Here is a 144179-nt window from a genome sequence, read left to right on the forward strand (position 1 = left end):
CATTGCCTTGGCTGTTGCTTCCTTTCTGAGTCGTAGCCACAGCTCCGTGATTCATCGCTAGTAGTGACCTTTGACAGAAAATCTGGATCAGTTTTAAGCTGTTGTTTCAGAGTGCGACATGTTTCAACTCAACGTTCATTTTGATTGATCCCAAGGAACAAACTTAGCAGCAACCCTTTTCATTCCCAAATCATCAGTTAAAATTCGCTGAACAAGAACTCCAAGATAACCCACTTATCTCTAACAGTTAATCATTTGTCTGTAAACGGTCTGTGAGCACAAGCTCACGGATTTTTTCAATATTTTCGTCGATTCGGGCAGTTGATGGACATCCAGAATGAGGTTTGTGATCAATCGACATGCTACTATTTTCAAATCGAGCAAACCATACGTACACTTGAGTTTTACACATAGCGTCATCTTGGTAAGCTGGTTTCCACATGTAACCAGTATCGGCAGCATTTTTGCCGGTTGGAAAGCAAAATTTCACAGCCACACGTTGTTCTCTTAAATTATCCATCACAAAAATCGAAACAAGAACAGGCCCTGCGGTTCTAGGCGCTACAGTCTGGAGCTGAGCGAGCGTTACGGCGGCAGGTTCGAATCCGTGTTCAGGCATGCATGTGTGTGATGTCCTTAAGTTAGTTAGGTTTAATTAGTTCTAAGTTCTAGGCGACTGATGACTTCAGAAGTTAGGTCGCATAGTGCTCACAGCCATTTGAACCATTTTGAAACAAGAACAAAACAGTGGTAGCAAAAACAGTTACTGCAGATCAACAGAACAAGCCAGGTCCGACAACACAATCGGCACTGAACTGGCAAAGAGTTGCGATGTATAGGCCTAGCGGCAGAATTGCTTACTAGGCAAGCCCAGAAAAGAAAAAAAAATGGTTCAAAGGGCTCTGAACACTATGTGACTTAACATCTCAGATCATCAGTCCCCTAGAACTTAGAACTACTTAAACCTAACTAACCTAAGGACGTCACACACATCCATGCCCGAGGCAGGATTCGAACCTGCGACCGTAGCGGTCGCGCGGTTCCAGACTGAAGCGCCTAGAACCGCTCGGCCACCAGCAGCCGGCAGACAAGCCCACGTCCACGGCAATGTTATTCTTTTGTTTTTTTTTTTGTGGGGGGGGGGGGGGGTTGGGAACTGCCTCGTAGAGACACCAGACGGTAAATGAGACGAAGTGACATTAAAATCACGTCTGGACAGTATTCAATAATCATCTCGGAAAAATCCGTTGTTCAGTTCGTTCAGGATTAAGTTATGGGCGATCAGTCGTACATCCAATAGAACCACGTGCGGGTTCACTATCTGAAACAATAGAACGATAACAGACAGACGTAGCTGAGCTTAAAAATTTTCGCAACCCATCAGGCTGGCTGGTACAGCAACCGCATAAAGATTACAGGGTGTTTCAAAAAGGACTTCACAACTTTGAAAACCCTTATAAATTAATACATGGTAGCTACAGAGGTGATTGTAGTGTCAATTTGTAGGGAAATATATCAAGATCTTTTTCATGCAGTTGGCTAGTGCCGAATCGCTCCATAAGGAGTCCGAGCGGCAGCTGCGTTAAAGAAGGCTGCCTTCACTGGACCCGAGTGTGCTATCGTAATTTCCGTACCAAGTACGCTAAATATCCTCCTAGTAGTCTTACAATTTATGTCATAAGTGTTCAGTAGAAATAAGGTGCTCGTTAAGACATGGAAAATCATCAGGTCGTCCAAGCACATCTGACGACGACGTTGAGCGAGTGAGACAACGTTTTGTCAACAGCCCTACAAAATCGACCCGGCGTGCATCTCGCGAACTGCAAATCCCACATACGACTGTATGATGTGTGTTGAGAAACCATTTGCATTTGAAACTGTACAGATTTACGATCGTACAAGCAACAAAAGACACTGATAAAATTGCTCGCAAGAACTTCTGTGTGGATAAGTTAAATCTATTACATGAGGATGAACATTTCTTGGGCAGAATCATTTTTTGTGACGAGTCGACTTTTCACTTAAGTGGCAAGGTTCACACACATAACTTTTGGATTTGGGGCAATGAAAATCCACATCAAATATAGCGACATGTTCGTGATAGCCATAAAGTGAACGTTTTTTGTGTACGGCTCCCTTTTTTCCGTGAGAGAACCAGCAACGGGATAGCGCACCTGGATATGTTACAACAAAGTTTTATACCACAGATCGATGAGGATGACCAAGAACGAAATGTTTACTTCATTCAAGATGGTGCACCACTCCACTACCTGGCGGACGTTCGGGTTTTCTCAGTGACCACTTTCAAGGTAAGTGGATTGGCCCTGATGCTCCAAAAGCATGACCTCCACGTTCCCCAGACCTGACACCACTCAATTTTTTTAATGGAGATTCATACAGGATATCGTGTGTTTGTACCACCTGTGCCGGCTTCTGTACCTGATCTTAGAGCAAGAATTAATGCCGTCGTTGAGCAAATTACACCTGTAATGCTACAGCGCGTTTGGGAAGAAATTGACTGCCGATGGGATGTGTGCATGATAGCTAACGGAAGCCACATACATCATCTTTAGCTAAAGGTAAGAAAACTTGAGGTCTTTTCCTACAGAAAAACATTAAACTTAGCTCTATGCCTTCTTTTAATAAATTTATATCAATCCTTAAACCTGTAAATGCCTTTTTGAAACACCATGTATTTTGAAGAAAAACAGTCTTGGTTGCGACAATTATTGTTTAATGACACGTTCCGCGTGATGATCACCTAAAAAGGCGAAACGCGTCACTAAACAATAATTTTGGCAAAATTTTTTTATTTTCTTCAAAATAAAAAAAAACCTAGTCTGCTGTTTCTCAAAAGCATATGAGGTAAATTTGTGCAAAAAAAAAAAAAAAAAAAAAAAAGACTAAGTTTGCTGGTTTTGAAAAGTGTATGAGGAAAATTTCCGCGAGTAGAAACGGACAGAATGATTTAAACAAAGAGCCTTCGATACCTCCAATACTGACCAGGGGCAAAGTGAGGTGGATTATATAACAACTGTAGACAGACGAGCTGTTCTAAGCGGCGGGACACGGATATCTCCTACGGATTCTGCAAAACATGCAGGCCCCGTCTGGCCGTGAGTTGAGGCACGCTGACCTTCAGACCGTTCGTTATCTTCAGTTCTCTGAACTGGCGATCCCGCCACTGCAGCCGGCTACACACGTGCCGATTTCTTTAACGGGCCACATTCGTAAAGTCCACGACTTGTCCCGTGGTTTCCACGTACAGTGCTTTTTAGTTGCTACTGGTATAATAAAATAATGGACAAATGATCACATCGAAAAGCTTATACAACTGTAATGGGAAATACCTTATTTATGGAAACTGACACAAGAACACATTACATGAAGAAAAAGTTAAAAAGAAACGAAATGTACAAAGAGATGATTAAAACATTTCTACACAGTATTCCAACTGTGGACCAAAGTAGAATAAAGTATAAGCTACAAAATCTGATATTTATGTTTCAGAAAAGAAATTCTTCGTCTGGGTTGACATATTGCCCGTAACCGCTTTACGGTTCTTGAAGGTGTTTTAAATCAATCTTTGTAACTACAAGGAAGTGCTTATTTTTGTCAGCAAACGCTTTTCGTTTTACTGAAATAAAACATCATCAGTAGTCTGAAATGTAAATATTCACAATTTGCCTTGCTATCTAGATTTAAGAACAATTCGTTACAAAAGACGTTGATTTTACTTTTGTATTTTACGTCCGAAGTTTACTCGCATAGGGAAACGCCACCTTCTTGCACTTTTCTGAGACGACCCTCATTTGGCACTGTTGTTTTCCACCTTGTGTGAAACATGCCATGTTTCACATCAGATACTGCACTTTAGAAAGCAGATGGAGTTCCGTGATGTGAGCGAAATCGAATATTAATATACTGTAATAAAAATCAACATCTTTTGTAACGAACTGTTTTGAGATCTTGAAAGTAAGCCAAATTTAATTGCATATCACTACAGGACACTGACTACATTTTATTGGAATAAAACGAAATGCATATTTTCTTGTAGTTGTCAAGACAGATATAAAATACCATAACTGTGTTAGGTCCATCATTTTCAGCTGTTACGAATTAATATTCTCTACATAGAATGAAGAATGCCCTGTTCTTGGCACATCAAACCTTGAAGATTCTCAAGGAATGTTCACTATTCCGAATCAAATCCACATGTCTCGAAAGTTGCCTTTCGGCAATCCTTTTCTTAACCTTTTCCACGCGATGAGTTTATACAGTACGAATCGAGGGCGGATGACAGCGTTTGCTTTCTACTATCGCCCACACTAACTTCCTGTCGACGATATAAACAAGTTTAAAAAGCCAAAAATGTAGCCGGCCGGAGTGGCCGAGCGGTTCTAGGCGCTACAGTCTGGAACCGCGCGACCGCTACGGTCGCAGGTTCGAATCCTGCCTCGGGCATGGATGTGTGTGATGTCCTTAGCTTAGTTAGGTTTAAGTAGTTCTAACTTCTAGGGGACTGATGACCTCAGAAGTTAAGTCCCATAGTTCTCAGAGCCATTTGAACCAAAAATGTAGTACAATAAGTGCCCAGAAACTGCCTCACAGTTACTACGGAACGGAGACATTGTTGGACGGGAATAATCAAAGGCCATTATGGACGACATGAAACACACGACACACCTAACAGAGATGGAGCGGTACATTAATAACGAAAAATGGTACAGATTGTACCAGATGAGAAAGCAGGATAACAGATATAAATATCGTTTGTGTTTGACACAGGTCAGCCTCCCAACATAGAGGTCGACATCGGACGAATAGTAAGGAATATGCCCTCCTCGGCACCTGTTATCTATACTGGATACCAATTGCTGAGGCGTCTATGGGGGACAGTGTCCCGCTCCTCTCTCAAGCCTCAGTTCTTCCACGCTTCGAAGAGAGGCTGTTGGTTGAGAAACTCGTCTGCCAAGAGTATCCAAAGCGTGCTCTCTGGGGTTTAGCTCCGGATGGCACGCAGGTCATTCAATATGCTCAGTATCTTCACTTTACAGTGTGTCCGACACCTCAGTGGTCCTATGTGGGAGGGCATCGTCATACGTAAAGAGAAGCTCGGCCTCTACCACACCTCTAAAGAGACGGACATGATACAGAACAACCTCCCTGCAATACCACTGTGCTTTAACGATGCCCAGTGCAAAGATATGCAGCGATGTCAGCAACTGAGTGTAATTCCTGCCCACACCATGACGCCCACGCCATGTCGATGACTTCATGAACACTCTATTGTCTAACGTACTTCCCCCCCCCCCCCTCCTCTCTCCACACAAACTGGTGCCCAGAACCATTTGCTACAGTGAAGCGGAATTCGTCGGACAACCAACATTCCCCCTACACCAACTAACTCTTTCTTGACGATGGCACTGTCGAAGTTGGATGCATTTAACAGGCTCCCGAGCATCAGCCTGATTTAATCGCCGGGAAAAGGTTCTGGCAGAAACAAGTGTACAGTTCCCGGTTGCAAGGTCTGCAGCGATATGTCTAGGAGTGAGATGTCTGTTCCTTTTCTCAACTAGGGCTACGAATCGATCCTCTTGCGTTGTGGTGCTATGACCACCGGCATCATTTGGCATAGCATTTCCACCTTCAGCGGTCCTTTATTAATCGTGGGATGACACTTTTGGACGCACCCTTTACTATGCCAACAGTAGTGACAATTTGACCTGCTTCAAGGTGTCCAACTGCTCGTCCACGATCATACACACTTGTATGAAGCCTTGCAGACATGTTGCCGTACCAAACAGAATCTTGTACTAACCGATTCCACAAAACCTTCCTCAAACATCGTACTGCATGAACGGTCGAAAGCATACACAGCGTCCGGGCACAGGTTTCGCTGCACTTAACACGAACCGCCGCCTACATTTCCTTTTACTATCATTGGTCGGGTTCTCCGTAGCAGTCGTCGAAAGTTCCGGAACAATTGGTGGTTGTTTCTCAGCAAGTGTCAGTTGTTCCTTAGCATCCGCAACTACTGATATAGATCGCCTGTGGCCTCTAGCCTGTTTAACATACACCCAGTCCTGGATCCGCGGATGAATAACGAGAATACTTCGATCTACGCTACACACGAAAGGATCCGTCCTCCGGGCAGATCTGTGGACCTGCACGTTAGTGAAAAAAACAGGCCTGACATCGGCGGACAGGATCTGTCGAAAACATCCGTGGAACTGACCCGCGGTTCTGGGCTTTATCAGCAATACTCCATTTTGTGGCCAACTACTGTTTGAAAGCAGTCTGCCATGTCGCGGACAGTCTTAAAGTAGAACAGAAAGTACAGAAGCTGGAGATCTTAGGGTCAAGTACGGGTGTAAGTCAATTATTAACCACAATTTAGTTATATTGTTGATTATTTTGGTAGTACTGCCGTTTTAAGTTGATGACGCATGCTTTGTTTATTTGTTGTTATATCTTTGCAATTTTCAAAATGCTAGGTTAGTTTCATTATCACTGCCGTAATGTTAATCATGGCTGCTCCGCTGTCTATTTGCATCAAAGAAGAGCAAAGTTCAGTGATCCCCTCTTTGTGGTCGGAAGGCGTATCAGGGCCGAAATTCATCGAAGACTTTCGGTACAGTACGGGAGCAGTGTTTTGCACAACGGAGTGTCTACGAATGGATTGAAAAATTCCGAAATGGTCGCACAAGTGTTACGGTCGATGAAAAAGCAGGACGACCGTTTACCGCCACAAATTCAGAAACCATTGAGCGTTCACGTGAAATGATTCTCTTAGACAGACGATTAACTATTGACGAAGTGGCACATCGTCTGCAAATTAGTCACGGTTCTGCCTACGAAATCATCCACAACAGGCTCAGGTTTCATAAAGTTTGAGCAAGATAGGCCCCAAAACAAATCACACAGTTGCATAAACAAACGCATTTGGGCATCTGCAAAATCATTTGGATCGCTATGGTAACGATGCGGACAACTTCTTAGACCAGGATCATAACTGGTGCCGAAACATGGATCCATCATTACGAGGTGGAAAGTAAACGGCATGGTATGGAATGGAAACATCCAAATTCGCCATGCAAGGAAAAGTTCAAGAGCCAACCGTCCGCAGGAAAACTGATGCTTACGGTTTTTTGGGGGCACAAGGTCCAGTTCTAGAACATTCTGGGCAAAGGGGCACAGCAACAAATGGTGTGCGTTACAGTGAGATGCTTACTGCCAGGCTAGAGCCTCCAATTCTAAGCAAACGCCAAGGATTGCTGTCAAAAAGTGTTGTGTTGTTGCACGACAATGCCCGTCCGCATACTGCTGTCCACACTGCTGAAACGCTTCAGAAACTGAAATTTGAAGTACTGGATCATCCTCCATATAGTCCCGGTCTTGCCCCTTCTATCACTTGTTTGGTCCAATCAAACAGGCATTAAGAGCCCGTCGATTTGCCTCGGACGAAGCAGTGAAAAAAGCGGTGCATACCTGGCTCGCAGCTCAACCGAGATCCTTCTTTTATGTGGGGGCCAGGAAGCTTGTTCAACGATGGACCAAGTGCGTTGTAACGCAAGGAGACTATGTCCAAAAATGATGCTCTTGTAAGTTTCCTTTTTGATTAGAATAAAATTTTATAACTACTTTGCGGAGCATAATTGACTTACCCTCGCTTGTTGTTGTTGTCGTTTTCAGTCCTGAGACTGGTGTGATGCAGCTCTCCATGCTACTCTATCCTGTGCAAGCTTCTTCATCTCCTAGTACCTACAGCAACCTACATCCTTCTGAATATGCTTGGTGTATTCATCTCTTGGTCTCCCTCTACGATTTTTACCCTCCACGCTGTCCTCCAGTGCTAAATTTGCTAAATTTGTGATCCCCTGATGCCTTAGACCATGTACTACTAACCGGTACGTTATTCTTGTCAAGTTGTGCCACAAACTCCTCTTCTCCCCAATTCTGTTCAATACCTCCTCATTAGTTATGTGATCTACCCACCTAATCTTCAGCATTCTTCCGTAGCCCCACATTTCGAAAGCTTCTATTCTCTTCTTGTCCAAACTATTTATCGTCCATGTTTCACTTCCATACATGGCTACACTCCATACAAGTACTTTCACAAACGACTTCCTGACACTTAAATCTATACTCGATGTTAACAAATATCTCTTCTTCAGAAACGCTTTCCTTGCCATTGCCAGTCTAAATTTTATATCCTCTCTACTTCGACCATCATCAGTTATTTTGCTCCCCAAATGGCAAAACTGCTTTACTACTTCAATCTAATTTCCTCAGCATCACCCGACTTAATTCGACTACATTCCAATATCCTCGTTTTGCTTTTGTTGATGTTCATCTTATATTTTCCTTTCAAGACATTGTCCATTCCGTTCAGCTGTTCTTCCAGGTCCTTTGCTGTCTCTGACAGAATTACAATGTCATCGGCGAACCTCAAAGTTTTTATTTCTTCTCCATGGATTTTAATACCTACATTCGCATAACCAAGCGAAAACATAGCAAAATAGAGGCGAAGCCTTACCTGAATAAAAAATTCCGTCTTTTTACAAGAAATTACTTACACTGGTAAGCCAAAATATTAGACCACTGCCCTCCACGACGTTGAATGCCACAAGGTGGCGTTACGGGCTTACGGGCAGATGACGTGGAAACCAAAGTACTTCAGCGGAGCAGACACTGACGGGGGATAACCCTAGCGAACATATGGGCTGCAAATGGGAAAATCCATTGAGATAAGAGACTTTGACAGAGGATAGTTTATTATTGCGCTGAGTCTGTGAACAAGTATTTCGAAAACGGTGAAGCTGATCGAATGTTCACGTGGTACTGTCTTGAGCATATGTGTAAAGAGATAGAATGACAGGGAAACTACCACTAGGCGCTAAATAGTTGGATGGCCGCGGCTCTGCACAGAATGTGGGGTTCGGAGGCTTGTCTGCTCTGCAGAGTAGGATAGATGATGATCTGTGGTATCTCTACTGAAAAAGCGCAGTGCTGGTGCACGCACAAGTGTTTCGGAGCACATCGTGCATCGTATATTGTTGAACATGGAGCTCCGCAGCAGACCACCACTATGCGTTCACATGCTGACGTAACATCGGCAGTTGCATATGCAGTGGGCACGGGAACATCGGTGCTCGAGCGTCGATCAATTAACGTGTCGGCTCTTCGGGTGAATCACATTTTTGCTACACTAGGTCGTTGGCCGTCTCCGTGAACCCAGTATTCGAGGTGAACGGCGGCTCGAAAAGTGCAGCGCGCCACAGACGCAGGTTGAAGAGAGCAATATAATGCAAAGGGAGACATTCTCCTGCGCTTGCATGCGACCTGTGGTAGTAATCGAAGATACGCTGACAACTGAGCACCACCTGCAACCCTTCATGGGTGATGTCTTCCGCGACGGCTATGTCATGTCAGCAGTACAATTGTTCGTGTCTCGGAGCCAGAACCGTGCTACAGTGGTTTGAGGACCATTATAGTTAACTCACGTTGGTGTCTAGGTGACCAAATTCGCCCGATGTAAATCCCATGTCGGGCGCCATGGCATCGTATGCAAATCGGCGGCCTGTTATTTAAGCGAATTACCGGGTGATCAAAAAGTCAGTATAAATTTGAAAACTTAATAAACCACGGAATAATGTAGATAGAGAGGTAAAAATTGACACACATGCTTGGAATGACATGGGTTTTTATTACAACAAAAAAAAACGAAGTTCACAAAATGTCCGACAAATGGCGCTGGACAGCAAATCGTCAGTGACAGACCATGACAATCGTGTTACAGAATCTCATCATCCCCATCCTGGCTGATAAACACCTGCTGGAACGTACGATGTTTATGCAGGATGGCGCTCCACCCTATATTGCTAGACGCGTGAAAGATCTCTTGCGCGCGTCGTTTGGTGATGATCACGTGCTCAGCCGTCACTTTCGCCGTGCTTGGCCTCCCAGGTCCCCAGACCTCAGTCAGTGCGATTATTGGCTTTCGGGTTACCTGAAGTGGCTAGTGTATCGTGAGCGACCGACATCTCTAGGGATGCTCAAAGATAACATCCGACGCCAATGCCTCACCATAACTCGGGACATGCTTTACAGTGCTTTTCGCAACATTACTCCTCGACTACCGCTATTGTTGAGGTATGATGGTGGACATATTGAGCATTTCCTGTAAAGAACATCACCTTTGCTTTGTGTTACTTTGTTATGCTAATTCAAATGGTTCAAAAGGCTCTGAGCACTATGGGACTTAACTTCTAAGGTCATCAGTCCCGTAGAACTTAGAACTACTAAAACCTAACTAACCTAAGGACATCACACACATCCATGCCCGAGGCAGGATTCGAACCTGCGACCGTAGCGGTCGCGCGGTTCCAGACTGTAGCTTCTAGAACCGCTCGGCCACCCTGGCCGGCTGTTATGCTAATTATTGCTATTCTGATCAGATACAGACTTTTTGATCACACGGTATATCTAATGCCAGATACCTCCACAAAACTACCACCAAACCGTCGGATCCCTGATACGCAGAATCAATTATATATTTCGTTCCAAAGATGGACAGACAAGGTATTAAGCATGTGCTCATAATGTTTTGGCTTATAGTGTATTCCGCAAACGTGTTGCTCTAACAGTCACAGACACATGAACGAAGCAAGAACCAGGTCAGAGAGGTAGGAGAGACGTCAAATAACATCAGTTGATTCGACTTAAACAATCCCCCCCCTGGCCACACCCCGACTATCCTGTTGCGGCTACCTAGCAAACATGTTTACAAACCACTGTAGCACGGGAATGGTACAAAAAATGGTTCAAATGGCTCTGAGCACTATGGGACTCAACTGCTGTGGTCATAAGTCCCCTAGAACTTAGAACTACTTAAACCTAACTAACCTAAGGACAGCACACAACACCCAGCCATCACGAGGCAGAGAAAGGGAATGGTACGTTTCCCGACATGCTTTCCTATTCAAAATATTATGTACTCATTCACGTTTGCCGGCCAGAGTGGCCACGCGGTTATAGGCGCTACAGTCTCGAAGAGCGTGAGCGCTACGGTCGCAGGTTCGAATCCTGCCTCGGGCATGGATGTGTGTGAAGTCCTTATGTTAGTTAGGTTTAAGTAGTTCTAAGTTCTAAGGGACTGATGACCTCAGAAGCTAAGTCCCATAGTGTTCAGAGCCATTGGAATCATTCACGTTTGTAAAGGGTATTTCCGAACGCGTGAAGGAGACATATTACACAATCATTACTACATAAAACGTGTTCTTGAACAAATTTCGAAACTCCCGAGACAAACGTGCCCTGCTCTCCTCTCGTCTTCCCTCGCCGTCAACTTCCCGCGAAGAGGAGGGCCATGGCTGTCACTCTGCTGTACACTGTTGTATGCTTCGGGGTTAGGCGGCTGCAGTGAGGCGGACCGAGCGACAAACTGGTCAGCGCGAAAGTCTAAACTCTGTATTTTCAGATCATAACTGCCTACTATCAGAACTGCGGCCAAAATTTTCGCGAGGGGTCGACTTTTGGTGCCGATATTTTTCGATAGTCCTTTCTTCTCCTTAAAAATTGTTACGACTAAGCAAATCTACGAAGAGCAAAAATAGCTGAGCTTAATTGTTTGAGCAGCTGAGTAATATTCTTTTTACAGTTGTAATTTTCATCGACATGTTCCCATAAACTTTTAAAGCAGTCTGCCTTGTTGTCACACTCATGTCCAAGTGCTGCATCTTTAGACAGTATGATTTTATTTGTTGTAAAAACAGAAGTATAGAGCTTTTGCTCAAAATTAAGAGTCACTACATCTTTAGAGAATCACTAAAGAATTCTTTGAAAACCTTCATTAAAAATGTCTTATGTATTATGTTAATTATTATAACACTAGAATTGAGTGCAAAAAGTTACAATTCTGCTTGTCTTTGCGTCAGGATTCTACTGTAACCTTGTTAAAGTCTGTGAGATAGGAACTGGATGATCGTGTTGGGATTTTAACCCCGCTCCTCTGTGAAGCCAGTCTGTGTCCTGACCACTGGGCTACCACGAGCGATAGCAGGGGGCAGGGAACTGTAATGTCGGTTGTTATATAAGCCGACTCTCCGGGAGTTTTACCGTTGGCAGGTCGCGGGGTCGCTGCCTCCCCCACCAAGTGCGCAGATACGCCAGCTTATCGCACACCTCATCCGCTATAAGAAGCCCTCCAGCCGGCACACAATTCGTACATCCTCTGCGAGCAACATGAGGACTGCGACCGTTGTCGTCCTGTCACTGTTGGCAGCCCTTGCGGCCGCCGCGGTTGTACCGCACAGCGAGGGTAAGTCAGTCGCTCCTCCTACCACTATTTGTTCTCAGTGATTTTAACCATGACAGCCGAATTCTGGAAAGCCAGAAGTCGGTAGAACTCAGTTGATGTCAGCTCGCTAATACTCTTGAGCCCAGATGGTGCCAACATTGGCGAGCTAAAATACAGTAACCATGTGCACTGTAGGCGTTACGAGGCGCCAAACCTGTCAGCACATGCGTAATGTCAGCACTGCGCGATTGTAGCGCGGGTGATTCCCCCGCACTGCCTGTCCACCCTCGGCTTCAAATGTGCTGGAAATCTGTGGGTGGAGCTTGCTTTCTCCGTTCCCCGCTTCGCCCTACGAATTCTTTCGGATCGTTGTGAGCGGACTATACTTTCGCCATACGTCGTCACTCTGCTACTTGTTCACAGCCTCTACGTAAGTGGTGAACCGACACTTGCGTAAGCGGTAGAGAGTTTAGTACTACGCAGATGTACGTACTGGTTGTCTCAATTTGGCGAAAATCAATCCTTCATGGCCGGTTTTGCATTACGTATTATAGAGAGGTTTCCTGGTAATATTCTGAGTTCGAAAAAGAGGCGGGCAAAATATCACTTCGTGCCACACATGAATCGCAAAGGACCACTACGAGAAAAAGAGAGCATAGCCAAGACGGACGGTATTGACGATGGCCCCTGAAGTACCCTGCGCCACATACACACACGCAGTAGGTAGCTTGCAGAGAACGCATGTAGACGAATACTGGACCTCTCAGTGTGAGGAACAGGGCGGTATGGCAAGCTACATCCGCATCTACATGTCTAGTCTCAGTCCACACTGAAGAGCCGCGCAGAGGGTTGTTTTGAACCATTCCACTCTCTAACAGCGCTTGGAAAAAATTAACATCTAAATCTTTCCGTAGGAGATCTGATTTCTCTCATTTTATTACGATGATCATATCTTCCTACACAAGGTAGTCGACAATAATCTATTTTCACCTTCATAGGAAAAAATGAAATGAGCGTATGTCATAGTTAGCCGAAAGGCGCCATCCGGGGAAGTTCGGCCCCCAAATGCAAGTCTTATTGCAGTTGACACCACGTTGGGTGACTGGTCTGCCGACGATCAGAATGAAATGACGATGAGGACAACACGACACCCAGTCGACGAGCGGAGAAAATCCCCATCCTGGACGGGAATAGAACCCGGGCCCATTGCATGGGAGGCAGGTATATTGCCACAAAGATAGGCAAGCGGACTCGTTCAGAGGAGAAAGTGTTGCTAATATTTCGTGAAACGAAAGCGAAAAACACTTCGTGCTTATGAATGCCAGTCCAGCTCTCGTATTATATACGTGACAAATTCGCCCCTGTTTCGGGATACTAAAAAACGAGCTGTCCCTCTTTAGTTTTTTCGTTGAGACACCTGTGAACTTTGCATGCAGCAAACCTCGTATGCTTATTGTTATAAACGGAACTACGCTGTACTGCAAGTGCCTATGTAAGTAAATAGGAATAAATGATGAATAAAAATGGATTAAGGTTCTAATGGCTTTGAGCACTATGGGACTTAACATCTATGGTCATCAGTCCCCTAGAACTTAGAACTACTTACACCTAACTAACCTAAGGACAGCACCCAACACCCAGCCATCACGAGGCAGAGAAAATCCCTGACCCTGCCGGGAATCGAACCCGGGAACCCGGGCGTGGGAAGCGAGAACGCTACCGCAAAATGCATTAAGGAAAGAGAAAATTTCCTGTATGTTGGAGTGACTTTCCTATTGTATCTAATGTTTTGTTAATTGTTATTCCAGCCGGTAAGGAACTTCTGGAGAAACAGAACAAGATTTTGGCGCTCTTCTACCACGTACAGCAGCCATCACTCATCAAAGAAGAACAGGAAATTGCAAAGACCTACAAACCTATTGAACATGTCGACAACTATCAGGTATAAATACGTGACGTTACAAACCAGGATCCGATTTCTTGGACGGCCAGACAACTGTAGCGAACATCCGTTTTTTTATCTTTACAGTTCAAGGAGAAGGTCGAAGTTTTCTGGAAGTACTACGTCGACGTTGGCTTCCTGCCCAAAGGGGAAGTGTTCTCCATCTACTACCAGAAGCACTACTACCAGGCCCGGGCATTGTTTGAGCTGTTCTACTTCGCCAAGGACTTTGAGACGTTCATCAAGGTACGAGCGCTTCGACACAAAATACTACTCAGTTATGATTTTTTCATTTTGCTTGAACCAGCAAGTTATTAGCAAACATTTCTCTTAATTTTTGATCATACCTATGTATTTGCAAATAATAACATACCTTCAATTTTTTTTCGTTGGCAATTTTTTCTTTGGCTTATTTCCGTAACACCGACGTGAAGCAGCTTATCGAATAATATCCGTTCACCACTATGTCCAACTTTAATAAGTGGGCGCACATTTAAGGCATGTTCAGCTCACAATATGTACAATGTCCTCCATCTGGTGCTCCAACATAGGCAGTCCTCATAAAGATGCCAAAACATCTGGGACGTTCACCCAAACCAAATTCCACAGATCTCAAAGTTCTTAATGAATCCAGAGCAAACGAAGTATCTTCTGTTAGCATTGGGAGGAAGTGCATACATAATTTTTTCCAACTAAGACATGAAAATTGTCATTGGCAAATCTGTCCTAAATCCGCCTACTCCCCATCAAACTACACGAAACTCACAAATAATCCGCAGAAATTAGGGCTCCGCGTTCCTGAGCAAGACTCATCTATATTCCAGGCATTGGTTACATCGTTATGAAGGAATGTGCTGTGTAAAGTGAGATTGTACATGAAGATACTGATCGATTGTATCTAAATTTTCACATATGTCTGGACACTAGGAAGTAAGTTGTAGTTAGCACTGCATCTCCCCGAAACATTCCTCTGTATAACGAGTGTCCTTTTGATTCCAGACGGCCATTTGGGCGCGGGAGCACCTGAACGAGGCACTCTTCGTCTACTCACTCACTGTCGCTGTGCTGCATCGCGAGGATACCAAGGAAGTCACACTGCCAGCTCCCTACGAGATCTACCCGCAGCTCTTCGTCAACGCAGAGGTCATCCAGAAGGCGTATGACGCCCAGCTACAAGGTGTGTACAAACAAACTATGTGCACGTGTCATTTCCGGAGCCACCACCAACTGTGCAAAGTAAATCGACAACCAGATCAACTATAAGAAAAATATTTTCTATACTACAATCGTTGTTACCCACCTCATGAGTGGCTGAATGTCAGAAGGATTCTTAATGTGTACTACGTCTAAGAATCGAACGTAAAAACTTATCCACTAGTTTGCTGAGCACATATCCGCCCGTATATGACTCATGTAGTTGTTGTCCTTGTTATCGTGGTGGTGGTCTTCCATCCGATGACAGGTATGATGCAGCTCTCCACCCTACTCTGTCCTCTGCAAACTTCTCCATCTCTGCAGAACAACTGCAACCTACATCCATACGAATCTTGGTCTCACTCAACAATTTTTACTTCTCCCCTTTCCCCTCCCTAACATTCCCCACCACCTATCAACTGCTTCACTTTTTTAATCGAGTTCTGGCCATAAATTTCATTTCGCCCATATTCGATCTGTCAATCTAATAATCGGCATTCTCTTCTGGTGCGAACTCTTTACAGTCCACAGTACACACCATTAAAAAACCACGGCCAAGAGAAATACGTATCAGAAATGCTTCTCTCGTTGTTTTTGTCAGCATTTTCTATGCTCCCTGCTTCGCGCATCATCAACTACTTTTCGGCCCAGGTAGCACAAATCATCTACTTAATTTTTGGGGATCTCCTTTCGTTATGTAGATTCCTCAACATCGACTGCTGTAACTGACCACATACCATTACCGTTGTTTTATTTTTGTTTTTCTTGATCTTATAAGTTCGCTTCAAGACACTATCCATTCCAAGCCAGTTGACGTGTCATACAAAATTTATACGTTAACAGTATACCTCACAATTTTCGTCTCTTCTTCCTGAATTTTAATTCCCTTTCCAAATTTCTCTTTGATGTTATTCACAACATGATCAATACATCCTCTGAACTCCTCTTGCGCCCACGTGAACTACAAGGACCCTTTCGGCCTCACTTCTCTCTCAACCACTGTTATACCACCAAATTGCGCTACAGATCCTTATTGCTTCATGTGCAGCGAAGCCCCTTGTAGCTCAAATAGACTTTTAAATGGATGTGATCGCGTAATCTCGTTGTTGTATAAATCAACGTTTCGCCCCCAGCTGCAAACGACCCTCATCGTGGTGGTGTAAATGTAATGATGTAAATGTAATACTAATGAAGTGGCCAAGACGTTGCTCTGTATAATAACAAAATCGCATGGTCACGTATTCGGAGAATTTATGTTGTTTTATGTGGGGTGACGTAAAATTGCCTAAAATAATTGCTACCGTTTACATGAAACTGTTGAAGTCATGGTTCCTTGATAACAAAAAGTACTTGAGCTAAACGTATACCGGGTGGTTATAATTAAAGTCTGGATCACACAGAGGTCCTCTGTGCCTTTTAACAGGTGCATGGTAGTGAAACTTAGTGCACATTGTGATGCGTTAATGCGGAAACTATTTTTGCAGCATGATTATTAGTTCCAACTTTCGCCACCAGGTGCGAATCTGCCGCTGTGAATGCAAGAAAGACGTTTAGCAATGTTTCTTGTAACGGCTTACGAATGAGACGTTGACATAACATCTACATCTACATCTACATGGATACTCTGTAACGCACATTTAAGTGCTTGGCGAAGAGTTCATCGAACCACCTTCAAAATTATCTAGTATTCCGAACTCGTATAGCGCGCGGATAAGATCGAACACCTATATTTTCCATATGATCTCTGAATTTATTATTTTTTCTTGGTGAGCATTTCTCCCTATGTAGGTCGGTATCAACAGAATATTTTCGCATTCGGAGGAGAAAGTTTGTGATTGGAATTTCGTGAGAAGATTCCGTCGCAACGAATAACGCCTTTTTTTTTAAGCTGTCCAGCCCAAAACCTGTATCATTTCAACGACGCCGTCTCCCCTATATCGCCATAATACAAAACGTGCTGCCCTTCATTGAACTTTTTCGATGTACTCCGTCAGTCCTATCTGGTAAGGATCCTACACCGCGCAGCAGTATTCTGAAAGATGGCGGACGAGCGTAGTGTAGGTAGTCTCCTTACTAGATCTGTTACATTTTCTAAGTGTACTACCAATAAAAGGCAGTCTTTGGTTAGCCTTCCCCGCAACATTTTCTATGTGTTCCTTCCAATTTAAGTTGTTCGTAATTGTAATTCCTAGGTCTCTAGTTGAATTTACGACCTTTATATTAGACTGATTTACCGTGTAACCGAACGAATATCGTTTAGCACTCATGTGAATGACCTTACGCTTTTTGTTATTTAGGGTCAACTGCCAATCTTCGCATCGTTCAGATATCTTTTATAAAGCGTTTTGCAATTTGTTTTGATCTTCTGATGACTTTATTAGTCGATAAATGACAGCGTCATCTGCAAACAACCTACGACGGCTGCTCAGATTGTCTCCCAAAACGTTTATATAGATAAGTAACAACAAAGGAGCTATAACACTACCTTGGGGAACGCCAAACAACTGAGATAGGCATAATGTTGATTGTATTATCAACAGCTGCCTACACAATTAGTTGAACAGGAGCACCGAAGAAGTCGACGAGATATTGAACAACGCTAGACTTGCACTAGGTGGCCGAAATTGTAACTAAGCTTTCTTTCAGCGTTCAGAAATAACGTGTTAGCATATGTACCAAATTTCGCTGCCATATGATAATTACAACCCACAATGGACATCAACAAGTAGCTGCACTTTAATTATAGCAACACGTTACATCACACAATCGCTAATCAAAACTACGTGTTCCGTTCTGCAGGTCAGGTCAGCTCTAAGGAGGCTCCTTACATATTCTACTCCAACCACAGCGGCTACCCCGTGCCGAGCAACCCCGAGCAGCTGGTTTCCTACTTTACCGAAGACGTCGGCCTCAACTCCTTCTACGCTTACCTGAGCTACAAGTACCCCTTCTGGCTGAACCCTGCCAACTACAGCCTTCCCGAGTACAAGTACCGCGGCGAGAGCTTCTTCTTCGTCCTGCAGCAGCTCCTGGCTCGCTACTACCTGGAGAGGCTGTCCAACCACTTGCCTGACGTCAAGGCCATCGACTACAACCACCCTGTGCTGGTACGTCCCATTTCGGCACCAGTTTCACTTTCCTGCAACGACAGTGGAGAATCCACCTTCCGAACGACGACACTAAATTGTGTATTACGTTTGTAGGTCGGCTACTACCCTGAGCTGAGGCTGCAGAATGGACTCGAAGCGCCAGCGCGCCCAGAGGGAGTCTTCCCCCGCAACGTCGACATCCTGTACGTGGAAGAGATCAAGAACTACGAGAGGAGGATCCGCGACGGAATCGACTACGGCTACCTGTCAGGCGTAAGTGTGTCCTCGCAGATTTGTCTCTAATACGATTTCATGCAGAATGCGACCATCATTAATCCCTATGTTTCTAAAACAACAGTACAACTACGAGAAGTACAACCTGAGAGAGAAGGACCTCACCAACATCCTTGGAAACATCGTCGAGGGCAACTACGAGAACATCAACTGGGAGTACTACGGGGCATACTTCAGGAACCTCATATCCCTCTTCGGCCACATTGTCGACCCTGTTCACCGATACGGAGTATGTCCACATGATGTCTACTCTCTCTGATGTTACACTGGTCTTATTTGTATTTGGATGCGAGGGTACATTACTTACTTCCGTTTTAGGTTCCTGCTAGCGTCCTTGAACTACCAGAAACCCAGCTGAGGGACCCACTCTTCTACAGGATCGCGAAGCGCGTTCTTTCCATCTTCTACCACTACAAGAACCTTCTGAAGCCTTACACTCACGAGGAGGTAAGTAATGAAACCTCTGATATAAAAATATACCGTTTCTCGTAGAGTACTACATGAGTCGTGAACTAAACTGAATCTTGTATTTCAGCTGCTCCTGCCAGGCGTAACCGTTGAAGATATCACCTTCGACAAACTCGTCACATACTTCGACAGCTTCGACTTTGACATCAGCAACGCTCTGACCTTCTCCAAGCCTGAAGACGGTGAAAAGTTCAAATTTGTAGCTCGCCAGGGTCGCCTGAACCACAAACCATTCTTCTACCACATCAAGGTTAAGAGCGACAAGGAAGTCGACTCCGTCGTCCGTGTCTTCATTGGTCCCAAGTACGACGTCCTCGGCCGCGAGCTCAGCCTGGAGGAGAGGAAGCAGTACTACGTTCTCCTGGACATCTTCAACCAGAAGCGTAAGTGATGACTGGAATAATTCTTACTGGCAACAGAATCCGTATTCCTTTTAAGCAGATCTACGAAAGATAGAGCCAGATTAGGCGAGATTGTTGTCGATGGCATACCAGTCGTACATGTCAGCTTCGACGCATACGGTAATGATTATGTGGCATGTGACTCCATAATGTGCAAACAGAGGGATAACAGAGCACTGACATTATACAGGGTTTAATGGGTCTAAAGGTAGATATTCTGTTAGTAACTGAGGTCGACACCTGAACAATATTACATCAGTATTTACATCATTTGCTGACACGTAATTATAGCTATTAACTAACTGCATGTTTTTAGGTTGGTTAGTATCTTCAATCACGTGTGTCAAGAGCAAGGTAGTAATGCTTATTTTCCCCTGGGCAGCAGGTCATGTGTTGAAGTGTGGATGCATCGACAAAAAACGGTTAGTCTATATTGACATTGGAATCTACTTAGTGGGGCAGTTACGATCATGCAGAAAACATCAGATCGTAAAGTTTGTGATGTGTTTGTAGGCGGACAGTTCGACACTGAGAGAGAAAAAAAATACACAGATTTGTGTATGTATTAAGCCGCTACACTTCAAATTACCTGCACTTATACGGGTTACACTCTGTATAATACATGAAATGTTGGGTATGACACTTTGTATATTATTTTTTTGGAATGTAGGTTTGTGTTGGTATATTCATCTATAGCATATCCCAAGGTCTAAGTGATGCTGTAACGTGACAGCTTGATTGTGAGTTATCACAGTCAACGAATGTGAAAACAAATTCTTCGAGGAACTTACCTAGTGATCTGTAGCATTGCCAAAGGTCTAGGTTGGCATGAAATGTGACATTTTTGGTTCTTAGATGTCAAAATTAAACCGAATGCTTCAGCTAGTCCCACTTTCCTCCCTAAATACCGAGAAAAAAACACGAAAAGTTTGGTCCTTACATCATTACACTCTGAAGCAATTGGCATCCAGTCCAGTTTCCTGCCCAGTGGGGCCAACACATTAAAATTTACTCTTAGACGATGCATATTCTTGACCGGATCGCTATGCGAAGAGATCTGTGGTCGATTCCTGGCTGGCTAGGAGATTTCTCTGATCAGGGTCCGTTGTCCTTATGTTCATATCCTAGTAACTGACATTCCGTTTTTGAGATGGCTGTTTAGTTTCCTCCCGAAAGCCAATAACATGAAGCTTCCTCAATTAGAATCACTTGATATCTGGTGCTGACCGTACCCTTCGCCTTTTGCAGTGTCCGTTGGTGAGAACGACATCAAGCGCAGCTCCCGAGACTTCTCGCTGTACGGCAAGGAGGCGCCGAGCTACTCTGACCTGCACCAGTCGACCCTCGCCGCCATCAAGGGCGAGAGCAAGTTCTTCCTGGACGAGTTCCGCTCGCACTTCGGCTTCCCCCAGCGCCTGGCGCTGCCCCGCGGGACCCGCAGTGGGCTGCCACTCAGCGTCTTCGCCATCGTCACCCCTGCTGTCTCGCAGGAGAAGCACCCCATCCTGGAGCACGGCGACAACCACCCCCCCGGATTCCCGTTCGACAGGCGCGTCGTCGAGTTCGAGTTCGACGTGCCCAACGCGCACTTCGACGAGACGTTCGTCGTGCACCGCCGCGAGGAGGACATCAACGCCACCGCCTGAACTGGCAGAGTTCCTCGAGCATCTCCATCAGACTGACCTACTTGCTCATCGACTATCACTCGCTCTTTTACATGCCTTTTTTACTTTTTCGCAAAAAATAAAAATTTGAACCTAAAACACTGTGTCTATGCTCTTTTACGTTCTCACTCAATTACCAAGGAGAAGAATGTACTGTGTGATAACTGTAAGTTGGCCAATTGGATGAATGGACGGAGGGCAACAGAGGAAGTACACCCAGAACCAATATTGGGTGAAAAGCCGTGGCTATCGCCTGCAGGATAGGACGTTAACCAGTGGTTTATGCGTCCACGAGAGCAGAAATCATGCACAGAGCTAAAAATCGCTAGACATTTTTCGTAATTAAAACTGACATCGTCTTACATATAATCATGTAAATTAATATACTCATCACAAGAAAATAAAGCCGTATCAAATGGAGTGGAGTACAGAACTGTAATACAACAGACAAAAATGGGTACCTCACAGAAGAGTGTTCTTTGGATACCGGCGGCTGCATCCAAAGGCAAATGACTATCAGCCGATTCAGGTGATGGGTGTTGGTCGCCCAGCAGAGAGTTAAGAATCCATATAGAAGGGAACATCTTTCAATTAATGTAGTCAATAATCAGTCACTAATCACAGAAGAAACCATCCAAAAGCCTCCCCTGTGGCATCCACCTACCTATAGCTGCTTTGTTAACCTCACTAAATAATGGAATACTATGGACAGACACTTGTGTAAGTTTTTCTTCTTGCCTATGGCTCAAATTAGAAGTATATTCGCTGGTGGGACGATATCCAAAAACGTCTCAATTAACACAAAGCAAGAGACTGAGAATTTGTACCCCTTCGAAGAAAAATTACAAAAATGCTAATTACCTACTCTTTCTACAAATTGTCTGAATATCTAGATTCAAGGACTGAAAAGCTCTGCTAGGTCAAGGGCAAGTATCAGTCCTCGTTGTAAAACTGCGTGATGATAATGTGCTGTATATAGGACTCATTATTCACAGATGTAGGTAAATTTTCTCTGTGCAAAATACTTATCTAAGTAAATTTTAAACTAATAATAGCAGATAAAAAGCAGATATCTACTATAACTGAGGACACAGCAGCTTTCTTTGTGACTGGCTTGATAAAAGTCGTCTGCTGTAAGACTAAATAGCACCGGGGAACACAGTGACTCTTTATTATTAGCACATTACAGGTCACCGGGCGAGTTGGCGCAGTTGTTAGCACACTGGACTCACATTCGGCTGAACGACGGTTCAAACCCGAGTCTGGACATCCTGCTCTAGATTTTCCATGATTTCTCTAAGTTGCTTGAGGCAAATGCCAGGATGGTTCCTTTGAAGGGGTATCGACGACTTCCTTGCCCATCCTTCCCTACTCTGATGGGACAAATGACTTCATTGCTTCGTCCGCTCCACCCAAATCAACCAACCAATTATTTGGTGTCACTGGCAGTACCGATGTCGCCCAATATGACAATACACATTACGTATGTCCGATCCCATTTCCTGTCATCAACGCATATTTTTACCAGTATGATGGAAAACCTGTTAGGAATCTCCAGCTACTACCCGTCAAACATTAGTCTACTCTGCGACAGATCATAACACATGTCCATCCCATTTTCACCATTCCTCAGCTAGCTCGGTACACCCCTCCTCGCTAGCATCACCACGTCACGTTGCTTTCCATACCCACCTCTCTATATCTCACAGCAAGGAGTTACCCATCCTCGAAAACTCCAACCTGCTGCCCCATATATATCAACATATCCTACACTAGGCAATCAAGGCTAACCTAACCTACCCACCCCTTCCCAGCTGAAGGCTCCAATCATTCTTCCTGTTGCGTACCTGGAATCCGACTCACTCAGTGACGTCCTTGTCCTGTTTCTTCCTAGCGCCATACACATTCTTCGTATATAATATTCGTTTCTGTTTTTATCTATGGATATCAAAAAATCTCTATTATCCTTCATTACAGAGCACGCATTGTCATCTTAATAATCAGTATCTTATCATCAGCGTCTCATCATATGCACTGAACAGGTATGTGTGAATGACATAAGAGCTGATGTTGGTACGACTGCTGCGATGGCGCCACCAATAAGGGTAAACCAATTCAGTGTGCCTGGGAAGTGGAGAACAGGGCATTTTTGGCACTGTAGGTCATGGTAAAACCAAGTCCTTTATTCAGTGCTTTAATTTTAGTTTTGATAAGCCCACCATTTTCGATGTCGACGACACATTGTCCTCAGAGTGCACCCAGCACCATACGCCATCCAGAACTTCAACTAGCTTAACCACTGTGGCGTCGGTAGAAGCGGTGACGTTAATTCCAGAGTCACTGAGATTTGAAGACAAACGCAGGGCACAATCGACATTGCTGTGAAACAAAGGTCTGAACAAGTGATGTGATCTACAGAACGCCTTCAAGTTCGTTCTCCCTCCGACTATCAGCAACACTGCCTGAAAACCTACTTAAAACACACCAAATGACAAGATACAGACAACAAACAGTTTATGGATTGGATGAACAATATATTGACTGATGTCAGTTAATTGAGCACCTAAAAGGAAGTAAACTTACGACATTAATGAATATTGAAAGACATGGCAAACAACACACTTCAAGTCGACATATTACATAATGTATAATGCAGACTGAAGAGGTGAATGAAAATTTGTACCAAGGCCAGGAATTAAACCTGGGTCTCCTACTCACTATGTAAGTGGGCTGCCTCTGTGTTGGCAGCACTGTGTAGCGCTTTGCATTGGATCTCTGACAGCCCTTTCTTTGTAAGAGACTCTGCAGCTGGTTGGACTCGTTGTTGTAAGTTAATCGCCAGTAGTGTTGGGAAGTTTGAAGTTAGTCGCCAGCAGTAATGGCAGTACTGTTGGGCAGCTTTTATGTGAACAGCCAGCAGTGATGGATGTCAGATGTGAGAATTTACACTGATGAAGGGTCTGAAGTGTTAGCATAGGCTAACGATCTGGAAGTATCTGACAAGGTGATTCTATAATATTCAATGATTATATAGCTTTGTACTGGACGTCAATGAAGATTTATTTTCGTGTTTGAGCTAGATGAGACATTATTAAGGTAAAAAAATACGTTATTTGGTTTGCAACAATATCTTTCCTTTGCTAACCATATACCTATCAGCAGTTAGTGACTTTAGCACTTAGAATATTTGGTCTTTCTTCATTATACGTGTCAGAGGTACACTAAAATGAACACATATTCAATACATACAAAGAAAACTATATAGTATGGACCCAGAATTGGGCAACATTGATAGCATTGGGTCCTGCAGACGTTAAGTCTGTTAGTAGAATGTTTAGGTTTTTATGTTGGTAACGCCACATAGCGCTTTATATGAAAATCACTGACTGTGCTGTGTGAAGTATGTGGGTGGTTTGCATTGTTGGAATATTTGCTACTGTGTTGTTGGGCAGTTGAATGTGAACAGAGCATAGCGTTGGCAGTTGGAGGTGAGCCGCCAGCAGTGGTGGATGTGGGGAGAGAGATGGCAGAATTTTGAGAGCGGACGATCTGGACATGTGTTCATCAGAAAGAGTGAATTTGTAACACTGGATATAATGAACTGATATGTATATGATGACTTTTGAACATCATTAAGGTAAATACATTGTTTGTTCTCTATCAAAATCTTTCATTTGCTAACTATGCCTCACAGTAGTTAGTGCCTTCAGTAGTTAGAACCTTTTATTTAGCTGGCAGTATTGGCGCTCTCTGTATTGCAGTAGTTCGAGTAACAAAGATTTTTGTGAGGTAAGTGAGTCATGGAAGTTATAGGTTATTATTGGTCTGGACCATTCTTTTGTAGGGATTAATTAAAGTCAAATTGAGCTGCGCTAAAAATATTGTGTGTCAGTTTAATGTTGAGCAGAATAAGTAAAGAGCGCAATGTCTGAGTACGTTTAGTTCCGCTCAGCTGTTTGCGGTTTCCCAGCACAGTCATTCAAAATTTTTTTAAAGGGGAGCTTTCATATGGCGACCTTGCCGGGATTTGAACCTGGAATCTTCTGATTTTTTCTTGTAGTTTGTGCAATTAGTGTAGCTATTGTTTATTGCTAGAGTGCAAATGTAGACAGAATTCCCTTTTTAGTTGTAGTTTTTCATTGTTGTACAGTAAAACAGTTGTGGCATGCATGTAGATTTGCACCAAGTATTTCGCAGCTGCACTTGCAATTAACTAGATATTATTTTCAGTGCTATGTTAACGTGTTTTCTTATTTTTGCTCTTCAAATTGTGATTTTCTTTTTATCACGTGAAATACATGATAGTTATGGCGTGTGAAAAACGTAACACTAGGCTCCAAAGTAAACTGAGACATGATGGTGACGAGGAGCATAGCCTATCAGCACCACCGTGTAATGAAGCAACAGGCATTCAAAGTAGTAATTCGGTAATTGTGCATAGGGAAGTGGAGCGGGCGGCAAATAATGGTGTAGACAGTGAAACAATTACTGAACAGGGAAGCATTATCGATGATCGGTTGGCAACAGCTCGCCTCAGGAATCCGAAATGACAGGACACAATCTTGTCACACACACATTTTCTGCTTTTCTAAATGCGAATATTGCCGGTTCAAATGCACTGCCGAATAGCACTGAGGAACATGTTTCACACACCAGTGCATTGTTATTACAGTTAATGCAACAATTGGGACAAAGGCTTCAAAAGTTAGACACAACGGTTGAACAAAATCATAAACAAATGGGACAAAAGCTTCTAAAGTTATACAGAATGGAACAAAATCTTCAAAAGTTAGACACCATGCTTGAACAAACGTGTGAAGGTTTAACTGCTGAGTTACTTAAAACCGAATCGAAACGTCAAAATTTCTGTTATGACGTAAAAACATAAAGTTAGAGAATCACGAAGCAGCCATAAAGGAACTGAAAACTATTGTTCATGATAATCATGATACGTTGCAAGCTGAAATTGACGCAGTTGCATCTATCGGTTACGCAACTTGCAAAAACTCAAGGAAACTTAAAGGACACAGTCGATACGTTTTCAACACAAACGGACACTCTGAAACTTGGTTCAGAAAAACACACTGAGGAAATTAGTTCATTATCGGAGAAAGTAGCCGAACTTTCGGATCAGTTCACTAACTTATCTGCAAAGGTAGATGATGATCTAAATCACACAAGACCCGTAGCCTTCACTGACACAGAAGAGTTCGAACAAATTTAGAAATTTAAACAAAATCAAAATGAAATTAATACTCAACACAAAAGAGAAATCCGGGAAGTAAAAGATGAGTTGGCACAAGTAATACAAGAATTACATAATTCAGAGGACCCTCGCGATCCAACACGGGAAGAGGGACTTAGGAATACGGAAAAGCCACAAAACAATAACACAAGGCATTTCGGAAATTATGAGAGAAATTGGCAAGGTGCACTGAATTTTGAGATGGACCTGCCGACACGACGTAACAGTGACCGATATGCGACTCGCCGACACGATGACTTTGACTATAAGCTGTTCATTACTACACATAAATTCAAAACATTTAAGAATTCGGGCAACTATATTGATCCACAAGCATGGCTTCATCAATTCTCTCATTGTTTTCCTCCCCATTGGTCATTAAGAGCACAGATTAGAATCTATGTGTGGCTACTTAGAGAATGAACCAGCTGTAAGTATGCGATCGGTCATTCGCGACTGTCACAGTGAAGCAGAATTTTATCATGCCTTCCTCTCAGCATATTGGTCTCAAGCTACGCAAGATCGAGTACAACATAGTATCATAATGGTGAAACATTTCGAACAATCTGAATTTTCCAGTATTGTGAAATATTTTGAAGACATGTTGCATAATAATCAGTATCTGCAAACCCATACAGCCCCTCAGAACTCATCCGCATTTCCTTAATCAAATGGTCTGAACTATCCAGTCTAGAACGTAGGGAACATATTATTTTGGCAGGACGTTGCAAAGACGACATCGAAGCTTTTCAGGGACTGTTACAAGAATTGGAAATTGACACTGTCAATCGCGGGACGCGAAAACGGGAACACAATTACAGGTCACATCCGTCAGAATTCCGCGATGAAAGAAATGATAACTGGACAAGACAAGGCTATTCTTACAACGCAAATCGTTACCAAAACAGACACCACCCGTATGACAACCGTTGGCAGAGTAAAAATAATTACAGAGAAAGATCGCATTTCCATAGTAATGAATGTGACGGAGACAACCATAGATACAGACAATATGGGAACCAAAACAATTATTATCAAGGGAGACAGATAACTTCAGACGCAACAGTTCAGCATGCAGTTATGACTCAGGGAGAAGTGCTCTACGACGTGACTGACAAGAAAGAAATTTCAGAAATTACCGACATGATGACTGACGATATAATCATAACGCAACACCTGAATTTCATCAGAACTGGCTAGATTCAAACAGGGAAGGGCCCTCTCGACACGGTGAATTTGTTGAAGTTAGATCTCCTAATCCTGATAACGACACACACCAACAAAGAGACAGACAATCACTCGCACCGCAGGCAGCCACGTGCGCCGGATGGCAAAGAGAAAAATTACATAGACGCCAACCTTGAGAAAAATTTTAGCATTTCTTACCGACGTATACAACATGATAATTGCTTTGAAGTTGAAACTCTGCACACTAGAAAGGGTAAAAGGTTTACACCACATATCACATGTAAAACCGTTTAGTCTTTAATATAAAATTTTTCACTTCACGTTACTAGTACGCTTTGTCACACATAGAAACTGTCAACATGGAACAATGTTTTGAAGTTAACTATCCAGTCTAGAACGTAGGGAACATATTTAGACAGTAATTAAGAATGCAATGTTACAGTGAACAGACGACACAGTGTTGTTGTTTGTACATTCTTGCTTGTTAGTTGCACGATTACGTAACGACTATAAGGCATACATACTTAGAACATATACTGCTAATGATATTTTGATGTAACGTTTTGGTTTACTTGAAAAGACATTCTTTATCTAAAGTACTTTCTGTGAGATTAAAGGTGACTTAGTATTTGGTTTCTTTCACAGCTACACGATATTATCAAGACGCTACTAATGTGTGACACAATTTACATTGTTGCTTTTGCGGTGTATCTGTTTTAAATTTGCACAGTTTTTCAGTATTATTCTGGAAAGTAAAACACGCTCTATTAGTAACTTTGTGGTGTAGCTACAATGAGACAGCCTTTTCTGTAGCACAACAATACGTTACAGTACAGTACTTTCTTCATCACGGCAATAAGCGTAATAACTACGATATCTACACGCAAAGCATTTCACTTTTGATTATGATGAGGTAAGTGCATAGACTTTTGCAGAACTTTGCTTACGGAGGACGATAACTACGACACTCCCACAGAATTATCTTACAGCAAGACGCACAGTTTAGCGCTACAAGACACGCATTTGAGTGATTAATTTTTGTACTTAAAACATTTATTTTTAAAGATTTTTGAATTACAAAGACACAAAGAAAGTTTTCTGTGATACATTTCATTCCATTGCTGCAATCTGCAACATGTGAGCGTATAATTTCATTAATCCTCATGGGGGTAAACGCTTACTTTGTCTACCATGCGTGTGGCAAGCACAAGGAGCCCTAGCTAACATGGTATTTGCTTATACAACTTTACACATCGGTACCATGATCAGCTATCTGCTCATTTAACTGAGAGAGACAAACTTTTTTTTACTACGTCAGTGACACATGTTTACGCAATTACACAGTTGGATAACTCCACACTTATGAAATTGTATTTTGTCTTACTTTGTGAACTCTTCATATTTTTCCAGACTCATTGTGACACTATGAGAGCTTTGAATGATGTATTTGGTATGGGATCATGGTTTTTAAAGTACGTTTGAGGTAGGTGACACTGTTGTGATGAACAGAGAATTTTTTTAGGTTTTGAAATTATTGCAGAAAGCTACTACGCTTTTGAGATTTGGCTGAGGTTTTATGCTATTATTATTATGACGATAATGTGTATTATGCTGTTGAGGTACGTTTATGATCAATAAGCTGATGCTACCGTATATGAGGAATGTGATTACGTGTTAATATGTTTATGAATAATGAATAGAAGTTAGGACTCTGGTTTGTGAAAAAGGATATTGGAAACCAAGAATCATACTTTAAGAGTTACGACTTGTGTGTCCATGAATGAATGTATTACAACACTGCTATTCATGAGATTTCGTTTCTACACATTTCTACTGTAATTTTTCGACCTGTGAAATTTTATTGGTATCAGACTATCACTGCAGTGCAAACTGCTTTCGTAAATGTTTGGGTAAGGAAGGTAAGTGACCACGGCGTAATGCATTGTGGGTGCCCAGCCGGGCCAGTCGCCTGGAGAAAAAGCCCATAGGTGGAGAAAAAAAGAGTCCATTAACCTCACTATTGACATTCCTTTGTAGAAAGCATCGCAAATATGACACGCTATTACCTGGGAACATATGATTATACTGTGGACCTCGTGCTTTGTGCTACTTACTGAATTGCTTATGAATTGATGATCTACACACCTGATTATGACAATTGTCTTTCTACGAGAGTTGAGAGAAGTTCTACTGACTTATGAAATGCCACATGGCTATTGAATGATGTTTTTATGCTTTCCTTTATATATAGTTGCTTATTTCATTTGATATCTGGTTTCCAGCTGTGTTGCAGCATTGGTTTTATAAAATAATATTAAATGCGTTTGCTAATGTGAACACTTTCTGTCAACAGATCTATTAAATAATAATTTTATGATCCATATTCTTCGAAAAAGGAGCACTTGGAAAGGAAAGAACAGTAAGAAGGGACTGATAACAGTAACTGCATACATAATTTTCTTTTCTAGTACTTGGTAGTTTTTTTTGTAGAATCAGTTGTTGTGGTGCACCACTTGAATGACATAAACATTAAGATGTGAATAGACATTTCCCTTATCTCCATTGTTGTCTTTAGTGTACTATTTTTTCTGCTTGTAGGTTTGTCATATTTATATACAAGTTATTGCGTTTGCTGCTGCTGTTTGCCAGGCATAGCGCTACTGAATTTCACTTTGTGTTACTCTGTTAGCCAGTTGTACTACTGATTTATTTTTCTTGTTGCTGCACATTGGCTCATATTAGTTGTAATGTTGCATTTGCTTTGCTAATTTATATTTATTGCTGCTAGCTTTGCCAATTTGCATTTTTTTGTCATTGCTGTTTGTGTTAATTGTTTTGTGCAGCTGCATTTCCTCGTCCCTTAGTTTATGCATCTGAGCACAGTAGATTTAAGTTAGCTTAAGAGGGGATAGGCTGTATAAGAGAATGAGTTGCGATGAATTGGAAGAAATGCATTGAGAAATTATACGAAAAAAGTTTGTAAAAAAAAGGTACTGTACAATGAAGAATAATTATTTTGAAAGAGGATATGAATAGAATACAGAAAGCAGGTATAGATAGGACTTTTGGTAATAATGATGAATGAAGGGAGATCTCCAAGAAGTAAAGAAAGTTTTGTTTGCAAAATACTGCAGTAAAACAAACCCTGTCCTTTGCTTTTGTGTTATTCCGCTATGTGTTTGTGTACCCTTGTGTATCTGTGTTCTTCCTGTCTTTATGTGTTGATGTGATAAGAGTTATTTTGTAGAGTTTTTCTAATAATATGTTATTTTCTTTGTAAAGGTGCTTAGACATTATTTATTCTGTTCTTTTTTAACGCGCATGTGTGAAATTAATGTTTCGTAAGCTATTCTCATTATTTTATTTATTTACTTATGTCATAATTCCTGTAACACGGATGTACATGTTTATTTCAATTCTTTTGTAAACCCTGTATTACTACAAATGTTATCTGTATTATTATGTTTTTAATGATGTTTTCTGTACCTTTGTAATTGTATTCTCATGTTATAAAATTGTAATGGAGACCAGTTCATCAAATTAAGTAACTTGTAAGCATTCATTTCTCTGCACACGTTTCTGTTGGTCATACTATATGCACAATATATGAGAAGTTGGGGCTGTTAGTGTTTGAATGTGTGTTAATAATTCAGCAAGGGACTGGTTAACAGCATTGCTGGTTGTAAGGACAATTCCAAACACTTTGTGAGTGCACAAGTGGTGGTTTATGGACTTGCTATATTGTCAGCAAGACTTTTCGATGACGATTATGCACCGGCACAGTCGCAACAAATGGCTGCTGGCCGTCTCTACAAGGACTACAGTGGGTCTGCTCTGTGAAGACCTACCTACCAATATTCTTCAAAACTTCGACTGACTCTTCTGTGGGTTTGTTCTGTTGTGGCCCATTACCTGTCTGCACGTCAAGAGACACCACTGTCTTTCCGTTGGAAGGACAACACTACTTCTTCAAGACTGCATGGAAATCCACTACTTCTGTGTGCTTTTCTTTTACTGCTCAGACTTTTAGAAAAAAATAACTGTAATTACTATTGTGATGAATAATCAGGACTGTCTTTATGAGAACAATTTTTGCTTTTGACCAACATTGCATCAATAAGTGTGTGCAATTGATATCTTTGTTATTGTAATTATGAAAAATTTTATCAAATCATTATTGGCCACTGCCCAAAATAATTTGTAATATTTTTTTGTGGGGAGCATGGGGGCTTAGGTTTTTATGTTGGTAACGCAACGTAGCACTCTATTTGAAAAACACTGACTGTGTGCTGTGTGCAGTCTGTGGCTGGTTTGAATTGTTGTTGGCTATTGTAGTGTTGGGCAGTTGGCTGTTGACAGCGCGTAGCGTTGCGCAGTTGGAGGTGAGCCGCCTTGTTCCTTGTAGGTCATAGTGAATCTTCGGTAATTTCCAAGAATGATTGCCTATCGAAGTCGCTGGGTCGAAACGATACATATCGAACGTGCGATCGGAAATCGAGCATGCGACGCCGGTGGCGGCGTTGTGATGAGTTATTTGTGATCGTCGTTTTTATCTGTTTTCCGTCGTTCCCTTACTTGCTCTAAATTACATATCTCCGCAACTTATTTGTGAGTTGCTAGGGAAACCCAGACGATTTATGTCGTTAGTGAGTGGGATGTCTGGTGTTCTTGACGTTTCTTCCGTGGATTCTCTCACATGGAAGAATCTAATTCCATGTTTATGCGGCGTAGAAAATTGTTCGACTTTTTTTACAAAATATGGAGCACTACCGGACGACGAAAGAAAGGACTATGTAGACTGTGGTGGTGCGAAGTGTGTGAAACTTCGTAAAAATAGTTTCGATGGTGAAATACCGTCACAATTTCATGGCGAAAAACGAACGAGTATCAGGAAGAATACATGGTTCGACTTTTCCAAATTATCCATTCAGACCACCGTAATGGACTTTCACATGACGACGACGCCGACGACGAGTAAGGTAAGTCGTCTCCTTTTCAGTTACGAGTACTTCTGTAACGCTCTTCTTTTGTCGTTGCTGTAGCGACAAACGTAAACATACCCACGATCCCGGCAGAACCGCGTGATCGCTTTTCGATCGCACGTTCAATATATAGATCCCAGCGACTTCGATAGGCAATCATTCTTGGAAATTACCGAATCTTTTATTTAGCTGGCAGTATTGGTGCTCTCTGTATAGCAGTAGTTCGCGTAATGAAGATTTTTGTGAGGTAAGTGAATAATGAAAAGTATAATTTATTGTTAGGATATCATTTTAGTCAGAGTCATTCTTTTGAATTAATTATTTGAAGTCAGATTATCTTTTTTGAGCAGTCAGATTGCGTTGCGCTAGAATATTGTGGGTCACAGTCATTCAGCAATTTAAGTGCAGATTCATACGTTTAAATAAAGAAGTTTCATCTGTCGGCCCTTATCCGAATACACTGGAATCTCCCGATTTTTCTGGTGCTTTGAATAATTAGTGCGTGGTTAGCAATTATTGTTACTGCTAGCGTGTAGCTGTATAGAGAATTTCGTTTGTAGTTGTAGATCTTCATTGTTGTTCAATATTGCAATGAGCAAAGCAGTTGCAGCATGCATGTGGAGTTGCGCAAGTATTTCCCAATAGCGTTTCCAGATAATTAGAAGTTATTTTAAGTGCTATTTTGAATGTGTCTTTTTTTATTTTTTTTTACTTTTGAAATTGTTTTTCTGTATTATCGTGTGAAATTCTGTGATAATCACGGCGTGTGAAAAGCGCAACACTAGGCTCCAAAGTAAACTGAGAAATTACAGTGAAGACGAGAGGACTGTGTTAGCACCACCTAGGAATAAAATGTCCAAAACAACTTGGTAATTGTGCATAGAGAAATGGACCAGGCAGTAAATATCGGTGTAGATAGTGAAACGGTTAGTGAACAGGGAAGCATTGTCGATCGATTGGTCGGCAATAGTTCGCATCAGGAATGCGAAATGACAGAACAAACACTTGCAAATACCCTAGATTCAAGTTTTGCGTCCTTTCCCGTTTCTCAATTAAGTCAAGACTCTCACTCTGGCTTTCAAAATGTGAATGTTGCCGGTGCAAATGCACTGCCGAAAAGCAGAAAGGAACATGTTCCAGACACTAATATATTGTTACTACAATTATTGCAACAAATGGGCTAAAAGCTTCAAAAGTTGGACACAGTGGAACAAATTCTTCAAAAGTTAAACAAAATTGAGAAAACGCTAGGGCAAACACGTGAAGATTTAACTGCTGAGTTACTTAAAATCGAATCGAAATGTCAAAAAGTTTGCCAGCCGCTGTGGCCGAGAGGTTCTAGGCGCTTCAGTCTGGAACCGCGCGACCGCTATTGTCGCAGGTTCAAATCCTGCCTCGGGCATGGATGTGTGTGATGTCCTTCGGTTATTTCGGTTTGAGTGATTCTAAGGTTCTAGGGGACTGATGACCTCAGATGTTAAGTCCCATAGTGCTCAGAGTCATTTGAGCCTTTTTTTTTTTTTTTGATAAAAAGTTTGTAAAGATGTAAAAACACAAATTTGTGAGCATTTTCAGACTATTTTTTTGCAACATGAGCGACATGAAAACGCCTTAGAGAATTATGACGCAGCCATAAAGGAACTGAAGACTATTGATCACGAAAATCACATCTTGCAGGCTAAAATTGACTCAGTTGCATTTACCGATACGGTCACGCAACTTGTACAAAATCAGGAAAACCTAAAGGACACAGTAGATACGATTTCGACACAAATGGACACTATGAAACTTGGTTCAGAAAAACACATGGAGGTAATCAGTACATTATCGAAAAAAGTAGTTGAACATTCGGACAAGGTAACTAATTTATCTACGAAGGTAGTAGATGATCGGAATGATACAAGACCGGTAGCCTTTACTGACACAGAAGAGTACGACCAAATTTGGAAATTCAAACAAAATTTGAATGAAATCAATACACAGTACAATAGAGAAATCCGGGAAGTAGGCCTACGTCAGTTGGCACAGGTAGTACAAGAATTACATATTTCAGAGGACACCACGCTCCAACACGGGAAGAGGGATTCACGGTGATTTGACTATAAGCTCTTCTTCACAATGCGTAAATTTAAAACATTCAAAAATTCCTGTAATGAAATATATCCACAAGCTTTGCTTCATCAGTTTGCTCATTGTTTTCCAACCAAATGGTCATTGGAGCACAGATTAGAATTTACGTGTGGCTATCTAGAAAATGAACCAGCTGTAAGAATGCAATCGGTCATTCGCCATTGTCACAGTGAAGGAGATTTCTATCGTGCCTTTGTAATGATGAAACATTTTGAACAGCCTGAATTCTCCAGCCCGGTAAAATATTTTGGGGATATGTTGCACAAAAATTAGTATTTGTCAAACATTTAAGACATATTATTTTGGAAGGACTTTGTAAAGAGGACATCGAAGCTTTTCAGGGACTTTTACAAGAATTGGAAATTGACACAGACTGTAGCGGGATGCGAAAACTGGAAAACAACAATTACAGGCCACATCCGTCACAATTCCGCGACGACAGAAATAAGCCGGCCGCAGTGGCCGAGTGGTTCTAGGCACTTCAGAGCGAAGCTGATACGGTCGCAGCTTCGAATTCTGCCTCGGGCATGGATGTGTGTGATGTCTTAAGGTTAGTTCGTTTTGCATAGTTCTAAGTATAGGGGACTGATGACCTCAGATGTTAAGTCCCATAGTAGTTAGAGCCATGTAAACCATTTCACAGAAATAATAACCGGACACGATAAGACCACTTTCATAACGGCAATCGTGACCAAAATAGACACCAACCGTACGATAACCGTTGGCAGAATAACAATAGTTACAGGGAAAGGTCACCTCTTCGTGGTAATGATTATAACAAATGTAATGACACGTTACGACACAGAGAGATACAATACTTTAAAGTCTGCGCCAAAGATTAAAAGTGAGAGGAATGTAGAATATAATCAATGCTATGACCATATTGGATTCTCTTTTTTTTTCGTACTCCAAGAAGGAGTTAAGATACTCTCTCGATTGTTACCTTGTATGTGATGGATGTAATTTTTGGTGTGTGCTGATAGGCAGCCATCTTGTTGGTATTTATGATTTGTGCGACAAGCATAGCAAGTTTTATTGTCTTGTGAATAAGGAAATAGTGAAAAGTATCTAAGTTTTGCGAGAATTTTTTAAAGCGACATAGCATTATATTGCTTTATTTCCACCGTCTTCGTGAAGTAAACCGATGCCGACTTAGGAAGATACGCACGGTCAACAAAGAGAAGAACATCGATGGCGACTAATGAATTAATATTGTGGCAGAAGGACTAATTCTACGTTTAAGATGAGAAGTCTGAATTCAAAAATATTATTAATCGGAATTGTAAATTATGTTACAGGCAAAATTTACACAACACCGAATTTGTCCGCATTCAAACCGGCCAATACAGTCCGTATAAAAGCCTTTCAAAAATTCTGAAGTTCCATATCCATATTTTATTTCATTTCAAAAAATCAATAAACTTAAATTTATTAATTATTTCGCCACACTAGCGACCGCTGATAGGGACAGTGTTGGTGGAACAAGTGTAAGTACTTGATTGTTACACTACAATTGTAGTTGTACTAACTACTGTTTCTCTGTTACATGGCGCACATGGAAAATGACGAATAAGGTGAAACAATATTAATTGTATAAACGGATGGCACAATAACCAGAAGGAACAAGGACAAGGATTTACAAAACTAACGTAATCGTGAGTGATGCAGCTTGGCCGGAATTAAGGTAGGAAAGTGCAAACGCGTTCAGCGGCTGCACCTTGGCTTAGCTCCACTTAAAACAGAACTTTTTCCATTCCATATTAAAATCCTGGTAGTCTCTGTGGCAACGCACAATTACATATTGATTATTACATTTTGATGTTCAACAATCGCAGAATTAGAAGACGTAGTGCGCCATCTTGTAAATTTACACCAAATAACTATCGCCAAATATTTTTATTAATTCATTTGCAAGAGAATTTAAATATTTCGATAAACAATAAAGACCAGACAAAAGTAATATCTTCACAATGGAATCAGAGAATTTTAATTTGACAAATGTTCATGGACACGTCACCGATTCTGACAATAGTGATGTAAATGGTTACACAATTTTTTTTTAGCACAACATAATGTAGAACTAAATACAATTCAATTGCACTCCACAGTGATTATCGAACCATTTGCAAATGAAACCTTGTACACAGTTGATTAAGCATCGATTACCAGATCAGAGACAGCTGGAGTGGCCGAGCAGTTCTAGGCGCTACAGTCTGGAACCTCGAGTCCACTACGGTCGCAGGTTCGAATCCTGGGAATGACCGACCAAGGAGAAACAGCGACGGGCTGCCGCAAGAAAATATTGCACGCAAAGGTCCGGAAACTAATTGGCGACAGAATAACCACTCAGTACACATCGTAGAGGTAACGGACAGTAATCAAGCAACGCCGTTGTCTCCCCCAGTAGACAACAATCGGTCGCAATGGGCCCCCACCGGCCGACCGATTTGATAACAGGGGTCACAGGCATACACACATTACATCTTAAACAATTATTTTTAAGATATGATCAGGATGCTACCGTAGAAGAAGATCTATGTGAAGAAGAGATGAAAGCACCGAACAAAGTAAGTGACGTCGTGCCGGCTGTAATAACAGCAAAGATAGGGAGTATAATTACCAACGAAATTGTAGATACAGACACATCTACGAATATTATTTCTAACAATTTACTTAAAGAGGTTTCGATAACATTAAAGGTTCCAGTGTTGCCAACGGAAATTTAAAATCTTGAGAGCTGTAAGTAACAAGTCAAAAAGTATTCAGTGGCTGACTCAAATAACTCTTACCATTAGCGACGTCATGATAAACTGTACATTCTCAATCGCTGACAAGTTGTAATTGTATTTTAGGTATCGAAGTTTTCCGGCAGTATAAAGTAAACACCGACATAGACCGTGCACGTTGCTATTTCAGAGTGGGCAGTCGTAGTGTGAAGGTCAATTTTGTAAAGTCAACAATAGAGCGTAATAGAAAATTACAGAAACAAGCTGAAGTAAAATTAGTTTACTCACAAGTGTTATTGATAGATATTCCTTTCCTCGAACAAATAGGCACAGAAATAATTAAAGAACAGGCCGCCCACGAGAAGGTAGGAAAATCCACTTGTCTTTCAGAACCTCAACAAAATGAATTAGCAGACCTTACTTATGAATACCGAGCCATTTTTAGAAAACTTCCGACACTAATCAAAAATTATGAATACAAAATGGAAGTCTACCCACACAAAACGTACTGCCATATATCCTATGCGGTACCCTGGGCAAAGAAGGAAACGCCTCTCAAGGAGATAAGTAGGATGGTTCTGTGGAAGGTGATAGAATCTTCACATTAACCGTACTGCAGTCCCATACTAGCTGTTAGCAAACGGGACGGATCAGTCAGATTAGTGTTAGATGCGTGCGAAATTTATAAGATCATCGTACCAATACGCACTAGGCCAGAAAACTTAGATGAGGAGTTGCTTAAATTCCATGGAGTGAAGCATTTAACATCCGTTGACATGAAGGCTTCGTATTGGCAAATAGCCCTACATAATGATAGCAGAAAATACACTGCGTTCATTCATGCTGGCAGAATATATCAGTTCCAGGTACTGCCATTCGGTCTCAGTGTGAGTGCTGGTGTGTTTATAGAGGCTTTAGACAGAGTATTGGGTCCAGAACTGATTAGCAAAGTGACGTTGTATGTACACGATCTATTAATAGTCACGGAGACCTGGCAAGAGCATGTAGAATTGGTACACAAGGTATTCCAAAAGTTCCGAGAATATGACGTCACAGCAAATTTTGAAAAGGCCGAATTCGGAAGAGATCGAATAAAATTTTTAGGCCACATTATTTCACGAGACGGAATTTTACCAGATCCAGAAACACTTGATGCCATAAAATATTTCCCCTCACCACAAACACGTAAACAGGTGAAAGCTTATCTAGGGGTCACGTTATTTTTTTCGAAAATTCTTACCCAAACAGTTATTGAATAGTGATTCCCTGCTCAACATTGTAAGGAAAAACCACACATGGCTGTGGACAGAAAAATGTGAGGAAGATTTCGTAAACATCAAACAGACACTCATAAATGCACCCATTCTGAAACATCCTGACATGAACTGAAACTTTTGTTTGAGCACGGACGCCTCATGTCAGGGATTAGGCTCTTGTCTGTACCAATCAGTAAACGACAATGGAGAACAGAACATAAACATAATTAGCTTTGCCAGTAGTACTTTAACGGAATGCGAGAGGACCTACTCGGCAACGGAACTTGAAGCGTTAGCTGTAGTGTGGGCTGTCCGCAAGTTCCAGTACTACCTGTGGGGAAGGCATTCACGAGTGTTTTGTGATCATCAAGCGTTATCGTTTTTACTCACATGTAATTTGCTGCACAAACGGATTGCACGTTGGTGTTTATTCCTCCAGGGAGTTGATTTCGAGGTGAACAAAATGTAATTGTCGGCGCATTATCGCGCTTGCCACAAGGCTTCAGCGAGTTCAGTGAATTGATCGAGCAGTGTGATGGCACATTTCAACCACATTACAGAAAGATGTGTGAAGACATCACCAAACTACAAAAGGAAGACAACTGACGGAGACAAGTTATACAAAAACTGCAGGCAGGTGACAATAGTAGACTGAAACAATATTACACACTGTCAAACGATGTTCTTTTCTACAGGCGCAATGAACAACCCAACACCTGGTGTGTATGCATCCCAGAAGAAGACATAGACAATTTGATAAGACCCACACATACAGTATGGGGACACTATGGTGTATCAAAATGTACATTGAAAATATCAACCTATTGCTACTTCCCGCAGATTGAACAAATAATAAGGAAGTGTACAATATGCCAGAAGGTTAAACATCTTAACAGATCTGGTTTGGACGTATTACACCCCATCAATTCAACTAGACCAAGAGAACTAGTTTCCATGGACGAAGCAGGACCATATCCAGGAGCTAGGGGAGGAGTTAGATACGTGATCGCATTTTATGATGTCTTCACAGAAAACTTAAAAATGTCTGCTACAACAGCAGTAATGTCGGGACCAATAATCAAATGCATGATGGAAGATTACATACCACGAGTAGGAAAACCGAAAATTATACTTACTGATAATGCAAAAAACTTCACTAGTAATAAATGGAAAACATTTCTCGAATCTGAAAACATAAAATATATATTAGTGTCCAAATTTCACCCAGAATCGAGCCCGATTAAGAGACATTTTAATGAATTTAATCGCTTTATAAGAAGTTATATACCAAGTAAACAGACAAAATGGGTAGAATACCTAGCCCCATTTAAACATATTGTAAATAACAGGCTTTACACCTACAGAGTTAATGTTTCAAGGCACAGAACTTGACGAATGGGCTAATCCTTTATCTATGTTAGGCACAACTGAAATGACACTAGACGAAAAGGTACGACAAACATTACAACAGATAGAAGAACAAGCAGAAATAACGAGATAACAGTTCAACAAAAAGATAAGAAAGGTTACTCAATTTAACATCGGACAGGAAGTACTATAATGTACCCACCCATAAACCTGTAAAATTAAGGCATTACATAAAAGTGGCAGTTGTATGATAGCCCTTTCTTTATAATAGACAAACCTCACCCAGGATGTTATCTGTTAACGCACGAACGGGCAAGGTGAAAGGGTTATACCCTCACAAAGATATCAGGGAATTTTTCCATTAAATGTCATATGTCGTATTATTAAAACAGAAAAAATACAACATTTTATCACACAGTAAAATTGCTGTCAGTAGCATAAGAAACTTGCGAACACGGAAAAAATATTCTAAGTCCTGTGTCTGTAATTTAAAAAGTACATTCAAAAAGACTGTCAGTGAAAAACATGCATTAAAGCAGAAAACGTAACTGTAGCTTCAATTAAACATCGAAACTAGTAACCAACTTGGGGGCATATGCCAGCTTTAAAACGCATAGTTAAGCACACCTAACGAAACATTTGTTACTGCTAGTATTAACACTGTAAAACAAACCATACAGTACTTTTGTAGTCCAACTCAGTTATTTAGGAGCGAGGAACAATGACAAATTAGCGCGAAGGTCAGAGTTTGTTCGCTTGAAACGAACAACAAACAGCATCAAAGTTGGAATCTCACGCTCAGCTGATTAGCACGCGATAGCTACATGGCAAGACGAGGGCATTGGACGCGCTGCAGGCAGCCGGGGAGAAATCTTCCCCCCTCCACAGTGCGATCAGCTGAGTGTATACAATGCGCGAAGGCGCATGCGCGGTCGAGTCCAGACGACACGTGACCCATACTACGCGATGGCGGCTATCACAAGTAATATTCACCAACAATGCGGAGTTTTCCCCGCGGCTGCATTCCAGCCGTGGTACAAAAGCACGCATGCGCGGAACGTTTAATAAAAGTTTTGACACTACGCTTACTATGAGACACAGTGACGAAGGACATTCAAAAACAAGAAAGAAAGGGCAAATAAGTCTTGTAGCTTAGAGAATTTATTTATAAGCTGGTACTACGTAGTATTAAGTGAACATACAAGTAGATACTGGTTATGGATGGTATTTTAATATTATATTATAATGAGTAAAATGTTACAGGTAAGACTAGCTGTACGGAAGGAGAAAGAAAATGGCACAATAGAAAATAATAATCCAGATATATAACCGGAAGAAAGGCTATGTACACGAGAACAACACACAATTACATACAGGGAAAAGCTAGCAGCAAAGAGGAAAGCAAAGAGATAACGCATACATTTACATTACACAGTAGCGAGCGATTTTCAGAAGGAACAACAAGATAAACGCGTGAATTTTTGTGACTAAAGAAGCGAATGACAGAAGCTTTAAAACAGGAAAATAATAACATATCTACGCAACGTGAGTAATGAACGTGAATCGCTCTCAAAACAAATACCTAGGCTTTATAGAGAGAGAAACATATTAACGTTAGGAAACATCTAAAGCACTTAGCAAATCCAGCTATGTGGAATACATAAGCTATACACGAGGGTACATGTACGAAAGCGAAAGTGTAAGGGAGGAAAATATGGAATGATTGCGCATTAACGGATCGTAAGTCAGTTATGCATGTATGAAGAAATATTTTGTTGTAAGTATTATTAGTATGAGGGGACGATACTCAGCACATCCTGAATTATTTTGGAATATTGAGGGAATGGTGCAGGGTAAGGAGAAAGGGCCCCACCAGTAAAGTGTACATTTTAGTGGTAGTTTTCTTTGTGTGTATAAATGTATGTATGAATATGTGAAAGGCGAAAGAAGCACTGTATGTGTACGGAACCTTCACAACATAGAAGTGTATAAGGAAAAATTAAATTCTAAGACAACCTCGTATAAAAATGTATACCAAACGTCAAGAAACAACGTAATTAAAACCGTAAGACTCTGATACACGGTGCAACATTAGCGATACATTGATGTATACAGAAGGAAGTTATGAATTACTTTACACACTTGAAACATGAAATGATAAGTCATGTCAAAATTGTATCTTTCACACGTATCACGATTTACAGTCACAAAGAATGAAAATGATATCGCCGCTATACGAGAACAGGTAAGTAATGTGATCGACGACCTGTAAACGAAAGGAATCGCTTATAAACTATAAACAAAAACCGTCACACAGAATTATATGCTGGATTAGAGTTATGAAAGTCGGATTATTCGTGTACATAGATGCTCATGACAACCGATGCATTAAAATGTTTATATTTTTTCTCATGATTACACAGGACGCCTATAGGCGCACTTTAATTGGAGATGATACACGCAAGCAAGGGCGTGCCGCTATTATGAAACACTGTACATAGTAATAGTAGATACACACTGAAATTAAAGATTTTATGTTTATATGTCCATAATAGTGTAAGAAGTTTTATTAGAATGATTTCCAAACACACCAGAACGTGCTGAAGCACGAAACACTATACATATTAGGGTTAAGCTACATATAAATGATTATTTCATATATTTTCAGATTTTATAAGTAAAAACCATAGAATACACGTAGTCGTTGCCCCTAACTTACGTAGAAGGTAGAAAATTCCCTTCCCAAACTTCAGTGCAGCGGCTACAGGTGTATTCTCTGCACGCTGATGCATGTCGTTTCGTATGAAGAATGCGTAACGTGAGGTAAACCTTAACTTACACACGAGTTCAAGAATGAAAACAAAGGACTTGTTTCTTCCAACTAATTAATGGAAAAGGGTGTGTGACAGTAAAATACAAGAGAAAATCGCCACTATGAGCGGTCAAAAATTTTACAATTTTCGTCGATAATTTTTCCTGCAATTAATGTAAACAATTTATTGTATGTGTTACATGTTATTCCATTGTATGTGATGTATTTTGTATCTCATGCCAAATTCCGTGACTTACATTTTTGTGAATACTTACGTGCATTGACCAGAAGTATCGAGGGGAATGAATGTCGATACGATAGGTAAAATGGGTAATGTGAAGAAAAAAGTGTAGTGAAAAAGAAAGTTTCGATCGCATTATTCACGATCAAAGTGGTGTATAGAAATCAAAATTGTGCAAAATAGTGCCGGCCGGAGTGGCCGAGCGGTTCTAGGCGCTTCAGTTTGGAACCGTGCGTCCGCTACGGTCGCAGGTTCGAATCCTGCCTCGGGCATGGATGTGTGTGATGTCTTTAGGTTTGTTAGGTTTAAGTAGTTCTACGTTCTAGAGGATTGATGACCTCAGATGTGCCGGCCGCGGTGGTCTCGCGGTTCCAGGCGCGCAGTCCGGAACCGCGCGACTGCTACGGTCGCAGGTTCGAATCCTGCCTCGGGCATGGATGTGTGTGATGTCCTTAGGTTAGTTAGGTTTAAGTAGTTCTAAGTTCTATGGGACTGATGACCACAGCTGTTGTCCCATAGTGCTCAGAACCATTTGAACCATTTTTGAACCTCAGATGTTCAGTTCCATTGTACTCCTAACCATTTGAACCATTTGAGCTCAGAGAGTATGCTCTGAATTACCAACTGGGATTGTGAACCTCAGTTTCCTACGCACAGTGCTACGTTGGAAGTGTCAGCGATCCTAAACAAGTGACATCGAAAGTTGAATCTTGTATCGTCAAACGACCATGGCGACATAATAACAGAAGACAATGCCATACAAGTTTCACATGGTACGCTTCTTACCTGGATGTGCATCCACGGGACCGTCCCCTGCCTAGGCTATAGAGTGGTGTGTTCTTCGGGGAACATATTCAAATGTACCACAACGTATCCGCTCAAAGCAATGGAGGGAGCTACAAAAAGCTCACGCATACTGAGTTTCTGAAGTGTAGACAGTACTCGGACACTGGAAATTTACTACACTGGCGCGCAATCAGCCAACGTCGCCCACTAACGAACAACTAAACAATCAGGAGCGCATATCGCCCGCCCATATTCAACAGTGGGGCCAGCGAACAAAGCTTGCCGCCCCAGAATAAAACGGAAAGCAATACATGGACTTAATTTTCACCTCTGATGAGGAAGGAAACATGTGTAAATAACCTTGTATTCTTTTATATTTGATTTTATAAACTTTACTATATTATGTTGATTTATCAGTATAAATCAAAAGTTTGTATATTAGGATTAAGGTTTGTAAATATTAGCATAAGAATGCCAAATAAAACTGACTCAGTAATACAAAAGGATTCACAGTGCCATGAAAATGAGACAGTAAAAATTAAATTTGTAAATAAAAGACCCCAAACCTATCAACTGCAAGGTCGACTACTGTATCCTGTCAACCAAATAAAATTTCTAGTGACAGTATACAGTAGGGGGGCAGTTGTAGTGACACATTACGACGCTGAGAGATACATTACCTTGAAGTCTGCGCCAAAGATTTAATTGCGAGGAATGTAGAATACAATCTCTGTAATGTTCATATTGGATTCTCTTTTGTTTCATAATCCAAGAACGAGTTAAGATACTCTCTCAATTGTTACCTTGTAGGGGATGGACGTAAGTTTTGGTGTGTGCTGAAAGGCAGCCTTCTTGTTAGTATTTATGATTTGTCCGACGAGCATAGCAAGTCTTATTGTCTTGTGAATAAAAAAATAGTGAAATGTATCTAAGTTTTACGGGAATAATTAAAAGCGTCGTAGCATTGTATTCCTTTATTTCCACCGTCTTGGTAAAGTAAACCGATGCCGACTTAGGAAGATACGAACTGTCAACAAAGAGAATAACATCGATGGCGACTAATGAATTAATATAGAGGCAGAAGGACTAATTCTACGTTTAAGGTGAGAACTCTGTATAAATCAACAATGACGTAGAATTAAAAAATATTATTAATCGTAATTGTAAATTATATTTCAGGCAAATTTCACGCAGCACCGAATTTGTCCGCATTCTAGCCGGTCAATACAGTCTGTATAAAAGCCTTTCAAAAATTCGGACTTTAAAGTTCCATATCCATATTTAATTCTTTTCAAAAAATCAATAAATTTAAATTTTTTTATTTCGCACACAGAGATAATTGTAGAAACAGAAAATATGGGAACCAGAATAATTATTATTAAGGAAAACAGAATAACGGACCACCTCGCAGTTATGATACTGGGAGAAATTCTCCACCACTGAACCGACAAGAAAGAAACTACCGACATGACGACAGCCGATATAATCATGACGACAGACCTGAATTTAATCAGAACTGGCGGGATTCAAACAGGGCAGGGGCCTCTCGACAAGTTGAAATTGTGGAAATTAGATCTCTAAATCCCAGTAACGACGCGTGACCACAAAGTGATAATAGACAATGACTCACACCGCAGGAAGCCACGTGCGCCAGCTGGCCTTGAGAAAAGCAACAGACAAGCTAACCTTGAGAAAAATTTCGGAATTCTTTACATTGAAAAAGTAGCCTTTGAAAACTTTATCACTGCATCATTAAAGGACATTACGTATGAACAAGCAAAGATCCGTCTTGGAAAGATATCCACAGTAAATGGCATGAAAAGACACACACGCAGATTCGTCATTATTATCTGGTTAGAAACAACATACTCTTCAAACACTGCACTGTTGATAATAAGTTATGGGTACTTTGCATTCCTGACGAATTTGTTAATAAGCTCATCTGGTACATTCATTTCAGCTACGTACCCTTTGGTACACGAATATGTTATCATATTCTTCGAATGACTAAGACAATTAGGAGAGTCTTGTCTGTTTGTAAACTTTGTCAAAAAGATAAACCATCTACCATCTCACATCGTGCCCCATTGTTTCCTTATCATTCCTACTAGATTAAAAGAATTTCCTGCTGTTGATCTTCTGTGAGCCCTTGGCAAAACACAGAATGGATTTTCGTACGTTCTAGTCGCAGATGAACTTACTTTAAAATTTGTTTCTTTCACACCGTTACGCATAGCCACTGGACGGTCTGTATCCAAGGCCTTTGTTAAAAATTTCTTACATGAAGTTGGACACTTTACCAAAGTCATTTCAGATAATGGACCACAATTCAGATCTGCTGTTTGGTCACGCGTGCTTCTGAATCGTAAAATCAAACCTGTTTTATTTCATTGTATTCACTACATTGTAACCCGTCTGAAAGGATTATGAAAGAAATCAATAAGCTTTGCAGACTTTATTGTCACAGGAAGCATCAGTACTGAGACAGATACTTACACTTATTTCATAACATACTGAATGAAATGCCTCATGACTCCACTGCCTTACCACCTGTTCTTGTATTGAAGAATGAGGAACCACCGAACAGAATCTGAGAACTTGTACCTTCTCCGAATACACGTAAACTTCGACATAACGGCATAATTGACTATAAAAAATACTAATTCTGCTGCAGACAGAGGGAGAAAACTACACTATAGGACAAATGCAAAGAAACTACATATTAGTCAGGAAGTTCTCATGAAACCCCATTCATTGTCACATAAGAAGAAACATTTGAGTCATAAATTCTTTCTGACTTACAATGGACCTTATAGGATTCGACGTATACCGCATGATAATTGTGTTGATATTGCAACTCAGCTTATTAAGGAAAGTAAAGGACTACACCACATTTCTCATGTAAAAACAGAGCCACCTTATGGGAAATGAAGCAATCAAAACCTGTATCATGACTTCCTGGTAATGAGGCTCGTCCTCCTTGTCTTTTTGCAGGAAATAAAGAGTCTACATGTAAATCAGCAGGAAAGTACGTGTAAACGTGTACTCATGTCAGTTGTAAATAAGCTGGAAAAAAGTAGTGCTAGACAAAGCGGTAGACAAGTTTACTTCCATATCTCCCTAAGACAGCTTCTCTGACACCAAGTTCCCTACCTAAAACTGTTCAGTGGAGCATTCTCTGCGTAACATTTTTTCATGTCCTTACAGAAACACCCAGTATAAACGTCATGCATGTTTGAGACTTTAAAACGCCTCTGGAACCATTTAGTTTCATTCGGTACCATACAGTCGGTAATTCTACCCAGGCAGTCAGTGTACGCCACTTCAGACAATGACAAACACCTACTGGCATTGATAAATACATAGGTTCAATGGTCACAACAGGCTACTAATGAAAAACCAAATGCATAGCAGAGTTGGTTACCTACATAATACCGATATTACTATGTACCCGTTTAGTAGTCATAGTTGCTATGCATTAGTAAACACAAAAGAATGCTCAAGATTAGATGGCTATATCACATAACTAACGAGGAGGTACTGAATGCAATTGGGAAGAAGAGGAATTTGTAACACAACTTGACAAGAAGGATCAGTCGGTTGGTAGGACACGTCGCGAGGCATCAACGGATCACGGAATTTAGTACTGCAGGGAAGGGCGGAGGGTAAAAATCGAAGAGGCAGACCAATTGATGAATACGCTAAGCAGATTCAGAAAGGTTTAAGTTGCAGTAGTTATTCGGAGATGACGACGCTTCCACAGGATACAGTAGCGCAGAGAGTTGCGTCAAACCAGTCTCTGGATTGAAGACCACAACAACAAACAACAGAACACGATTGTAAAGCTTTTTCTCATAATTAAGCGGGAGTCCATTTCCAGACAATCACTCAATAATTCTATGGAAAACCGCTATTAACAATGTCTTCTGCATAATGGGATAGCCGGCCGAAGTGGCCGTGCGGTTAAAGGCGCTGCAGTCTGGAACCGCAAGACCGCTACGGTCGCAGGTTCGAATCCTGCCTCGGGCATGGATGTTTGTGATGTCCTTAGGTTAGTTAGGTTTAACTAGTTCTAAGTTCTCGGGGACTAATGACCTCAGCAGTTGAGTCCCATAGTGCTCAGAGCCATTTGAACCATTTTGAACCATAATGGGATATTTATAACACTAGTATTGTATGGGGAAAGTAACAACTGTGCTTCTCTTTGCGTCTGGATGCTACTGCAACCTTGTTAAATTCTGTCAAATCGAAGCTGGATGATCGCGTTGGGATTTTAACCCCACTGCTCTGTGAAACCAGTCTGTGCCTCGACCACTGGGCTACCACGAGCGATGATAGCAGGGGGCAGGGAACTGTAATGTCGATTGTTACATAAGCCGCATCTTCGGGCGTTTTACCGTTGGCAGGTCGCGGGTCGCTGCCTCCCCCACCAAGTGCGCAGATACGCCAGCTTATCGCACACCTCATCCGCTATAAGAAGCCCGCCAGCCGGCACACAATTCGTACATCCTCTGCGAGCAACATGAGGACTGCGACCGTTGTCGTCCTGTCACTGTTGGCAGCCCTTGCGGCCGCCGCGGTTGTACCGCACAGCGAGGGTAAGTCAGTCGCTCCTCCTACCACTATTTGTTCTCAGTGACTTTAACCATGGCAGCCGAATTCTGGGAAGCCAGAAGTCGGTAGACCTCAGTTGATGTCAGCCCGCTAATGCTCTTGAGTCCAGATGGTGCCAACATTGGCGAGCTAAAATACAGTAGCCATGTGAACTGTAGGCGTTACGAGGCGATTGTCGTGCCAAACCAGTCAGCACATGCGTGATGTCAGCACTGCGTGATTCTAGCGCGAGTTATTCCCCCGCACTGCCTGTCCACCCTCGGCTTCAAACGTGATGGAAATCGGTGGGTGGAGCTTGCTTTCTCCGTTCCCCACGTCGCCCTACGAATTCTTTCGGATCGTTGTGGGCGGACTATACTTTCGCCATACGTCGTCACTCTGCTACTTGTTCACAGCCTCTACGTAAGTGGTGAACCGACACTTGCGTAAGCGGTACAGAGTTTAGTACTACGCAGATGTAGGTACTGGTTGACTCAATTTGGCGAAAATCAATCCTTCATGGCCGGTTTTGCATTACGTATTATAGAGACGTTTCCTGGTGCTATTCTGAGAGCGTGTGTTCGAAAAAGAGGCGGGCAAAATATCACTTCGTGCCACACATGTATCGCAAAGGACCACTACGAGAAAAAGAGAGCATAGCCAAGACGGACGGTATTGACGATGGCCCCTGAACTACCCTGCGCCACATACACACGCAGTAGGTAGCTTGCAGAGAACGCATGTAGACGAATACTGGACCTCTCAGTGTGAGGAACAGGGCGGTATGGCAAGCTACATCCGCATCTACATGTCTAGTCTCAGTCGACACTGAAGAGCCGCGCAGAGGGTTGTTTTGAACCATTCCACTCTCTAACAGCGCTTGGAAAAAATTAACATCTAAATCTTTCCGTAGGAGATCTGATTTCTCTCATTTTATTACGATGATCATATCTCCCTACACAAGGTAATCGGCAATAATCTATTTTCGCCTTCATAGGAAAAAATGAAATGAGCGTATGTCATAGTTAGCCGAAAGGCGCCATCCGGGGAAGTTCGGCCGCCAAATGCAAGTCTTATTGCAGTTGACACCACGTTGGGTGACTGGTCTGCCGACGATGAGAATGAAATAACGATGAGGACAACACAGCACCCAGTCTACGAGCGGAGAAAATCCCCATCCTGGACGGGAATAGAACCCGAGACCGTTCCATGGGAGGCAGGCATATTGCCACAAAGATAAGCAAGCGGACGCGTTCAGTGGAGAAAGTGTTGCTAATATTTCGTGAAACGAAAGCGAAAAACACTTCGTGCTAATAATTGCCAGTCCAGCTCTCGTATTATATACGTGACAAATTCGCCCCTGTTTCGGGATACTAAAAAACGAACTGTCCTTCTTTAGTTTTTTCAATGTCGTCCCTCAACCTTATCTGGTAAGGATCCCTTAGGCTGTTTTTCGTAGCCCTTATGCTTCTTCTAAGCGTTCTGTCAATACACTCCAAAATCCTGCTGCATATATAATGTATGATAGGGAGGCATTAGTATTAGTCTTTTTCGTGAATAATGTGAACGTAAACCTTCCATGAACAAAAGAGAAAAATACAGCACTGAACTGTCATCTTACACAACTCTTTTGCTCCTAAAACTAGTAAAATCCGTTTCTTCTGAAATCTTTGAATAATTCGTAGTAGCACTTAACGTTTGCCATTGGAGCAGATCATGGAACTAGCGTCGCCAATAGTCAGAACACAAATTTAGTCAACCTTCACTTCCATAATTACTTTAGCACAAGGGACAAAAAAAAGTTATAACCCCCAGGAGATAACACGCACAAGCCATCTAACATCATATGCTGCATGCGTTGTCGTAAATTTTCATTTCCGTTGTAAACGTAATTATTAACGCTACTCAACAATGCCAGTCAGCGTATTCATCATGTGCTTGTACACTGCTGATGACCACTGGCAGGTGAAACAAATTGCAGTGTAAAATGTTTCTATGGCTGTTTCGTAAAAGATAAAAGATTATTTGATAATGGTGTAGGTAGACCATCTCGCTGCACTGTGGCTGACGTTTCGATGTTGTTCGTACTTCAGCTTTGGCGTCATTTTCTGCTTTTCTACTGTTTGTCTGTGGGTAGTGTACATTGATATTTGGGGCCTGGAAAACACATTAGCGACTTAACAGGAGCTGTAGGAATATTGTAGCTTTCGTTATGATTTGCATGAAAGAACCTTTTTACCTAGATGTCAGAGGCCTTCACCGGTTTAGAAATTTCATTTTTTTTTTCCTAGGCAAAGTTATTTGCCAACAGCTTTGAAATTCAATACACGCTTCAACACACAGGGTCGTCACAAACAGTGTGAAAAGCTTGTAGGCGGACCTGAGGAGCAATTGTTCAGAAAAAAATTCGATGCATTGCGCCATTTCCGAGTTATTTAGCACTGAATTACCCAATGAGGTTGTCGTCCGCGCAAATTGAAGCAGTCTACGTCGCCAAACGTGTTCTTTGTTTGTTTTCTTCAAACCGAGCAAATGTAGCTTTTGATCATCTAACTTAAATTTATTACTTCCGAAAAAGACATTTTAACTGGTAATTAGCATTTCATCAGGTGGTAACTCACGGATCCACAGATGTTTGCGCATTACACCATTTTAGCGCGTGCATGTGCTTGATCCTGCGCACTACGACATGATCGTCTAACTTCTATTCTGAATAACTGGTAAACAGCACAACCTATCGTTTTTATTACCAGTCATTTGTCAGCACAGCCTCCGCTGTAAAGCACTTACAAGCATTTCAGACCGTTTCTGACCAGACAACATAAGAATTTCTTCAGCACAAAAAATACTTAAAGCGTGTACAATTACACCAACCAAAACAGATATACGAAATAAATGGTGTTTTTACGATGGACGCACATAAACAACTTCACCAAGTAAGTTTCGAAACATTTGTTACATAATAAATGATTCCAGCGGGCAGATGAAGTAAACATTACCTTCTCTCGTTCGCATTGTCTAACCTTCTCTGCCTTTGTTAATGTGCGTAGTAGCCTGAGTCGATTTTGAGGAAAGATGCATAACTTAGTAAGTGAGTAAAAATCAGTGAATTAGATGTAAAAGAGAAACCATCGTTGAGACACCTATGAACATTGCATTCAGGAAACCTCGTATGCGTATTGTTATAAGCGGAACTGCGCTGTCCTGCAAGTGCCTATGTAAGTAAATAGGAATCGAAATGATGAATAAAAATGCATTAAGGAAAGAGAAAATTTCCTGTATGTTGGAGTGATTTAAAGACAAATATAAAATTATAGTTAACGTACAAGCTACAGTCGCATGTTGAGCTTGTATAAAACACACACACACACACACACACACACACACACACACATATATATATATATATATATATATATATATATATATACTGTGTAGAGTAAACGTACAATACTTCGTATAACAATTTTGTTGTGATCTCACCACCTGAATGATTCCTATTGTATCTAATGTTTTGTTAATTGTTATTCCAGCCGGTAAGGAACTTCTGGAGAAACAGAACAAGATTTTGGCGCTCTTCTACCACGTACAGCAGCCATCACTCATCAAAGAAGAACAGGAAATTGCAAAGACCTACAAACCTATTGAACACGTCGACAACTACCAGGTATAAATACGTGACGTTAGAAACCAGGATCCGATTTCTTGGACGGCCAGACAACTGTACCGAACTTCCGTTTTCTTTATCTTTACAGTTCAAGGAGAAGGTCGAAGTTTTCTGGAAGTACTACGTCGACGTTGGCTTCCTGCCCAAAGGGGAAGTGTTCTCCATCTACTACCAGAAGCACTACTACCAGGCCCGGGCATTGTTTGAGCTGTTCTACTTCGCCAAGGACTTTGAGACGTTCATCAAGGTACGAGCACTTCGACACAAAATACTACTCAGCTTTGATTTTTTCATTTTGCTTGAACCAGCAAGTTATTAGCAAACGTTCCTCTTAATTTCTGACCATATCTATCTATTTGCAAATAATAACATACCTTCAATTTTTTCGTTGGCGATTTCTTCTTCAGCTTATTTGCGTAACACCAACGTGAAGCAGCTTATCGAATAATATCCGTTCACCACTATGTCCAAATTTAACAAGTGGGCGCACAATTAAGGCATGTTCAGCTCACAATATGTATAATGTCTTCCATGTGGTGCTCCAACATAGGCAGTCCTCATAAAGATGCCAAAACATCTGGGACGTTCACCCAAACCAAATTTCACAGACCTCAAAGTTCTTAATGAATCCAGTGCAAATGAAGTATCTTCTGTTAGCATTGGGAGGAAGATCATACATAATTTTTTACAACTAAGACATGAAAATTGTCATTGGCAAATCTGTCCTAAATCCGCCTACTCCCCATCAAACTTCATGAAATTCACAAATAATCCGCAGAAATTAGGGCTCCGCGTTCCTGAGCAAGACTCATCTATATTCCAGGCAAGGGTTACATCGTTATGAAGGAATGCGCAGTGTGAAGTCAGATTATACACGAAGGTACTGGTCAAATTGTGTCTTCATCTAAATTGTCACCTGTGTCTGGACACTAGGAAGTAAGTCGTAGCTAGCACTGCATCTCCCCGAAACATTCCTCTGTATAACGAGTGTCCTTTTGATTCCAGACGGCCATTTGGGCGCGGGAACACCTGAACGAGGCACTGTTCGTCTACTCACTGACTGTCGCTGTGCTCCATCGCGAGGATACCAAGGATGTCACACTGCCAGCTCCCTACGAGATCTACCCGCAGCTCTTCGTCAACGCAGAGGTCATCCAGAAGGCATATGACGCCCAGCTACAAGGTGTGTACAAACAAACTATGTGCACGTGTCATTTCCGGAGCCGCCACCAACTGTGCAAAGTAAATCGACAACCAGATCAACTATAAGTAAAATATTTTCTATACAACAATCGTTGTTACCCACCTCATCAGTGACTGAATGTCAGAAGGATTCTTAATGTGTACTACGTCTAAGAATCGAACGTAAATACTTATCCACTAGTTTGTTGAGCACATATCCGCCCGTATAGGACTCATGTAGTTGTTGTCCTTGTCATCATGGTGGTGGTCTTCCATCCGATTACAGGTATGATGCAGCTGTCCACCCTACTCTGTCCTCTGCAAACCTCGCCATTTCTGCAGAACTACTCCAACCTACATCCATACGAACCATGGTCTCACTCAACAATTTTTACCTCTCCCCTCCCTAACATTCCCCACCACCTATCAACTGCTTCACTCTTTTAATCGAATTCTGGCCATAAATTTCATTTCTCCCATATTCGATCTGTCAGTCTAATAATCGGCATTCGCTTCTTGTGCGAACTCTTTACGGTCCACAGTACACATTAGTAAAAAACTACCCCCCAGAGAAATACGTTTCACAAATGCTTGTCAGCATTTTCTATGCTCCCTGCTTCGCGCATCATCAACTACTTTTCGGCCCAGATAGCATAAATCATCTACTTACTTTTAGTGTCTCCTTTCGTTATGTAGGTTCCTCAACATCGACTGCTGTAACTGACCACATACCATTACCGTTGTTTTATTTTTGTTTTTCTTGATCTTATAAGTTCGCTTCAAGACACTATCCATTCCAAGACAGTTGACGTGTCATACAAAATTTATACGTTAACAGTATACCTCACAACTTTCGTCTCTTCTTCCTGAATTTTACTTCCCTTTCCAAATTTCCCTTTGATGTTATTCACAACATGATCAATACATCCACTGAACTCCTCCTGCGCCCACGTGAACTACAAGGACCCTTTCGGCCTCACTTCTCTCTCAACCACTGTTATACTACCAAATAGCGCTGCAGATCGTTATTGCTTCATGTGCAGTGAAGCCCCTTGTAGCTCAAATAGATTTTTAAACGGATGTGATCGCGTAATCACGTTGTTGTATAAATCAAAGTTTCGCCCCCAGCTGCAAACGACCTTCATCATGGTGATGTAAATGTAATGATGTAGATGTAATACTAATGAAGTGACCAAGACGTTGCTCTGTAGAATAACAAAATCGCATGGTCACGTATTCGGAGAATTTATGTTGTTTTATGTGGGGTGACTTGTAATTGCCTAAAATAATTGCGCCCGTTTACATAAAACTGTTGAAGTCATGGTTCCTTCATAACAAAAAGTACTTGAGCTAAACGTTTACCGGGTGGTTATAGTTAAGGTCTGCATCACACAGTGGTCCTCTGTGCCTTTTAACAGGTGTATGGTAGTGAAACGTAGTGCACATTGTGATTCGTTAATGCGGAAACGATTTTTGCAGGATAATTATTAGTTCCAACTTTGGCCACCAGGTGCGAATCTGCCGCTGTGAAGCAAGAAAGACGTTTAGCAATGTTTCTTGTAACGGCTTACGAATGAGACGTTGGCATAACATCTACATCTACATCTACATGGATACTCTGTAACGCACATTTAAGTGCTTGGCGAGGAGTTCATCGATCCACCTTCACAATTATCTAGTATCCCGATCTCGTATAGCGCGCGGATAAGATTGAACACCTATATTTTCCATACGATCTCTCAATTCATTATTTTATCTTGATGATCATGTAGGTCGGTGTCACCAAAACATTTTCGCATTCGGAGGAGAAAGTTTGTGATTGGAATTTCGTGAGAAGATTCCGTCGCAACGAATAACGCCTTTTTTTAAGCTGTCCAGCCCAAAACCTGTATCATTTCAATGATGCTGTCTCCCCTATTTCGCGATAATACAAAACGTGCTGCCCTTCTTTGAACTTTTTCGATGTACTCCGTCAGTTCTATCTGGTAAGGATCCCACACCGCGCAGCAGTATTCTAAAAGATGGCGGACGAACGTAGTGTAGGTAGTCTCCTTACTAGATCTGTTACATTTCCTAAGTGTCCTACCAATAAAAGGCAGTCCTTGGTTAGCCTTCTCCACAACATTTTCTATGTGTTCCTTCCAATTTAAGTTGTTCGTAATTGTAATTCCTAGGTCTCTAGTTGGATTTACGACCTTTATATTAGACTGATTTACCGTGTAACCGAACGAATTTCTTTTAGCACTCATGTGAATGACCTTACACTTTTTGTTATTTAGGGTCAACTGCCAATCTTTGCATCGTTCAGATATCTTTTATAAATCGTTTTGCAATTTGTTTTGATCTTCTGATGACTTTATTAGTCGATAAATGACAGCGTCATCTGCAAACAACCTACGACGGCTGCTCAGATTGTCTCCCAAAACGTTTATATAGATAAGTAACAACGAAGGAGCTATAACACTACTTTGGGGAACGCCAAACAACTGAGATAGGCATAATGTTGATTTTATTATCAACAGCTGCCTACACAATTTGTTCAATAGGAGCACCGAAGAAGTCGACGAGATATTGTACAGCGCTAGATTTGCACTAGGTGGCCGAAATTGGAACTAAGCTTTCTTTCAGCGTTCAGAAATAACGTGTTGGCATATGTACCTAATTTCGCTGCCATACGATAATTACAACCCACAATGGACATCAACAAGTAGCTGCACTTTAATTATAGCAACACGTTACATCACACAATCGCTAATCAAAACCACGTGTTCCGTTCTGCAGGTCAAGTCAGCTCTAAGGAGGCTCCTTACATATTCTACTCCAACCACAGCGGCTACCCCGTGCCGAGCAACCCCGAGCAGCTGGTTTCCTACTTTACCGAAGACGTCGGCCTCAACTCCTTCTACGCATACCTAAGCTACAAGTACCCCTTCTGGCTGAACCCCGCCAACTACAGCCTTCCCGAGTACAAGTACCGCGGCGAGAGCTTCTTCTTCGTCCTGCAGCAGCTCCTGGCTCGCTACTACCTGGAGAGGCTGTCCAACTACTTGCCTGACGTCAAGGCCATCGACTACAACCACCCTGTGCTGGTACGTCCCATTTCGGCACCAGTTTCACTTTCCTCAACGACAGTGGAGAATCCACCTTCTGAACGACGACACTAAATTGTGTATTACGTTTGCAGGTCGGTTACTACCCTGAGCTGAGGCTGCAGAACGGACTCGAGGCCCCAGCGCGCCCAGAGGGAGTCTTCCCCCGCAACGTCGACATCCTATACGTGGAAGAGATCAAGAACTACGAGAGGAGGATCCGCGACGGAATCGACTACGGCTACCTGTCAGGCGTAAGTGTGTCCTCGCAGATTTGTCTCTAATACGATTTTATACGAAATGCGTCCATCATTACTGCTTATGTTTCTAAAACAACAGTACAACTACGAGAAGTACAACCTGAGAGAGAAGGACCTCACCAACATCCTTGGAAACATCGTCGAGGGCAACTACGAGAACATCAACTGGGAGTACTATGGTGCATACTTCAGGAACCTCATCTCCCTCTTCGGCCACATTGTCGACCCCGTTCACCGATACGGAGTATGTCCGCATGATGTCTACTCTCTCTGACGTTACACTGGTCTTATTTGTATTTTGATGCGAGGGTACATTACTTACTTCCGTTTTAGGTTCCTGCTAGCGTCCTTGAACTACCAGAAACCCAGCTAAGGGACCCACTCTTCTACAGGATCGCGAAGCGCGTTCTTTCCATCTTCTACCACTACAAGAACCTTCTGAAGCCTTACACTCACGAGGAGGTAAGTAATGAAACCTCTGATATAAAAACATACCGTTTCTCGTAGAGTACTACATGAGTCGTGAACTAAACTGAATCTTGTATTTCAGCTGCTCCTGCCAGGCGTAACCGTTGAAGATATCACCTTCGACAAACTCGTCACATACTTCGACAGCTTCGACTTTGACATCAGCAACGCTCTGACCTTCTCCAAGCCTGAAGACGGTGAAAAGTTCAAATTTGTGGCTCGCCAGGGTCGCCTGAACCACAAGCCGTTCTTCTACCACATCAAGGTTAAGAGCGACAAGGAAGTCGACTCCGTCGTCCGTGTCTTCATTGGTCCCAAGTACGACGTCCTCGGCCGCGAGCTCAGCCTGGAGGAGAGGAAGCAGTACTACGTTCTCCTGGACATCTTCAACCAGAAGCGTAAGTCATGACTGGAATAAATCTTACTGGCAACAGAATCCGTATTCCTTTTAAGCAGATCTACGAAAGATAGAGCCAGATTAGGCGAGATTGTTGTCGGTGGCTTACCAGTCGCACATGTCAGCTTCGACGCATACTGTAATGATTATGTGGCATGTGACTCCATAATGTGCAAACAGAGGGATAACAGAGCACTGACATTATACAAGGTTTAACGGGTGTAAAGGTAGATATTTCCGTTGGTAACTGAGGTCGGCACCTGAACAATATTACATCAGTATTTACATCATTTGCTGACACGTAATTAAAGCTATTATTTAACTGCATGTTTTTAGGTTGGTTAGTACCTTCAATCACGTGTGTCAAGAGCAAGGTAGTAATGCTTATTTTCCCCTGGGCAGCAAGTCATGTGTTGAAGTGTGGATGCATTGGCACAAAACGTTTAGTCTATACTGACAGTTGAAGTCTACTTAGTGGGGCAGTTACGATCATGCATAAAACATCAGGTCGTAAAGTTTTTGATTTGTTTGTAGCAGGACTGTTCGACACAGAGAGAAAAAAAAATACACAGATTTGTGTATGTATTAAGCCGCTACACTTAAAAATACCTGCACTTATACGGGTTACACTCTGTATAATATATGAAAAGTTGTGTATGACACTATATATTATTTTTTGGAATGTAGGTTTGTGGTGGTATATTCATCTGTAGCATATCCTAAGGTCTTTGTAATGGTGTAAGGATACAGCTTGGTTGTGAGTTCATGAAAACAAATTCTTCGAGGAACTTACCTAGTGTACTGTAGCGTGGCCAAAGATCTAGGTTGGGGTGAAAAGTGACATTTTTGGTTCTTAGATGTCAAAATTAAACAGAATGCTTCAGCTAGTCCCACTTTCTTCCCTAAATACCGAGAAAAAAAAACGAAAAGTTTGGTCCTAACGTCATTACATTCTGCAGCAATGGGCATCCAGTCCAGTTTCCTGCCCAGTGGGGCCAGTACATTAAAATTTACTCTTAGACGATACATATTCTTGACCGGATCCCTATGCGAAGAGACCTGTGGTCGATTCCTGGCTGCCTAGGAGATTTCTCTGATCAGGGTCCATTGTCCATATATTCATATCCTAGTAACTGACATTTCGTTATTGAGATGGCTGAATAGTTCCCTCCCCAAAGCCAATAACATGAAGCTTGCCCTATTAGAATCAGTTGATAACTGGTGCTGACAGTACCCTTCGCCTTTTGCAGTGTCCGTTGGTGAGAACGACATCAAGCGCAGCTCCCGAGACTTCTCGCTGTACGGCAAGGAGGCGCCGAGCTACTCTGACCTGCACCAGTCGACCCTCGCCGCCATTAAGGGCGAGAACAAGTTCTTCCTGGACGAGTTCCGCTCGCACTTCGGCTTCCCCCAGCGACTGGCGCTGCCCCGCGGGACCCGCAGTGGTCTGCCGCTCAGCGTCTTCGCCATCGTCACCCCTGCCGTCTCGCAGGAGAAGCACCCCATCCTGGAGCACGGCGACAACCACCCCGCCGGATTCCCGTTCGACAGGCGCGTCGTCGAGTTCGAGTTCGACGTGCCCAACGCGCACTTCGACGAGACGTTCGTCGTGCACCGCCGCGAGGAGGACATCAACACCACCGCCTGAACTGGCAGAGTTCCTCGAGCATCTCCATCAGACTGACCTACTTGCTCATCGACTATCACTCGCTCTTTTACATGCCTTTTTTACTTTTTCGCAAAAAATAAAAATTTTAACCTAAAACACTGTGTCTATGCTCTTTTACGTTCTCACTCAATTACCAACGACAAGAAGAATGTACTGTGTGATAACTGTAAGTTGGCCAATTGGATGAATGGACGGAGGGCAACAGAGGATGTACACCCAGAACCAATGTTGGGTGAAAAGCCGTGGCTATCGCCTGCAGGATAGGACGTTAACCAGTGGTTTATGCGTCCACGAGACCCGAAATCATGCACAGAGCTCAAAATCGCTAGACATTTTTCGTAATTAAAACTGACATCGTCTTACATATAATCATGTAAATTAATATACTCATCACAAGAAAATAAAGCCGTATCAAATGGAGTGGAGTACAGAACTGTTATACAACAGACAGAAATGGGTACCTCACGCAAAAGTGTTGGTAGGATAACGGCCGCTACATCCGAAGACAAATTGACTATCAGCCGATTCAGGTGCATGTTGCCGATCGGCCGAGAGTTAACAAGCTATATAGAAGGAAATATCTCTCATTTAATCTAGTCAATAATCACAGGAAAAGCCATCTAAAAGCCTCCCCTGTGGCATCCACCTACCTACAGCTGCTTTCATAACCTCACTAAATACTACGGACAGACACTTGCGTAAGTTTTTTTTCTTGTCTATAGCTCAAATTAGAGTCATATTCGCTGTTGGGAAGGTATCCAAAAACCTCTCAATTAATACAAAGCAAGAGATTCAGAATTCGTACCCCTTCGAAGAAAAATTACAAAAATGCTAATTATCTACTCTCTCTACAAATTTTCTGAATATCTAGATTCAAGGACTGAAAAGCCCTGCTAGGTCAAGAGCAAGTATCAGTCTTCGTTGTAAATCTGCGTGATGATAATGTGCTGCATATAGGACTCATTATTCACAGTGTAGGTAAATTTTTTCTGTGCAGAATACCTACATAAGTAAATTTTAAACTAATAATAGGAGACAAAAAGCAGCTATCTACTATAACTGAGAACACAGCAGATATCTTTGTGATTGGCTTGATAAAAGTCATCTGGTGTATGATTGAATAGCACCGGGGAACAGAGTGACGCTTTATTATTAGCACAATACAGATCCCCGGGCGAGGTGGCGCAGTTGGTAGCACATTGGACTCACATTCGGCAGGACGACGGTTCAAACCCGAGTTTGGACATCCTGCTTTAGGTTTTCCATGATTTCCCTAAGTTGCTTGAGGCAAATGCCAGGATGGTTCCTTTGAAGTGGTATGGACGACTCCCTTGCCCATCCTTCCCTACTCTGATAGGACAAATGACTCCACTGTTTCGTCCGCTCCACCCAAATCAACCAACCAACCATTCGGTCTCACCGGCAGTACCACTGTCGCCCAATATGACAATACAGATTACGTATCTATGATTCCATTTCCTGTCATCAACGCATAATTTTACTAGTCTGATGGAAAACCTGTTAGGAATCTCTAGCTACTACCTATCAAAAACAAAGCGCATTACTCTACTCTGCGGCAGATCATAACACATTTCCATCTCATTCTCACCACTCCTCAGCTAGCTTGGAACACCCCTCCTCGCTCGCATCACCACGGCACGTTGCTTTCCATACCCACCTCTCTATATCTCACAGCAAGGAGTTACCCATCCTCGAAAACTCCAACCTGCTGCCACATATGTATCAACATATCCCACACCAGGCAATCAAGGCTAATCTAACCTACGCATCCCTTCCCAGCTGAAGGCTCCAATTCCTGGCACCCTACTCACTTAGCGATGTCCTCGTCCTGTTTCCTCCTAGCCCCATACACACTCTTCGTATATAATATTCGTTTCAATATTGTTCTACGGATATCACAAATCCTATATTACCATTCATTACAGAACACATATTGTTATCTTCATATTCAGTATCTTATCATCAGTATCTTATCATCAGCGTCTCATCAAATGCACTGAACAGGTATGTGTGAATGACATAAGAGCTGTTGTTGGTACGACTGCTGCGATGGCGCCACCAATAAGGGTAAACCAATTCAATGTGTCTGGGAAGTGGAGAACAGAGCTATCTTTGGCACAGTAGGTCATGGTAAAACAATGTCCTTTATTCAGTGCTTTAATTTTAGTTTGGAAAGGGCACCATTTTCGATTTCTACCACACAATGTCCTCAGAGTGCACATGGCACCAGACGTCATCCAGAACTTCATCCAGCTAAGCCAGTGTGGCGGCGGTGCAAACGGCGGCGTGAATTCCGGAGTCAATGAGATTTGAAGACAAACGCATGGCACAATCGACTTCGGTCTGAAACAGAGGTCTGAATAAGTGATATGATCTACAGAACGTCTTTAAGTTCGTTCTCCCTCCGACTATCAGCAACACTTGCCGAAAACCTTCTTAATACACACCAAATAACAATTTACAGTCAACAAACAGTTTATGGATTGGATGAGCAATATAATGACTGACTTCAGTTAATTGAGCACCTAAAAGGAAGTAAATTTCCGACATGAATAAATATTGAAAGACATGGCAAACAACACACTTCATGTCCATATCATACATGATGTATATATGCAGACCGAAGAGATGAATGAAAATTTGTACCAAGGCCAGGATTTAAACCTGGGTCTCCTACTCACTATGTCAGTGGGCTGGTTCTGTGTTGGTAGCAGTGTGTAGCACTTTGCTTTGGATCTCTGACTGCGATTTTTTTTAGTAAGATACTCTGTGGCTGTTTGGACTCGTTGTTGGAAGCTAATCGCCAGTAGTGTTGGGCAGTTCGAAGTTAGTCGCCAGCAGTGATGGAAGTACTGTTGGGCAGTTGGAGGTGAACAGCCAGCAGCGATGGATGTCAGATGTGAGAAGTTACATTGATGAAGGGTAGAGGTCTGAAGCGTTAACGTAGGCTAACGATCTGGAAGTATCTGACTTGGCGATTGTATATTAGTCATGATTATATAGCATCGTATTGGGTGTGAATCAAGATTTATTTTCCTGTTTCAATTGGATGAGACATTATTGAGGTAAAAAATATACATTATTTGGTTAGCAACAAAATCTTTCCTTTCCTAACCATATGCCTATTAGAAGTTAGTGACTTTAGTAGTTAGAATCTTTGGTATTTCTTCTTTATTCGTGTCAGAGGTGCACTAAAATGAACACATATACAATACATACAAAGAAAATTATACAGCTTTCACCCAGAACTGGGCAACTTTGGTAGCATTGGGTGCTGCAGACGTTGAGTCCTTCATGCTACAGCTGGTAGGCCAAGAGTTACATTTGAAGAGATGCTGGGTTGTCTGCAATTCACCGGATTCGCACAGTGTTGTGTGAGCATTTGCCAGTTGGAAGTTCCATTTAAGGAAACTGTCCCTCTATCTTGCGACTTCGGTCCGTAGTCTGTTCAAGGACTTCCAGATGACCCACCTTTCCATGTGTCCAGGCGGCAGGGATTCTCGTGGTGCCATCCAGTTTGACAAGTGTTGGCATCTTTCTTTCCACTTGTTGAGTCGGGTAGCCGTAGCTGATCCTTCTAAGGGGTGTGACGTTGTTAGGAAACTCTTCCTGGACTTCAGTCTTGGCTTAGCAGATTATGTCCAAAGAGTGGATGTGAGGTCACCGTGTTTGATTTATGCGTCTCGATGTTAGCGCCGACCTCTCTTCTGATGTCACATGGAGCAATCGCAGAGAGACAATGAACTTTGTCCATGGGGGTTGGCCTTAGGCAGCCTGTAACAATCCTACAGCTGTCATTTAAGGCTACATCGACCTGCTTTGCATGTACTGAATTGTACCACACTGCGCTAGCATACTCTCCTGCAGAATAGCATTAGGCAAGAGCTGTTGTTCTTAATGTTTGTGGATGTGTACTCCAGTTTGATCCCGCCAGTTTACGAAGAAGGCAGTTTCTGGAGGATACTTTCTGCTTCAGCTTCAGACAATGTTCCTTGTAGATCAGTTCACGTAATGAAAGTTTTGTGAGACAAGCGATTAATGAAATGTATAGGTCAGTGTTAGGATTTAATTTTAGTCAGGGACATTCTTTTGAATTAATTATTTGAAGTCAGGTTATCTTTTTTGAGCAGTCAGATTGCGTTGCGCTAGGATATTGTGGGTCTCAGTCATTCAGCAATTAAAGTACAGATTAACACATTTAAATAAAGAATTTTCATCTGTCGACCCTTAGCCGTGTATACCTCACTGGAATCTTCTGATTTTTCTGGTAGTTTGAATAATTAGTGCATGATTAGAAATTATTGTTACTGCTAGTGTCTAATTGTAAAGAGAATTTCCTTTGCAGTTGTAGTTCTTCTTTGTTGTTTAACACTGTAGTGAGCATGTTGTGGAATGAATGTGGAGTTGCACCAAGTATTTCGTCGCCGCATTTGCAATTAATCAGCTATTTTTTTCAGTGCTATTTTTAATTTGGCTTTCATTTTTGATTTTTTATTTTTTATTTATTTATTTATTTATTTTTTTTTTGCTTTTCAAATTGTGTTTTTCTGTATTATCGTGTGAAATTCTGTGATAATCATGGCATCTGAAAAGCGCAACACTAGGCTCCAAGGTAAATTGAGAAATGACAGTGAAAACGAGAGTAGCGTGTTAGCACCACCTAGGAATGAAGTGATAAATGTCCAAAATAACTTGGTAATTGAGCATAGGGAGATGGACCAGGCAGTAAATAACGGTGTAGATAGAGAAACAGTTAGGCCGTGTCCTACGTAAGCGACAGAAGCGACCGACAGCGCGCGATAGCTTCAGGCGACAAAACACAACCGCAGGTATAGTTACGTAAATGTCCTACATGAGCGACATCTATGTCGCTGCCTGTCTCCCGTTGCAACTGGCGACGTTTGAATTCAAACGTGTTTGCATCTTGTAGCATGCGCGACACAGAGCGACAGCCACGTGTCTGCTCGGTAAAGCAATGGAACGGATGCGATGGCAGCTATGAAATACTTATCATCCAATTTTAAGAAAAGAGTTCGGTAAAAAAAAGAATGATTCTTCCGCATCTTATACCTTGATATTTTAAACGAGAAAGGTCTGAATTTATTTTCCTTATTCGACTTAGTTACTGTGCTGCACGAAATGGAGTACATGGCTGCACGAAATTATTAAGAATTTGGAGAGGTAAAATCACTTTTGTAGACTTTCTATATACTAGATTTAAGGCCATACATTATTGCGTATCAAATGTAACCAATATATCTGTTGTGGGTTGGCAGGAGAGCCAACATCGTGCTATTAGAGGAAGCCGAAAGGCACGCGTTTTAGCTCACGCAGGCTGGCGTGAGGTCTGGAACAGGTCAAGGAAATTAGAATTTAGAAATAACGGATGTAGCTTGTGGAATACTTAACTTTAATCCATAAATGATGAGCGTCGCTTTTGACTGTACATTATTCACAATATCAATAGTAACTGAACATGGCGCCTTGCTAGGTCGTAGCAAATGACGTAGCTGAAGGCTATGCTAACTATCGTCTCGGCAAATGAGAGCGTATTTTGTCAGTGAACCATCGCTAGCAATGTCGGTTGTACAACTGGAGCGAGTGCTAGGAAGTCTCTCTGGACCTGCCGTGTGGCGGCGCTCGGTCTGCAATCACTGCTAGTGGCGACACGCGGGTCCGACGTATATAACGGACCGCGGCCGATTTAAAGGCTACCACCTAGCAAGTGTGGTGTCTGGCGGTGGCACCACATTCCTCCCCCGCAAATCGGCGGACGGTTGTGGCATAAGGCTTCCGCCCGCCGTGGGGAGGACCCCATGTTGACGTATAAACGAGGTGGAGAGCCTAACAACAGGCGAGGCTGTGCCACCCGGCCCCTGCCATTCGGACCGCGGGGAGCTAGGAAACGCCTGAAAACCCACTCCAGGGTGCACGCCAACATGCGGTGTATGCGCCCGCAGAGAGACAGGAGGGCCCGAAGGGTGGACCTCCATCGGGCCGGGGCACTCGACGGGCGAAGACGACATATGGTCGGGAGCGGTCAAGAGTTCCATGTCGGAGGACAACTGGTCATGGGAAACGATCGGCGGCGCGTGACCCAGGGAGGCGCCCGGCCGTTGCAGCGACGCGTCCACTGCGGGCATCGCCGGCGGGAGAACAGGCGGCGGGGGCGGCGGCGGCGGCGGCGCGTCGCCATGGGGCAAAATGGAAGGCAGCATCGGTAACACGTGGGGCCGAGGCGAGCCGGTAGATGGGTCCCCAGGGCGCTGACCGGACAGCACCGTCGCTGAAAGCAGACGAGGAGCGGCAGATCCTGTGGGACGACAGAGGCGCAGCTGATTGAGATGCCGACGCACCTCACCTGAGTCCCCCAAAACCAGATACATAGCGCGGCCAAGGCAGCGAAGAATGCGCCCTTCGAGCCAACGCCGTGAACCTCGATAGTGGCGGTAGTAGACAACGTCGCCTGGGGCAAAAGCAGGTGGCTGCCGCTGCACAGGAACCTGATGCGGCGGATGTAGCAAAGACATCAAGGTTCGATGAGGGCGACCGTGGAGCAACTCAGCCGACGAGCGACCATCTCGGGGCTGAGAGCGATATGAGGACAAAAAAGAGCAATAACGCGTCCTCCCGAGATTGCAACTCTTTCAGCTTCAACATCTGTGACTTGAAAGTCCTGACCAATCGTTCAGCGGCACCTTTTGACTGTGGCGAAAACAGCGTGGACGTCAGATGTTGAATACCATTGGCCTTGCAGTATGACTGAAATTCTGCAGACATGAATTGTGGGCCATTGTCGGAAAAAATAGTCTGTGGAAGACCTTCGATGCAAAAGATAGCAGATAACGCTTGGGTGGCGGCAGATGACGTCGTTGAAGAGATCCGGACAACAAAAGGAAAACTACTGAATGAATCTACCACAACCAACCATCGAGCATTCCTGAATGGACCAGCAAAATCGTTGTGTAAGCGTTGCCAAGGGGAAGTGGCTTTTGGCCATGCAAAGAATTTCTGTGGTGGTGCTGATTGTTGTTCTTCACACACCATGCAAGAAGAGCACATTTTCGCAATCGCGGCATCGATTCCGAACCCAGTATAGTAATGACGAGCAAGTTGTTTCGTTCTCACTATACCCCAATGTCCTTGGTGGAGAAGCTGTAACACAGAGGACTGTAACGAACGTGGGACCACGACCCTGGACTGATCATCATCTGAACGCAACAGCATAACACCACGTCGTACAAAAAGTCTCTCCTGGTGAGCAAAAAATCGGCGAACCAACGGATCCCCGATCCGTGACTTTGACAAGGGCCATTGCGTAGCAACAAAACGCAGAACGGTAGTAAGGACAGGGTCGCCAGCTATGGCTGTAGCTACCCGACGAAAATCAATCGGAAACGATTCGACCACGTCATCGGTTTCCGAATCAATGAACATGCAAGCAAGTTCGGAGGAATCGAATGCTCTATCCTCTGCAACAGGCAAACGGGACAACGCATCGGCGTTTCCGTGCTTAGCAATGGACCGATACAAGATGTCGTAGCAGTGCTGCGAGAGGAAAATAGACCAGTGAATGAAGTTCTGCGCTGTACGTGGAGGAACAGGCTTGGTTGGATGAAAAAGCGATGTCAAAGGTTTGTGGTCTGTGATGATGGTAGAGTGACGACCATACAAGAAATCATGAAACTCTGTAACACCAAATACGAGAGCCAATGCTTCTTTCTCGATCTGTGAATAATTTCTCTGCGCAGACGAGAGAAATTTGGACGCAAAGGCAATAGGGCGATCGTGCGATTCATCTTTGTGCGCAATCCGATCCCGAAATCCGATGCATCGACCATCAACAAAAGGGCTACTGGGGATCGAATGGCGTAAGGCAAGTATTGGAAAGCAACGCCGATTTCAACTGGCGAAAGGCGCGTTCGCATTCTGTCGTCCAGACGAACGGAACACCTTTACGGCGTAAGCGATGAAGCGGAGCTGCAATGGAAGAGGCCTGTGTAACATAGCGATGATAATAGTTAATTTTTCCCAGCACACTCTGTAGCTGCTTCAAATTCTGCGGCGAAGGCAAGTCTTGTATGGCACGGAGGTGCTCAGGACTGGGATGTATGTCTTGGGCATTGAGTACATGTCCAGGTAGGGTAAGACACGAGCAAAAAACAGACATTTGTCCTTCCACAGGCGAAGACCATTTTGTCGCAAGACCTGAAATAATGTTCTGAGATTGGCTAAATGTTCTTCTTCCATTTTTCCGGAGATCACAATATCGTCCAGATAGTTTGCTGCAGTAGAGACCAGCGCACAAACAGTTTGTAGATATTGCTGAAACAATGCAGGGGCAGATGCACACCCGAATGGCAGTCGTTTGAATCGATGCAAACCAAGATGCGTGGTAACCACCAAAACTCGTTGGGATTCTTCGTCCACCGGTATTTGCAAGTACGCATCTGCTAGGTCCAACTTCGAAAAATATTTACCCAGGCACAGTTTGTCAAAAAGATCTTCTGGGCGGGGTAAAGGAAAAGTTGAAATCACTAGCTGTGGATTCACTGTTGCCTTGAAGTCCACACAAAGTCTCAATTTTCTGGAAGGTTTTGGCATAATTACTAAGGGTGATGCCCAGAGGGAAGTCTGCACACGTTCAACTACACCTTGTGATTCCAAATCGTGTAATGTTTTTTCGATCTCATCACGCAATGCGTGGGGAACATTGGTCGCTCTGAAAAATTTCGGTTGTGCCTTTACTTTCAGTTCCAAATGTGCTTTATAGTTCTTAGCACAACCGAGGCCCGGTGCAAAAATGTCTGCAAATTCTTCACATAGACGAGAAACACTGTCTGAAGGCACAGTCTGGTTCACTGATAGGACCTGATTTACTATAGACAAGTTAAACAACTGAAATAAATCGAAACCAAACAAGTTCGCTGCAGAAGAAGAACGAAGGACGTAAAATGACATAAGTTTTGTTTGTCCCTTGTATGTTGCAAGAAGGCTGCACTGTCCTAACACAGGGATCTTGTGACCTGAATAGGTAGTTAACTTAACAGTTGCGGCATGCAACGGAGGTGTGCCCAGCACTTTGTAAGAGTCTTGATTGATCAGTGAAACTGCAGCCCCGGTATCGAGCTGGAATGGTGTCACTTTGCCGTTATTGTCCAAGTCCACAAAAAGTTTATTGCCCTGCTGACGACAAGAGCGATGTCAACGCACACTATTTTTGGGACGAATACAGTCACTGTTAGAGAGAGTGGCACTGGGTGGAGCGGAATGAACTATATGAATTTCCATGGGCGAAGTTTCGCGAGCCTCAGTATCCTTGGTTTGATTCCGATTCCGGCGCGAAGCAAAGGGCCTGGAATGGTTTTGAGCTTCCGATCTGAGCTTTTTCTGACAAACACTTTGAACATGTCCTTTTTTATTACAGTAAAAGCAAATAGCTTGGCGTGACGGGCAATTTTCACGCGAATGTCTAGTAGCACACCGCGGGCATGATTTTAGCACTGCATTTGGTTGCCGGCGCGCTACACGTGGCTGAGAGCCTGGCGGCAGCGGCGCGGCCGGGCGCGAGGACTGTTTACTGTCCCGTGCAGCTCGCCCGGAGGGCCGGTTAACCTGACACACGGCTGACGAAGTTGCAAACGATTCCTGAGCAAAGTCAAGTGTGTCCTGCCGATCCAATATGTCCATCACTTGTTGAAGGGAGGGATTGACTAGTTTCAAAATCTGTTCCCATATACAAACATCAGAAACGTTCTGTGCCGTTGCATCACATACCATGGTATCTGAATAAGGGAGTCCACATTGACACTCAAAAGCACAATCACTAGTAAGGCCTTGCAAGGTTACAACCCACTCGCGATTAGTCTGACCTGCTGTACGTTTTGCATGAAAGAAGGTATACCTTTTTGCAACTACATTGACTGATTCTTTGAAATATGCAACTAATGCAGACAAAATTTCTTCGTAGGACAGAGTTGCTACGTCGCGTCGGGGAAATAATTTGACTATCACACGGTACGTGGTCACCCCAACGGATGATAACAAAAAAGGCTGCCGCTTGTTACCTTGAATTCTGTAGGCAGGAGATGGAATCCAAATTGGCATGACCACTCCGTCCAGCTTTCCAGTGCAGCATCAAAAGGACGAAAAGTTGGTGCAACTGCGTGTTGTGGCTGCGTTAGCGGTGGGGCGACGGCCGCCGCATCGTTTTGCAGTGCATGTTGACCCTGGACAAGCTGTCCAAGGGCATCCAGTAAGGCCTGCGTCTACTGATTCTGTAAGCGATAAAATTCGGACAGTACATCTGGAGAGGTTGGCGAAGCTATTACACAAGTAAATCAGGGCAGTATAGTTACGAACGCCGTATTGTCTCGTCGCCAATGTTGTGGGTTGGCAGGAGAGCCAACACCGTGTTATTAGAGGAAGCCGAAAGGCACGCGTTTTAGCTCACGCAGGCTGGCGTGAGGTCTGGAACAGGTCAAGGAAATTAGAATTTAAAAAAAAATGGACGTAGCTGGTGGAATACTTAACTTTAATCCATAAATGATGAGCGTCGCTCTTGACTGTACATTATTCACAATATCAATAGTAACTGAACATGGCGCCTTGCTAGGTCGTAGCAAATGACGTAGCTGACGGCTATGCTAACCATCGCCTCGGCAAATGAGAGCGTATTTTGTCAGTGAATCATCGCTAGCAATGTCGGTTGTAGAACTGGGGCGAGTGCTAGGAAGTCTCTCTAGACCTGCCGTGTGGCGGCGCTCGGTCTGCAATCACTGCTAGTGGCGACACGCGGGTCCGGCGTATACAAACGGACCGCGGCCGATTTAAAGGCTACCACCTAGCAAGTTTGGTGTCTGGCGGTGACACCACAATATCTAAATTGTATTTAAAGTTGACATCGGAATGTATCTCTTTTCATTCTTGAGATATTAGTTGTTATATCCGCGGACGGATCGCTCGCGGTGCGCCCGAACATTTCCTGCGCTTCGGGAATCAAGTGGTCATAAATACCGTCGTATCTCATAACCGATTCAATACATCGAAACGACGATTTTTGGTAATGATAGCACGCAGAATGGACTTTTTGTTGTATGATTAATACTTGATACGTTTTTGTAAACGAGTGAGCAGTGCGATAACAAACTTCCTGTAAATTACACCATGAGGTTTTCTCCGAATTTGCAAAGCTAAACAGGGGGAGAGAAACAGATGAACGGGGTACAAAATGACAAGCGTGAGGTCTGGTTTCGCATTAAAATATTTAACTGCTTGAAAGTAATCGGGGTAATTAAGATAACTTAATTAATGAGTTGAGGAAAAACTGAAATAATTCACGAAAAGATGCTGCCAAGCTATGTAAATGAAGGGTCAAAAATTTCATCTGTTCAAGGCCTAGCTGTTTTGCCCACAAAAAGATACATTGGTGCGGTATTTAAAAGTCAAGAAGGCTTCCTTCGAATCATGTACGTTAGGAAGGCAAACGAGAAGCCTGTAAGATAATGCTTTTTGAACAAAACTTGAAAATAAAAAATCAAATAACTCAGTCAAATATTTTATAAAATGATTTGTGTAAAAGAGATAAGTAGATGAGAGAAACGTTCTACGGGCCTTTGAATGATGCTCGAAATCATGAATAGAAATTGAAGGGCACCTAACGTTTCCCTAATATTTTTTATTTCACACTTTGAGACAAATCATTACACAAAACGTTTGATTGTTTTTTCAAAAATTTTGTATGCTTTACTTTTACAGACTATGTAGATTAATTGAAACGCTTGGCCTCAACACTGACTGCTGATGAATTACGTTCGCATCATGAAATATCTGTAAAATTTCATGGTTTATTGTATTTTATTAGGAATTCAATATGTGGGATGTACTGGGGTAGGTATGTATGGACTTAAAGGTCAAGTTCTTTGGCAAGGCCTTAAAAATACACATAGCGATGCCGTGTAAATAAAATTTAGTGTACAGAATTGCAACTGAGTCAGTTAAGCTACAAGAAGAATTAGTAATAGAACACACGACATTCTCACAGAACTCATTCACGAGACGCTAACGCTACCTATACACCACAGGCATCTGTTATATCCTTGTGTCAACCAGCGTATTTACGTATGTATTTAGGGTAGTTAGTCCTGTAGTCAGTCATCATCCGCATTTACTGGCTGTTGAAAGTTCTTGGTCATGTAAAAACCATTCGTAATTAATTTAGTGATGAGATAGTCGAATGCTCCTCTGCATATTCACATTATTCGAAGAATTTGTATGGTGATCTTCGTAGTTTATGATATTTATGGAATTCTCCATGGAGATTCCTCCCTTCGTAAATTTCATGCACAACATTCCTTTTCGCTTTATTTTGTTTAGTAAACCTGGTTTTCTACCTTTACAATCCAGCTACAATATCCTACAGTTCAGGGGCGCCGTTTTATAGAAACAGCTGGTTGGCTCAAAGCAGCGATCTTGAAGTGCGACGTGGTCGCTCGCACGCGGGACACCGAAGGTTTTTTCCCGATGTTGCAGCTTGTCGCTAGAGTGTCGCGTATCCAGAAGTCGCTCGCTGTCGGTCGCTTCTGTCACTCACGTAGGACACGGTCTTATAAGTAGGCTCTTTAGGTTTTTATGTTGGTAACGCCACGTAGCGCTCTGTATGAAAATCACTGACTGTGCTGTGTGCAATCTGTGGATGCTTGGCATTGTTGGAATATTCACTATTGTAGTGTAGGGCAGTTGGATGTGAACAGCGCGTAGCATTGCGCAGTTGGAGATGAGCCGCCAGCAGTGGTGGGTGCGGGGAGAGAGATGGGAAAGTTTTGAGAGCGGACGATCTGGACGTGTGTCCGTCAGAGAAACGAAATTTGTAACACTGGATGTCATGATTATGACTTTTGATCACTATTAAGGTAAATACATTGTTTGTTCTCTACCAATATCTTTCATTTGCTAACTATGCCTATCAGTAGTTAGTGCCTTCAGTAGTTAGAATCTTTTATTTAGCTGGCAGTATTCGCACTCGCTGTATTGCAGTAGTTCGAGTAACGAAGGTTTTCGTAAGGTAAGTGATTCATGAAAGGTATAGGTTATTGTTAGTCAGGGCCATTATTTTGTAGGGATTGTTGAACGTCAGATTGTGTTGCGCTAAAAATATTGTGTGTCAGTTTAGTGTTGATCAGAATAAGTAAAGAGAGAAATGTCTGAGTACGTTCAGTTATGCTCAGCTGTTTGAAAATCAAATAACGCAAGAGGTTTTACCGGCAAAATCTTTCTTAATTTTTCTAAGGGGATGTTTCATATGTCAACCCTTAGCCGAGGATGCCTCACTGGAATCTTCTGATTTTTTCTTGTAGTTCATGTAATTAATTATTGTTTATTACTAGCGCGTAATTGTAGAGAGAATCTCCTTTGTGGTTATAGGTTTTCATTGTTGTACACTAAAACAGTTGTGGCATGCATGTAGATTTGCACCAAGTATTTCGCAGCTGCGCTTGCAATTAATTAGATATTATTTTCAGTGCTATGATAATGTGTTTTCTTATTTTGTTCCTCAAATTGTGCTTTTCTGTGTTATTGTGTGAAATATTGTGACAATTATGGCGTGTGAAAAACTTAATACTAGACTCCAAAGTAAACTGAGAAATGACAGTAAATACGAAAGTAGTGTGTTGGCGTCACCGTGTAATGAATTAACTAAGGTTCAACATAGTAACTTGGTAATTGTACATAGGGGAATAGACCAGACAATAAAATAGACAGTGAAACAACTAGTGAACAGGGTAGTATTGTCGACCGATCGGTCGGCAACAGCTAGCCCCAGGAACCCAAAATGACAGAACACAATTTTGCAAATACAGTAGATTCAGGTTTTGCGTCATTACCCGTTTCTCAATCAAGTCAAGACACATTTTGTGCTATTCAAAATGCGAATGTCGCCGGAGCAAATGGTTCAAATGGCTTTGAGCACTATGGGACTTAACTTCTGAGGTCATCAGTCCCCTAGAACTTAGAACTACTTAAACCTAACTAACCTAAGGACATCACACACATGCATGCCCGGGACAGGATTCGATCGTAGCGGTCGCGTGGTTCCGGAATGAAGCGCCTAGAATCGCTCGGCCACACTGGCCGGCGCCGGAGCAAATGCACTGCCGAAAAGTACAGAGGAACATGTTTTAGGCACCAAAGCATTATTATTACAATTAATGCAACAAATGGGACAACAGCATCAAAAGTTAGACACAATGGAACAAAATCAGAGGCAAACAAAGCAACAGTTAGAAACGATGGAACAAAATCAGAGAAAACATAGCAACAGCTACAAAATTTGGACTGAATAGAACAAACGCTTGAATAAACACGTGAAGATTTAACTGCAGAGTTACTTAAAATCGAATATAAATGTCAAAAAGTCTGAAATGACGTAAAAACACAAATTTGTGAGCATTTCCAACCTATTTTTTTGCATCATGATAATGCATTACAGAATCACGAATCAGCCATAAAAGAACTGCAAACTATTGTTCATGATTTCAACACAAATGGACACTCTGAAACTTGGTTCAGAAAAGCACACTAAGGAAATCAGTTCACTATCGGACAAAGTTGCCCAACTTTCGGATCAGTTCACCAACTTATATACAATGGTAAATGTTGAGTTGAATGACACAAGACCCGTAGCCTTCACTGACACAGAAGAGTATGAACAAATTAAGAAATTTAAACAAAATCAAAATCAAATTAATACGCAACACAAAAGAGAAATCCGGGAAGTACAGGATCAGTTGGCACAAGTAACACAGGAATTACATATTTCAGATGACACTACCGCTCCAATACGGGAAGAGGGACATAGAAATACGGAAAAGCCACAAAAAAACACAGGGCCTATCGGAAATCATGATAGAAATCGGCATGGTACACCAAATTTTGAGACGGAACCGCCGACACGACGTAACAATGACCGATATGCGACTCGCCATCATGATGACTTTCACTACAAGCTATTTATTACTACACGTAAATGCAAAACATTTAAGAATTTCGGCAACGACATTAATCCATAAACATGGCTTCACCGATTCTCTCATTTTTTTCCTCCCAACTGGTCATTGGAGCACAGATTAGAATTTATGTGTGGCTAATTACAGAATGAACTAGCTGTAAGAATACGATCGGTGATTCACGATTATCACAGTAAAGGAGAATTTTATCATGCATTCCTCTCAGCATATTGGTCTCAAGATCGTGTAAAACATAGCATCATAATGATGAAACATTTCGAACTATCTGAATTTTCCAGTCTAGTCAAATATTTTGAGCACATGTTGCTTAAGAATAAATATCTGTCAAACCCATACAGCCCCTCAGAACTTATTCGCATTTGCTTAATCAAATTGCCTGAACATTAATGACATATTATTTTGGCAGGACGTTGCAAAAACAACATCGAAGCTTTTCAGGGACTGTTATAAGAATTGGAAATTGACACTTACAATTGCGGGACACGAAAACAGGAATATAATAATTACAGGTCACTTCCGTCACAACTCCGTGATGACTGAAATAACTGGACGCGAGAAGGCTATTCTTACAACGCAAATCGTGACCAAAACAGACACTACCCGTATGACAACCGGTGGCAAAGTAGTAATAATTACAGGGAAAGATCACCTCTCCGCTGTAATGACTATAACAGAGAGAATCATAGAAACAGACAATATGGGAACAAGAACTATTATTATCAAGGGAGACGAAACAATTTCATACACAACAGTCCAGCGCGCAGTTACGACTCAGGGAGAAGTTCTCCACCACGTGACTGACAAGAAATAAATTACAGAAACTACCGACATGACGACAGACGATATAACCTTAACAACAAACCAGAATTTAATCAGAACTGGCGGTATTCAAACAGGGCAGGGCCCTCTCGACAACCTAAGTTGTAGAGGTTAGATATCCAAATCCCAATAACAATGCTTGACAACAGATAGACAGTAGACAATGACTCACACCACTGGCAGCAACACAACGTACTTATGAAGCTGACGACACAGCTGCCGTGGCTATTAATTATGTAAAAATGGAAGACATTGGGGACATCTTACTCCGGGAACACGACCTAAAACAGAACAACATTGCATATCCCATAATTCACATTACAGTAAATGATGTAAAATTTACGGCATTCCTTGACTGGCAGTTCCATCACAGTAATTAGTGAAACAACCTTTAGCAAATGCAACAAATCGAACGGTTGCCGCACACTTCCGTTACGTAAGATTAAATTACAAGGTGCAATCTTTGGAAAAACTGTAGATGTACGCCAACAAACCAACTTAGAATTCTTTTGTCAAAACCACAGATTCACAGATTATTGTCAACAGAAGTTATATTGGGAATAGACTTCGTGAATGAATACAAAGCAATCTTAAATTCTCTCGATGCTGAAATAAGTTTAGAGAAAGAAGGTAAGTCAATAGCTTTGAAATTTTAAGATTGGCTCTCAAACCATTACGAGGAAATTAATCGGTTTTATCTCCTGTTAGACAACAGTTCGGAATTTTCGACGGAACTTGACACTAACAATCACTCTGCAAGTATTGACAGGGATTATATTGACGGCTTGTTTGATACTAATGAATTCATTCAGAATAAAATTCAAACAATTGAGAAATGTAATGACACTGATACGTAGCAGCTTTTTGAGGTCTTACAAGCACATTCCACAGTTTTTACTCACAAAACAGGAACAACCCAGGGATTTCAATAGCAATTTTGTGTTTGTGAACATACTAAATTTTGTGTTGGACCATACGTAATTCCGGCACATTATAGGGACCGTGTTAGAATAGAAATACAATCTACGCTTGACGAGGGAATTATTGAGCCTGCAGTAGGCTCATACAACAATCCATTACATGTTGTTGAGAAGAAAAATGGATCGATCAGGCTTGTCTTAGATTCGAGACGAATCAATAGTGTCATCATTCTTGAAACAAACAGGCCGCAAACGTTGGAAGAACTTCTTCAAAATTTTAATGGTGTAAAAGTGGTGTCTACTATTGATCTCAGATCCAGCTTTTATGAGATCGAACTTCATCCAGAATGTAGGAAATACACAGCTTTTCTTTGTTTCGGCGTTTGTTATCAATTTCGGAAACTTCCTTTTGGTTTGAACATTTCTTCGGCAGCATTCATTCGTGGGCTAAATTCCATATTACCTGGGTTCTTAAAACGTCACATCACCTTATATGTGGACGATATTCTAATAGCACAAGCCTCATGGGTGTGGTGTCACCGCCAGACACCACACTTGCTAGGTGGTAGGCTTTAAATCGGCCGCGGTCCGTTAGTATACGGCGGACCCGCGTGTCGCCACTGTCAGTGATAGCAGACCGAGCGCCACCACACGGCAGGTCTAGAGAGACGTACTAGCACTCGCCCCAGTTGTACAGCCGACGTTCATAGCAATGGTTCACTGACAACTACGCACTCATTTGCCGAGACGATAGTTAGCATAGCCTTCAGCTACATTTGCTACGATCTACCAAGGCGCCGTATTCAATTGATAATTAATATTATGAAGCATGTACCGTAACGAGAGATGTTCTACAATTGTGGATTAAAGTTAAGTATTATATCAACTACGTACTTTATTTGCAATTCTCAAGGTATTGTCCTGTTCCAGACCTCACGCCAGTCAGCGTGTAATTAAACGCGTGCATTTCGGCCTCCTCTAGAAAAACAGTGTTGGCTCTTCTGCCAACACTACAATGGGAACAACATAATCGCATCCTCAACAGTGTGTTACGTATTTTTGCAGAATCTGGAATTACAGTTAAGTTGGAAAAGTCTGAATTCGGTAGGACAACGGTGAAGTTTTTGGGACATATTATTTCTTCTGAAGGCATTCAGCCGGATCCTGAAAAGTTAGAAGCAATCAGAGCGATTCCAGTTCCATCCACAAATAAACAAGCCCTCAGATTTCTTGGCCTCGTAAATTTTTACTGTCGTGTTCTGAATATGCAAATTCTAGTTACACCTAAACATTGTTCTTCACTGGAAAAAATACTGTTTGGAACTGCGACGAACAGGCACAGTTGGAATTCAATTCTTTGAAAGAAGTGCCACTTACGCGCCAATACTAGCTCATACAGATCTGTCACAAGATTTCTGCCTTAGCACGGATTCTTCTAAAGTCGGTCTTGGTGCCCATTTATTTCAAGAAGCCATAGAAAATGACACTACTGTTCAGAAAACCATTGCTTTTGCTAGCCGAGTGCTAACAAAATCTGAAAAAAATTATTCCGTTACTGAATTAGAAGCTTTACATATCGTTAGGGCATTTAACAAATTCCATTTCTTTCTTTCTGGTAAACACGTAAAAGTATACCGTGATAACCGTGCATTACTATTTCTTGTGTCTTCAAAATTAAATCATAACAGGTTAAAACGTTGGGCATTGTTTCTGCAAGAATTCCACTTCACAATAGTCTACATTCCCAGGAAGGACAACATTGTTGCAGATGCACTATCACGTGCATTGGGTGTGCTTGAGAAAAGTAACACAGAAGGCGGCAACCTCGAAAAAAATTTCAGAATTCTTTATATTCAGGAAGTCGCTTTTGAAAACTTCATCACCACGTCTTTAAAGGACATTACTCATGAACAAGATAAAGATCCGATTTGGAAAGACATCAAAAGTAAATGGCATGAAAATACACACACACACACAGATTTGGCATTATTACCTGGTTAGAAACAACATACTCTTCAAATGCTGCACTGTTGATGACAAGGTATGGGTACTTTACATTCCTGACGATTTTGTTAATAAACTCATCTGGTACATTCATTTCAGCTACGCATATTTTTGTCTAATAAAATGTTATCGTATTCTTCAGACGACTTGTTATTTTAACAATATGGAAAAGAGAATTCGAAGAGTCTTGTCTCTTTGTAAACTTTGTCAAAAAGCTAAACCATGTACCATCTCACATCGTGCTCCGTTGATTCCCATCATTCCATCTAAATTAAAAGAATTTGCTTATGTTGAACTCTTGGGACCCCTTGTCAGAACATCGAATGGATTTTCGTACGTTTTAGTCGCTGTTGAACTTACTTCAAAATTTGTTTGTTTCACACCGTTACATAAAGCCACTGGACGGTCTGTATCCAACGTGTTTGTTAAAGATTTCTTACCTGAAATTGGACACATTAGTAAAGTCATTTCATATAACGAACGGTCTACCCGACGGGAGGCCCTAGTCACACGACATTTCCATTTATATAACGGACCGCAATTCAGATCTACTGTTTGGTCACGCATGCTTCGGAATCATAAAATCAAACCTGCTTTTATTTCATTGTACTCACCACATTGTAACCGTCTGAACGGATTGTGAAAGAAATGAATAAGCTCTGCGGACTTTATTGTCACAGAAAGCATCAGTATTGGGACAGATATTTACACTTATTTCAAAACGTGCTGAATGAAATGCCTCGTGACTCCACTGCTTTACCACGTATTCTTGTACTGAAGAATGAAGAACCACCGAATAGAACCAGAGAGCTTGTACCTTTTCCTAATACACGTAAACTTCGACACAAAGACATAATTGATTTGGCTATTAAAAATATAAATTCTGCAGCAGAGAAAAGGAGAAAACTACACGGTACAGCAAATGCAAAGAAATAGTATACTGGTCAGAAAGTTCTCACTAAAGCTCATTCATTGTCACATAAGAAGAAACACTTGAGTCACAAATTCTTTCTGATCTACAATGGAACTTACAGAATCCGACGTATACCACATGATAATTGCGTTGAAGTTGAAACTCTGCGTACTAGGAAGAGTAAAGGACTGCACCACATTTCACGTGTAAAACCGTTTATTGAGAGATAATCTACTTTTTAACTTGGTACTTTCCATAAAATCTTTCACTTCACATTACTAGTACTCTTTGTCACACTTAGAAACTTTTAACTTGTAACTATGCTTTATGTTTAATTATCCTATCAAGAACCTAGAGAACCTATTTAAACAGTAATTATGATTGCATTGTTATAGTGAACCGACGACACAGTGTTACTGTGTGTACATTCTGGCTTGTTCGTTGCATGACTATGTAACGACATATTTAGAACATATACCGGTACTGCTAATGAGATTTTAATGTAACATTATGGTTTACTGGAAGATACATTCTGGATTTAAAGTAGTTTCTGTGAGATTACAGATGACTTAGTATTTTGTATGTTTGACAGCTATACGATTATATCACGACGCTACTAATGAGAGACACAATTTATATTATTGCTTTTGTGCTGTATCTGTTTTATATCTACACAGTATTTCTGAATTCTTTTGAAAAGTAAAACATGTTTTAGTAGTAATTTTGATGGTATACCTACAATGAGACAGCCTTTTCCATAGCACAACAACACGTTACAGTATAGTACTTTCTTGATCACAGTAATGTACGTAATAACTACGATATCTATACGCAAAGCATTTCACTTTTGTTTAAGACGAGGTAAGTACATTGACATCTACAGAACTTTGCTTATGGGCGACTATAATTACGACACTTGGCTCACTTTTACCCTTAAGTTATGACAGAGGTCATCTTACAACAAGACACACAGTTTAGCGCTACAGTACACGTATTTGAGTAATTAATTTTGTACTTAAAACATTTTTAAAGATTTCTGAATTACAAAGATACAAAGGTTTTCCATGATACATTTCATTCCATTGTTGTGATCTGTAACACCTGAGGGAATAGTTACATTAATCCTCAGGGGGTACACGCCTACTTTGTGTATTAAGCGGATGACAAGCGCTAGGAGCCCTTGCTGATATGGTATTTGCTTATTTATGATGATGTTATTACAATGACAATGTTTATTATGCTGGTGAGACATGTTTATGATCAATGATGCTATATGAGGAATGTTGTTACATGTTTATGTGTATATGAATAATGAATAGAAGTTAGAGACTCTGGTTTGTGAAAAAGGATGCTGGAAACCAAGAATCATAAATTAAGAGTTTTGACATGTGTGTCCATGCGTGAATGTATCACAACACTGCTATTCATGAGATTTCGTTTCTACACATTTCGTCTGTAATTTCTCGACCTGTGAAACTTTATTTGCATCAAACTGTCACTGTAGCGGAAACTGCTGTCATAAATATTTTGGTAAGAAAGCTAAGTGATCTTGATGTAATGCGCTGTAGGCGCCCAGCTATGCAACAGTCACCTGGAAAAAAAAGCCGTGCCTTTCAGAGGCACAACAAAAACAAAAAAGGAGAGCCATTAACCTCGCTATTGACATTTCTTTGGAGAAAGCATCGCAAATACGACACGCTCATATTTGAAAACATATGATTAGACTTTGGAACTCATAATTTCTGATATTTACTGAAATACCTGACGAAATGATGAGAAACATTTTACGTCTATTGTCTTGCTAGTTGAGAGATTTTTTTGTGCCTTGGGAGATGCCATAGGGCTAGTGAATCACGTTTCACACCTTGTCTTATGTACACATTTGACTATTTTGTTTAATATCTAGTTTCTAGCTGCACTGCAGCATTGGTTGAAATAAAATTTAATATATTTACGAATAGAAACGTTTTCTGTCTACAAACCCAGTAAATAATAACTTTATGATCTACTTTCCTAAAAAAAAGAGAGCACAAATAGGCATTTCCCTTCACAGGAATTGCGTACCTAATCTTTTCAACGATTTGGTTACTTGTTTTGTAGAGTGAGCTTTGTGATGCATCACTCTAGTGTTAAGATCTGACATAGGTATTAGACATTTACTATCTTTATTGTAATAGTTTTTCTATTTGAGCTTTGTCATGTTTAGATACAAGATATTGCATTTGCTGCTGCTGTTTGCCAGGCATAGTTCTATTGAATTTATATTGTATTAAGCCAGTTCTACTACTGATTTATTTTTCTTGTTGCTGCTCATTGGCTCATATTAGTTGTAATGTTGCATTTGCTTTGCTAATTTAGGTATAGTTCTGCTAGCTTTGCCAATTTCCATTTTTTGTCATTGCTGTACGTGCTGTTGCATTGCCTCTTCCCTTAGTATATCTGTCTGAGCTCAGTAGATTTAAGTTAGCCTAAGAGGGGGGGTGGGGATACTATATAAGAAACTAACTATGGAGAAAAGGGAAGAAACGCATTGAGAAGTTATACGAAAAATATTTGGGCCAAAGGGAATATTGTACAATGAGAAATAATTATTTTGAAAGAGGATATGAAGAAAACAGTAGGGTTTAGGGACAACAGGTATAGATAGGACTTTTTGGGAATAATCATGATCTAAGGGAGATCTCCAAGAAGTAAAGAAAATTTTGTTTGCAAATCAAATACTATAAATATTGCAGCAGAGCAAACCCTGTCCTTTCCTTTTGTGTTATCCAGCTATGTGTTTGTGTACCCTTGTGTATTTGTGTTCATCCTGTCTTTATGTGTTTATCTGATAAAAGTTATATTGTAGAATCTTTCTAATACTGTATTATTTACTTTGTAAAGATGTTTAGGCATTATTTATTCTGTTCTGTTTCAATGCTCATGCATAAAGTTGATGTTTCGAAAGCTATTCTGATCTTTTATGTATTATGTCATAATTCTTGTAACACTGATGTATATGTTTATTTCTATTCTTTTGCAAAGCCCTTATTACTACAAATATTATCTGTACTATTATGTTCTTTAATTATGTATTTTGTACCTCTGTAATTGTATTGGCTAAAAATGGTTCAAATGGCTCTGAGCACTATGGGACTTAACATCTGTGGTCATCAGTCACCTAGAACTTAGAACTACTTAAACCTAACTAACCTAAGGACATCACACACATCCATGCCCGAGGCAGGATTTGAACCTGCGACCGTAGCAGTCGCGCGGTTCCGGACTGAGCGCCTGAACCGCTAGACCACTGCGGCCGGCTGTAATTGTATTCTTATGTTGTAAATTTATAATTGTATAGACACCAGTTCCTCAAATTAAGTTTCATTTCACTACACACTTTTCTGTTGGTCATAGTATAAGCATAATATGTGAGAAGTTAAAAATGGGTACTGTTACTGCTTGCACGCATGTTGATAATTCAGCAAGGGACTCGTTAACAGCACTGCTGGTTTTAAGGACATTTCAAAAATTTTGTTTGTGATTGCACAAGTGGTGGCCCACCAATACCATTATCTCTACAAGGACTACAGTGGGACTGCACCATTGGTGGCCCACCAATACCTTTGCCTCTACAAGGACTACAGTGGGTCTGCACCTGTGGTGGTAAACCAATACCATAATCTCTACCAGGAATACAGTGGGTATGCTCTGTGATGACTTACCTACCAATATTCTTCAAAACTTCGACTGACTCTGCTGTGTGTTTGATCTGTTGTGGCCCATTACCCGCCTGCATGTCAAGAGTCAGCACTGTCTTTCCATCGGAAGAACAACACTACTTCTTCAAGACTGCATGGAAATACACTATTTCCGTGTGAATTATGTTTTACTGATCAGAATTGTGCAATTCAATTACTACTGTGATGAATGCTCAGGACTGTCTTTATGAGAACAATTTTTGCTTTTGACCAACATTGTAACAAAAATTGCGTGCATTTGATATATTTGTTATTGTATATAAAAATTTTAATAAATATGTATTGGGCACTGCCCAAAACAATTTGTAAAATTTTTGTGGGGAGCATGTGGGCAATGTAAGTCGGCTGTTTAGGTTGTTATGCTGGTAACGCCACGTAGCGCTCTGTATGAAAATCACTGACTGTGCTGTGTGCAATTTGTGGCTGCTTGGCATTCTTGGAATATTCGCTATTGTAGTATTGGGCAGTTGGATGTGAACAGCGCGTAGCGTTGCGCAGTTGGAGGTGGCCCCAGCAGTGGTGGATGTGGGGAGAGAGATGCGAGAGTTTTGAGAGCGGTCGATCTGGACGTGTGTCCGTCAGAAAAACGAAATTTGTAAGACTGGATGCCATGAGCTGATATATATATATATATATATATATATATATATATATATATATATATATATATATATATATATATATATATATATATATATATATTTATTTATTTATTTATTGAACTTTTGAACACTATTAAGGTAAATACATTGCGTGTTCTCTACCAAAATCTTTCATTTGCTATCTATGCCTATCAGTAGTTAGTGCCTTCAGTAGTTAGAATCTTTTATTTGGCTGGCAGTATTGGCGCTCGCTGTATTGCAGTAGTTCGAGTAACGAAGATTTTTGTGAGGTAAGTGATTCATGAAAGGTATAGGTTATTGTTAGTCAAGACCATTCTTTTGTAGAGATTACTGAAAGTCAGATTATGTTGCGCTAAGATATTGAGTGTAAGTTTAGTGATGATCAGAATAAGTAAAGAGAGAAATGACAAGCCGGTCAATACAGTCCGTATAAAAGCCTTTCAAAAATTCTAAAGTTTCTGATCCATATCCATAATTTATTTATTTTCAATAAAATCAATAAATTTAAAAAAAATTATTAATTTCGCCACACTGGGGACCACTGACGGGGACAGTGCTGGTGGAATAAAGAGTACGTACTTGACTGGTGTACTACTTACTACAATTGTACTAGTACTAACTACTGTTTCTCTGTTACATGACGCACATGGAAAATAACGAAAAGGTGAAACAATATTAATTGTATAAACGGATGGCACAATAACCAGAAGGAACAAGGACAAGGATTTACAAAACTAACGTAATCGTTGGTGACGCAGCTCAGCCGGAATTGAGGTAGGATAGCGCAAACGCGATTAGCGGCTGCACCTTGGGTTAGCTCCACTTAAAGCAGAACCTTTTCCTTTCCATATTAAATCCTGGAAGTGTTTGTGGCAGCGCACAAGTACACTTTGATAATTACATTTTTATGTTCAATACTCGCAGAATTAGAAGACGTAGTGCGCCATCTTGTAAATTTGAACCAAATAACTATCGCGAGATTGTTTTATTAATTCATCTGTGATAGAATTTAAAGGTTTAGATTAACAGTAAAGACCAGACAAAAATAATATATTCACAATGGAATCAGAGAATTTTAATTTGACAAATGTTCATGGACACGTCACTGATTTTGACAATGGTGACGTAAATGATGACGCAATTAGTTTTTCAGCACAACTTAACGTAGAAGTACATACAATTCAATTGCAATCCACAGCGATTAACAATTACGAACCACTTGCAAATGAAACCTTGTACATAGTCGATTAAGCATCGATTACCAGATGAGATGAAAATATTTCGCGTGAAATCAGTCAACCTAGCCTGGTTGCGATTCAATCAGACCGTGACAGAGAAACTATGGTTAGAAATAATAGCATAAATTCAAACACACCTTCGACATTTACGCTTGAGGCATTATATAGTCTGATGTCAAACGAGAGCACGCAATTATCTGATTATAGATCAATCACAACTCGACAAACACAAAATTGTCAAGCACGGAAACTGGGTTCCAACAGCAGTTTTCAAGTTAAACACGGAATCTGAAAATATGCATAAACATTTCGATCGGCGCTTTAATAAACTCACCGATGAAATCGACCAAAAATCGAAGACAGTCATCAAAACAGTCAATGGTGTATATAATGTATTGGCAAATGATTTAGAAAACAAATTTCTAGATCTTACAAACAAACAGGAACTGTCAGCAATCATAGAAACACACAATCAAACACAGACGGTACAAAAAGAAATACATGAAAACGTAGAGGCTATTCAATTTAAAGTACAGACCATATGTGAAGAAATACCTGACCAAGTTAATAAATTTAACGAAGAAGTCGGTCTTCTGAAACAGGAGACTCGACATATTAACGCGGAGATCATCAAAATAACTGGAACTTTAGAAATCGATAATGTGTGAGAATCAATAATTGACCGGGAAACAAAGCTTTTTCAAAAATTAGGTAATGAATTCGAAGTAGCCGAGGGCAAACGCGTAAGGAAGTTGCGGGTACACTGTGTGTTTCAAATGATTTGCCTACGTCAAGCAACAGACAGCGTGACACGTATTCGCCTGTGCCAGATTACAATGTCAGTAACGCAGAATATCAAGCGCCCAGTCCGGCGTATGTGCACGCACCGGCACAGGCAAACAATGGATATTCGCCAAACGCGGCGCTGCATGCTTCTATGCGATTTCCTGTACAGATACAATGCATTTTCCCACAACGTTTCAACAAATCTCAGTGTCCCATTCGCTTTCCTTTGTACTGATTTTACATGATCGCTCCGTTTCATGTCGCTTCTTAGAATTACCCCTAATTACTTACACTTTTCGATTTGCTAAAGATGTTCATCAATAATCTTGTAAGCGGACACTGTCGGACACTTTGTCTTATATGGACTGTTTCACTTTTATTCATATTTAAAGAATATTTCATATTTAAAGAATGCATAAATATCTCGACGATTCTAGTCGATAACAGCCTATTAAAATAGACATTTTCCAGTTTTCTCCGCGGAATCTAGAAAAACTCATCCAGTAGTATTCATTTTAAAAATGTCTTACCAAGAAACTGGACTGAGGCACAGAAAATTAGATATGTAGTAGGCTTCACACAAGGCGACCCACTTTTGTGGGCCACAGACATGGCTGAACTGTGCGGGCTTTCTTGGAGAAATATTAGTCTATTGGGGGTCCAAGAATGAATAAAACCTGAGGTATTCAACCCACAACCGTTCAACCTCAAACACAGCGGGTTGAGAAAGAATATTGAAAAATATTTGAATAAGACGCGCTATTTGAACAATCCAATACCGCACGTAGATGTTCTCAAAATTCTGAAAGCCCGACTCCCCGCTAACTTACGCGAAAACTTGATAACCATACCGGAGAACTACCTTGAATACTTTCTTTCCGTGCTTGATCAATTGATCTAACATATGAAGAAGAGCCGAGCACCAGTAATCGGAATGAGCACTTCGGAACCAATAAAAACAACGGTAACGGAAATCATTTTAATGGCAGTGGACAAAACCAACACAGTTGGCATCCGTTTGCGGCAAGCCCAAATGATGGAAAGCGGGATTACGGAAATCGGAGGAATTCGGAGCCACAGAGAAGTGACGACCGAAGATATAATACAGATTACGGTCCACGCCGGTATGGGAATAATAGAAATCAGGCGAATTATTGGTCAGGCCCGCGTGATGAAAGGCGGCCCACGAATGAAAATTACAATAGTTACAGTAATAGAAATGACCGACAAAGGAGAAATAGCGACGGCCGGCCGCAAGAAAATGTTGCAAGCAGAGGTCCGGAAACTACTTGGCGACAGGATAACCACTCAGTACACATCGTAGAGGTAACGGACAGTAATCAAGCAAAGCCGTTGTCTCCCCCGGTAGACAACAATCGGTGGCAATGAGCCCCCACCGACCGACCGATTTGACAACAGGGGGCACAGACATACACACATTACATCTTAAACAACTGTTTTTAAGATATGATCAGGATGCTACCGTAGATGAAGATCTATGTGAAGAAGAGATGAAAGCACTGAAAAAGGTAAGGGACTTCGTGCAGGCTGTGATAACAGCAAAGATAGGGAGTATAATTACCAACGGAATTTTAGATACAGGCGCATCTACGAATATTATTTCTAACAGTTTATTTAAAGAAGTTTCGAAAAGATTAAAAGTTCCAGTGTTGCCAACGGAAAATCGTAAAATTTTGACAGCTGTAGGTAACAAGTCAAAAAGTATTAAGTGCTGACACAATACCTCTTACCATTATCGACGTCACGATAAACTGTTCATTATCAGTCGTTGACCAGTTAATCGTCAATTGTATTTTAGGTGTAGAAGTTTTCCGGCAGTATAAAGTAAACATCAACATAGGGAGTGGACTTTCCGAGTGGGCAGTCATAAGTCGTGTGAAGTTAGCACCCCTTTTTCGAGAAATATACATTTTTTTCAGAGTTCTTGATAGATATGGCATAGTTCTAGAGTTCTTTGTACAAAATTTCAATAGTTCTGCAGAATTTTGCGAAGAAAACAACAATATTCGAAAAAATTTTCGTATCGAAAACGATCTTTGGCAATTTCCGCAAAATGTAAATAAGTACAAGAGTTCTGAGCACAGTTCTGAATAGAGCTCCAAGAGTTCTTCCGAAAATCCAAGTAACATTTTTTTGTGCAGCTAATAGTTTACGAGACAATTGCATTTTAATGAGAAAATCTTTTCACTTACTGTGAAGTTGGCACCCTTTTTTTCAGAAACATATATTTTTTTCAGAGTTCTTGATAGATATGGCATAGTTCTAGAGTTCTTTGTACAAAATTTCAATAGTTCTGCAGAATTTAGCGAAGAAAACAACAAAATTCGAAAAAATTTTCGTATCGAAAACGTTCTTTGGCAATTTCCGCAAAATGTAAATAAGTACAAGAGTTCAGAACACAGTTCTGAACAGAGCTCCAAGAGTTCTTTCGAAAATCCAAGTAACATTTTTTTGTGCAGCTAATAGTTTACGAGACAATTGCATTTTAATGAGAAAATCTTTTCACTTACTGTGAAGTTGGCACCCTTTTTTTCAGAAATATATATTTTTTTTAGAGTTCTTGATAGATATGCCATAGTTCTAGAGTTCTTTGTACAAAATTTCAAAAGTTCTGCAGAATTTAGCGAAGAAAACAACAAAATTCGAAAAAATTTTCGTATCGAAAACATTTTTTGTCAATTTTCGTAAAAATTAAACTTGTACAACAGTTCTGAGGACAGTTCTGAACAGAACCGCAAGAGCTCTATCGAAAATCCCAACAACATTTTTCTATGGCGATAATGGTTTGAGATAAATTGATTTAATATGGGACACACTTTCTTTACGGAAAATATAAATATATTCGTACAACAGTTCTGATGACAGTTCTGGACACCACGTGAAGAGTTCTATCGAAAATCCTAGTGAAATTTTTTTGTGCAGGTAATAGTTTAAGAGGTAATTGCAACTTAATTAAGAATTCCATAAGAGCTCCTACTGTGAAGCTGGCACCCTTTTTCTCACAAATGTATACTTTTTTCAGATTTCTTGATAGATATGCCATAGTTCTAGAGTTCTTTGTACAAAATTTCAATAGTTCTGCAGAATTTAGCGACGAAAACAACAATACTCGAAAAAATTTTCGTATCGAAAATATTCTTTGTCAATTTTCGCAAATTGTAAATAGGTACAACAGTTCTGAGCACAGTTCTGAACAGAACTCCAAGAGTTCTATCGAAAACCCAAGTAACATTTTTTTGCGCAGCTAATAGTTTACGAGATAATTGCAATTTAAGGAGAAAATCTTTTCACTTACTGTGAAGTTGGCACCCTTTTTTTCACAAATGTATACTTTATTCAGATTTCTTGATAGATATGCCATAGTTCTAGAGTTCTTTGTACAAAATTTCGATAGTTCTACAGAATTTAGCGACGAAAACAATATTCGAAAAAATTTTCGTATCGAAAACATTCTTCGTCAATTTTCGCAAATTGTAAATAAGTACAACAGTTCTGAGCACAGTTCTGAACAGAACTCCAAGAGTTCTATAGAAAAGCCAAGTAACATTTTTTTGTGCAGCTAATAGTTTACGAAATAATTGCATTTTAATGAGAAAATCTTTTCACTTACTGTGAAGTTGGCACCCTTTTTTTTAGAAATATATATTTTTTTCAGAGTTCTTGATAGATATGGCATAGTTCTAGAGTTCTTTGTACAAAATTTCAATAGTTCTGCAGAATTTAGCGAAGAAAACAACAAAATTGGAAAAAATTTTCGTATCGAAAACATTTTTTGTCAATTTTCGTAAAAATTAAACTTGTACAACAGTTCTGAGGACAGTTCTGAACAGAACCCCAAGAGCTCTATCGAAAATCCCAACAACATTTTTCTATGGCGATAATGGTTTGAGATAAATTGATTTAATATGGGACACACTTTCTTTACGGAAAATATAAATATATTCGTACAATAGTTCTGATGACAGTTCTGGACACCACGTGAAGAGTTCTATCGAAAATCCTAGTGAAATTTTTTTGTGCAGGTAATAGTTTAAGAGGTAATTGCAACTTAATTAAGAATTCCATAAGAGTAATTTTCGCAAAAAGTAAATTCGGACAACAGTTCTGAGGGCAGTTCTGAACAGAACCCCAATAGTTCTATAGAATATCCTAATTACAATTCTTTGTGCAGCTAACACGTTACGATATAATTGCAATTTAATTAGGGAACCTATTCACTTACTGTGAAGTTGGAATCCTTTTCTTCAGAAATATATATATTTTTTCAGAGTTCTTGATAGAAATGTCATAGTTCTAGAGTTATTTGTACAAAATTTGAATAGTCCTGTATAATTTAGCGAAAAAAACAACAATACTCGAAAAATTTTTCGTATCGAATACATTCTTTGCCATTTTTCGCAAAAAGTAAATTCGTACAACAGTTCTGAACAGAACACCAAGAGCTCTATCGAAAATCCTAATAACATCTTTTTGTGGCGATGATAGTTTATACGGCAACTGCTTTGATGTTAGACCCACTTTCTCCACAGAAAAAGTAAATTCGTTCAACAGTTTTGATGAACAGTTCTGGTTAACACGTCAAGACTTCTATCTATAATCATAATAACATTTTTTGTGGTTGTAATAGTTTGTATGGTAATTGATTAATTGTGGGGCACTCTTCTCAAAAAAAAAAAAAAAATTATGTCTGTTCGTATGCTCTGATGCCAGCTCTGGATAGAATTGTAAGAGTTCTATCGAAAAAACTAGTAACATATTCTGTGCAGGTAATTGTTTACGTAGTAACTGCCATTATTAAGGAATGCTTATGAGCATTTTCCGTGAAGTTTGAACCCCTTTTACGATAAATATAAATTTTTTTCACAGTTCTTGATATATATGCAATAGTTCTAGATTTCCCTGCTCAAAACACGAATAGTTCTACAGAATTTCGGGAAGAAAACAATAACACGGCAAAATTTTGGTATGGTAAAAAATTATTTGTCAGTTTGGAAAAAATAAATTTGTATAACAGTTCTGTTGGCAGTTCTGGATAGCACCGGAAGAGTTGCATTGAAAATGATAAGAACATTTTTGTGGCGATAATAGTTTATACATTAATTGTTTTAATCTGATACTCACTTTATCTAATATAGCAAAATTCGTAGAATAGTTCTGATGACAGTTCTGAATATCACCCACAGAGTTCTACCAAAAACTATAATAACATTATTTGTGACGATGACATTATATGAGATAATTAATGTGGGACTCACTTTTGTCATGTAAAAGTAATAAATTCGTACAAAAGATCTGACGGCATTTCTTAATACGACCCTAAGAGTTCTACCGACAACTGTAATAACATTTTTTGTGGGGATAACAGTTAATGAGATAATAGCATTTTCGAGAGACCCACTTGGTCTACATTATAATAAATTGGCACAACCCTTTTGCTGCCAGTTCTGGATAGCACCGAAAGAGTTCTTTTAAAAACCCTCATAACATTTTTATGGTGCCAGTAGATTATGAAATAGATTGTGTGTTCTCTCTGCAGTGGGTGTGCGCCGATGTGAAACTTACTGGCAGATAAAAACTGTGTGCCGGACCGGGTCTCTAACCCCAGGCTGTGACCAAAGAATATCGTCACAATATCCTTTCGTCCAGGAGCGCTTCTTCTGCAATTTTCGTAGGACAACTTCTACGAAATTGGGAACGCAGGAGATGAAGTACTGCTGGAAGTACAGCTATGAGTACGATCGTAAATTCTCACTTTTATTTTGGAAAACCGAAAATCGAAAACCGGATGTATATTCTACTAAATACAAAAAGTCTAAATGTTCAGCACTATACAAATGCCAGTACACCTTCTTAAGACTGACTGTAGTAACTGTAGGTGGAAGCGTGGGATGTGCACGCTTAGATGATTCAAGGAGAGAAGGCTCGTCAGTGCAAAACAAACAGATGGCTGAGAGAGCAGATACATTCACACGCGCCACTAACCAGATGGTGTCACACCTGTCGAGAATCGCACCAGAGGTACAATGAGCTGTGGTGGAGTGCTGTTGGCGTGGTTACTATGCAACTTACTTGATGGGCATCAATGCACCGTTATATTAATGTACAATACTTGAGAAACAATGTCATTCACACACTCCGAGTTCCTTATCACTCAGTACTAGACCAAATTACCGGCCTGGTGATAAGCAGCCTATGTACCTCACCGACTACACATCTTCGTGTTATAAGAAAAAAAAGAGAAAAATACCAAGGGACACAAAATATGAATCCGGATAAACCGGAAATCCGGATTATTGAGGACCAAATAAACGAGGTTCTTATTTACAAATTTCGAACTTCTTATTAACTTTAATACTGTATCCCCTCAACATTATAACACCTCTATCAGTCATGTATTGAATTAGGATTTAAACATACTACGTAGTTCGTTTGTACGATATATTCAGTAAATATACTTACATTTCTATACATTGTAAAGACTTTTAACTCTCGCTGTAGTGTAACTCATCAAACTTCCACACTTCCTTTCTAACTAGAACAAATGTTTGCAACAATATTAACGACATCAATTTCAAATTTATTCGTTACACACAGCACATGTTTTTATGTATCCTAGCGGCTGGTGATGTTGCAATATAACTTTCTTCCATGAGGGTCCTGGGCATATTTTTAGCTGTTAGTGGGTCCTGGATGTCATGAGAGTTCAAAACAATTACTGTTTTATGTGATAAAATTCATCTGGTTCTTCCTGATTCTAAAAATATACACTTCATGTGTGCCTTTCATTGTTGTATGTATGATTCAGTATCGACGCTAATGCTCTCTTGATGAGATATGAGCCGATTGCTCGTTTTTATCCACTGTGCCCTTTCGTATTTCATTTCAGCGATTAGTTTATTTGTTTATCAACGTAGTAAGTAGTACAAAGCTAATCCAGAATGTAAACTGCACTTAAATTCTGTTTGAACTGTTTAATAGTCAGTGTCCGGTGTCTGAACGTCAAATATCAGATTAATACACTGCGCCTGGTTGCGTTATTTTATAGGAATTTTATTATTTTAAGTGGGAAGTACTAGATAATGTTGAAGAAATTCGAAGCATATTGCTCGAAGAGGATAATATTATTCGAAATTTACCTGTACCAATAGGTGCAGCCAAAACAGCATTTGTGATGCTGTAATTACCTCATAGATAACGATATTTGTCTACTGTAGTTTTGTATTCCAATCAGAATTTTGAGAGCATCAAAGCCTCATTTCAGCGTGAGAGAGGGGTAAAATCAATAGATGATATTGAATTGAAAGCCTTCATCAGTCTCTTTTTTTTAATTGTTGTTAACAAAAGTAACAGATAAAGCCTGGAAGATCTGTGTGGAACTGATGGTGATGGCATTGAAAAATTTCACCTCGCAAACGAACATAAAACGTTTCAAATTTATTCTGGAGAGCCTTAGATTTTACAGTCGCGCTATTCGTGATGAAAGGAGACAATTAGACAAGCTAACAGCTATTCGGGAAATATTTACTGTGTTTGTACGCAACTACCACAAATCTTACACCCTTGGAGAAAATGTTACAGTAGGCAAGAAGCTGGAAGGATTCTGTGGAAGGTACAGTTTTCGCCAATATGTATCAATCAAAACAAACGAGTATGGATTCTTAAGTGTGGATTCTTAAGTATTTTACCTGTACAATTTGGAAATATACGCTGTGTTGCAACCAGAAGGATTTACCAACTGAGCAATAAACAATTTGATGTTGTTCTGTGACTGTGTAAACCTATATATCAGTCAGGTCGAAATGTGAAAGCGGACAACTGGTTTACTAGTACTGGAATGATAATAGAGCTATGAAGGGAGAGTTTTTCTTTTGTTGGCATGATGAAGAAAAACAAGTGTGGAGATTTCTCTAGAGTTTGCTATCAGTAAAAGAAGGGCTGCCCACATTTCCTTTTTTGACTTCCACAAGACTGAACTCTAGTTTCCTCCGTACCTAAAAGGGGAAGTGAGTGATCCAGGCATCACGTTTGCATGAAGATAATTCGATAGATGCTGACATTGTAGATAAACGGAAGCCATCCACCGTAAATTTTAAAATAGCGTTAAGTGTAGTATTTTCACAGCGGATAAGCCGAATGCTTTGTACAACGCTGCAAGAAATGTGCGCCGCCGGTCAATGGTTGTATTTTTGTAATGATCAGTACAGTTGGAATCTATGCACAAGTGATTTATTGTGGCAACAGGAAGAATTGTATCAAAAGGAAAGGGTTCCTGAATCAGCTTTGTTATACAATGTTGTTTTCTTCGCTAAATTCTGCATAACTATTGAAATTTTGTACCGAGAACTCTATAACTATTACTTATCTATCAAGAACTCTGAAAAAAACATATATTTCTGAAAAAAAGGGTGCCAGCTTCACAGTAGGAGCTCTAATGGGGTTCTTAATTAAGTTGCGATTACCTCTTAAACTATTACCTGCACTAAAAAATTCTACTAGGAATTTCGATAGAACTCTTCACGTGGTGTCCAGAACTGTCATCAGAACTGTTGTACGAATATATTTATATTTTCTGTAGAGAAAGTGTGTCCCACATTAAATCAATTTATCACAAACTATTATTGCCATAGAAAAATGTTATTAGGATTTTCGATAGAGCTCTTGGGGTTCTGTTCAGAACTGTCCTCAGAACTGTTGTACCAGTTTAATTTTTGCGAAAATTGACAAAAAATGATTTCGATAGAAAAATTTTTTCGAGTATTGTTGTTTTCTTCCCTAAATTCTGCAGAACTATTGAAATTTTGTACAAAGAACTCTAGAACTATGGCATACCTGTCAAGAACTGTGAAAGAAATATACATTTCTGAAGAAAAGGGTGCCAACTTCACAGTAAATGAAAAGATTTTCTCCTTAAATTGCAATTATTTCATAAACTATTAGCTGCACAAAAAAATGTTAATTGGGTTTTCGATAAAACTCTTGGAGTTCTGTTCAGAACTGTGCTCAGAACTGTTGTACTTATTTACAATTTGCGAAAATTGACGAAGAATGTTTTCGATACGAAAATTTTTCGAATATTGTTTTCGTCGCTAAATTTTGCAGAACTATTGAAATTTTGTACAAAGAACTCTAGAACTATGGCATATCTATCAAGAAATCTGAAAAAAGTATACATTTCTGAAAAAAAGGGTGCCAACTTCACAGTAAGTGAAAAGATTTTCTCCTTAAATTGCAATTATCTCGTAAACTATTAGCTGCACAAAAAAATGTTAATAGGGTTTTCGATAGAACTCTTGGAGTTCTGTTCAGAACTGTGCTCAGAACTGTTGTACTTATTTACAATTTGCGAAAATTGACGAAGAATGTCTTCGATACGAAAATTTTTTCGAATATTGTTTTCGTCGCTAAATTTTGCAGAACTATTGAAATTTTGTACAAAGAACTCTAGAACTATGGCATATCTATCAAGAAATCTGAAAAAAGTATACATTTGTGAAAAAAAGGGTGCCAACTTCACAGTAAGTGAAAAGATTTTCTCCTTAAATTGCAATTATCTCGTAAACTATTAGCTGCACAAAAAAATGTTAATAGGGTTTTCGATAGAACTCTTGGAGTTCTGTTCAGAACTGTGCTCAGAACTGTTGTACTTATTTACAATTTGCGAAAATTGACGAAGAATGTCTTCGATACGAAAATTTTTTCGAATATTGTTTTCGTCGCTAAATTTTGCAGAACTATTGAAATTTTGTACAAAGAACTCTAGAACTATGGCATATCTATCAAGAAATCTGAAAAAAGTATACATTTGTGAAAAAAAGGGTGCCAACTTCACAGTAAGTGAAAAGATTTTCTCATTAAAATGCAATTATCTCGTAAACTATTAGCTGCACAAAAAAATGTTACTTGGATTTTCGAAAGAACTCTTGGAGCTCTGTTCAGAACTGTGTTCTGAACTCTTGTACTTATTTACATTTTGCGGAAATTGCCAAAGAACGTTTTCGATACGAAAATTTTTTTTAGTATTGTTGTTTTCGTCGCTAAATTCTGCAGAACTATTGAAATTTTGTACAAAGAACTCTAGAACTATGCCATATCTATCAAGAACTCTGAAAAAAATGTATATTTCTCGAAAAAGGGGTGCTAACTTCACACGACTGCAGTCATATTGTGAAGGTCAATCTTTTAAAGTCAACAATAGAGCGTAATGGCCAATTACAGAAAGAAGCTGAAGTAAAAATTAGTTTACCCACAAGTGTTAATGATAGATATTCCTTTTTCCGAACAATTACACACAGAAATAATTAATGAACAGGCCGTCCTCGAGAAGGTTGGAAAATCCACTTGTCTTTCAGAACTTTAACAAAATGAATTAGCAGACCTTATTTATGAATACCGAGACATTTTTCGAAAACAGCCGACAGTAATCAAAAATTATGAATACAAAATGGCAGTCTACCCACATAAAACGTGCTGCCATAAATCCAATGCGGTACCCTCGGCAAAGAAGGAGGCGGTTCGCAAGGCGATAGATAGGATGGTTCTGTGGAAGGTGATAGAATCTTCGCATTCACAATGATGCAGCCCCATACAAGCTGTTAGCAAACCGGACGGTCAGTCAGAGTGCCGGCCGGAGTGGCCGTGCGGTTCTAGGCACTACAGGCTGGAGATGAGCGACCGCTACGGTCGCAGGTTCCAATCCAGCCTCGGGCATGGATGTGTGTGATGTCCTTAGGTTAGTTAGGTTTAATTAGTTCTAAGTTCTAGGCGACTGGTGACCTCCGAAGTTAAGTCACGTAACGCTCAGAGCCATTTGGATCAGCCAGATTAGTACTTGATGCGAGGGAAATTAATAAGATCATCGTACCAATACGCACTAGGCCAGAAAACTTAGATGAGGAGTTGCTTAAATTCCATGGAGTGAAGTATTCAATATCCGTTGAAATGAAGGCTTCGTATTGGCAAATAGCCCTACACAATGATAGCTGAAAATATACTGTGTTCATTCATGCTGGCAGAAGCTATCAGTTCCAAGTACTGCCATTCGGATTCAATATAAGTGCTGGGGTGTTTATAGAGGATTTAGACAAGAGTATTGGGTCCAAAACTCATTAGCAAAGTGACGTTGTATGTAGACGATCTATTGACAGCCACGGAGACCTGGCAAGAGCATGTAGAATTGGTACACAGGGTATTCCAAAGTTCCGAGAATATGACGTCACAGCAAATTTTAAGAAGTCCGAATTCGTAAGAGATCGAATAACATTTTTAGGCCACATTACTTCACCAGACGGAATTTTACCAGATCCAAAAAAGCTTGATGCCATAAAATATTTCCCCTCACCACAAACACGTAAACAGTTGAAAGCTTTTCTAGGGGTCACGTCATTTTTTTCGAGAATTCGTGCCCAAACAGTTACGAAATAGTGATTCCCTACTCAACCTGTTAGGGAAAAACCCCACATGGTTGTGGACAGAAAAATGTGAGGAAGATTTCGTTAACATCAAGCAGTCACTCATAAATGCACCCAGTCTGAAGCATCCTGACATGAACTACAACTTTTGTTTGAGCACGGACGCTGCATGTCAGGGATTAGGCTCTTCTCTGTTCCAATTAGTAGATGACAATAGAGAACAGAAGATAAACATAATTAGCTTTGCCAGTAGAACTTTAACGGAATGCGAGAGGACCTATTCGGCAACGGAACTTGAAGCGTTAGCTGTAGTGTGGGTTCTCTGCAAGTTCCAGTACTATCTGTGGGGAAGGCAGACACGAGTGTTTTGTGACAATCAAGCATTATCGTTTTTACTCACATGTAAATTGCGGCACACACGGATTGTACGTTGGTGTTTATTACTCCAGGGATTGGATTTCGAGATAGTTTATATCAAGGTGGAACAGATTGTAACTGCCGACGCATTATCGCGCTTGCCACAAGGCTTGAGCGAGTTCAATGAATTGATCGAGCAGACTTCCGATTCTAGAGTTTTTCTGATGCATGACGGCACATTTCAACCACATTACAGAAACATGTGTGAAGACATGAGCAAAGTACAAAAGGAAGACAACAGATGGAGACAAGTTATACAAAAATTGCAGGCAGATGGCCGGGCGGTGTGGCCGTGCGGTTCTAGGCGCCTCAGTTTGGAACCGCGTGACAGCTACGGTCGCACATTCGAATCCTGCCTCGGGCATGGATGTGTGAGATGTCCTTAGGTTAGTTAGGTTTAAGTAGTTCTAAGTTCCAGGGGACTGATGACCACAGAATTTAAGTCCCATATTGCTCAGAGCCATTTGAACCATTTTGCAGGCAGATGACAATAGTACCTTGAAGCAATATTACACAGTGTCAAACGATGTTCTTTTCTACAGGCGCAATCCACAATCCAACATCCGAAGTGTATGCATCCGGGATGAATACATAGACAATTTGATAAGACACACACATAGAGTATGGGGACACTATAGGGTATCAATATGTACAGCGAAAATATCAACGTATAGCTACTTCCCGCAGGATTGAACAAATAATAAGGAAGTGTACAATATGTCAGAAGGTTAAACATTTTAATAGATCTTGTTTGGACGTATTACACCCCATCATTCCAACTAGACAAAGAGAACTAGTTTCCGTGGACGCAGCAGGACCATATCCACGTGCTAGCGGAGGAGTTAGATACGTGCTCACATTTTATGATGTCTTCACAAAGTACTTAAAAATGTGTGCTATAAAAGTAGTAATGTCGGGATCAATAATCAAACGCATGATCGAAGATTACGTACCACGAGTAGGAAATCCGAAAATTATATTAACTAATAATGCAACAAACTTCACTAGTAATAAATGGAAAACGTTTCTCGAATATCAAAACATACAACATATATTAGTGTCCAAATTTCACCCAGAATCGAGCCTGATGGAGAGAAATTTTAAAGAATTTAATCGCTTTACAAGAACTTATATACCAAATAAACAGACAAAATGGGTAGAACGCTTAGCCCCTTTTCAGCATATTGTAAATAATTTAATTCATATTTTAACAGGCTTTACATCTACAGAGTTAATATTTCAAGGCATAGAACTTGACGAATGGGCTAAACCCTTACCTAAATTAGGCACAAAAGAAATAACACTACACGAAAAGGTACGACAAGCATTAGCCTACTATAGATGGAAGAACAATCAGAAATAAGGAGAAAACAGTTCAACAAAAAGATAAGAAAGGTTACAGAATTAGGAAGTATTTTTACGTACCGACACAAAATCCTCTAAAATTAAGGCATTAAACAAAAAGTGGCAGTCCTTACAATAGACAAACCTCACCCAGGATGTTATCTGTTAGGTAACTCACGAACGGGCAAGGTGAAAGGGTTATACCCTCACAAAGATATCAGGGAATTTTTCCATTAAATGTCGTATGTTGTATTATTAAATCAGAAAATATACAACATTTTAACATTCAGTAAAATTACTGTCATTAGCATAAGAAACTTGCGAATACGGAAAAAATATTCTGTGTTCGTAATTTAAAAAGTACATTCAAAAAGACAGTTAGTGGGTGAAAAACGCGCATTAAAGCAGAAACCATAACTGTAGTTTCAATTAAACATCGAAACTTGCGGGCATATGCCAGCTTTGAAACGCATAGTTAAGCATACCTAACGAAACATGTGTTACTGTGAATCTTAACACTATAAAATAAACCATACGGTACTTTTGAAGTCTAACTCAGTTATTTAGGAGCGAGGAACAATGACAAATCACCGGGAAAGTCATTGTTTGTTCGCTTGTGACGAGCAACAAATCGCGTCAAAGTTGCAGTCCAACGTTCAGCTGAGCACACGCTAGCTGCATGGCAAGACGAGGGCATTGGACGCGCTGTAGGCAGCCAAGGAGAAATATTCCCCCCTCCCCTGTGCGATCAGCTGAGTATATACAAAGCGCGAAGGCGCATGCGTGGTCGAGTCCAGACGACATGTGACCCATATTACGCGATGGCAGCTATTACAAGTAATATTCACCAACAATGCGGAGTTTTCCCCGTGCCTGCAGTCCAGTCGTGGTACATAAGCACGCATGCACGGAACGTTTAATTAATGTTTTGACACTACGCTTACTATGAGACACAGTGCCGAAAGTCATTCAAAAACAAGAAAGATAGGGATACATAATTCTTGTAAATAGTAGCTTAGAAATTTTAGTTATAAGCTGGTACTACGCAGTATTAAGTGAACATACAAGTACATACTGGTCATGGACAGTATTTTAACATTACATTATAATGAGTAAGATCTTAGAGGTAAGACTAGCTGTACGGAAGGAGAAAGAAAACAGCACAGTAGAAAAAAATAGTGCAGATATATAACCGGAAGAAAGGCTATGTACACGTGAACAACACACAATTACATGTAGGGAAAGGCTAGCAGCAAAGAGGAAAGCAAAGAGATAACGCATACATTTACATTACACAGTAGCGAGCGATTTTCAGAATAAACAAAAGATAAACGCGTGAATTTTTGTGACTAAAGAAGCGAATGACAGAAGCTTTAAAATAAGAAAATAATAAACAGATCTATGGAACATAAGTAATGAACGTGAATCGCTCTGAAAGCAAATACCTAGGTTTTATAGAGAGAGAGGAACATATTAACGTTAGGAAACACCTAAAGCACTCAGAAAACACACAATTATGTAGAATATATAAGCTATACCCGAGGGTACATGTACGAAAGCGAAAGCTAAAGTGTAAAGGAGGAAAATATGGAATGATTGCGCATTAGCAGACCGTAAGTCAGATATGTATGTCAGAATAAACATTAAGTTGTACGTATTATTAGTATGAGAGGTCGATGCTCAGCACACTGTGAATTATTTTGGAATATTGAGGGAATGGTGCAGGGTACCGAGAAAGGGCCCCCACCAGTAAAGTGTATATTATAGTGATAGATACTTTTTTGTGTGTATAAATGTTTGTATGAACATGCGAAAGGCGAAAGAAGCACTGTTCATGTACGGAACCTTCACAACATAGGAGTGTATAAGGAAAAATCAAATTCTAACACAACCTCGTATAAATATGTATACCTAACGTCGAGAAACAACGTAATTAAAACAGTAAGAACAACGTAATTAAAACCGTAAGACTCTACGAGTTTACGAGAAAATACGAAAAACCTGATACACGGTGCAACATTAGCGATACTTCACTCGCGTATGCAGAAGGAAGTTTACACACTTCAAACATGAAATGATAAATCGTGTCAAAATAATGTTTTTCATACGTATCACGATTTACAGTCACAAAGAATGAAAATTTTATCGCCGCTATACGAGAACAGGTAAGTAAAGTGATCGACGACCTGTAAACGAAAGGAATCGCTTACCGTCACACAGAATCGTATGCAGGATCAGAGTTATGAAAGTCGAATTATTCGTGTACATAGATTTCCATGACAACTGATGCGTTAAAATGTTTATATTTTTTCTCATGATAACACAAGATGACTATAAGCGCACTTTAATAATTGAAGATGATGCACGCACGCATGGGCGTGTCGCTATTGTGAAACACTGTACATAGTAATAGCAGTTACACACTGAACATAAAGATTTTATGTTTATATGTCCATGCTAATGTAAGAAGTTTTGTTAGAATGATTTACAAACACATCAGAAATTGCTCAAGCACGAACACTGTACATATTAGACTTAAGCTACATATAAATGATTATTTCACGCATTTTCAGATTTTATACGTAAAAACAGTAGAATACATGTAGTCGTTGCCATTAACCTAAGTAGAAGATAGAAAATTCCATTCCCAAGCGTCAGTGGAGAGGCTACAAGTGTATTCTCTTCACGCTGATGCATGTCGTTTCGTATGAAGAACACGTAACGTAAGGTAAACCTTAACTTACACACGACTTCAAGAATGAAAACAATGGACTTGTTTCTTCCTACTAATTAATGACAAAGGGCTTGTGTCAGTAAATTACAAGACTATATCGCCTCTATGACTGGTAAAAAATTTGGAATTTTCGTCGATAATTTTTCCTGTAATTGATGTAAACAATGTCTTGTATGTGTTATATGTTATTCCATTGTATGTGCTGTATTTTGTATTTCATGCCAAATCGCGTGACTTACAAATTTGTGAATACTTATGTGCATTGACCAGAAGTATGGAGGGGAATGAATCTCGGTACTATACGTAAAAGGGGTTAATGTGAAGAAAACAGTGTAGTGAAAAAGATAAAAGTGGTGTATAGAAATAAAAATTGTGCAAAATAGTGCCAGCCGGAGTGGCCTAGCGGTTCTAGGCGCTTCATTTTGCAACCATGTGACAGCTACGGTCGCAGGTTCGAATCCTGCCTCGGGCATGGATGTGTATGATGCCCTTAGGTTAGTTAGGTTTAAGTAGTTCTAGAGGACTGATGACCTCAGATGTTAAGTTCCATAGTGATCCGAACCATTTGAACCACTTTGTGCAAAATAGTGCTACGTTGCAAGTGTCAGCGATCCTAAACAAGTGGCATCGAAAATTGAACCTTGTATCGTCAAACGACCATGGCGACATAATAAGAGAAGACAATGCCATACAAGTTTGACATGGCACGCTTCTTACTTGGATGTGCATCTACCGGACCGTCTCCTTCCTAGGCCATAGAGTGGTGTGTTCTTCGGGGAACATATTAAAATGACATATCCGGTCAAAGTACTGGAGGGAGCTACAGAAGCCACATGCATACTGAGGTTCTGAAGTGTAGACGGTGCCCGCACACTGGAGATTTACTACACTGGCGCGCAATCAGCCAACGTCGCCCACAAACGAACAACTAAACAATCAGGTGCGCGTATCGCCCTCCCATATTCAACAGTGGGGCCAGCGAACAAAGCTTGCCGCCCCAGAATAAACACGGAAAGCAATACACCTCTGATGAGGAAGGAAACATTTGTAAATAATGTTGTATTCTTTGTATATTATATTCTATAAACTTTACTACATGATGTTGCTTTCACAGTATAAATCAAAAGTTTGTATATTAGGATTAAGGTTTGTAAATATTAGCATAAGAATTCCAAATAAAACTGACACACACTCAGTAATACGAAAGAATTCACAGTGCCATAAGTGTGTAAATAAAAGACCCCAAACCCATCAATTGCGAGGTCGACTACTGTATCCTGTAAACCAAATAAAATTTTCTAGTGACAGTATACAGCAGGGGGAAGTTGTAATGACACATTACGACGCAGAGAGATACAATACTTTAAAGTCTGCGCCAAAGATTAAATTGAGAGGAATCTAGAATATAACCTCTGTAATGTTCATATTGGATTCTCTTTTGTTTCATACTCCAAGAAGGAGTTAGGATACTCTCTCACTTGTTACCTTGTAGGGGATGGACGTAATTTTGGGTGCTGAAAGGCAGCCATCTTGGTAGTATTTATGATTTGTGCGACGAGCATAGCAAGTCTCATTGTCTTGTGAATAAAGAAATAGTGAAAAGTATCTAAGTTTTACGAGAATTATTTCAAGCGACATAGCATTGTATTCCTTTGTTTCCCCTGTCCTCGAGAAGTAAACCGATGCCGAGTTAGGAAAATACGCATGGCCAACAAAGAGAAGAATATCGATGGCGACTAATGAATTGATATTGTGGCAGGAGGACTAATTCAACGTTTAAGGTGAGAACTCTAAATTCAAAAATATTATTAATCGGAATTGTAAATTGTATTACAGGCAAATTTCACGCAGCATCGAATTTGTCCGTATTCACGCCGGCCAATACAGTCCGTAAAAAAACCTTTCAAAAATTCTAAAGTTAAAGTTTTTATTTCTTTTCAAAAAATTAATAAATTTAATTTTTTTTATTTCGCCACACAGAGACAATCGTCGAAACAGAAAATATGTGAGAAATTCTCTACCACTGAAGCGACAAGAAAGAAACTACAAACATGACGACAGACGATATAATCATGACGACGGACCTGAATTTAATCAGAACTGGCAGGATTCAATCAGGGCAGGGCCATCTCGACAAGTTGCAATGGTTGAAGTTAGAACTCCAAATCCCAGTAACGATGCGTGACCACAAAGAGATAATAGACAATGACTCGCACCGCAGGCAGCCACGTGCGCCAGCTGGCCTTGAGGAAAGCAACAGACAAGCTAACCTTGAGATAAATTTCGGAATTCTTTACATTCAAAAAGTAGCCTTTGAAAACTTTATCACTGCATCTTTGAAGGACATTGCTTATGAACAAGGCAACGATCCGATTTCGGAAGATATCCACAGTAAATGGCACGAAAAGACACACCGCAGATTCGTCATTATTATCTGGTTAGAAACAACATAATCTTCAAACTCTGCACAGTTGATGATAAGTTTTGAGTACATTGTATTCGTGACGATGTTGTTAATATGCTCGTCCGGTACATTCATTTCAGCTACGCACACTTTGGCACACGAAAATGTTTTCATATTCTTCGAATGAGTTGTTATTTTAACAGTATACAATATGGAAAAGAGAATTAGGAGAGTCTTGTATGTTTGTAAACTTTCTCAAAAAGCTGAACCATCTACCATCTCACATCGTGCTCCATTGTTTCCTATCATTCCTACTAGATCCAAAGAATTTGCTGCTGTTGATCTTCTGCGACCTCTTGTCAAAACATCGAATGGATTTTCGTACGTTCTAGTCGCTGTTGAACTTACTTCAAAATCTGTGTCTTTCACACCGTAATGCAAAGCCACTGGACGGTCTGTATCCAAGGCCTTTGTTAAAAATTTCTTACATGAAGTTGGACGCATTACCTAAGTCATTTCAGATAATGGACCATAATTCAGATCTGCTGTTTGGTCACGCATACTTCGAATTCGTAAAATCACACCTGTTTTTACTTAATTGTACTCACCACATTGTAACCCGTCTGAACGGATTATGAAAGCAATCAGTAAGCTTTGCAGACTTTATTATCACAGGAAGCATCCGTATTGGGACAGATACATTTATTTCACAACGTGCTGAATGAAATGCCTCGTGACTCCACTGCCTTACCACCTATTCTTGTCCTGAAGAATGAGGAACCACCGAACAGAATCAGAGAACTTGTACCTTTTCCAAATACACGTAAACTTCGCCATAAAGATATAATTGACTTAGCTATTAAAAATATGAATTCTGCAGCAGACAAAAGGAGAAAACTACACGGTAAGATATGTAAAGAATGTACATATAGTCAGAAAGTTTTCATTAAAGCCCATTCATTGTCATATAAGAAGAAACATTTGATTCATAAATTCTTTCTGCCTTATAATGGACCTTATAGGATCCGACGTAAACTGCATGATAATTGTGTTGAAGTTCCAACTCATCGTACTAAGGAAAGTAAAGGACTACACCACATTTCTCATGTAAAACCGTTTATTGAGAGATAATTTGCTTTCTGACTTAGTCTTTGGTATAAAATGTTTTACTTCACGTTACAATTACGCTTTGTCACACTTAGAAACTGTTAACATGCAACAATATTTTGAAGTCAACTATCCAGTCAAGAACCTATGGAACCTATTAAGACCATAATTTTAAGAAGTCACTTTTGTAGGGAACAGACGACATACTTGTAGTGTGTGTACATGCTGCTGTTAGTTGCACGTTTACGTCACAACTATAACGTCCACATTTTTGGAACATACATTGATAATGACGTTTTACTGCAACATTTTGGCTTACTCGAAAAGACATTTTGCATTTAAAGTACTTTCTGAGAGGTTACAGTCGACACAGTATTTGATTTGTTTGACAGCTACACGATTATACTACGACGCTACTAATGAGTGACACAGTTTTCATTATTATTTTTGCGCTGTATTTGTTTTACGTCTGCACAGTTTTTCTGCGATCTTCTGAAAAGTAAAAGATATTTTGATAATGAATCTTGTGACATAGCTACAATGACAATACACTACAGTACAGTACTTTCTTCGTCACGGTTATGTACGTAATAACTGCGACATCTATACGCATAGCATTTTGTACTTTTGTATATGACAAAGTAAGTACATTGACTTCTGGAGAACTCTGCTTATGAACGACGATAACTTCGACACTTGGACCGTTTTTACCGTTAGCCAATGACAGAAATGATCTTACAGCAAGACGCACAGTTTAGTAATACATGACTCGAATTTGAGTGATTATTTTTCGTACTTGGAATATTTTTAGAAATATTTTAAAACTATTATGATACAGAGAAGGTTTTCGGCGATATATTTTATTCCATTGTTGTTATCTGTAACATCTGAGGGTATAATGACATTAACCCTCAGGGGGGTACATGCTTACTTTGTGTACCATGCATGTGGCGTGCGCAAGGAGCCCTAGCTAATATGGTATTTGCTAATACAGTTTTAGACATCGGTACCATATTTCTCTAACACAGAATTACACAGCAGTCTGATCATTTAACTGAGAGAGACAAACATTTTCTTTACTACGTCACTGACACAGATTTATGTAGTTACACATTTAGATTTCTTCACACTTATAAAATTGTACTTTTTCTTTATTTTGGGAACTTTTCACATTTACTTTAGGAACCACTGTGATACTACGAGAGATTTGAGTGATGTATGTTGTATTGGATCATGATTTTAGAAATACATTTGGCGTAGATGACTCTACTGAAGCGAGCAGAGAGAATTCTTTTAGAGGTTTTGAGATTATTGGAGGAAGCTACGTGATTTTGAGATGCGATTGATCTGTTATGAAATGTTATTATAGAATCGTACTTGAAGAGTTATGAGATGTGAATATATACGTTAATGACAGTACCACAATGGCGATGGAAATTTTTGGTCACTATCACTCATGAAATTTCGTTTCTATACAATTCTAACATAACTTTCAATTTGTGAATTTTTTTATTGGTATAAAGCTGTCATTATAGCTGAGACTGCTGTTGTAAATATTTCAGTTATGTGTGTATGTGACCTTCATATAACACTGAACTGGGCTGCGTGTTACTTGCTTTGAAATATACTTAGTGTTGTGTGGACTTTTAACTTCCCTTGTGTTATCGTAGTCGCTTTGGAACTACCTACACCTTCGTAAGCGCTCGCATGTACGTAGAAAAGAGAGGCTGTTGACCTCGTTACTGACATTTCTTGACAGAACGCATCACAAACACGACACGCTATTACTTGGAAACATATGATTACACTGCGGAGCTCATACTTTGTGCTATTTACTGAAATGCTTACGAAGTGATGTGAAATATTTTTATGTCTACACACCTGATTACGGCAAGTGTCTTACTATGAGACTTGAGAGAACTTTTACTGACGTATGAAATGCTGTATGGCTACTGAATCACATTTTCATACTGTGCCTTGTACGTATTTGTTTATTTTATTTGATATCAAGTTTCTAGTTGCGCTGTAGCATTGGTTTTAGACTTTCTTTCCACACATCTATTAAACAATAATTTTATGCTCTACATTCTTTTAAAAAACGAGCACTAGGAAACGAAAGGTGAAGTGATTGATAATAGGAACTGTATACATAATTTCCTTTCCAAGGACTTGGTATATTTTTTTCTTTTTTTGGTAGAATAGGTTGTTGTGGTGCATCACTTTAGTGTTAAGACGTGACATACACAGTAATAGGTAAACAGACGTTCCCTTATCTACGTTGCTATCTTTACTGTAATATTTTTTCTGCTTATGCTTTGTCGTGTTTAGGTATAAGTTATTGCATTTGGTGCTACTATTTGCGAGGCATTGTCCTACTGAATTTTACTTTGTACTACTCTTATAAGCCAGTCTTACCACTGGTCTCTTTTTCTTGCTAGCTGCATATTGCCTTACATTAGTTGTAATGTTGCATTTGCTTTGCTAATTTAGATATACTGCTGCTTGCTTTGCCAATTTGCATTTTTTTGTCATTTCTGTTTGTGTTAACTGTTTTGTGCTGCTGCATTGCCTCGTTCTCTAGTTTATGTATCTGAGCTCAGTAGATTTAAATATGTTTAAGAGGGGGGGGGGGGGGGGTAGGCGACATAAAAGAATGAGTTGTGATGAATTGGGAAGATGTGTATTGAGAAGCTATAAAAAAAAATTTGGCCAAAAGAGTATTGTATATTGAGGAACAATTAATTCTGAAAGAGGAGATGAACGGATGGAAGTAGGACATCGGCGAACAAGTTCCTGACGCACCCCGATACATATGCCTGGCGTGTTGCGAATCACATCATGGGCAGCTACAATTCTGGCAACTAACCGCATCTTCGTATCAACTAGGATCTCGTACACAAGTGGCTTTAGATATTCCCAAAGGAAATAACCAAGGGGATGCAGGTAAGGTCATCTCGCGGGCCATGGAATTAGACCTCCCCTTCCAACCGAGCAGCGAGGAGATACTGTGACAATACTGCTCCATCGTAGTGTACTGCACGTCTCTGAATAGCAGTGTGTAATAAAAAGGGTCTGTCACTGATTCATAGCACATTCTGTCATAGGACAACACAAACGCGATACAACAGAGCCACCTTATGAGAAATGAAGCAATCAAAACCTGTATCATGACTTCCTGGTAATCAGGTTCGTCCTCCTTGTCTCTTTGCAGCAAATAAAGAGTGTACATGTAAATCAGCAGCAAAGTACGTGTAAACGTGTACGCATGTTAGTTGTAAATAAGCTGGAAAACAGTAGTGCTAGACAAAGCGGTAGACAAGTTTACTTCCATTTCTCCTTAAGCTGGCTTCTCTGGCGCTAAGTTCCCTACCTAAAACTGTTCAGTGGAGCATTCTCTGCGTCCTGTTACATTTTTTCATGCCCTTAAAGAAACACCCAGTATATACGTCATGCATGTTTGAGACTTTAAAACGCTTCTGGAACCACATAGTTTCATTCGGTATCATACAGTCTGTAATTCTACCCAGGTAGTCAGTGTACACACTTCAGACAATGACAAACACCTACTGGCATTGATAAATACATAGGTTCAATGGTCACCACAGGCTACTAATGAAAAACCAAATGCATAGTAGAGTTGGTTACCTACATAATACCGATATTACTATGTACCCGTTTAGTAGTCATAGTTGCAATGCATTAGTAAACACAAAAGAATGCTCAAGATTGGATGGCTATATTACATAACTTATGAGGAGGTACTGAATGCAATTGGGAAGAAGAGGAATTTGTAACACAACTTGACAAGAAGAAACGGTCGGTTGGCAGGACATGTTCCGAGGCATCAACGGATCATCAATTTAGTACTGGAGGGAAGGGCGGATGGTAAAGATCGAAGAGGGAGACTAATTGATGAATACGATAAGTAGATTCCGAAAGGTGTAAGTTTCAGACGCAGACGCTTGCACAGGATAGAGTAGCGCAGAGAGCTGCATCAAACCAGTCTCTGGATTGAAGACCACAACAACAGAACACGATTGCAGAGCTTTTTCTCAAAATTAAGCGGGAGCCATTTTCAGAGAATCACTCAATAATTTAATGGAAAACCGCTATTAACAATGTCTTTTGCATAATGCGATATCTATAACACTAGTATCGTATGGAAAAAAGTAACAACTCTGCTTGTCTTTGCGTCTGGATCCTACTGCAACACTGTTAAAGACTGTGAGATGGAAGCTAGATGACCTTGTTGGGATTTTAACCCCGCTCCTCTGTGAAGCCAGTCTCTATCCTGACCACTGGGCTACCACGAGCGATAGCAGGGGGCAGGGAACTGTAATGTCGATTGTTACATAAGCCGCATCTTCGGGCGTTTTACCGTTGGCAGGTCGCGGGGTCGCTGCCTCCCCCACCAAGTGCGCAGATACGCCAGCTTATCGCACACCTCATCCGCTATAAGAAGCCCGCCCGCCGGCACACGATTCGTACATCCTCTGCGAGCAACATGAGGACTGCGACCGTTGTCGTCCTGTCACTGTTGGCAGCCCTTGCGGCCGCCGCGGTTGTACCGCACAGCGAGGGTAAGTCAGTCGCTCTTTCTACCACTATTACTTATTCTCAGTGACTTTAACCATGGCAGCCGACGTCTGGATAGCCAGAAGTCGGTAAAACTCAGGTATCGCCAGCCCGCTAATGCTCTAGTGTCCAGATGGTGCCAAAATTGGCGATCTAATATACAGTAGCCATGTGTACTGTGGACGTTACGAGGCGATTGTCGTGCGAAACGAGTCAGCACATACGTAATGCCACCAGCACTGCGTGATTGTAGAGCAGTTTTTTCCCCCCCGCACTTCCTATCCACCCACGGCTTCAGACGTGCTGGGAATCGGTGGGTGGAGCTTCCTTCCTCCGTACCCCACTTCGCCCTACGAATTCCTTCGAGTCGTTGTGAGCGGACTATACTTTCCCCATACGTCGTCACTCTGCTACTTGTTCACAGTCTCTCACTCTTACCAGCCTCTACGTAATTGTTGAAGCGACTCTTGAGTAAGAGTGTAGAGTGTTTAGCACTAGCACCAGAGTAAGTACTGGTTAACTCAATTAGGGAAAAATCAACCCTTCATGGCCGGTTTTGCGTTACGTATTATGGAAAAATTTCCTTTTGCTATTCTGAGAACGTGTGTTTGAAAACGAGGCATTCAACATATTACTTCGTGGCACATATGAATCGCAAAGGACCAGGACGAGAAAATTGGAGAGAGTATAGCTAAGACGGACGGATTAGGCAATTGACGATGGGAGAAGAAGTACCCTGCGCCACATACACATGCATTAGCTAGCTTGCAGAGAACGCATGTAGACGAATACTGGACCTCTCATTGTGAGGAACAGAGCAGTATCGAAAGCTACATCCGCATCTACATGTCTACTCGGCAGTTCACAGTGAAGAGCCTGACGGAGGGTTATTCTGAACCGTTCCACTCTCTAACGTCTAAATCTTTCCGAAGGAGCTCCGATTTCTCTTATTTTATTTCGATTATCATATCTCCCTACACAAGGTAGGCGGCAATAAGCTATTTTCGCCTTCAGAGGAAAAAATGAAATGATAGTATGGCATTGTTGGCTGGAAGGCCCCATCCGGGGAAGTTTGACTCCAAATGTAAGTCTTATTGTAGTCGACGCCACGGTTGGCGAATGGTGTGACGGTGGTGAGGAAGAAATGACGATGAGAACAACACAACAGTCAGTCCACGGGCGGAGATCCCTAAACCGGACGGGAATAGAACTCAGGCCCGCTACATGGGAGGCAAGCAAGTAGCCACGCAGCTAAGCAGGCGGACGCGCTCAGAGGAGAATGCTGTTGACGGATATTTCGTGAAAAGAACCCGCAACAAAAAACACTTCATGCTAATGATTGCCAGTCCAGCTCTCCTAATATATCCGTGACACATTCACCCCTGTTTCGGGATATTACAAAACTAGCTGTCCTTCTTTGGATTTTTCAGTGTCCTCCGTCAACCCCATCGGGTAACGATCCCATACAGCACAGCAATGCTCTAGCAGTGAGCGGACAAGCGTAGTGCACGCTGTCTCTCGTAGCCCTTATGCATCTTCCAAGCGTTCTGCCAATACACTCCTAAATCCTGCTGCAAATATAATGTATAATAGGGAGGCATTAGTATTAGTCTCTTTCGTGAATAATGCGAACGTAAACCTTCCAAGAACAAAACGTAAAAAACCTGCAATATCCGCTACAAAACTTTTCTTGTGATCTCAGCACCTGAATGATTCCTATTGTATATAATATTTTTGTTAATTGTTATTCCAGCCGGTAAGGAACTTCTGGAGAAACAGAACAAGATTTTGGCGCTCTTCTACCACGTACAGCAGCCATCACTCATCAAAGAAGAACAGGAAATAGCAAAGACCTACAAACCTATTGAACACGTCGACAACTACCAGGTACAAATACGTGACGTTACAAACCAGGATCCGATTTCCTGAACGACCAGACAACTGTAGCGATCTTCCGTTTCTTTAACTTTTCAGTTCAAGGAGAAGGTCGAAGTTTTCTGGAAGTACTACGTCGACGTTGGCTTCCTGCCCAAAGGGGAAGTGTTCTCCATCTACTACCAGAAGCACTACTACCAGGCCCGGGCATTGTTTGAGCTGTTCTACTTCGCCAAGGACTTTGAGACGTTCATCAAGGTACGAGCGCTTCGACACAAGATAGTACTCAGTTTTGATTTTTTCATTTTGCTTGAACCAGCAAGTTATTAACAAACGTTCCTCTTAATTTTTGATCATACCTATGTATTTGCAAATAATAACATACATTCAATTTTTTTTCGTTGGCAATTTTTTCTTCGGCTTATTTGCGTAACACCAACGTGAAGCAGCGTATTGAATGATATCCGTTCACCACTATGTCCAACGTTAACAAGAGACAGTGGGCGCACGTTTATGGCATGTTCAGCTCATAATATGTATAATCTCTAACATAGGCAGTCCTCATCAGATACCAAAGATCTCAAAGTTCTTTATACTGAAGCTGACCTCCTAGTTATCATTAACGATTGCCTGACAAACATCACAATGGTCGTCGTGAATGAATCTGTTACTTACGACGAAAAAGTCTACGTAAGCATTCAATAATACAATGCACAATCAATATTTTGCATGTTCTTACCATGTAACTAGTCTACAGCATATTCCGTTATCAGACTCGGCCTGCTGACAACTGTCTTACAAAAAGTATGTCTGCAATTCACGTAACATGCTGAATTGCTTCTGCTTTTTAAACAAAAGTGACTGACGTAGCCACATTTGCATTTCTAGACTTTTAAATTATCACACCTCCTCAGTCAACACTGTTCTTCCATGTCCCCATATTTTCGCCAAGGGAATACTCAAATCTTTCATGAGACCCCGCAACAAAACGTCTCTATTGAGCTCTCACACAACAGCCGATGTTCGGAATCTTCGCAAGCAACTTAAAGAAAGAGTTACTTAAATGTTGACTGCTTGGTAAGGAGTAGCATAGAAACGTCTTGTGAACATTTGTGTCGTTGACACCACTCATGGCCTACGTACAATAAATATAGATCACCGAGTGGCACATCTTTCCTTAATCCGACTACTCCACATCAAACTGCATGAAACTCACAAATTATCCTCAAAAATTAGGGCATCGTTTCCAGGGCAACAGTCATCTATATTCCAGGTGATGGTTACATCGTTATGAAGGAATGCGCAGCGTAAAGTCAGATTATACACGAAGATACTGGTCAAATTGTGTCTTCACCTACATTTTCACCTATGTCTGGACACTAGGAAGTAAGTCGTAGTTAGCACTGCATCTTCCCGAAACATTCCTCGTGTATAGCGAGTGTCCTTATCATTCCAGACGGCCATTTGGGCGCGGGAGCACCTGAACGAGGCACTGTTCGTCTACTCACTCACTGTCGCTGTGCTGCATCGCGAGGATACCAAGGATGTCACGCTGCCAGCTCCCTACGAGATCTACCCGCAGCTCTTCGTCAACGCAGAGGTCATCCAGAAGGCGTACGACGCCCAGCTACAAGGTGTGTACAAACAAACTATGTGCACGTGTCATTTCCGGAACCATCACTACGCAAAGTAAATCGACAACCAGATCAACTATAAGTAAAATATTTTCTATCTAACAATCGTTGTTACCCACCTCATCAGTGGCTGAAATTCAGAAGGATTCTTAATGTATACTACGTCTAAGAATCGTAAGTTCATACTTATCCACTGGTTTGTTGAGCACATATCCGCTCGTATAGGACTCATGTAGTTGTTGTCCTTGTTATCGTGATGGTGGTCTTCCATCCGATGACAGGTTTGAAGCACCTCTCCATGCTACTCTGTCCCCTGCAAGCTTCTCCATTTCTGCATAACTACTGCAACCTACATCCATATGAACCTGCGTCTCACTCTACAATTTTTAATTCCTCCCCCTCCCCTCCCTAACATTCCCCTCCACTCTACCAACTGATTCACTCATTTAGTCGAGTTCCGGCCAGAAATTTCATTTCTCCCATATTCGATCTGTCAATCTAATACTCAGCATTCTCTTCTTGTGCGAACTCTTTACAGTCCATAGTACACACCAGTAAAAAGCTGCGCCCCAGAGAAATACGTTTCAGAAATGCTTCTCTCGCTGTTTCTATCAGCATTATCTATGCTCCCTGCTTCCCGCACCATCAACAACTTTTCAGCCCAAATAGCACAAATCATCTACTTTCTTTTAGCGTCTCCTTTCGTTATGTAGATTCCTCAACATCGACTCCTGTAACTGACCACATACCATTACCGTTGTTTTATTTTTGTTGTTCTTGACCTTATAAGTTCGCTTCAAGACACTATTCATTCCAAGCCACTTGACGTGTCTCACAAAATTTATTCGTTAACAGTATACCTCACAATTTTCGTCACTCCTCCCTGCATTTCAAATGCCTTTCCAAATTTCTCATTGCTGTTCTTCACAACATGCTCAATACATCCACTGAACTCCTCCTGCGCCCACGTGTGCTAAAAGTACCCTTTGGTCTTCACTTCCCTCTCAACCACGGTTACACCTCCCAACAGCGCTACAGATCGTTATTGCTTCATGTGCAGCGAAGCCCGTTGTAGCTAAAATAGACTTTTCAATGGATGTGATTGCGTAATCACGATGTTGTATAAGTCAACGTTTCAGACTTTCATCATGATGATGAACATGTAATGATGCAAATGTAATAAAATGAAGTGCCCAAGACTATGCTCTATATAACAACATGGCTGGGTGTTGTGTGATGTCCTTAGGTTAGTTAGGTTTAAGTAGTTCTAAGTTCTAGGGGACTGATGACCATAGATGTTAAGTCCCATAGTGCTCAGAGCCATTTATATAACAACAAAATCCCATGGTTACGTATTCGGAGAAGTTATATTGTTTTATGTGTGGTGACTTATAATTGACTGGAATAATTGCTGCCGTTTACATGAAACTGTTGGACTTATGGCTCTTTGATAACAAAGAGTACGTGTGCTAAACATTATATAATTAAAGAGAAGCTACTCAAACAGGTCCAGTGTGCCTTTTTACTGTCGCATGACAACGGGACTTCGTAAGTACTGTACTGCGTTAATGCGGAACCTATTTACACTTGAAAAAAAACAGCTGCAGCTTTAGCCACCCGGTGTGAGTATGGGGCTATGAATGCAAGAAAGACGTGTAGAAATTTTTCTTCTAATACATTAGGAGTCAGGTAAGAATAGAAAAGACCACAAACTGGGAAAGGGTTAATGTTGATTTTATTATTAACTGCTGCGTATACTCATAATTGGAACTACATTTTCCTGCAGCGTAGATGGGTTCAAAATTAAGGTGTTAGCATATCTACCGAACTTCGCTGCCAGCCGGTAATTAAAACCCACACTGGACCTCAGTAAGTAGCTGCAGTTATAGCAACACCTTACGTCACACAATTGTTAAGCAAAACTATCTGTTCCGTTCTGCAGGTCAAGTCAGCACTAAGGAGGCTCCTTACATATTCTACTCCAACCACACCGGCTACCCCGTGCCGAGCAACCCCGAGCAGCTGGTTTCCTACTTTACCGAAGACGTCGGCCTCAACTCCTTCTACGCGTACCTGAGCTACAAGTACCCCTTCTGGCTTAACCCCGCCAACTACAGCCTTCCCGAGTACAAGTACCGCGGCGAGAGCTTCTTCTTCGTCCTGCAGCAGCTCCTGGCTCGCTACTACCTGGAGAGGCTGTCCAACTACTTGCCTGACGTCAAGGCCATCGACTACGACCACCCTGTGCTGGTACGTCCCATTTCGACACCAGTTTCACTTTCCTGCAACGACAGTGGAGGATCCACCTTCCGAACGACGACACTAAATTGTGTATTACGTTTGCAGGTCGGCTACTACCCTGAGCTGAGGCTGCAGAACGGACTCGAGTCTCCAGCGCGCCCAGAGGGAGTCTTCCCCCGCAACGTCGACATCCTGTACGTGGAAGAGATCAAGAACTACGAGAGGAGGATCCGCGACGGAATCGACTACGGCTACCTGTCAGGCGTAAGTGTGTTCTCGCAGATTTGTCTCTAATACGATTTCATACGAAATGCGTCCATCATTACTGCTTATGTTTCTAAAACAACAGTACAACTACGAGAAGTACAACCTGAGAGAGAAGGACCTCACCAACATCCTTGGAAACATCGTCGAGGGCAACTACGAGAACATCAACTGGGAGTACTACGGCGCATACTTCAGGAACCTCATCTCCCTCTTCGGCCACATTGTCGACCCTGTTCACCGATACGGAGTATGTCCGCATGATGTCTACTCTCTCTGACGTTACACTGGTCTTATTTTTATTTGGATGCGAGGGTACATTACTTACTTCCGTTTTAGGTTCCTGCTAGCGTCCTTGAACTACCAGAAACCCAGCTGAGGGACCCACTCTTCTACAGGATCGCGAAGCGCGTTCTTTCCATCTTCTACCACTACAAGAACCTTCTGAAGCCTTACACTCACGAGGAGGTAAGTAATGAAACCTCTGATATAAAAATATTCCGTTTCTCGTAGAGTACTACATTAGTCGTGAACTAAACTGAATCTTGTATTTCAGCTGCTCCTGCCAGGCGTAACCGTTGAAGATATCACCTTCGACAAACTCGTCACATACTTCGACAGCTTCGACTTTGACATCAGCAACGCTCTGACCTTCTCCAAGCCTGAAGACGGTGAAAAGTTCAAATTTGTGGCTCGCCAGGGTCGCCTGAACCACAAGCCGTTCTTCTACCACATCAAGGTTAAGAGCGACAAGGAAGTCGACTCCGTCGTCCGTGTCTTCATTGGTCCCAAGTACGACGTGCTCGGCCGCGAGCTCAGCCTGGAGGAGAGGAAGCAGTACTACGTTCTCCTGGACATCTTCAACCAGAAGCGTAAGTTATGAGCGGAATACTTCTTACTGGCTACTGAATCCGTATTACTTTTAAGCAGAACTACTAAAGATAGTGCCAGATTAGATGAAATTGTTTTCGGTGGCTTATCAGTAGCAGATGTCAGCCTCGGCGCATAGTGAGGACAGTGACTTAGTATTAACATCATTTGCAGACAGATAGCTGTAGCTACTAACAAGTGGTATGTCTGCACGTTAGTTAGTGCCTCCAAGCATATGAGGCATGAGCAGGCTACTAATGCTAATTTTCCTCTGATCAGCAGGGCATGTGTTTAAGTGTGGATGCATCGACACAGAACGGTTAGTCTATACTGATAGGTGTGGCCTACTTAGTGGGGCAGTTACGATCATGCAGAAAATCTCTGGTCGAAAGGTTTGTGATGTGTTTGTGGGAAGACTGTTCGACACATAGAAAAAAAGCGACTCACAGATGTGTGTAGGTATTAAATTGCCACATATCAAAATATCTGCACTTATAATTGTTACTCCCTGTATAATACATGAAATGTTGTGTACGTCAGAAAAACTCTCCCCAAAAAGTCCATCAAGCACCTACAGAATGTACTGGCCGACGTGTCATCCTCAGCCCATAGGCGACACTGGATGCACAAAAGAAGGGGCATGTGGTTAGCACACTGCTCTACCAGCCCAATGTCATTTCACGACACTGGAGCCGCTACTTCACAGTTAAGTAGCTCCTCATTTTGTCTCACAACGGCTGAGTGCACCGTGATTGCGAACAGCGCTTGGCAGACCATTGAAGTGCTATTCCAGCCCGACACTGCTTAACTTTGCTGACCTGACGGGAACCACTGTTACCACTGCAGCAAGGCCATTAGCATTGCGCATGACACCTTGTATATTATTTTTTGAAATGCAGGTTGTGGTGGTAGATTGCTCAGTAGGATGGCCCGAGGTGTAGATAAAGCTGTAGGGCGACAGCTTGGTTGTGAGTTAGCGTAGTCAACGAAATGCAAACGAATTCTACGACGAATTGACCAAGTGATCTGTATTGTAGGCAAAGGTTTAGTTTAGGTAGAAAAGTGACATTTTTGGTTCCGAGTTGTCAAAATTAAACCGAATGCTTCAGCTAGTCCCACTTTCTACCTGAACATCCCGAAAGAATAGGAAATGTTTGGCCCTTACGTCACAACACTCTGCAGCAATGGGCATCCAGTGCAGTTTCCTGCCTAGTGGGGCCAACACAGTAAAATTTACTCTTAGACGATGCATGCTCTAGTCCACATCGGTAGCTGTGCATTTAGCGTTGCAGCACTGCGGATCGCCATGCGAAGGGGCCTGTGGTCGATTCCTGGCTGGCTCAGAGATTTTCTCTGCTCAGAGGCTTTTGTCCATACGTTCATATCCTCGTAATTGATAGTCTGTTATTGAGATGGCTCAATAGTTTACTCCCGAAAGCCAATGACATGAAGCTTGCCCTATTAGAATCAGTTGATAACTGGTGCTGATCGTATACTTCGCCTTTTGCAGTGTCCGTTGGTGAGAACGACATCAAGCGCAGCTCCCGAGACTTCTCGCTGTACGGCAAGGAGGCGCCGAGCTACTCTGACCTGCACCAGTCGACCCTCGCCGCCATCAAGGGCGAGAGCAAGTTCTTCCTGGACGAGTTCCGCTCGCACTTCGGCTTCCCCCAGCGACTGGCGCTGCCCCGCGGGACCCGCAGTGGGCTGCCACTCAGCGTCTTCGCCATCGTCACCCCTGCTGTCTCGCAGGAGAAGCACCCCATCCTGGAGCACGGCGACAACCACCCCGCCGGATTCCCGTTCGACAGGCGCGTCGTCGAGTTCGAGTTCGACGTGCCCAACGCGCACTTCGACGAGACGTTCGTCGTGCACCGCCGCGAGGAGGACATCAACGCCACCGCTTGAACTGGCAGAGTTCCTCGAGCATCTCCATCAGACTGACCTTCTTGCTCATCGACTGTCACTCGCTCTTTTACATGTCTTTTTTACTTTTTCGCAAAAAATAAAAATTTGAACCTAAAACACTGTGTCTATGTTCTTTTACGTTCTCACTCAACTACTAAGGAGGAGAAGAATGTATTGTGTGATAACTGTAAGTTGGCCAATTGGCAGAAGGGACTGAGGGGAACAGAGGAACTACACCCAGCACGATAATGGGGTGAACAAGCCGTGGCTATCATCTGCAGGACAGGGGGGTTAACCAGTGCTTTATGCCTCCACGAGAGCAGAAATCATGTACAGAGCTAAAAATCGCTAGACATTTTTCATTATTGAAACTGACTTCGTCTTATATATAAATATGTTTAATAAACAAAATATCCACGGGTGTACTGCCGGTCTACAGTTCCAACGGGCACAATATTTCGGCGATCATACATGTCGCCATCATCAGGTACCTTATGATGGCGACATGAATGATCGCCGAAATATTGTGTCCGTTGGACACTGTAGACCGGCAGTACACCCGTGGATACTTTGATTATCAAATACGCCGGGAGAAACGCAAGAATCACATGTTTAATAAAGATCCTAACAGAAAAAACTGCATACATTCATCACAAGAAAGGATATCTATATGAAATGGAGTGGAGTACAGAACTGTAATACAACAGACAAAAATGGATACCTCGCACAGAAGGGTTGGCTCGATAACGTTGGTTGCTTCCAAAACAGACAACTTCCATCCGATTCAGGTGGTCGGTGTTGGTCGCCCTAGTTAACAAGTAATATGGAAGGGAACACCTTTCAATTAATCTAATCAATAATCAGTCACTAATTACAGGAAAAACTAGCCCAGTAACTTTCCATGTGGCGTCCATCTATCTACTTTGCCAACCTCACTAAAAGAAGAAACACTATGGATGAAGGTAGGGATAGCGCCATTGATTCATAATCAAAACGTCTTCGGTCCCGAATTCGAATCCCGCCACTGCTTAAATTTTAATTAATAATCAGCAGTAGCGACCCAAGACTTCCGGCATAAGAAGTCACCCTCACTCTGCCAACGTCCTTCTCAAAGAGGGCGGAGGAGCAGACAGAGGTTCTGGGCACACTCTTGTCCTAGGGGTAGGAAACTGCCCGTAAAGGCGGAAGAATCAGCAACGATCAACGGCATGAGGATGCAGAAGGCCATGGAAACCACTGCAGTAAAGACACGTAACGTGTATTCATAGAGCATGTGGCTTGTAATTGAAAAGGTGTCATGATGATCTCTCCACTGACAAAAGATTCCTGAATAGTCCCCCATTCGTATCTCCGGGAGGGGACTGCCAAGAGGGAGGTTCCCATGAGAAAGAATAATGACTAATCAATGAAAGGACAACGTTCTACGAGTCAGGGCGTGGAATGTCAGAAGCTTGAAAGTGGTAGGGAAACTAGAAAATCTGAAAAGAGAAATGCAAAGGCTCAGTTTAGATATAGTAGTGGTCAGAGAAGTGAAGTGGAAGGAAGACAAGGATTTCTGGTCAGATGAGTATCGGGTAATATCAACAGCAGCAGAAAATGGTATAACAGGTGTAGGATTCGTAATGAATAGGAAGGTAGGGCAGAGAATTTGCTACTGTGAACAGTTTAGTGACAGGGTTGTCGTTACCAGAATCGACAGCAAACCAATCGACAACGATCGTTCATGTATTTATGCCGACGTCGCAAGCTGAAGAAGTTTTGTAAGGCTGTAGACACAGCAATAAGGAATAGCTCAGTAGGCAGTACAGTTGAAGAGGAATGGACATCTCTAGAAAGGGCCATCACAGAAGTTGGGAAGGAAAGCGTAGGTACAAATAAGATAACTGTGAAGAAACCATAGGTAACAGAAGAAATAATTCAATTGATCGATGAAAGGAGAAAATACAAATCCGGGAACCTCAGGAATACAGTAATGCAAGTCGCTGAGGAATGAAAAAAATAGGAGGTGAAGGGTAGCTAAGACGAAATAGCTGCAGGAAAAATGTGAAGACATCGAAAATGAAATGAAGGTCAGACTCAGCATATAGAAATGTCAAAACAACCATCAGTGACATTAAAAATAAGGGCGACAACATTAATAGTGCAACGGGAATTCCAACGCAGAGGAGAGAGCAGATAGGTGGAAAGGAGACACTGAAAGCCTCTATAAGAGGGAAGATTTGTCTGATGTGATAGAAGAAGAAACAGGTGTCGATTTAGAAGATATAGGTGATCCCGTATTAGAATCAGAATTTAAAAAAGCTTTGGAGGATTTAAGATCAAGTAAGGTAGAAGTGATAGATAACATTCCATCAGAATTTCCAAAATCATTGGGGGACGTGGCAACAAAACGAGCATTCACGTTGGTGTGTAGAATGTACGAGTCTGGCGACATACCATCTGACTTTCGGAAAAACATCATCCACGCTATTCTGAAGGCGGCAAGAGATGACAAGTGCGAGAACTATCGCACAATCTGCTTAACAGCTCATACATCCAAGTTGCTTACAAGAATAATATGCAGAAAAATGGAAAAGAAAGTTGAAGACGCACTATATGATGCTTAGTTTGGATTTAGGATAGGTATAGGCACGATAGAGGCAATTCTGACGTTGCGATTAATAATGGAAGCAAGACTAAAGGAAAATCAAGACTCGTTCATAGGATTTGTTGACCTAGAAGTGCGTTCGACAATGTAAAATGGTGGAAGACGTTCGAACTTCTGAAAAAAGTAGGGATAAGCTATAATGAGAGACGGCTCATATACAATACGTACAACAGCCAAGAGAGAATAATAAGAGTGGACGACCAAGAACGAAATATTGGTATTAAAAAAGGTGTACGACAAGAATGTAGCCTATCGCCCGTACTGTTCAATATGTACATTGAGGAAGCAATAATGGAAATAAAAGAAAGGTTCAGGAGTGGAATTAAAATTTAAGGTGAAAGGATATGAATGTTACGAATCGCTGATGACATTGCTATCCTGAGTAAAAGTGAAGAATTACGTGACGTGCTGAACGGAATGAACAGTCTAATGAGTACACAGTATGGATAGAGAGTAAATCGGTGAAAAACGAAGGTAGTGAGAAGTAATAGAAATGAGAACGCTGTCAAACTTAACATCAGTATTGATGGTCACGAAGTAGATGAATTAAGGAATTCTGCCACCTAGGCATTACAGTAACCAACGACGGATGGAGCAAGGAGGACATCAAAAGCAGACTAGCAATGGCAAAAAGAGCATTCATGGCCAAGAGAAGTCTGCTAATATCAAATGTCGGCCCTAATTTGAGGAGAAATTTCCAAGAATGTACGTCATACAGCACTGTATGATAGTGAAACATGGACTGTGGGAAAACCGGAACATAAGAGAATCGAAGCATTTGAGATGTGGTGCTACAGACGAATGTTGATAATTAGGTATACTGTTAAGGTAAGGAATGAGAGCCGGCCGCGGTGGTCTAGCGGTTCTGGCGCTGCAGTCCGGAACCGCGGGACTGCTACGGTCGCAGGTTCGAATCCTGCCTCGGGCATGGGTGTGTGTGATGTCCTTAGGTTAGTTAGGTTTAAGTAGTTCTAAGTTCTAGGGGACTTATGACCTAAGATGTTGAGTCCCATAGTGCTCAGAGCCATGTGAACCAAGGAATGAGAAGGTTCGGCGCAGAATCTGAGAGGAAAGGAACATGTGAAAACACTGATAAGGAGAAGGGACAGGATGATAGGACATCTGTTAAGTCATGAGGAAATGTCTTCAATGGTACTAGAGGGAGCTGTAAAGGGCAAAAACTGTAGAGGAAGACAGAGATTGGAATACATCGAACAAATAATTGAGGAGGTAGGTATCAAGTGCTACTCTGAGATGAAGGGGTTAGCACAGGAGATGAATTCGTGGCGGGCCGCATCAAACCATTCAGAAGACTAATGACGCAAACAAAATAATTAACGGTCTGTGCTTTAGTGAACACTAGTGTAAACTCTCCCTTCTTGTCTAAGGATCAACCTAGAGTTATGTACGCTGATGGTAACATATTCGAAAACCTCTCAGTTAACAGAATGCAAGAAACTGAATATTCCTATTCGATCGAAGGAAAATCTTAAGAATGTTAATTACCTACCCTTCCTGCAAGTTTTATGAATATCCAGATTCATGGACTGAAAATCTCTGCTAAGTACAAGCCAAGTCTTCGTTGTAAAACGTCATGATAGTAACGTGCTGTATATAGGACTCAGTATTCACAGATTTAGGTAAATATTCTCTCTGAAAAATACCTTTACAAGTTAATTTTAAATTAATAACTTCAGTTATAAAGCAGATGTCTACTATAACTGAGGGCACAGCAGCTTTCTTTGTGACTGCCTTAGTGAAATTCATCTGGTGTAAGACTGAAAAGCACTGCTGAACACAGTAATACTTTATTGTTAGCACAATACAGGTCACCGAGCGAGGAAACGAAGCAGTTAGCACACTGGACTTCCATTCGGTAGAACGACGGTTCCAAATTATGTCCGGCCATCCTGCTTTAGGTTTTCCATGATTTCTCCGAATTTCATCAGGCAAATGGCAAAATGGTTCCTTTGAAAGGGCATGGCCGACGTCCTTCCCCATCCTTCCCAAATCTGACGGGTCGAAAGACCTCACTCTTTGGTCCACTCGCACCAAATCAACCAACCAATCAATCGGTCCCACGTTACCAGTAGTCTCAATTTGGCCCAATATGGCAATACAGATTACATATCTATGATTTCATTTCCTGTCGGTAATGCGTATCTGTACCAGTTTGATGGAATCCCCAGCTGTAAACCGTCGAAAACAAAGCAGATTACTCTACTGTGGGACAGATCATACACACATACATCCCATTTTCACTACTTCTTAGCTAGCTTGGAACTCTCCTCCTCGCTAGTATCAACACATTACCTTGGTTTCTATACCCACCTCCCTACATCTCACAGCAAGGTGTTACCCATGCTTGAAAACTCTAACCCGCTACCACGCATATCTGAACATATTCCATCCCACACAACCAAGGCTAACCTACCTTACCCACTCCTTCCCAGCCAAAGACTCCAACCACTCTTCCTCTTGCATACTTGAAATCCTACTCACTTAGCGATATCTTTGTCTTGCTTTTTTCCCATCCCAAGACACATTATTCTTATAGAATATTCGCTTCATCTCTATTCTACGGAGATACCGAAACTTACATTGCTATTGATTATAGAAGAGACGTCGTGATCTTAATGATGAGTGTTTCAACATCAGTGTCTCAGCATATTCAGTGAACAGGTACGTGGAATGACTAAAGAACTACTGCTGCCACGACTGCTGCTACGGCGCCGCCAATAAGAGTAAACCAATCTAACGTGATTGGGGAGTGGAGCACACGGTTATTTGTGACACTGTAGGTCATGCTAAAGCAGTTTCCTTTATTCAGTGCTTTAATTTTCGTTTTGATAAGCGCACCATTATTGATTTCGACGAGACAATACCCTCAGAGTGCATTTGGCACCAGAAGCCAACCAGAACATCAACCAACTTAACCAGTGTGGCGTCGGTAGAAGCGACGATGCGAACCTCAGAGGCTTGAAGACAAATGGATGGCACAATTGACTTCGCTCTGAAATAGAGGTCTGAATAAGTGATTTGATCTACAGAACGTCTTTATGTTATTTCTCACTCCAACTATCAGCAACACTGGCTGAAAACCTACTAAAAACGCCAAATAACAAGATGCAGTTAACTAACAATTTAAGGATTGGATGAACAATATGCTGAGTGATGACAGATAATTGAACATGTAAAAGAAAGGAAATTTCCGACGCGAAGGAATATTGAAGGTCAAGGCAAACAATAGACCTCAAGTCAATATCATATATGATCTAAATATGCAGACTGAAGAGATGAATGAAAATTTGTACCAAGGTCAGGATTCAAACTTGGGTCTCCTGCTCACTAGAAAGATGCGCCAACCGCAATTCTGTTCGAATTCTGAGGGAATACCGAGTGTGTTGAGGTATAAATGGGAATTTGGATTGTGAAGTGAGAAATGATAGGGAAGTCGGGGCAGCTTTACAAAGTCAATGTGCTACGGTGGTGAGGCGGTTAGCTCATCTGCCCAATGAGTAGGAGACCTACGTTCGAATCCTAGCCTTGATAAATTTTCATTCGTCGCTTCAGTCTGCATATATAAGCCATAGAGATTTAAGACTGTAAAAGGGCTCTGTAAGGATATTGTTATAGTTGATTAAAGCAGCTGGAATGCTGTTCGTATCTTAGGGAATGGCGTAGTCATCAATGCATTCGCCTAATGAGCAGCCGATCTGGGTTCCAATCTGTGATACTAATTTTCATTCGTCACTTCAGTCGCATATATTCATAATAGTTGTTCGAGACTTGAAAACGCCTCTGGAACAACATAGTTTCATTCGATATCATATAGCTTGTAATTCTAACCACATAATCAGTGTACGCCACTTCACACAATGACAACTACCTAGTGGCACTGATAAAGACACAGGTTCAGTGGTCGCCTCACTCTACTATTGAAAAACCAGATGCGTATCAGAGTTGGTTACCTACGGAAATCAGATATGACCATGCACCCGCTCAGTGGTCACGGTTACTATGCGTTAGTAAACACACTAGTGGCAACTCACATAACTAACCCAAGCCAACTATTAACGTAGAGTGTGCACTTGATGGTCATTAACTTTAATGACGAAAATGTCACAACTAAAGCAAAGGCCGTTACTTAATTTGTTTGAGTCATCAGTCTTCTGACTGGTTTGATAGAACTCACCACGAATTCCTCTGCTGTGCCACTCTCTTCATCATCGAGTAGCACTTGCAACCCACTTCCTCAGTCATTGGATTTATTCCAGTCTCTGTCCTCCTCCACAGCTTTTGTCCTCTACAGCACCCTCTAGTATCATGGGAGTTATTCCCCCATGCCTTCACAGATGTCCTATCATGCTGTCCCTTCTCCTTGTCAGTGTTTTCCAGATATTTCTTTCCCCTCCGATTCTGTGGAAACCTCCCCATTCCTTACGTTATCAGTCCAACTAATTTTCAGCATTCGTCTGTTGCACTACATCCCAAGTGCTTCGATTATCTTCTGTTCTGTTATTACCACGGTCTGTGGTTCACTACTCTACAATACTGTGCTCCAAACGTACATTCTTAGAAATATATTCCTCAAATTAAGGCCGAGTCAATGCATCGTTCTCCGGCTGTCAACTCTAGAAGATTTTATCATCAAGGCTTAGAAAGTTTATGAAACTCAATCAGCCAAAACTCAAAGAACGCCCGTACACAGTCTCTGTGAACCACACGTCGTGGGACAATCCGAACAGGTACACACCAGTTCGAGTGGCAATTCAAATAACATCAGTGCGGCTGGTCTTATTTATGACAACCACATTGAGCTATATTTGCTTAAGATTCGCACAGTACAAAAGTGAGACTTACTGTTCCTTTCATCCTCAATAAATACAAAATTCATTTCACCGTCAATGAACTGCCTAAGTAAAGCACGCAATCACTGAAGTAGAAAACCAGTACATGATTTCAATCAGACTGCACATACTCAAAGAACTGAATACATAACTGAGTGTGTTAACCATCAGATTGTTAAACTGTTGGTAACTGGTCCTTCACTCTTTTGCATGCAAGTAAAAATACAAGGTCCCAAATCGCCAACCACGCGTCGTTCAGGAAATTTTCGCATCGCAGGCCACAATCAGTTTCCTAAGTCGTGATACCAAACCACACCAGGAACACTTACGCTCACCGTACTCACCGTAAAACAGTTCGGAGGCCAGTTCGTCACTGCCTGCAGCAGCAAGTAAGCACTAAACCAAAGTTTGGAGAATATAACCGACACCAGACGGTGCTTTCACAGTCCGTGAGTTACCAACACACGCAACAATTGAGAGAAATAACTCCAAAACTGTTCCACTTCAGGAGAATACTGACGATTATGTAACTCCTCTCTCATAAAACAGTAACTCGATGGGAAACTTTCATATCAAGATCAACCGCATTACATCTCGCTTGAGTCATTTAAGGGGAAAAATACGTGTCACCACAACCAGTAGAGGAAACCAATAATGCTAGCCACTTCCGCTACACTGCACGTCAGTAGGAGGACAAATATATAAGCAAATTAATTAAAGACAATTGACTGATTAATGTCCCCCTATGTATTAACTGATTCATTATGTTCCCCTATGGAGAAGCGAATTAATTAAATTGTGACAATTGACTGATTAATGTCCCCCTATGCATTAACTGATTCATTATGTCCCCCTATGGATTAACTGATTCATTATGTCCTGGAGTTCATTTATGACCCCTCTGGGGATAATCCATTCTCCTGAAAAAAAAAGACCAGTCCTCACCCTCCATCTTCAAATCTGCAGCCCTCTGTGAAATCCCTAACCCCAACCCCCTCCCCCTCGCCGATGCTAGCACACTTTTGATATCAAATTAATTGACTAATTAATTAAACTGATAAATTACTTACCTCTGTTCCTCCTCCTTGTAAATCCCCTAGCCCTCATCTCCTCTCCCCATACTTCCCCTCTCACCACCCAGAAAAAAATTGGCAGGAATATCTCTGAGCCTGTGCAGAGCTGTTGGTTTCAGTGGTGCAACTATTATCCTGTTCAGCAACTACGTCTCCTAATTAGGTAATTACACTGCTGCAGATTGGAGGTGTTGTCTTGTTTGGAAAATTTCCGCGTCTTTGCTCACCTTGACATGCAGGGATCGACTGAGCTAGTGCTCAGTGTACCCATAGCTCCCTTCCTCCCCACCAATTCCTTAAGAGACTGACGGAAAAAGTCGCCGAGCTGGTGTACTGGAAGGATTCCACGACAGAAAATTCAACTACTTCGCAGAGGGTTCAAAAATGGCTCTAAGCACTATTGGACTCAACATCTGAGGTCATCAGTCCCCTAGAACTTAGAACTACTTAAATCTAATAACCTAAGGACATCACACACATCCATGCCCAAGGCAGGATTCGAACCTGCGACCGTAGCAGCAGTGCGGCTCCGTACTGCGCCTAGAAACGCTCGGCCACACCGGCCTCGCAGAGGGCATAATAACAGATTGCCTATTTACAAATTCTATTTTCTGGGGTTGGATCTCTCTTTCATCTGGTGGAAGATACAGGTCTTGTAAAATACATCGAATATAAGTAATTAAATACGTAAACAGATCGCTTTTTTCCGATCGCGCAAGGAATACTGTCAACATAAAACACTCACCACACTTAATTATATTTTAAAGATCGCGCTAAACTTATCTGGCGAAAAAACAACTCTCTGATTGCACACACTTGCTTCTTTGCGCATGCCATCCTCTGAGTACTGCGTGATGACTGAGTTGTGGCCGCACCAGCGTTTAACACCAGGCAGCGACTGCAGGAGTACAGGGCTGCAATCGGTAGCAGCCCCCGGTCGTCTGCTACTTAATCCCTGAACAAAGCATCAGGTTCCTGCGCCTCTTTGATGCAAGTCACACTGTCTGTGTCGCTCCCAAACACACACCTTCCATACCAGGGTAGTGGAAGCAGCTGCTCTATGTGCTCGCATTGTTGTGCAGATACTGACTGAGTAGTTCACAATACCATCAGCAGAGGACACAGGGAAAAGCAACCTCCCCGTCCCATCTCCCTCCAATCCCCTCCTCTCTCCCTTCACCCTTCCAGTTACTTCCTGTCAGACAAAGCGGCACGTGGTGGAAACTCTTTGATATTGATACCTGGGAAACTCGTGTCGAAATACATGCTCTCTCTCTCTCTCTCTCTCTCTCTCTCTCTCTCTCTCTCTCTCCCCTCTCTCTCAAGTGGCTACTTCCTGAGATTGTGTGTGAACCAACGTCTCCAAACACACGGACTAACGTTTTCATCTCTCCTCAGAATACTGTATTCCTACTGGCTAATGCTGGGACAAAGGGAGAGCTGACGGAATTTCGATATTAAAGTAGAGGGAAATAAACCATTTGGACTACCGTATAAAATTAAATGTTTAACAATTTACGGGAGTCGAATAGATTTCTTAAAACACTCACCACCACCTTCCGATGATCCTTGTTGGTAATAAAACATATTTTCAACGTTTTAGTATCACACAAAAACATAATGGAAGCCAAGTACACTATGTGATCAAACGTTCCCTGAAATCTGGCTGAAAATCACCTACACGTTCGTGGTGCCCTCCAGCGGTAATGCTGCGATTCAAAATGGTGTTGGCCCAGCCATAGTCTTGATGACAGCTTCCACTCTGACAGGCGTACTTTCAATCAGATGCTGGAAGGTTTCTTGGGGAATGCCATTCCATTCTTCACGCAGTGCTCCACTAAGGAGAGGTATCGATGCCGGTGGGTGAGGCCTGGCACGAAGTCGGCGTTCAAAAACATCTCAAAGGTGTTCTGTAGGATTCGGGTCAAGACTCTGTGCAGGCCAGTCCATTACAGGGATGTTATTATCGTGTAACCACTCCGCCACGGGCCGTTCATTATGAACAGGTGCTCGATCGTGTTGAAAGATGCAGTCGTCATACCCGAATTGCTCTTCAACAATGGGAAGCAAGAAAGTGCTTAAAATATCAACGTAGGCCTGTGCTGTGATAGTGCCACGCAAAACAACAAAATTTGGAAGTCCCCTCCATGAAAAACACGACCACACCATTACAACATCGCTCCAGAATTTTCTGTTGGCGCTACACACGGTGGCAGATGACGTTCACTGGGCATTCGCCATACCCACACCGTGCCATCGGATCGCCACATTGTGTACCGTGATCCGTCATTCCACACAACGGTTTTCCACTGTTAAATCGTCCAATGTTTACGCCCCCTACACCAAGCCAGGCGTCGTTTGACATTCACCAGCATGATGTGTGGCTTATGAGCAACCGCTCAATCATGAAATCCAAGTCTTCTCAACTCTTGACGGACTGTCATAGTACTTGCAGTGGATCTCGATGGAGTTTGGAATTAGTGTGTGATGGTCTGAATACATGTCTGCCTATTACACATTACGACGCTCTTCAACTGTCTGCGGTCTCTGTCAGTCAACAGACGAGATCGGCCTGTACGTTTCTGTGCTGTACGTGTCCCTTCACGTTTCCACTTCGCTATCACATCGGAAACAGTGGACCTAGGGATGTTTAGGAGTGTGTAAATCTCGCGTACACACGTATGACACAAGTGACACCCAATCACCTGACCACGTTCGAAGTCTGTGAGTTCCGCGGAGCGCCCCATTCTGCTCTCTCACGATGTCTAATGACTACCGAGGTCGCTGATATGGAATACCTGGCAGCAGATGGCAGCGCAATGCACCTAATATGAAAAACGTAGTTTTTGGGGGTGTCTGGATACTTTTGATCACATAGCGTAATTAAAATTTTGCCACAAACGGACCATAGTGCAAATACACTCCTGGAAATTGAAATAAGAACACCGTGAATTCATTGTCCCAGGAAGGGGAAACTTTATTGACACATTCCTGGGGTCAGATACATCACATGATCACACTGACAGAACCACAGGCACATAGACACAGGCAACAGAGCATGCAGAATGTCGGCACTAGTACAGTGTATATCCACCTTTCGCAGCAATGCAGGCTGCTATTCTCCCATGGAGACGATCGTAGAGATGCTGGATGTAGTCCTGTGGAACGGCTTGCCATGCCATTTCCACCTGGCGCCTCAGTTGGACCAGCGTTCGTATTGGACGCGCAGACCGCGTGAGACGACGCTTCATCCAGTCCCAAACATGCTCAATGGGGGACAGATCCGGAGATCTTGCTGGCCGGGGTAGTTGACTTACACCTTCTAGAGCACGTTGGCTGGCACGGGATACATGCGGACGTGCATTGTCCTGTTGGAACAGCAAGTTCCCTTGCCGGTCTAGGAATGGTAGAACGATGGGTTTGATGACGGTTTGGATGTACCGTGCACTATTCAGTGTCCCCTCGACGATCACCAGTGGTGTACAGCCAGTGTAGGAGATCGCTCCCCACACCATGATGCCGGGTGTTGGCCCTGTGTGCCTCGGTCGTATGCAGTCCTGATTGTGGCGTTCACCTGCACGGCGCCAAACACGCATACGACCATCATTGGCACCAAGGCAGAAGTGACTCTCATCGCTGAAGACGACACGTCTCCATTCGTCCCTCCATTCACGCCTGTCGCGACACCACTGGAGGCGGGCTGCACGATGTTGGGGCGTGAGCGGAAGACGGCCTAACGGTGTGCGGGACCGTAGCCCAGCTTCATGGAGACGGTTGCGAATGGTCTTCGCCGATACCCCAGGAGCAACAGTGTCCCTAATTTGCTGAGAAGTGGCGGTGCGGTCCCCTACGGCACTGCGTAGGATCCTACGGTCTTGGCGTGCATCCGTGCGTCGCTGCGGTCCGGTCCCAGGTCGACGGGCACGTGCACCTTCCGCCGACCACTGGCGACATCATCGATGTACTGTGGAGACCTCACGCCCCACGTGTTGAGCAATTCGGCGGTACGTCCACCCGGCCTCCCGCATGCCCACTATACGCCCTCGCTCAAAGTCCGTCAACTGCACATACGGTTCACGTCCACGCTGTCGCGGCATGCTACCAATGTTAAAGACTGCGATGGAGCTCCGTATGCCACGGCAAACTGGCTGACACTGACGGCGGCGGTGCACAAATGCTGCGCAGCTAGCGCCATTCGACGGCCAACACCGCGGTTCCTGGTGTGTCCGCTGTGCCGTGCGTGTGATCATTGCTTGTACAGCCCTCTCGCAGTGTCCGGAACAAGTATGGTGGGTCTGACACACCGGTGTCAATGTGTTCTTTTTTCCATTTCCAGGAGTGTATATTTCAGATTTTGCTTGCATCGATTTTCGACAACAGAATCATACTCCTCCACCACCACATTTCTACTAAATATACCTAGTGAAAAAGTACAACCGGTTCACACACATTTGCACTCGCGATGAGAGCACCGCCCGCCGACCGTCGGGGTATGATATCGTCACGAGGTCTTCGATTGGGAGAGACTCGCACCCTCATTAGCAGCTCCACGCCCATCTCCAACATCCACAGACGGGCCTTGCCGAACGCTCAAATAAAGTCAGAGAGATTGTCACCAAGCAGTCAACTGAAATATTTACGTGGGTGGAATAATCGTCCGGAGCAAACACCCATCATTTTGAATTGTCTCACGCAACACCACGTCAGCTTCTGTCGCCCCTCACGTGGCATACTGGCTGTTTTTACCCGCCGGTCGCATGACGCTAAGCCACTACTTCCGGTCAGCTGCTGACTGCAAACATTGCGGTACAAGCAGGGACGTCTTGGAAATACACAGAAGCCCTAATCACTTTCACCCTGATATAGACACCCGCTACCCTCCCCCCCCCCCCCCCCCAGTCTATGAAATCCAGTTTATTCAGTCAGAGACAGAGTCATCTTTGACCATACACTCCTAATTTCTCTAGTGAAATGTAGATTGCTCATTTTATACGAGTTATTTTCGAAGGAAGAACAAAACAGGGCATGCACATTTTTTGGCATTGCTAAACTATCGTTTCTTCTTGTGAAAATCCTATAATAGTATGGAATAGGCTTCCTCACTTTCGAACTCTCTTAAAGTAACCAAATGCTTCGGTACACACAAAGTCTCTTAGAGTAGCAGCACAGAGTAGTCGTAAATATCAGGATTATACTACACAGCACTTCATATATTCTGTAATATAGCTGATTTTATTACCATGGTCACCTCTCCCTGTGGAGGTGGGAGACTGAAATTTCGTTAAACGATATCCCCGCAACGAAAGAACGCTTGATTGCCGCTCTGTGTCATATCCATGATATTATAGCCCTTGCTTCCACCTGTCCGGCGACACGTCATTGATATAAAACTAATAGGCTAATTAATAAAACTGATCAAAAGCGTCACTCTGCACGGTAAATTTTTTTTCATCAGTCGGATAATACTTGCCAGGAACCTCACATTGGAATCCCTGGAAGAAGTCCAATGTTCTTTTCGAGGAACACTATTGAGAAATGTCATTTGAAGTAGACTGCAGAGAGATTCTACCGCCGACGACAAACATTTCGCATAAGGACCACGAAGATAGGTTACGAGAAATTAGCACTTGTAAGGAAGCATATAGGTAGTCTTTCTTCTTCGCTTTTATTTGCGAGTGGTACGGGGTATGATGGCTTGAAAAGTACTCATATAGATGTAAATGTAAATTTAATGAATCTATTAAAAGTCACTTCATCCATTTACAAGCACAAAAAACTCACGGAAACAAATGTCTCTTACTTATCAAGAAAACAAAACATGGAGCTTCTGCTGTTGCTTGTCTCTAATCTTTACATTAGCTCCTAATTTTCTCGTTGCAGTCACTTAGCGAGACGAACGTGAGAGGCTGTAATATGTTTGCCCACAACACTTGGAAAAAGCGGTTGTAGAGCTCACCTCGCACCACCCCTTGCGACAGAATATCGCTTACCTGCCATATTCTCACCAATCCTCCAGTTTTCGATAAACTGAATTTGCATACACTTTACCTTCAAGAGTAAGGTATCTCCTTACTGCACCCGTAGCCTAGAGGTAGCGTGTTGGGCAAAAGATTCCGGAATAGTCCCATTCGGATTCCCCATTAGGGACTGTCGAGGGGGATGTGACAATGAGAAAAATTCTGAATAACAGAAAAGATAACATTCTACGAGTCAGGGCGTGGAATATCACAAGCCTGAACGTGGTAGGGAAGCTAGAAAATCCGAAAAGGGAAATGCGTAGGTTCAATCTAGATACAGTAGGCGTCTATGAAGTGAAATGGAAAGAAGACAAGGATTTATGGGCAGAAGAGTATAGAGTAATATCAACAGCAGCAGAAAATGATTTCACGGGAGTCGGATTCGTTATGAAAAGGAAGGTAGGGCAGAGACTGTGTTACTGTGAACAGTTCAGTGATAGGACTGTTGTTATCTGAATCGCCAACAAGCAAACAGCGACATCGATAGTTGAGATATATGCTGAAATCGAAAGCTGAAGCTGAAGATGATGAGATACAGATAATATATGAGGATGTTGAAAAGATAATACAGTACGAAAAGGGAGATGAAAATCTAATAGTCACGCGCAACTAGAACGCAGTTGTAAGGGAAGGAGTAGAAGTAAAGGTTACAGGAGAATATGAGCTTGGGAAAAGGAATGAGAGAGGAGAAAGGCTAATTGAGTTCTGTAATAAATTTCAGCTAGTAATAATGAATACTCTGTTCAAGAACCAGAGGAGAAGCAGGTATACTTGGAAAAGACCGGGTGATCCGACAACGTTTCAGTTGGATTACTTAATGATCACACAGAGATTCCCAAATCAGATACTGGATTGTAAGGCGCACCCAGGAGCAAACATAGACTAAGATCACAACGTTGTAGTGATGAAGAGTAGGCTGAAGTTTAAGATATTAGCCAGGAAGAATCAATACGCAAAAGAAGTGGGATACAAAAGCACTAAGGTATGACGAGATATGCTTGAAGTCCTATAAGCCTATAGATACAACAATAAAGAATAGCTCAGTAGGCAGTACAGTTGAAGAGGAATGGATAACTCTAAACCGTGCAATTACAGAAGTTGGAAAGAAAACATACATACAAAGAAGGCAACTGCGAAGCAACCATGGGAAACAGAAGAAATACTTCAGTTGATAGACGAAAGAAGGAAGTACAAAAATGTTCAGGGAAATTCAGGAATACAGAAATGCAAGTCCCTGAGAAATGAAATAAGCAGGAATTGCAGGGGAGCTAAGACGGAATGGCTTCATGAAACACGTCGAGAAATCGAAAAATAAATGATTGTCGGAAGGACTGACAGACCATATAGGAAAGTCAAAATAACCTTTGGTCAAATTAAAAGCAAAGATGGTATCATTAAGAGTGCAATGGAAATTCCGCTATTAAATGCAAAGGAGAGAGTGGATAGGTGGAAAGAGTAAATGGAAGGGCTCTATGAGGGGGAAGATTCGTCTGACGCGATTTAAGAAGAAACAGAGGTCGATTTAGAAGAGGTGGGGATCCAGTATTAGAATCAGAATGTAAGAAGGGTTTGAAAGACATAAGATCAATTAAAGCAGAAGGGATATATAACATTCTATCATTGGAGGGAGTGGTAACAAAACGACTATTCACGTTGCTGTGTAGGATGTATGAGTCTGGCGACATACCATCTGACTTTCGGGAAAATATCATGCACACAATTCCGAAGACTGCAAGAGCTGACAACTGCAAGAATTATCTCACAGTCGCCTTCACAGCTCATGCATTCAAGTTGTTGACGATAATAATGTACAGAAGAATGGAAAAGAAAACTGACGACGTTTTAGATGATGATCAGTTTGGGTTTAGTAAAGGAAAATGGAAATGAGCGTTTGGCGTCATTGGCCGGGAGGCCCCTCGCGGGGCAGGTCCGGCCGCCATATCGCAGGTCTTATTACATTCGGCGCCACATTGGGCGACCCGCACGCCGGATGGGGATGAAATGATGATGAACACAACACAACACCCAGTCCCTGAACGGAGAAAATCTCCGCCCCAGCCGGGAATCGAACCCGGGCCCAGAGGACGGCAATCCGTCACGCTGACCACTCAGCTACTGGGGCGGACAGTAAAGGTAAATATACCAGAGAGGCACTTCTGACTTGCGGTTGATAATGGAAAGAAGACTAAAGAAAAATAAAGACACTCTCATTGGATCTGTCGACATGGAAAAAGCTTTCGGTAATGTAAAATGGTGCACGATGTTAGAAATTCTGAGGAATATGGGGGTGAGCTGTAGGGAGAGACGGATAACATACAATATCTACGAGAGTCAAGATAGAATAATAAGAACGGACGACCAGGAAAGAAGCTCTAAGATTAAGAAGGATATAAGGCAGGGATGTTGTCTTTCGCCCCTACTGGCCAATCTGTATATCGAAGACGCAACGAAGGAAATAAAAGAAAGATTCAAGAGTTGAATTAAAATTCGAGGTAAAAGGATATCAACGATATGTTAGGTTGATTACAGTAATATACTGACTGAAAGTGAAGAAGAATTATATGATCCAGTGAATGAAATGAACAGTCTAATGAGTACAGGATAGGGACTGAGACTAAATAGAAGAAAGACGAAAGTTGCAGAGAGGAGAACAACAAGGAACTTAACATCTGGATTGATGGTCACGAAGTAGTTGAAGTTAAGGAGTTCTGCTACCTAGGCAGCAAAATAACCAATGGCGGACGGAGCAAGGAGGACATCAAAAGCAGTCTTGCACTGGCATTTCCTCAGAATGTACGTTTGGAGCACAGCATTGTATGGTAGTGAAACATGGACTGTCGAAGAAATGGAACAGAAGAGACCCGAAGCATGTGATATGTGGTGCTACAGACGAAAGCTGAAAATTAAGTGGACTGATAAGGAGTGATGAGATTTTGCGCAGAATTGGAGATTAAAAGAACTTGTGGATAACACTGATCAGGAGAATGGTCAGGATGATTGGATATCTGTTAAGACATCAGGGAATGACTGCCACGGTACTAGAAGGAGGTGTAGAGGACAAACAATGCAGAGGAAGACAGAGGTTGGAATACTGGAATACATCCAGTAAATAATTGAGGACGTAGTTTGCAAGTGCTACTCTGATACGAAGAGGCTGGCACGGGACTCGTGAGGCGCATCAAACCAGTCAGAAGACCGATGACAAAAAAGAGAGAGAGATGTCCCCTGCCAAGTCACAGGCTTTCCGACAGCATTGTTCCATTAGTTAGAAGGCTGTCTAGTCCTCCATCCTACACTGTCTAGATAGAGCGATATCTAAAAGAGAAAAATAGCACCATAAGGTACACAAGGAAGTCCAGAGTATGCACAGACTGCACAAAGAAATTCAGAAGCATAATACCTATAATTCATCGATGTCAAATGAAAGTCTATAAATATCATTTTCAACAGATCTTGATCTGTCTTCTTTCCATTGCACTTCAGTGGCCGGCACTACACATTATATCTAGATTGAGCCTTAGGACTTCCTTTTTACGATTTTCTAGGTTCTCTGCCACGTCCAAACTAATATTTGACACTCACTGAATTACAGTGCTATTGCTTCCATCTTCACGTTGAAAGCAGTCTGGCAAATATATGTGGGTGGTCATAAGCGGATACACAGGCTATGGCGATTGCTGCCGATCTGCCACTAAGCCCCATGCTCCTGTTCTGCCATCAGCGTGCGTTCCTGTAAGTAGTTAACGTCTGCAGTGCCGCAAAAAGGACGCGCCGTGCAACCATTCACGCGAAACTTTGGTAAAACGATGCTACCACAAAAACTTAAGACGAAAACAATCTACAGCTATCCAACCTTCAACCGTTGATAGTTAAAGTTTTGTAATCCGTACGTATTGCAAAAATGCATGTACGTATGTGTGTATGTATGTGCACATGTTCCACGTCTCCTTCTAGACCAATTTCAACCAAATTAAGAACATGTATCACTTACTGTCTGCAAAGAATGGCTAGGGGAGTGAGAACCACCTTACTATCAAAGGGTTGGGCATGGGTGTGAAAAACCAGTGTAGACAACGACGAGCGAATACCCATGCTTTGCTCACACAGTATTTGAGAATGAGAGGGCTTAGTGACTTGCAACAATCTTTACACATAATTTCGAACCTTTACGAAATATTTTCCCGCTGACAACTCTCACAAAAAATGATGAAAGGAATAAAGTTTATCAAATTAAAATGAATGTCAGCGTTGGCCGTAATGTTGATGGTTTATTGGTAGCAAAATCGATTTTCAGTCACATAGTGATCATCTTCAGTGTTGTGGCCTACAAACTAAGCTCATAAGCACTGGTATCAAGTCGTTATTAGTAACCAAAACTGAGAAACGATGAGTTATTGTGATTGTTTTCTCAGTTTTGATTACTGATAATAAATTGATACCAGTGCTTATGAGTTTAGTTTGTACACCACAGCACTGAAGATGATCACCATGTGATTGAAAATCGATTTTGCTACCAATAAAACATCAATATTACGGCCAACGCTGACCTTCATTTTAATTTAACATATATGGTCGTTGTGCACACAGCATTCCATGGAGTCGCCGATCAATAAAATTTATCGCTTACTCCATTTTAGCTGTTCATGCAGTAAAACTGCCGCATGAAGCATACCGTTTTAATTTATTACTTTTTTAGACTAATTGAATTCGCAGCACTTGTTGCTCACAGTACTCAATGTATCAGCAAAATTATATCACTCTATGACACATAGGTCACGATATATGACGTCATAAACACTGAGGTGCGAGAAATACTGCGGCATCAGGCATGACGTTTAAATATATATTTATGTGCTACCGAGTCTGTTACATACATTTCGCAGACACTATCCACATATGCCGCTGAATGTACGTAAATACATTTATCACTGTAGGTCACATAGATCGGGAGGTATGACGTCAAATACTGAGATGCGTGAAATCTGCTGCATCATGCACTTCATTTTAATTTGTACTTCTTTATTACTAATTCTATTTCATAGACATTTTCCACATAGCTGCTGAACGTAACCCGAAGAATATATTATTCTACGACACATAATTCATGGGATATTACGTCGTAAACACTGCGATTCATGAAACACTGCCGCATGATGTATGACGTTTTAATTTATTACTTCTTCACTACTAACTCTTTTCATAACGCATTTCACGGACAGTAGCCACACATACCACTGGATGGCTTGGGTTCAAATGGCTCTGAGCAGTATGGGACTTAACATCTGTGGTCATCAGTCCCCTAGAACTTTGAACTACTTAAACCTAACTAACCTAAGGACATCACACACATCCATGCCCGAGGCAGGATTCGAACCTGCGACCGTAGCGGTCACGCGGTTCCAGACTGAAGCGCCTGGAACCTCACGGCCACACCGGCTGGCTCCACTGGATGTTACCTGCAAAATTATATCATTGTACAACACATAGTTCTGGACGAAATACGAAATAGCATTGCCTGTGTAATAAAGAAATACGATTAAGTGTTCCTTAGGACGTGCATGGTTGTCCAAAGGAGCATTGCATCATATTTCTTTATAACACAGGCACTGCTATTGCTGATTTATTCGCCAAAACTAGCCCTCGACTCTGAGTAAATATGTTCTTTCTGGAAGACTGCACATAAAGTACGGGTGCAGGCAGGGACCCAAGGACGACAGTATAGAAATTTTGCTTTGGCCATGTTTCGTGCACGGATAGACGAAGCTGTTTAGGCCGTCTACCACATAAAGCCTAAAATCCGACAGTGGTACATATTTCTGAACACAGTAGAGAAGATATGTCTTCATAAATCTTGAGCTGCGTGAAAATGAAACTACAGGACGAAATCAGCTAGAGATACAGGTGAAATATGTGTACAACTAGTATTACATGTGTTAAATATATGTAAAATATATTTTACATGTGTGTATACGGGTGAAGTCATGGGTAAAAGGCTCATCCTTAACCCCTGGAACGATTGCAACCAAATTTGATACACATATTAGCTACGATCCGGTAAGATATATTATTTGGGTAAGAACCACCAGCCTCCTATTGGAGTGGGGGTGGCAACATGGAGAGAAAAGTGGGGGAAGAGGAGATGGACAGACTGAGAAGGGGCAGGAGGAGCTGGACACAAATGATGGGTAAGAGGAGATGGGCAGAGAGATAGGAGAGGATGGGATGGACAGAGAAGTGAGGAGGAGATGTACTGAGAGAGGCGACAGGCGGAGATGAACAGTGAGATGGGGGGAGAAGACAGACTTAGAGGGCAGAGGAGGAGATGGACAGACAGGAAGGGTAGGAGCAGATGGACAAAGAGAGAGGGGAGAGGAGGTGGAATTAGAGTGATAGAGGGAGTAGGGAGAGATGGGCAGAGGGGGAGGAGCACATGGACATAAAGAGGGATATGACAAGGTGGACAGAGAGAGTGACAAAAAGGGATGGGCGGAGAGTGGGAGCGGAGGAAGTGGACAAAGAAGGTGGATGGGGGGGGGGGGGGGGGAGAAGACTCTCAGAGAGATGGACTAATAGTAGATTGGAACAAATACGTACCGGGGCTATGCGGCGTTTTCAGCTAGTAGATATATAAGTATTTCTTGCCATGATATGCACAGTTCACAGCTTCTGTTCAGGAGGGCGCATGCAATTTCCTACTCACATATTATGACGTTGCTGCATAATTAAAATCTCCTCTATAAAAGCCAGCATGGATTCCATAAACAGAGATCTTGCTAAACACATTTCGTTCCATACGTCCACAAAATCCCGTGCGTGATACTGAAAGGTGCCCACGTAGACGCCGCCTTTGCCGACTTCCGAAAGGCATTCTATAGAGTTTCACACTGTCGTTTAGTGAGCAAAATACGACCTTACCTAGTATCGAACCAGATTTGTAGCTGGACTCATTTCTATGAGCCATATATGAGTACGTTACTGTTAGCAAACCGAATTCAACAGTGTGTAAAAGTAGTGTGAGGAGTGCCCCAAGGGAGTAGTCCAGTCAACGAAGGAAAATTAGGGGAAAAATTCGTGCAGTCGCAAATGTTTGTACAGTGGTAGGGGAGGGTATCACGAGCAACGTACTGAAAATCCCCGTCTGTAGGGGGTGAGCATTGGGAAGGGGGGGGGCATTTAAAGGTCTCTTTCCTTGAACGTCTTTCCTGAATAGGCTAACTGGGAACTACGGCTTCCGTAGAAAATGTTTCTCAGTACAGAAATTAACTACATTAAATTTCCTACAAAAAAGTATTACTTATTTTTTCTCTAGAACTAACAGTTTCCTCATTGCAGGGATAGAAAATCGAACATTATTAAAATAGTGTTCTAATGGTATAAAATAAATGTTTGTTGCCCACTGAACTTAGAAATATCAGAAAATCTACGTTAGTTATTATAAAATAACATCTTATGTTGAATGGGTATATTTCAAAAATCAACAGTTGTATCATCACATCATCATCCTGCAGACTGAGTAATGGTGCACCATTCGTACATGCACCAGGCATATGCTGCAAACCATGTAACATGTAATGCCGGCTTTTCGGCGTCCACATTGCCCGCACACCCAGCAGAACACCGGCAATCGATGTTGTTCTGTATAGCCTCTGGTGCTACTGGATCATTTGTTGTCATTTGGTAGAGCAATCCATCATCCCATCGGTTCCACACCTAGTCAGCAATAGGGGTTTATTGAGCCATTGTTATATCTATAGCACTTGTAAGTAACAAGAAATGATGCTGTAAAAAGCATTATACAAAGCAGATAATTAATAATATTAATATACCTGTAAATAAATTCTAAAAGAGTATGTGTGCAGGGCCTTTGGTTGGCGGCAGTGAGATGAGGTCCTGATTTGGCTTTGTTGATGCTTTCAAAACTGTAGTAACACCGGAGTTTATTTAAATCTTGCAGACATTCAAATACCAGAGGCTGTACAATACCAAGGTGGTCTACTTCTGTGGCAGAGAGCCAATTCTGCTTCTGGATCCCTTCAGATGGTGGGAAAGGTGAGGCTGGGGTGATGCATTTTATGCCCCCCCCCCCCCCCCCCGCCTGTCAAGCTGTGAAAAGTATTCCAGCCATCAATGATGATGGTGATGATGAAGTCCCACATTCCTCGACAGAGCGTAGCTATCAATAGACTAAAGGAAATCGACATTGTTGAATATACAGGGTGATTCAGGAGGAATATCACGTAATTTGCGATGTGATTCTACATGTGAAAATAAACTGGAGAAGTCCTATGAGCATGTGTCCCGTTTTCGGTCGTTACGGAACTGGAGCGGTATGAATGAATAAGAAAACAAGTGCGAATATTACTGATCGAAATGATGTGTAGGCGCTGTGCTGCACAGATTAACGGTGATGCAGATGACTGATCCATCCTACAAGAGGTGTGGGGGTTCTCCAAAAGATAGCAGCACTGTGACGTGGCTCCGAGGCAGCATCTGTAAGCGTAGCCAGTGTGCCATCGTGGGTTGGATCAGTGAGCAGTTCTGAGGCCGTGTGCTTGTCGCGCTAGACTGTTGTTTAATTGAGGAAGTCCATTGCGTCCATGAATACCAATATGCAGCATACACCCATGCAGAATACACAGAAATGTTGTTCGTGAACAGGTTCTGCAACGGCAGTGCTCATGTGGGTGAGACAAAATACTAGATTTGACAGGGTGTTTCCCAGGGTTTTTTAAACGTTGCATGAATCCAGAACACTGCTCGGTGCACATGTATAATCAAAACGGGAGGCCGTCCAGTCAGTTGAGGAAAGAGAAGACATCATTGCAGTGGTAAAATGGAATCTCACCACCAATACACGGCGCAGTAGTCGTCAGCTCGAAGTTCCACAAACGTGAGTTCAGCGTACGTTACATTCCGATGTCTCGTAATCATTCTGTGTGTAGCCTGTGCAACATCTGCATCCATTTGCCTCAGTAAGTAAGCATTAGTTTTGTGGATGGTTGGCTGTACACAGAGACGTCGCCCAATACACTTTATTTACAGGTGACGCTATATTAGCATGCAAGGATATCATGGACACCCGCAATACTCCTTCGTGGGCGATGGAGAACCCTCATGACACTAGGGAAACGAGAATCCGAGCTTCAAGTTAGGTTCTCAGTGAACGTCGGATTTGCTATGATTAGTGACTTGTCGACAGGGTCTGTGTTCCCGCCAAATAGCATGGTAGCCGCAGCATACACACATTTGCTGATAGAAGACTTACCTGCACGTTTAGAGGATGTGAAATTAGAGCCCCGACGGCAAATGTATCTGGAACATGATATATCATCGACTCACTGTACCAGACAAGAATCCCAGTAGGTGAATAACACATTTACTCAACAATGGATTGGCCTTGGCGGACCCATTAACTGGCCTGCCAGATTACCCGACGTAATCCCATAGTTCTTTATTTTATGGGGCTGGTTAAAGGGGGATATGCACACATACGAAGGTTGCATGTGGGCTTATTTAAATTTTATGCATGCAAATACTTTTAAAATTTTTGTAGCTGAATGTCTGGCTACGGAGTCTCGTAAACGGTTGGCCCTGATTAGTATTTGTACGCAATCTGACTGCATAGAACAACAACAAAGGATGAAACGAAATTTCCGTTAACACAATTAATTAATTAAGTCCCCAGCAACTATGAAAGCTACGAAACAACAAGGCACAAGTGTCGCTGATCTGTGTGTGGAAGTGTGATTCAACGTACACATCTGGCACGGTTCTTCCTCAATACGACAAGATACTTTAAATATCATTTATACTGAAGTAATAAAAAAAAATTAACAGAAATACTATAATTGCACATAGAAACCAGAAATACAGTCTAATACAAGAACACGAGCCAGATGCTTTGTTGACTGAACCTGTGACCAAGAGGCATTATTGTTTAAGACATTGAAATAATGAAAAAAAGGAATTTTTTACCTTCATATATATTGACTAAAAGCATACTCTGATCATTACAGCATCCCCAATCCAACAATATCTGGTGTCAAGCCCATCAAAACAATAAGACAACATCTGAACAAGCACTCTCCATGGGAACTTCTCAACAACGACTCACCACTGCTACATCTCAACAAGCTCTCTCCACCACGATTTCTCGATAAGAACTGTCAGTGGAGGTGGCTGAATAATATTCTTTGGCGCAATCTCTGGCGCTGTGGCTCAGTGTAGCCACCTTTCATATGCCCCTCCTCCACGGGCAAGAATTTGATGTTATTTTTGCCAGCACTGGCGGTGAAAATACCACCAAATTCGTCCAAAAAATACAGACAAAAATTAAAAAGTAATATTAATAAATAAATATCACATAACTAAATAAATTTTGGCTTTGCACTGACCCTTCAATAACCTAATATATAAAATGCAGTAAGGAATACAAATGCTTGCATACATGTGATTTTACATTATAGTTTACGCAAGTATCATTCAATCAATGGCACCAGCAATGTCAAATATGTGTAAGTAAGAGTCTCATAACATTTCATAAACAGTAAATACACAAAAAATCAGTTTATACAAATATTCACATAAACCCTTGTCAATATATCAATAAACAAGTAGTTGACAGTTCCAGCAGTAGCACCCAGCAATGGTGAACAGGTGCAGACAGCAAGAAGTAACATCATGTCAGTAGAAACAGTTCCAACAGTGGCACCCAGTAATGTTGAACAGGTGCAGACATCAACAAGTGACATTATGTCAGTAGAAGCAGTTCCATCAGTGGCACCCAGCAATGTTGAGCAGGTGCAGACACCAACAAGTGACATTATGTCAGTAGAAGCAGTTCCATCAGTGGCACCCAGCAATGTTGAACAGGTGCAGACAGCAACAAGTGACATCATTTCAGTAGAAGCAGTCTATCAGTGTCACCGAGTAATGTTGACAGGTGCAGACATCAACAAGTGACATTATTTCAATAGAAGCAGTTCCATCAGTGGCACCCAGCAATGTTGAGCAGGTGCAGACACCAACAAGTGACATTATTTCAGGAGAAGCAGTTTCATCAGTGGCACCCATCAATGTTGAGCAGGTGCAGACAGCAACAAGTGACATCATTTCAGTAGAAGCAGTCCATCAGTGACACCCAGTAATGTTGACAGGTGCAGACACCAACAAGTGACATCATTTCAATAGAGGCAGTTCCAACAGTGGCACCCAGCAATGTTGAGCAGGTGCAGACGCCAACAAGTGACATTATTTCAGTAGAAGCAGTTCCTTCAGTGGCACCCAGC

At 41.6% G+C, this 144179-nt stretch overlaps 3 protein-coding genes and 1 long non-coding RNA gene across 5 annotated transcripts; 3 read left to right on the plus strand and 1 right to left on the minus strand.

Annotated features, from left to right (window-relative positions):
* Window positions 1-12060: 12060 nt before the first annotated feature.
* On the plus strand, window positions 12061-21452 carry LOC126456853 (hexamerin-like). Its single transcript, XM_050092667.1, has 10 exons — window positions 12061-12322; window positions 14110-14243; window positions 14331-14489; window positions 15243-15420; window positions 18237-18544; window positions 18641-18799; window positions 18885-19049; window positions 19139-19267; window positions 19356-19671; window positions 20938-21452. The coding sequence occupies exons 1-10, from the start codon at window positions 12247-12249 to the stop codon at window positions 21333-21335; spliced, it is 2022 nt and encodes a 673-aa protein (XP_049948624.1). The 5' UTR covers window positions 12061-12246; the 3' UTR covers window positions 21336-21452.
* On the minus strand, window positions 15217-53515 carry LOC126456857 (uncharacterized). Its single transcript, XR_007585393.1, has 2 exons — window positions 53377-53515; window positions 15217-15266 (listed from the first exon to the last, which is right to left on the minus strand). It is a non-coding gene; the product is annotated as an uncharacterized LOC126456857 (long non-coding RNA).
* Window positions 48531-118421, plus strand: LOC126456854 (hexamerin-like). Of its 2 annotated transcripts, XM_050092669.1 has the most exons (11): window positions 48531-48685; window positions 52214-52347; window positions 52436-52594; window positions 53353-53530; window positions 56311-56618; window positions 56714-56872; window positions 56958-57122; window positions 57212-57340; window positions 57429-57744; window positions 58994-59428; window positions 118342-118421. In XM_050092669.1, the coding sequence occupies exons 1-10, from the start codon at window positions 48610-48612 to the stop codon at window positions 59389-59391; spliced, it is 2022 nt and encodes a 673-aa protein (XP_049948626.1). In that variant the 5' UTR covers window positions 48531-48609; the 3' UTR covers window positions 59392-59428; window positions 118342-118421. The 2 variants fall into 2 exon arrangements, with proteins under 2 accessions (XP_049948626.1, XP_049948625.1); XM_050092668.1 differs by lacking the exon at window positions 118342-118421 and having other exon boundaries at window positions 58994-59508.
* LOC126456852 (hexamerin-like) lies at window positions 109362-118421 on the plus strand. The gene is made up of 10 exons (XM_050092666.1): window positions 109362-109517; window positions 111266-111399; window positions 111487-111645; window positions 112844-113021; window positions 114964-115271; window positions 115368-115526; window positions 115612-115776; window positions 115866-115994; window positions 116083-116398; window positions 117907-118421. Exons 1-10 carry the CDS (start codon window positions 109442-109444, stop codon window positions 118302-118304), a joined length of 2022 nt encoding a protein of 673 aa, XP_049948623.1. The 5' UTR covers window positions 109362-109441; the 3' UTR covers window positions 118305-118421.
* Window positions 118422-144179: the final 25758 nt, after the last annotated feature.

Source organism: Schistocerca serialis, chromosome 2, assembly GCF_023864345.2.
Source record: "Schistocerca serialis cubense isolate TAMUIC-IGC-003099 chromosome 2, iqSchSeri2.2, whole genome shotgun sequence".
Lineage (NCBI taxonomy): Eukaryota > Metazoa > Arthropoda > Insecta > Orthoptera > Acrididae > Schistocerca > Schistocerca serialis.

Excerpts from the sequence above, each read along its gene's own strand:
- LOC126456854 (XM_050092669.1), top strand. The coding sequence starts at position 48,610 with ATGAGGACTGCGACCGTTGTCGTCCTGTCACTGTTGGCAGCCCTTGCG. Across the intron at positions 52,348-52,435 it reads AACACGTCGACAACTACCAG|TTCAAGGAGAAGGTCGAAGT; the intron begins GTATAAATACGT and ends TTATCTTTACAG. Across the intron at positions 56,873-56,957 it reads ACTACGGCTACCTGTCAGGC|TACAACTACGAGAAGTACAA; the intron begins GTAAGTGTGTCC and ends CTAAAACAACAG.
- LOC126456852 (XM_050092666.1), top strand. The coding sequence starts at position 109,442 with ATGAGGACTGCGACCGTTGTCGTCCTGTCACTGTTGGCAGCCCTTGCG. Across the intron at positions 115,272-115,367 it reads ACTACGACCACCCTGTGCTG|GTCGGCTACTACCCTGAGCT; the intron begins GTACGTCCCATT and ends TTACGTTTGCAG. Across the intron at positions 115,527-115,611 it reads ACTACGGCTACCTGTCAGGC|TACAACTACGAGAAGTACAA; the intron begins GTAAGTGTGTTC and ends CTAAAACAACAG.
- LOC126456853 (XM_050092667.1), top strand. The coding sequence starts at position 12,247 with ATGAGGACTGCGACCGTTGTCGTCCTGTCACTGTTGGCAGCCCTTGCG. Across the intron at positions 14,244-14,330 it reads AACATGTCGACAACTATCAG|TTCAAGGAGAAGGTCGAAGT; the intron begins GTATAAATACGT and ends TTATCTTTACAG. Across the intron at positions 18,800-18,884 it reads ACTACGGCTACCTGTCAGGC|TACAACTACGAGAAGTACAA; the intron begins GTAAGTGTGTCC and ends CTAAAACAACAG.